General features: G+C 59.2%; 4 protein-coding genes across 10 annotated transcripts; 2 read left to right on the forward strand and 2 right to left on the reverse strand.

Moving 5' to 3' along the window:
* The first annotated feature begins 1,777 nt into the window (after window positions 1-1,777).
* Pin1 (peptidylprolyl cis/trans isomerase, NIMA-interacting 1) lies at window positions 1,778-12,144 on the forward strand. The gene is made up of 4 exons (XM_003461704.5): window positions 1,778-1,973; window positions 4,321-4,542; window positions 10,998-11,108; window positions 11,718-12,144. The coding sequence occupies exons 1-4, from the start codon at window positions 1,796-1,798 to the stop codon at window positions 11,825-11,827; spliced, it is 621 nt and encodes a 206-aa protein (XP_003461752.4). The 5' UTR covers window positions 1,778-1,795; the 3' UTR covers window positions 11,828-12,144.
* A 2,427-nt stretch (window positions 12,145-14,571) lies between these two features.
* Olfm2 (olfactomedin 2) lies at window positions 14,572-66,841 on the reverse strand. 3 transcript variants are annotated; one of them, XM_013155781.2, is made up of 6 exons: window positions 66,688-66,841; window positions 18,783-18,932; window positions 17,819-17,965; window positions 17,320-17,539; window positions 17,016-17,122; window positions 14,572-15,840 (listed from the first exon to the last, which is right to left on the reverse strand). In XM_013155781.2, the coding sequence occupies exons 1-6, from the start codon at window positions 66,757-66,759 to the stop codon at window positions 15,163-15,165; spliced, it is 1,374 nt and encodes a 457-aa protein (XP_013011235.2). In that variant the 5' UTR covers window positions 66,760-66,841; the 3' UTR covers window positions 14,572-15,162. The 3 variants fall into 3 exon arrangements, with proteins under 3 accessions (XP_013011235.2, XP_063084689.1, XP_063084688.1); XM_063228619.1 differs by lacking the exon at window positions 66,688-66,841 and adding an exon at window positions 54,896-55,182 and having other exon boundaries at window positions 18,783-18,920; XM_063228618.1 differs by lacking the exon at window positions 66,688-66,841 and adding an exon at window positions 54,896-55,182.
* A 13,010-nt stretch (window positions 66,842-79,851) lies between these two features.
* On the reverse strand, window positions 79,852-113,303 carry Col5a3 (collagen type V alpha 3 chain). Of its 3 annotated transcripts, none has more exons than XM_063228622.1 (67): window positions 113,098-113,303; window positions 108,851-109,012; window positions 108,573-108,762; window positions 108,338-108,494; window positions 107,907-108,011; window positions 107,673-107,828; window positions 106,601-106,741; window positions 106,360-106,515; window positions 105,498-105,545; window positions 105,390-105,431; window positions 104,991-105,053; window positions 104,732-104,806; window positions 104,569-104,652; window positions 104,004-104,060; window positions 103,859-103,912; window positions 103,648-103,701; window positions 103,038-103,091; window positions 102,908-102,961; window positions 102,766-102,819; window positions 102,306-102,350; window positions 102,161-102,214; window positions 101,959-102,003; window positions 101,597-101,650; window positions 101,435-101,479; window positions 100,407-100,460; window positions 100,267-100,311; window positions 100,123-100,176; window positions 99,320-99,364; window positions 99,171-99,224; window positions 98,962-99,069; window positions 98,406-98,459; window positions 96,240-96,293; window positions 95,805-95,849; window positions 95,629-95,682; window positions 95,506-95,550; window positions 94,944-94,997; window positions 94,809-94,862; window positions 94,679-94,732; window positions 94,452-94,559; window positions 94,228-94,317; window positions 94,086-94,139; window positions 93,578-93,685; window positions 93,388-93,495; window positions 93,268-93,321; window positions 92,919-92,972; window positions 92,277-92,384; window positions 92,145-92,198; window positions 91,909-91,962; window positions 91,767-91,820; window positions 91,613-91,666; window positions 91,040-91,147; window positions 87,679-87,732; window positions 87,467-87,520; window positions 87,189-87,242; window positions 87,029-87,082; window positions 86,838-86,945; window positions 86,655-86,708; window positions 86,274-86,327; window positions 86,079-86,186; window positions 85,764-85,817; window positions 85,648-85,683; window positions 85,332-85,385; window positions 84,938-85,136; window positions 84,721-84,833; window positions 84,023-84,091; window positions 83,027-83,266; window positions 79,852-82,944 (listed from the first exon to the last, which is right to left on the reverse strand). In XM_063228622.1, exons 1-67 carry the CDS (start codon window positions 113,183-113,185, stop codon window positions 82,798-82,800), a joined length of 5,271 nt encoding a protein of 1,756 aa, XP_063084692.1. In that variant the 5' UTR covers window positions 113,186-113,303; the 3' UTR covers window positions 79,852-82,797. The 3 variants fall into 3 exon arrangements, with proteins under 3 accessions (XP_063084692.1, XP_063084693.1, XP_063084694.1); XM_063228623.1 differs by lacking the exon at window positions 113,098-113,303 and adding an exon at window positions 110,679-110,822; XM_063228624.1 differs by lacking the exon at window positions 86,274-86,327.
* Window positions 113,304-115,027: 1,724 nt separating this feature from the next.
* On the forward strand, window positions 115,028-119,866 carry Rdh8 (retinol dehydrogenase 8). 3 transcript variants are annotated; one of them, XM_003460855.4, is made up of 6 exons: window positions 115,028-115,142; window positions 116,578-116,739; window positions 117,353-117,532; window positions 118,041-118,134; window positions 118,372-118,555; window positions 118,635-119,866. In XM_003460855.4, the coding sequence occupies exons 1-6, from the start codon at window positions 115,040-115,042 to the stop codon at window positions 118,848-118,850; spliced, it is 939 nt and encodes a 312-aa protein (XP_003460903.2). In that variant the 5' UTR covers window positions 115,028-115,039; the 3' UTR covers window positions 118,851-119,866. The 3 variants fall into 3 exon arrangements, with proteins under 3 accessions (XP_003460903.2, XP_063084695.1, XP_063084696.1); XM_063228626.1 differs by adding an exon at window positions 115,740-115,908 and having other exon boundaries at window positions 115,033-115,142; window positions 118,372-119,866; XM_063228625.1 differs by having other exon boundaries at window positions 118,372-119,866.
* The last annotated feature ends 1,047 nt before the right edge of the window (window positions 119,867-120,913 follow it).

Consider the following 120,913-nt stretch of genomic DNA (forward strand, 5'->3'; position numbering starts at 1 on the left):
TTTTTGAGATCGCGTCTCTCTTTGTAGAAATTCTGAAGTTTAGTAGTTAACAGCGTTGTATCAATGCCGATTTCTTACGTGTGATCATCGTTCAGTGACATAGTTTCTTGGCATTCTTGGTAGATAATTCATCATGGGGACGAATTCTATACATTGAAGAATGTAGCAGCACCCCTGTCCTGTTAGATGCCAATAGCATGTCCCTCTGCCTAGTTGTGACACCAAAAACATTGCCACATGTCCCCTGAGGAACAGAATTGAGACTGTGCCACCATGCCCAGCTACATCCAGAAATTTTCTGTGATCTAAACCTGCATAGTTTTTACACAATTGAGATAAATATACATACTTTAGAGCCGGGGATTTAGCTCAGCAGCATAAGCGCCTGCCGGGCAAGCACGTAGTTGTGAGTTCGATCCCCACTACAAAAAAAAAAAAAAAAAAAAAAAAGATATATATACGCACACACTCTCACTCAGTACTGCTGCTTGGCAGCTTATTGTTTGTTTGTTTGTTTTTTGAGGTTCCTGGAATCAGAGCCAGCGTTCCGCATGAACTTGTCAAGTGTTCTGCAGAGCCACATCCCTAGTCTCTTTAAATTTTGCTTTGCTTTCATACATCCTATTTATAATTGCTATGCACTCTATGTTTTTTTGTTTTTGTTTTTGTTTTAATAATCCACCAAATGCCAGCCCCCACTCATCCCTGTATGAGCCAGGCGGTGTTCTGAGCGCTTTATATGGAGGCTCATTGAATCCACATTAAAGGAAAGAGCTAGGTGTTACTGCCTATCTCTCCTTTGCAGCTGCGGATGCTGAAGTGCAGAAATGCAGTAATTCCTTCAAGGTCAGAGCAAGTGGAGAAGGCAGGCTTTGAACCAAGGCATTGTGGTTGTAGTGAGCGGACGCACTGCGTCCGGCCTCCAATCCTGCCCCCTGGCGTTTATGTTGGGAAGCCCCGTCCTTCCGGACAGTCACATGAGGGCCCATATAATCAGACTCCCCGCCAGAGTCTCTGATTCTCATTTCTCTGCAGCCCACAGTGGCTCAGCTCTGGCGGCCCACACACCTCCGCGTCCCACGGGCTCCACAGACTTTAAACTGATTCAAACCTAGCTCGTGCTTCTCCCACCCGCGTCTCCTGTGTCCTGATAGGTAATGCCATCACCCATTAGGTACCCGGGACGAGCAGATGGAGAGGGAGGAAGTTGAAATACGAGGTCCCAAAAGACATGGGAAGCGTATGGGTCAGTAGCGTGGGTAAATAGCCTTGCAAAAAACATAAAAGATAGATTATCTTTGGACATCTGGAGAAAACAGGTGGGAAGAGGAAGGATGGAGGAGCCAAATTTAGGCTTTGGGCCCTTATCTGCTTATCACCAAGACAACTGCGTTGCTATGGTAACAGCGCGGGCTTTAACGTACTCCCGGACACCTCGTCGGCTGCCGTTACCAGCCAGACGCTACTGCTAGGGGTGCTTGCGGGCCTCCGAGCACGGCCTCGGGGGCGGGGATTACTCTGCAATAGCCAATTAATAAGCTCTAGCGGGCCCCGATGCGCTCTGAGGCGAAGAGCGACAAGAAGGGTTCGGGACTTTTTTGGCGCTCGTCAAAAGGCGTTGAAAAGGGCGGGCTTGCGTCCCCAGCTCACCATTTAGGAGCGGAGGAGAAGAGGGGGGCGGGGCCGGGGTGAGGCCGACTGGGGGAGGGGCCCAGGTAAACCGTGGGTGGTTCCGCCTACCCTCGTTTCTGCCCAATAGAAAGCCAGGAAGCCAATGGGATTGCTGGGATGTCCAATGAGCATCGCCTCCAGGCCCCGGCGAGGGGCTCGACTATCCAGTAGGCAGTGGAGGTGGGCGGGCGCAAGCGACCGGCGGTGCGGCGGAGGCGGAACGGGCGCTGCGGCAGGAGGGAAGATGGCGGACGAGGAGAAGCTGCCGCCCGGCTGGGAGAAGCGCATGAGCCGAAGCTCAGGTGCAGCTGGGGTCGGGACTGGGGCGGGGCCGCGCGAGCCAGGAAGCAGGGCTCGAGCTCTCCCCTTGGGACGTGGCGCCACGGCCGCCTTCCTCCCGCGGAGTCTTGGGTTCTGCACGTTGTTCCCGGGGTAGCGGCGTCGGCCCACCCTGGTGCGGCACACTCCACGGGCTGGGACCTGGGGAAACTGAGGCAGGGGCGGGATGGGTGAGGGACCGAGGAGCTGCAGCATCGCCCCAGGGCATGCGGGTGCCTCTTGCCTGATGCACAGGATGCCCTGGGGAATTCTGCGCTCTCTGGGCGGGGCGGGGCGGGGGCGGGCGTTCCCCTGGGAGGAGGGCGCCCCAGGGCCGTGACCCGGGGTGCTGCCTGGCCGCGAGTCCGCAGCCTCGGCTGACACCCTTATTACTGAATCTGCGCTCTCCGAGGTGATACTGTGAGGTGGGATGCAAGGGTGTGCTCGGTCATGACCGTGCAAAGCACTTGAGTATTTCAGTTCTCTCTTTCTGAAGCGCTACAGTTCTTGCACAGTAGTTATTACTCCCAGTTTACAGCTGAGAAAAATCTGAGGTCAGAACACTGAAGAGACTCAAGAGTTGAGGCCTTTTTCACTTATCCCTGCCAATGCCCGACACGCAGGCCTGCGTCTACGGGTAGGTGCAGGCTTCCTCCGCTGCCCGAAGTAATCACAGTCGCTGGAAGATTCTCTCTTTCACTGAGCACCCAGCGCTGAGCAAACACTTTGCATACACTGAGTCCTCCTCTAGGCTCCCTGAGTACTGATGTCCTTACTCTCTGGCCTCTCCTCATTTTGCAGATGAGAGGACTGAGGTCAGGAAGGTGGAGCCTATGGCTAAAGTTCTAGTCAGTGGCCCCGCGGGATCGACCCCCAGAACCCCTGAACTTGCCCAGCTGCCCCAGCCTTGACCTGTGACTGTGACCTCCGGCATATTCCTGACACTTTACAAAGTTCTGGGGCCATCGCTGCTCCCAGCAGGACCCTGGCAACCTCTGAGAGTGAGGGCCACCTCTTCATAGTCCTAGGTCCTCTATGCGGCCAGACTCTTAGTTCTTGGGGTGACAGCCTGCGTCTGCAGGGTCCTTCCTTTAAGCTTCTTGTGTGCTGCTCCCTGCCTGGGGGACACCTGGTGTCCTGTAATGCTGCTTCCTAGCTTAGCAGCACAGGGTACTAGGTAGGTGTTCAGAGCAGAGCTTTTGGGTGTGGCACAGCTGAGTTGGTCCCTATCTTCCTAGGTGGCACAGGGAATCATTGCCCCATTACAGCTCTTACCAGAGATGCGAAGTTGAGGCCTCAGTCTTGCCTTCTATATAATGGAGATGATAACAGTGGTCCCGGGTGGGGCTGCAGTGGTGCAGTCCTCTCCTAGCATGCACAGGGCCCTGTTCTTGAGCACCGGTACTGTGTTTAAGAAAAAGAAGAACAAGGGGCTGGGGATTTAGCGCAGCATAAGCGCCTGCCTTGCAAGCACACAGTTGTGAGTTTGATCCCTGGTACCAAAAAGAAATTTTTTAAAATAAATTTAAAAAGAGAGAGAGAGAGAACTGGGTGTGTCTGGCTGTTGGCACACTCTAGGAGTCCCAGCCACCCAGGAGGCTGAGTGGGAGGATTGCTCGTGCCCAGTTCAGGGCCACGCTGGACAACATAGCAAGTCCTTGTCTCCCAAAAAAAAAAAAAAAAAAAAGTGCTTGCCTGTAATCTCAGGCAAATGTGAGCCCAACCTGAGCAGTTTAACAACTTGGAGAGGGTCTATCTCAATTTGCTGCGAGTTTGAGGCCAGTCTGGGCTGCACAGTGAGACCCCTTGTCTCAAAAAACCAATGAAAAAGGTCTGGGAGGTAGCTCTACTTAGAGACCTTGAATTCTACTCCAGTACCTCAAAAAGAAAAGCTTTCCAAAACCTGTCCCACTCCTAATGTGTGGCAGGCTGGGTGCTAAGCATGTCACTCACGCGTGCACTCCTCTGAGCCCTCCGGCAGGTTTATCTCCAATTTACAGATAAGGAGACTGAGCCCAGGAAAGGCAGATGTACAGAAAGTGGCTGAGCCACATACAAACCCCGGGGCGGCCTGGCTGCTGGTTCCTTCCTCCCCCTCTTCCTCTTCCCTTTGGGTTGTCCTCCCACGAGCTACGGAAGTTATCTTGTCAACTTGGGGGTTTAAAGCCCCTCCTAGAACCACGACCCTGTAAGGCAGGGAGCCCGGATCTCTGGGTCCCGAGGCCCGTGGCAGACCTGGGAGTGTCCACTGCGTGCAGCCCTCTCCCAAGCCGGCCCTTCATTACGGGCCTCTGTGCCAGCCTCAGCTGAAGCCCTGCCATCCCCCTGCAGGCCGCGTGTACTACTTCAACCATATCACCAACGCCAGCCAGTGGGAGCGGCCCAGTGGCACCAGTGGCAGCAGTGGCGGCGGCAGCAAAAATGGGCAGGGGGAGCCCGCCAGGGTCCGCTGCTCGCACCTGCTGGTCAAGCACAGCCAGTCGAGGCGGCCTTCGTCCTGGCGGCAGGAGAAGATCACCCGGACCAAGGAGGAGGCCCTGGAACTGATCAACGGTGAGCGGGACGGGCAGGGGCAGGGTCTCAGGAGGGCCGCGCACAAGTCCCACCGGAGCCCGCATCGCCCGTAGCCCACTCAGCTGTCGTGTGGTGGCCTGTGTGTGACACAAGCCTGGCCCCACCGCTGGCTGTCCTCCTCCTGTCCACGTAGCATTTGAGAGTGAGCCGGATGGGGGCGGAGGACCCTGGCACACCTTAGTGTGCACAGCAGAGTGCCCTGCGAGCTCTGGGGGCACATGTCACCTCCCCAAGACTCAGTTTTGTGTGGAAAGCAGGTGTCATGGCCCCCTGTCCCCGAGGAGGGCCGTGCCGTTGTGGGCCTTTGGTAGCTGGGCTGTTCTCGGTGGCGCTGTTACCAGAAGGGGCCGGGGTGACAGGGAGGTGAGTCTGGGGGGAGCACGGACAAGGGCAAGGGTGGACCCAGGCCCCGGACCTGGTGAGCTCACTGACGCCAGGGCAGAGGCCGCTCCCGCTTGCTTCCGTTCCTCTAGGACAATAGTGGTGAGCCCACAGGGTGTGGTGGCTCATGCCCGTCATCCCAGCAACCGGGAGGCTGAGGCAGGAGAAGCCCTAGAAATTCAAGGCCAGCCTGGATTCATAAGGAGTTTAAGGCCGGTCTGCACTGGAGTGGGTCTCGAGCTTGCCAGGATCCTCCTGCCTCAGCCTCCTGAGTGCTGGGATTACAGACTTGCCCCACCACGCCCAGCTGAGAGTTGTTTTTCTAAACTAAAGCTTTCCTCTTCGGGTTTAATTGCGGCACTGGCACTTTGCGATCCACAGGTAGATTTTTGGGTCCGAGTGTGGGTACTCACCCCTGAAGGGTTCGCCGCCCCGGCCCACAAGCTGGAGCTGGGCAGCGACCTTGTTCTTTAAAGCCAGATGATTTCTCTTTCAGGTGTGGTGGGCACCACAGCCTCTGCAGCTCCGCCTGGCACGAGCTGAACACACAGGTCACAGCCTTTGGGTGCCAGCCAGGCTTGACAGAGTCAGAGGGGCTGTGTGCCGTGTGGATGCCCAGTATCCCAGCACTCAGGAGGCTGAGGCAGGAGGAGTGCCAGTTTGATGCCAGCCGGGCAACTTAGCCAGACCTTGTCTCTAAATAAGTATAGAAGTCTGAGGGTGTAGCTCAGTAATAGAGCCCCCGGGCTTCTGTTCTCAGACTGCAAGATAGAAACAGCTAAGCAGGATTGGGCCACCGCGCAGGATTTGGCAGCACCCTGGCCCAGAGCTGTCGGCAGGACCACTGCTATCTACATGTGATGACTTCTGTTGATGAATTGATTTGTTTTCCTTTTTCTTTGCTTTTTTGGGTTTTTTGTTGAGACAGAGTCTCGCTATGTAGTTCAGACTGGCTTGAACTCATTATGTATCCCAAGTAGGCCTCAAATTTGAACCAAACCTCCTGCCTCTCCTCCAGATTTTGGGATTGCAGGTGTGCGCCATTATGTGTGGCTGAATTTTTTATTTTTAAGGCAAGGTCTTGCTCTGTGGTTCAGCCTGGCCTTGAACTCACCGTGTAGCCCAGGCTGGCCTCGAACTCATGGGCATCCTCCTGCCTCAGCTTCCCAAGTGCTGGGGTCATGGGTGTGCACCACCATATCCAACTACTCCCATTTAAACTCATTAAAATGAGAGGAAATTAAGAAGTAGGCCTTGAGTCACACTGGTCGTCCCTTGAAAGTTTAGAAGTCACTCATGGTGGCAGCTACCGTCTTGAACAGCAGCAGTGGGAAACATTTCCTTTCTTTCAGGAAGTCCTGGCAGTCGGGTGTGGCTTCCTCCCCCCCAGCCTCTCCCCTCAGAGACCCCAGAGCTCTGCCCAGCTGCTCCTGCCCTGCACGGCCAATGGCCTGCTCTGCCAGGTCCTGGCTGTGTGACTGTGAGCGGTGACTTGACGTCTCTGAGCTTCTGTGTTCTCACTGGTTGCTAGAGTAACGGGACCTGCCTCCCAGGACAGTCAGGGGGACTCTGACCTCCTGCAGCGGCAGCGCGGGGCATCTGGTAGAGGTTACAGTTGCTGACCTTCTCTGCGTGTTATTATTAGCCGGGGCCTGGCCTGGCCCGGAGGGCTCCCGGGCAGCACTGGCTGCTGTTTTGCCATTATGTCACCAGGCACGCGGCTGCACCATACCAGCCAGGCCCGTCTCCCCATCCCGATGGCGTCTGCCTCCACCTGTTGGCTTCTGCCTCCGGGTGTTATAGAAAGGCTCCGAGCAGGCGTGGGGCACACACCTGTAATCTCAGCTGCTCAGAAGGCTGAGGCAGGAGGGTCGAGAACTCAAGGCCGGCCGGGCAACTTAGCAAGACCGTGTCTCAAATTATAAAATCAGAAGGGCTCCGTGGGTCGAGCCCCTGCCTAGATGTGTGAAGCCCTGGGTTTGCTCTGTAGCACGGGACAGAGGGAGCAGGAAGGGCAGGGCCGTGAGGGACCTGCATGGCGGGAGCACGGAGGGCCCCGGGGGGCTGGTGAGGGGCCTGGTACCCCAGGGAAGAAGGGGAAGCGGGTGGGAGGGGACCCTCAGGGCCTCCCAGCTCTTGGAGTCCCAGTTCTGAGACCTCAGCCAGGAGCAGGAGGACGTGGGTGTCATCTCCAGCAGGGGCCCCAGGAGGCACGGTGAAGGGGCTCAGCAAAGGCCTGGGGTACAGGGGTGACCCCGGGACGCCTGGAGGCTGAGGCAGGCAGGGACAGCGAGCCAAGCCCAGGTCTGGCCAAGGCAGGGGGACAGGTGTGTGCTGTCGTGGCTGACCCTGCAGGAGGTCTGGGGCTCCTGAGTGGGCCTGGAATCTCGGAAGGAAAGTCAGGGTGCTCCCAGCAGGCAGCCAGGCCCTGAGATACGGAATGGTGGGGGGCCCTGCCTGCCTGTTCGGGGCACACGGGAGCCTTGGGAGTCACTGCAGCCTGAGGCACCGTGACTTGAACTTGGGGCTGGTGTGGGGGTGCAGGTTCTAGAGAGGTAGAGGAGGCAGAATCCTGGGCCTCAGGGGTAGGAGCTGGGTGTTGGGAGGGAGGTGACGTGTGGTCAGAGAGGCAGGGCTCCCCTGGGGCCATTCAGTGTCCACGTCTCGGGACCACGACAGGGGCTGTGCAGATCCACAGTGGGCTCGGGCTGGTGCCTGCTCTGCACGTGGCAGCGCCTCGACCCTGGCCACCGGCTGGGACGGGCAGGTGGCAGGGATGGAGGAGAAGGCGAGGCCCCTGCTGGGGCCGCAGGGGGACGTAGGAAGCAGGCAGGTCTAGCCGCACAGCCTGGTGACCGGGGCCAGGGCCACCCGACTGTGTCTCAGGCTGTGAGGGGGACAGTGAGGTGGCCTGGCGGGGACCTTGGGGCGTACTGGGGTTCAGGCCGTCCACCCAGCTCAGCACTTGCTGTGGACCGGCCTTGTTTTCTCCCCTTCGTGGGCTCGGTCCAGGCCATCAGGAGATGACGTCATCAGGAGATGACGATCGGGCAGCGTCCCCCTCTCCCCGGCTGGCCGGCTGTGTGCACCAGTGTCACCAGTGCCCATTTAGAGCCTGAGCTGCTCTGCTCGCCGAGGCCCCTGCAGGAAACTTCTCTGCAGCGGCTGGGCTGCGGCCAGTGGCTGTCAGGAGCCTGAGCCTGGCGGGTGGCATTGCCGGTGTCCTTGATGCAGGGGGGAGGCGGGCACGGCCCACTGCAGCCCTGCATGCTGGGTGCCAGAGGCGCGGGAAGCAGGAAGTGCCCCCTGTGTCCTCACAATCCCTCGCCCAGACTCGTCCCTGGCTGCCTCTACTTGGCGTCTCCCAGGCCAGTGGGGCAGACCTGGCCCCATCACCTCTCCCGGGCTCCCTGGCGCAGGCACCCGCTGCGGCCTAGGGGCAGGCTGGACTAGGGGCAGGCTGGACGGTGTCTGTCTCTAACCCTTGTAGGCGGCCCCACCCTGGGCGTGTGCTGGCCGCTGTCCGCCTCTCCCGAGTGACTGCCTCTGAGCTGGGCTGCTGCGCTCTCCGCGGTCGCAGTGCTGTAGCCGAGATCAGGTTCCGGCAGGTTTGGTTCCCGGCCTCTGTCCCGTGGTGTCCTCACGCACCAGCACAGGAGAGTCGAAGGACCCTTGGTGTCTCCTGTTGTATTTTTCTTCTGTTTCTCTTGAGGCTGGGTCTCACTGGGAGCCCAGGCTGACTGGACTCCTGAGCAGCGGGACCCCAGCCCTGTGCCTCTGGACCTGGCGGGGATTTTTTTGTCTCAAGTGCAGTTCAGGCTGACCTTGAACTCACAGTGTAGCACCTGAGACTCACGGTGACCTCAGTAGTGACCAAGTGCCGGGATGACAAGCATACACCGCCAGGTGTCTTTTTTTTTTTTTATCTTTTACAGAACAGAGATCTTCCCTGGGTGCAGTGGTGCCCATGTGGCATCCCGGCAGTGTGGGAGGCTGAGGCAGGAGGATCACAAGTGGAAATTCAGTCTTAGCAATTTAGCAAGCTCCTCTCTCAAAATTTTAAAACGGGGCAGTGCTGGGTATGTAGCTTAATGCAAAGGCCTTGGGTTCAATCCTGCTACAAAAAAAAAAAAACAGGGCCGCACCCCACGGCCACGTCTAACTGGCCCAGTACAGTCACACCCAGGGCTGCGGTGGGGCGTCATCAGCCACCTGGGAAGGCACAGATGGCTGGCACAGCTCGTGTCTGTGAATAGCACTCTCCGGCGGTCCCTTGTTCCCTCCAGGGTGGGGGCACTGGTTCCCCACTGCACAGCCCGGCCAGTGAGGCTCGGATCAGAACCAGCAGCTGGAGCTCCAGGTCAGCCTGCGCTGCGCCTCGGCCGGAGCCCCGGTGTCGCACTTGAGGCGGCCGCGTCTCCGGGAAGTGTGGCCTCACCTGGGTCCTGAGGTTCAGGCAGACAGAGCTTCTGCCTGAAAACTGGGTGCTGGCTGTCTCCCCCCCCATCTCTCCCGTTAGGGGCTCCAGCTCCGGGGTGTGAGCACCCCACACCCCGTCCTCAGCAGACACAGGCAGGCCACACCGCACGCAGCCACTGCTGGGCTGGGGCGCTTTGGAGGAACCAGAGACACGGGGGGCGGGGAGGGGGGGCGGGGGCAGCAGGAGAGGCTGGGGATGGGGGGCAGCGGGCCCGGGGCTGGGAGGGGCTTCACTGCGGCCTGGGTGTCACCTTGGGGTGTGTGGAATCGGGGGATACTCAGCACTGAATTGCCCATCCCCTCTTTTTAGGGTCTCTTTGGTTTTATTTTGAGACCGGGTGTCCCTGTGTATCCCCGGCTGACCTAGAACTCCAGGCGGTCCTCCTGCCTCAGCCTCCTGAGTGTTGGGGTGACAGGTGTGCACCCCCGTGCCCAGCAGCACCTCACACTCCCGCCTGAGGGACTGTTCCTCAGAGCCCTGGGAGCTGTTAGGGGGGCCGTACACACTGTGCATGGGGACACCCTGAGGTCCAGGGGAGGAGCAGGGCAGGAGACCGGGCACGCCTGGCCTGGGGCAGAGGCGCTGTGTGTGCCTGGGCACCTGGGTGGCAGCACCAGGCCGTCTGTGCCTCGTGGTGACAGCCGGATCTGCACACGGCTCCGGGTGGCAGAGCAGAGAGGAACGGGGCGGCCTCGTCTGTCCCTGGGCCACACGGCCCACACGGGAGGATAATGGTGACAGCAAGTGGCGCCTGTCAGTGTCTCCCTCGGTGCGGGGCTGGGTGCCACCGTGGCCGGGCACGTGGCTGGCTGTGGGGCCAGACGTGGCAGGCAACCTGCATCCGGCACCATGCAGGCCGGAGACCGAGGTTGCTGCTGTCCCTGCTGGGGGGTCCTCGGGTCACACTGCTCCCCCCACAGCAGCCATCAGCCGGTCGAGGTGGCCCTGACGTCGGATGGGAGGCAGGCCAGGCAGCCCGGGCAGCCGGGTCGGGGCCACGTCAGGAAGACGGGGGCTTGGCGGGACTGGAAGCCCTGGTTGGGTCACCGGAGGTCCCTGTGGGCTCACACGGCCCCTGACGGCTGTGCCCTCACGTCCGCACCCGGTAGGCGTGGTGGGCACACGTGGGTACTGAGCATGGGGCAGTGTCAGGAGAGAAGTGTGCAAACACCGCCCGCCAGTGTCAGCCGCCCCACCTCTGGAGAGTGGGCAGCGGGGGCCGTCACAGCCTCACACTCCGCACAGGCACACACACACACACACACACACACACACACACACACACACACACACACACACACGGGGCAGATCCACCCTCCCGCCACACCTGTCGCCCTGTTTTGGGGAGAGGAGCTGTGTTGTGCTCCCGGCTCTGGGGTACCTCTTACAGGTCGACGTCCGCTGAACTGTGTGTGTGTCTGGGGCTGGGCGCGTGTGCCAGGGACAGAGTGATGACAGGAGACTTTCTATGGTGTCGTGAGCTCCCTGGGGGTCACAGGCGCGTCCGGATGGGAGACAGCACCCCAGTCGCACCCCGCCCTGACTGGGTCCCCCCTTGTCCTGTCCCCTGCAGGCTACATCCAGAAGATCAAGTCGGGCGAGGAGGACTTCGAGTCCCTGGCCTCACAGTTCAGCGACTGCAGCTCGGCCAAGGCCAGGGGAGACCTGGGTGCCTTCAGCAGAGGTGGGCACAGGCCGCCGACCCCACGGGCCCAGCCCCATCTGCCCTGCACCTGCCTGCGGCCTCCGGTGGCCACCAGGTGGCAGTGTGGTCGCTCCCTGGGCCGAGCCGGCGCTGCGGGCCGGGGCGCAGCCTCCCTCCCGCCTTTGTCCGTCTGTCCTGCTGGGGTCCTGGACTGTGTGTCCTGCACCGCTGTCCCTATCATGGGCCCAGCAGGGTGGCCCTGTCCTGTCTGTCAGTGACCTGTCCTGAGGGCAGGCTCCAGGGCCCCCCAGAATCTTCCTCCACATCCTCAAACGGGAAACGGGGTGCCAGGAGGCAGGGTCAGATGGGCGCCCTGACTTGAGGCCAGTCCGGCCAGGGCTGAGGGAACTGGGGGGCCACAGTGACTGCACCCCGCCATCCTCAGGTCTGCAGAGGCCAGGGCTGCCTGGCCGGGCTGGGGCGCCCAGGAGGAGCCCCGGGCTGGTGCTGGCCCCGGTGGCCCCGGCTGGGAGAGGAGGCGCACAGTGGCGGCCCTCAGCTGCATCCCCTGTGCTGTCCTCGGGCTCCTGGGGCCCCCTGGTGTCCCCGCCATCCCCAGCCTGTGCTGAGCCCCCCGCCCCTCCCCAGGTCAGATGCAGAAGCCATTTGAAGATGCCTCGTTTGCACTGCGGACGGGGGAGATGAGCGGGCCGGTGTTCACGGACTCGGGCATCCACATCATCCTGCGCACCGAGTGAGGCCACGCGCCCCGCCGCCTCCGCCACGCAGTATTTATTGTCCGGAGGCTGGGGAGGGGCTCGTGGAGACGGGACGCTGGCCTCTGCGCCCTCCCTCCACAGTGGGGCTGCCCCAGTCACCCCGACTTCAGCGGAGCCATGGGTGGGGAGCCCCCTGACCCGGGATCCAGGGCGGCTGGTGCCCCGGCCCCGAGGCGGCCACAGGGCCCCGTCCAGTTGCAAAAGCCAAGGGACAGCAGTGCCCAGCGCTGGCTGCAGGCCCGGGCGGCAGCCGGACAGCAGCACCCTGCTCCTCCTCCATTAAAGCCGGAACCACTGCTGGCCTGTGTCTCATTCACCTCTGGGATGGCGAGGGGTTCCGTGGGGGGCGGTCAGGGCCCCCCATGGCGCCTGGGTGTCCACGCTGCTCCCCCGCCTCCCTTCTCCAGGCCTGGGGTCCCGCAGGCCCTCCTGCAGTGGTGCATTACACCCAGCTGCCCTGCCGGACTGGGCCCTCAGCAGATGCTGTTGCCATGGAAACAGACCCCACCTGCCCCGGAGGGGAGGGGTGCTGTGGGGGGGGGCCTCTGAGAGCTGGGATCCCCGCGGAGGGGACTGGGAATGGGTACAGCTTGCAGCTGCTTTTGGGGAGCAGAGGGGCTCTCGTGATGGGGCTTCTCGCTCTAGGGAGGGGCCCACCTGCCTGTAGTCTCCCCACGGCTGCCTGTGCGCCAGGGCCTGGGCTGGGGGCTGTGAGTCTCACTGGAGATGGGGCGACACCCACCGCCCTGCCCGCCCCTTGGTGGACAACGGTCAGCCTGATCGCGGCGGTGGCCACAGCCGGCGAGGCCTGGGGTCCTGGGCAGCTTGGAGCTGGGCTCCGGGGAGCACCGGGGAGCCGAGCCGCCTCGCCCCTGCAGAGCACTGTCATCCAGCGGGAGGTTTAATGAGTGTCCTCCGCACTGCGCAGGACCACGGTTGGCCGCCTCTCCCCCTCCAGCTTCCCCCGGGGCTCCGGGCGGGCGGGCAGCAGCCCTCTGCCAGCAACAGTTGGGTGACCCAGCTGGGGGCCACCATGTGCTGACCTGAACCCCTGGGGGCCCCACGAGGTCTAAAATGCTGCCAGGAGGGGCCAGCAGAGCGCCGTCCCAGCGACACTGTCCCCGTGGACGTCCAGGGTGCGTGGGGGTGCGCGCCCCCCCGTCCGTCTGTCCTGTTCCCTGGGGAGTCCCTGTCCCCTGGACTCTGCTCCCCCTCCCTGCGAGCCCAGGGAGAATGCGGCTGTTGAGTCAGATAAACGGGCCCCTGGAGCCCTGTCGGCATCCTGGTGATTTATGGATAAGGCGCTGTGGTTCCCTCGCCGCCCCACGTCCCCCTCCCGCACCCTCCTGCAGGAACCACATTGGGCCATAAATCCTGGGCTTCCCGCAGGGCAGGAGCCCGCGGCCTGCACAAGTCCGGTGAGAGCCGAACCACCGACTCCACCCGCGGCTCACCTGCAAGCAGACCTGTCCCTCATTCGCATCCCCCGGCTTCCGTGACCCCGGCAGGGCGCAGGCAGTCCCCCAGGGCACCCGGTTACTGCACAGGCCTGCAGGTCCCTGACCGAGGAGGAGGTGAGTGCACGGCCAGCGCTGGCCGGTGGAGGGCAGTGTCGAACCCGGGGCTCATCCCTGGCCGAAGCTGAAGCCTCAAAGGCTGAGGCTGTGTCAGACAGACAGACAGACAGACAGTCAGACTTGGTGCCCCATGAGCGTGTGGCCCTGAGCTCCGCCCTCAGCCCTTTTTCATTGTTGAGACGGTCACGCTAAGTTACTGTGTGGCCCGGGCTGGCCTCTAGTGACCTCCTGCCTCGCGGCCCCGTGTGTGCTCATCGTCTAGCGGGCCCAGCCGAGGGCCTGTCCCTGCGCTAATCCACACATCCATCTTTTCCCTTCCTGTCACACTTGCTCATTTAAATGGAAATTAATTGGTCTTCGGGAGGATTTCTTTAAAATTGGTTTTAAATGAGCACATTAGGCAGCCCCATTTATTATGCATGGGTTTCCTTCCCAGTATGGCTGGTGTCCGAGCTCCCAGATGATTTAATCAGGGAGGCCATTAATTAGGGCTGGGGAGGGCTGTGGCTCCCCACACCCTCTGGTGGCCACCCAGGCCCGGCGAGGGAGCAGAGTGGGCCCTGTGCCGCCCTGTCCTCAGCCTGTCCTTCCTGTCTGTGGCACCTCCACGTCCCCACCCACACACACCTCGCCGTCCTGGGGCACATCTGGCTGCAGAGCCCTCGTGTCTGCCTGGCCTCCCGCTCCGGTCCTGCCCTGCCGGGAGCCAGCCCTGCCTGAGCTCCCTCCCAGCACAAGGCTCCACCCTGTACTCTCCCTCCGCACTCCGGGAGGCTGAGGCAGGAGGGTCTCAAGTTGAAGCCCGGCCTGGGCAGTTTAGCAAGATCCTGACTCAATAAAAAAGGCTTCGAGTGTGGCTCAGTGCAGAGGCCTTGCGTTCAGTGCCCCGTGGCACACACACACTCACACCACCAAGGGAGAGGGCTCTGGGTGTGGTGGGGTCATCCTTAGCCAGGCCAAGGGCACCTTCTGCAAACGCTTTCTGAAATCACAAAGCAAAGAGAAATGATAAATTCAGCGGAGCCCAAGGGCTTGCCCTGGAGAGGGGCCCGCGCTCTGCCCAACCGCCCGGTTCGGCAGCAGGGACCAGTGCCGGTCGCCACCTGCGCCTCCACCTCGGCCACCACACACAGAGCCACGGAAGTGTCAAATGGCAAAGTCCCGTTTATTCCGGCAGCCCGGAGAGAAAACAAAATAAAACAAAAGGTCCATGCAGGCAACTCCAGGGCGAGGGCCAGCGGGAAGCAGGGAGGGAGGGGAGAGAGACGCGGGGACCTGAGGCTGGGCGGTGCAGTCGGGCTGCCTGTGGCTCGCACACCGCAGTCAGCACTGGGAGGCTGAGGCAGGGCCCGAGTTCAGACCAGCCTGCGCAAGTTAGCCGTGTAGTGAAACCATGTCTCAAAACAAGGGAAACAAAAGAGCTGAGGATGGAGAGCATGTAGCTCAGTGCAAAGGCCTCAGGTTCGATCCCCAGTACCCCCCAAAATAATAAAAAGATGTGGACATTCATAAAAAGGCAGAACGACCGGGAAGTGGGGTATCAAAAGCAGAGATCAACAAAGGAGGAGAGAGACCACCGAGAAAATGCAGGGAGAGAAATAGAAGGGCAGGCAATGAAAGCCGGGCAGAGGCAGGGAGAGGGGCCGACAGACACACAGACCAGAAGGGATGCAGCAGCGAGGGCCGGAGCCCCAGCAGCCCTCGGGCAGCCGGAGCCGCCGGCCGCTGCCAAGGCACCTAGGGGTCCCCCGCGGTGCTGATGACGTGGAAGAGGGTGACGTTGTACAGCACCTGGTGGCCGTTATTCCAGGTGTACAGGGCCCGCTCGCGGGGGTTGTAATCCAGCATGGAGATGTGTGAGTACTGGTTGTGGAAGGGCACGTCCGTGTACTCGTAGCTGGATGTGTTGGTGAAGTAGGAGAAGTAGACCTTGGCGCCGGCCAGGTGGGAGTTGGTGACGTAGAGCACGCCGCAGATCATGAAGGCCTCGCCCGCGCTGCGCTTGGGGTAGCCGGTGTCCCAGGACCGCACCACCTCCAGGGTGTGCGGGTCCAGCCGGCTCACCACGATGTTGCCCGCGTTCTGGTTGGTGGTGTAGACGGCCCAGAGCCCGCTCTCGTCCACCATGAAGTCCATGTCGGAGAAGCCGCCCCAGGAGTAGGGGAAGCTGTTGTTGTAGCCGGCGCCCGGCAGGCTCCGCTGCACCAGCACCGAGCGCGAGCGGAAGTGGTACTTGACCACCACGTTGCTCTGGTACTTGTTGTAGAACAGCGAGCCGTTGTACACCACGTGGCCGGTGCCCGCCCAGGGCTGCGGCAGCAGGTGCTGGATGAAGTTCTGGCCTTTGATGAAGTCGCCCAGGGTGCGGAACTCCAGGACCCGCCGGCCCTTGTAGTAGCCGTCCATGTACCAGACCTAGGGAAGCAGCCGGTGTCACTGCAGGAGTCAGCCGCGGTCCTGAGGGCCCAGGTCACTCACGCGGGCGCGGCTCAGCCCATCGTGTGACCACCTGGCTCACAGCAGACCCCAGCTGGGTGGCACCTGGTCCCAAAGGACTCGGGGAAAGTGGGCCAACAATTCAGGGGCGGCTGGACATGGGCTGCTTAGTGCTCACTGCACACCACCTGCGGTCATCACCAGGGTGACCCTGGTAGCCACCCAGCAGGTGGCCAGCATACTGTCATCTCCTCCACTGCCGTCGCCACATCACGGCTGTCATGAGTAGCCCTCGTCAGTGCCTTTGTTATTTTATACTGACGACTGACCCCAGGGCCTTTGCACTGAGCCACCTCCCCAGCCTTCCCTGCTTTCCTCCCTGTCTTCCTTCCATACGTTTATGTCTTTATTTATTTAAACTTTTTTTTCTTTAGTTTTTTTTTTTTTTTTTAAACAGAGTCTCACTATATTGTTCAGGTTGGCCTTCAACTCCATGTGCAGCCCAGGCTGGCCTCTGAACTCACAGCAATCCTCCTGCCTCAGCCTCCCAGGGTGCCAGGACGACGGCGTGTACCACCACCACGTCCGGCTGGGAGCCCTTGTTAATGCTAAAGGCAGAGACGGGGGACACAGACATTGGGGCCCCTGCCCGAGGCTCCCTGGCTAGAGCGTGGCCGGACAGGACACGAGTCCACGTGTGATTCCCAGACCAACCGAGTCCTCGAGCCCCCAGGATCCACGGGCATCCAGCGCCAGGGTGGATGGTGCTGATGCTGAGTGGCCTGGCAGTCACCAGCACAGGACGGTCACTGGGCAGCTTGTGGCTGGCGCCTGTGGCTTCAGGTAACGGGCAGCACTAGGTCATCCACAGGCCGTGCCCGGTGTGAGCAACGTCACGGTTGGCCAGGCCACGTGTGCAGTGGGTCCCTAAGGTCAGGTTGCCTCTAAGGCCTCACCCACGTCACAGAACCCGTGCCTGTCTGTGGCCAGTGACCACCCGGCGACCACTCTTCACTGCTCGGTCACTGGGCCTTGGGACTCCCAGGCCAGAGGGTCCCGGTCACCCTGAGGGCTGTGGGGACCCGGGCCAGGACCCTTGGGCCCCAGGGCGCAGGCACCGGCCCCGACCCCTGCCCCTCAGTGCTGTCACTCACCCGGCTGTCCGAGCTGGGGGCCATGGTGTCGGTCATCCAGGAGCCGAAGCGGGAGCCCATGGCCCGGATGGTGATGGGGTTACTGACGCCGGTCAGCTTGCCGCAGCCTGGGAGGCAGGAACGGGGGGAGGGTTAGGGAGGGACAGGGTGCGAGTGGGCGTGGGAGGGGGTTCCCGCCGGACTCAGGGTCAAGGTCACTCCCAGCACTGGGGCCAGTCGGGCTTGGGGTACAGGTCGGGGCGGGAGGTCAAACGGTCAGGGGTGCTGGGCTGGGGTCAGGGTCCAGGTCCGGGGTCAGGCGTACCCAGCTTCTGGGCGCAGGCGTGCAGCCGGGCCTCCAGGGCCAGGACGCGCTGCTGCAGGTCCTCGTAGCCGTAGGCGCCCATCTCCTCCTGGATGGCGGCCAGGCTGCCCGAGAGGTTGCGTACCTCCTCCCGCAGCCGCACGATGGTCCGCGTGTCCGTCTTGTACTGCTCCAGCACCGAGCCCAGGGGCAGCAGCTCCGCCATCCTGTCCTTCAGCTCCTGCCCACGAGGAGGTGCTGACCGCGGGCCTCACCCTGACCTCTGCACCCCACGGATCACCCACTGCTCTTTTTTCACTGTCGTTATTTTTGTTTGTTTGTTTTTTGAGCCTCGGTAATGCAGCCCAGGCTGGCTTGGAACTCACAGGGACCCTCCCGCCTCAGCCTCCCCAGGGCTGGGTGACAGGCAGGCGCCCCACACCCGCCAGCTCGGCCTGCCGTCTCTGCCGACTCTCAGCCCCGACACCAGTGCCACCAGCCCTCGCCTCCCGGGGCCCACCTGGAAGCTCTTGGCGGACAGGGAGCCGTCAGCCGCCCGGAGCCGGGCGTCCAGGCTGCGCATGAGGGTCTCCATGCCACGCACGTACTGCAGGTCGCGGTAGGTCCGCAGCTCAAGGACTTCCATGGACTGGGACACGTTCTGCACCTGAGACGGGGACCACGCTAGAGACCCCACAACCAGGGATGCCACAGACGGGCCCGGCCGCCCGTCCTCCCCGGAGCTCACCAGCAGCCGCCCGGCAGCTCGGCCGGGCTAGGAAGGGCCCAGCCCACCCCGCAGGCCGCTGTCCCTCAGCCCCCCGGCTGCCGTCCTGTCCCTCGGGTCCGCGGGCCAGCATCGGCTCCTCAGCAGCGGAACTACTGTCCAGAACAGTCTCCTACCTGCCCCGCCCAGTCTGGGGACTGGACCAGGCCTTGGCCCTGAGCTACAGGCCCGGCCCTTTTCCTGTTTATTTTGCTACTTTTTGTTATTTTGACACAGGGTCTCACTGTGTAGCTCAGGCTGGCCCTGAACTCACTTTGCTGCTCTTGGACAGGCAGCAGTCCTCCTGCCTCAGCCTCCCGAGGGCCAGAATCACATACAGGCTTGTGCCACCACGGCTGTTTTGTTTTCAAGACAGAGTCTCACTAAGCTGGCCAGGGAAAGAGGCATGCAGAGCCACAGGCGGCCAGGAGAAAGTGTCGTTCTATGACCCTCTGGAAGGAGAGGGTGAGCCCCGCCACAGGCACAGGGCTCCGTCAGCCCGAATGCCGCCCCCAGGGTCTGCCGCCTTCTCGCCCCCAAGCCCTGGGCTTCTCTTCTCCGAGGCCTGAGCGGAGACTGAGCTAAACATCCACCAGGAGCTGGGGATGGGGTTCCACATGCAGGACGCCCTGGGCTGCATCCGCAGCTCCCCAGGAGCAGCGCCCCTCAGGCAGCTCTGCACCGTGCACGCTCTGGGAGGCGGGCCTGGGGTCTCTACCTTCTCCATCAGCTGCCGAAGCTCCCGGCTCCGGCCGTCCCGGGAACAGGTGCTCTGCGCCGGGATCACAGCGGTGCACACGCATTTGCCGTCCGGGGCCTGAGCCGAGGTGTACAGCTGCCAGCCCTCCTCGGGACTCTGGAAGAGAGTCTGCGACAGGCGGGGTCAGAAGCCTGGACTAGGAAGGGCCCCCTCATCTTCTGTTTGGTCTCGCTGTGTAGCCCAGGCTGGCCTCAGACTCTCAGCGACCCTCCTGCCTCAGCCTCCTGAGGGCTGGGATGAAGGCTGCCTTCCTCAGGGAGCCCCATTGGAGTGAACCACAGCAGGAAACTGGGGGGCTTCGGCTCTGCCCCAAGCCAGGAATGTATTGTCTCAAACACACAATTCTGCCTCCATAACCACAATTAGAAGCTGCTTGTGGTAGCAAGTAATTCCAGCACTCAGGAGGCTGAGGCAGGAGGGTCTTCAAGATTTTGAGGCCAGCCTGGACCATATAGTGAGACCCTCTCCAAAACAAAAACAGTTGTTCTGGGCTGGGGATTTAGCTCGGTGGCATAAGCACCTGCCTTGCAAGCAGGCAGTCATGAGTTCGATCCCTGGTACCGATAAAAAAAAAAAATAGTCGTTCCACTGTTTGGCTGGGGAACAATGCCAAGAAGAGTCCAGGACAGACACTTCCTTTTTTTAACTATTATGTCCACAGGCTCTGCTCCAGGCAGAAACAACAATGCATGTGTACACACCCAAACTCCTCCAGGAGTTTTATTAAAGTGGAGGGAAACAGAAATAAGAAAGTATCAAGTATATTTCAATGATGAGAACCCTAGAGAGAAGAGCACAGGAAAAGGGAGAGCTCAGCTCCTGTAGTGATCCTGCTGTGGGCCTGGGCGCCGCCGCCTAACCGGGAGCCCCATTGTTAGCCCGCACCCCCTCTGTCCTCAGCCCTGCTGCACCCAGGAGGGAGCTGCTGGGGCTGACGCCTGCACAGAGCTCCTGGGTCCCCACCCAGCATCCAGGCTGCCATAAGGTCTCGCCCTGTGGCCGCTCCTGTGCGTAGAACTGAAGCACAGACTCTGTTGATTTTTTTAGTTTTTCTGTTGCGGGTTGTTTAGAGACAGGGTCTCGCAATGTAGTTCAGGCTGGCACGGAACTCACTGAGCAGCCCAGGCTGGCCGAGACGCGCTCACAGTGATCCTCCTGCCTCAGCCTCCCAAAACACCCAGATTCTAGTCAGGCGTGCCCACCATGCCTGGCACGCCTACAGACTCTGTCTCTGTGACTTGTGATTACCACCTGATACAGCGTAAGTGCTATGCAAGAGCTGTTGGAATGTATCATTTAGCGAATCATAATAAGAACAAAGCTTGAGGCTCATGCAGTGCTGCAGGTCTGTCATCTCAGACACTTGGGAGGCTGAGGCAGGAGCATCACAAGTTGGAGCCCAACCCCGGCAATTTAGTCAGACCGTGACTCAAAAGTAAATAACAGGGCTGGGAATGTAGCTCAGGGGTAAAAGTTTGCCCAGTGTGCATGAAGCCTGGGTTCAGCCCCCCATAATTCTGTGCACTCCAGTACAGAGTGGGGTGCCAATCTGTGGATGGCTGAGTAGGCAGGTGCTCTCGGGTTCAGGATTGAACCCAAAGCCTTCGCGCTGAGCTACATCCTCGGCCCTCTGTTTTACTTTTAATTTTGAGCACAGTCTTGCCTAGTCACTAAGTCGCCCAGGCTGGATTCGAACTTGCGACCGTCCTGCCTCAGCCTCCGCGAGGGCTGGGATCACAGGCGTGTGCCCCTCCTCTGCCACAGCCTGTGTTTAGTCCTCTCCTACAGAGCCCCACCTGAGGCAAAACAGATGGCCCCGAACGCCTGGCCCTTGGCTCTGGAATCAGCCTCCCTTCCTTTCAGAGGGAACCCAGTTCTGTAAACCAGCACAAAGCCAATCAACAAACAGGAGCGCAGAGCGCCCCTTCCCATCCCCCCGGCTCCATCCCCAAGCAATTAGGACAAAAACTCCCTCCCCCAAAGACTCTCGTTTGTGCAGAAACAGATCAGCCTGGCTCAACATAATGAACCTCCTCCCGCTCTGCCTGGCGCGTCCTTTAAGGCAAACAAGGCCTTCTCCCTCCACGAGGAAATATTGAATTGTAAAAGACGGGAGCCTTAAGTGGCAGGAAGAGACGGCCTCCGTGGCTTTCCGGGAATAATTGTCTGTGTCGGCTGTGCCTCGCAGCCGGCTCTGCAGCAGGAAAATTAAATGCCTGGGGTCGGGCTGCCAGCTCTCAGCCGCTCAGAGCCCCAGGCCGGCCCCAAGGCTCTGAGTCAAAAACGCAGGCAAGTTCCCGTCCCTAGAAGCCACTGCGATGTCTTGGAAAGCTTATTTTATTTTTAGTATTAGTATTATTACTACGTGTTTTTTGGTTTGGCTTGGTTTCGGTTCTTTGAGACCAGGTCTCCCTGTGTATTCCGGGTGGCCCTGGGTTCACCATGTAGACCTTTGATTCCTGGCAATCCTTCTGCCTCAGCCTCCCGGGCCCAGTTCGCTTTTATTATTTTAAGTGGTGCTTGAGGGGATCAAATTCAGAAGTCCATGCATACTAGGCAAACATTTACCTCTGAGCTACCGTCCCGGTGGTTTTTTGATTTTTACTTTTTTTATTCAGACACAGGGTCTCACCAAGTTCCCCAGGCTGACCTCAAACTTGGGATGCTCCTGCCTCAGCCTCTGGGTAGTGGGCTTGCTGCCGCATCCAACAAGGCTTTACATTTAAGAGTTCAAGTGCTATTTCTCCCAGGCTGGGTCTAGCTTGAGACCAGAGTCACCAACTCAGAGCAGCACCTGGGAGGCTGAGGCGGGAGGATCTCCTAGCACAGCAGTGGCAAAACTACCAGCACGGGGCCGGGGATTTAGCTCAGTGACATAAGTGCCTGCCTTGCAAGCACGTGGTCGTGAGTTCGATCCCTGGTACTGGTAAAAAAAAAAACAAAAAACCTACCAGCACGGATGTTATTTGTTTTTCTTTATAGACAAAAGATGTTGAATGAAGTATGATTTTTTTTTTTTTCTAAACTAAAGCCTCAGTGTTCAGGATTAACTCCAGGGTTGGCATTTTGCAGTAAACAAGCGGGTTTCAGGTTGCTAAGCACTGGGCTCTGAAAGCTTCACCAGTACTGGCCTGCGTTTGAGAGCGGCCCAGGCTGCATCGTGCGACCCAGTCTCAAAAGGGGGATCCTGACCAGCCAGCCTGTGTGCCTTCACCGTGACAAACGTGCCGGAGAACCCGGCCGCGGTCGTTAGCTGCACCCTGGTTCCAGGTTTAATATCCCTGCAAATGGGCGGCAGTGAGCCCCGAGCCCCAGGCGGGTTCTCCAAACCGTCCTCGCTGCCTGGGAAGCTCCAGGTCCTGCTACGGAGCCGCTGCCCAGTGATGCCCAGGCGAGAGGCCGGCTGAGACACAGAGGCAGCCCCTCACTGCCGGCTCCGCTGGCCGCCGCCCGAGCTGGATTCCCGAGGACCTGGCTCTCTGGGATCTGGCCAACAGCGCAGCGGCCTCTTAATAAAATGAGCCTATTACTGTGTTCCAGGCTGGATAATTCAATCAGGAAGCCGAGGTGGCTTGGGGCTTCTATATTTATTTGTACCCTGCCTTTTCCGGAGAAGTAGCTAAGTGGTTTACAAGGATATGTAAAACACCACAAGATAGTGCCAGTTAAGTCTGAGCGAGCCTGAGGCACGGCGGGGGCAGCGTGCCAAGGCCTGTAGGCAGAGCCTGGTCTCCCCGCAGGGCGGGGAACCGGCCAGACAGGTGCGGGCCGGCCGCTCACAGCATGATGGAGCCATGGGGCAGAGACTTTACAATGTTAAGCTGAAATATTAGACAGTGATTAAAAACCAGAGCTCTCTCTTTTTGGTGGCCCTGGGGTTTGAACCTGGGGCCTTCAAGTGGATCAACATCCCCAGCCCTTCATTTTTCTTTCCCATTTTTCAGATATAGTCTTGCTAAGCTGCCCAGGCTGGCCTTGAACCTGTGATGCTCCTGCCTCAGCCTCCTGGACAGGCCTGGGACACCATGTGTCGGTTTCATGGAGTTCTTTGTCTCTCTGTCTCTCTGTCTGTGTCTGTCTCTTAGACAGGATCTCCCTGTGTAGCCCAGGCTGACCTTGAAGTTGCAGCGATCCTCCTGCCTCAGCCTCCCAAGTCCTGGGATCACACGAATTCATTACCATGCCTGGCCCGTTCCTGAGTTTTTAAAAGTCTGTTTAATTTTTCCTCCTCTTAGGAGAACAAGAGAGGAAGAAAAAGAAGGGGAAAAAAAAAACCCCTCTGAAAGTGGAGACGCGAGCCAGAGCCAGAGTGACGCTAAGAAAAACTCGTCCCCTGCAACCCAGCCCGTCAGCATATGCTCGGGCCATAAATTTGGCTCCGAGCTCCTCAGCAGCCACCTCGGAAAGAGAAAGCTGGTCATTTATGCAGCTCTGGGCGTCCTGAAACAAAAGTACGCCAGCTGCTTGCGAGCAGGCGAGACTATTTTTGGGCCTGGAAACAGGCAGGGATTTCTCCCACGGCCTTCCACAAAAGGATTCGGTGTGAAGTCTCCGCATCTTCCCTCACACGGGAACTCGGGTGGCTCTGGACGCCTCGTCCTCGTCCTCTACACGATGGCACGGTCGTCCCAAGTCCCCCTGATGTGACTGGGTGTGGGGCAGGGCAGTCATGCACAGACGTCTCCACACACTGCCTTCCTCTCCAGTCGCTGTTCCTGCCTGGAACACACCATGCTTGTGCGTTTTGTTTCCTACCTCAGGTCCTTTGCACAGTCAGAACTGCTGCTGTCAACACCTGCCCTCCCTCAGCCTGGACTCTCCTCAGTCCCTAGGGCCCAGGAATCTGAGTCTCTGCCAAGGCAGCGTCTGTGACTCATCTCCCCAGGCATCCTGGGACTTCCCCCAAGCTTCTGTTCCTTCCTTGACTATAACAAAATGCCCAAGCCTGGCTGCCCTTAAAGACAAGGTTCCAGGATGGCTGCAAGGCCAAGCAGGGAGAGGCCACGCCCCCAGCTAACTAAGGACCGCCCACAAGGCCCCGCCTCTTAAAGGTCCCGCTCTGAGAATCACAATTCCAAGGTACCAACCTGGGGAAACCTTGCCTCCAAGACCCCACCACTCTGTTCCTTTTTTCTTTTTTCTTCTGTACTGGGGATTGAATCCAGGGTCTTTGCACTGAAATACACTCCAGACCGTTAGAAAATATTTTTTCTGGTTGATAAATTACGTATTGTTATCTTAGAAATAGTTGTTGAAGTTATAAAATCAAAGCATAAAAAGTGGCTAGACACTCAAGCATGGATAGTGCAAAGCCTTCTGTTCAATGATCTGACAGAAGTTTAGGAATATGGGCATTGTCCTGCACACTATACCTACCGTTATATCCTGCAGAGCACTTTCCTATTCTGGATCTTATTACTCTTTCAGTTTTTATTATGTTTTACACTAGAAAGACAATGTGATATTTACTAATGTGAGTCTTGTTGATTTCACTAATGAGGACAGTCTCCAGCAGCCTCCATTTACCTATAAAAGCCTCGAGATCATCCTTCTTTATAGCCGGGTAATATTTCATTGTATAAAAATACCACATCTTTGTCATCCATTCTGCGGTTGATGGGCATAAAAAATATTTTTTAAAAAGCTTTTTGATGCAAAAAAATAAATTTGAGACAGGGTCTTGCTATATTGCTAAGTTTCCCAGACTGAGCTGGAACTCATAGGCCTCCTCTGCCTCGGCCTCCAGAGTGCCGGGTTTACTAACTGAGTTAGGCCCCATGACAGCATGTTCTATCATACTTGCTGTCTGGTAAGTGATAAAATTTGGGTACAGAGGAGCCGAGGTGGTGCAGATCAGAAATGGTGGACTCTGAATTCAAACAGTAGCCGTGCGACTCTATCCTCCACCTGCACTATCTCCCGGATGACTGGGCCATTAGGGCCTCATCAGTGTTACTGAGGCTGCCTCTGTCCCTACACAGGTACCAGCAAGAGGATGGGAGCTTTGTCTGTTTTGCAAACAATTCATCCCTGAATCCCCAGAGCCCATACAATGAATGTTTGTTGAATGACTAGACGTTGATAGACCAGCGGGACAGAAAGCAAACATCTCCGCTGATCTGCCATGAATTCTACCCGCCCACACTGCCTTGTGCAGCTCCCGGAGGGATCAGCTGAGGCTTCTCCTCGCCACCTGCCAGGACGGCAGGGGCTGAGATGGATGATCAGGGCCAGGCCTGTCACCGTGGCTGAGCCATGACGCCTCGTCCCTTTGGAGGGCGCGAGATAATAGCTGCTGCCCGTCAGGCCTCCGGGCCGTGGCAAATCCCCCCGAGTGATGCGCTTGACAGCCTTAAGGAAGATGTCAACAGCCTGCAGGCGGCTCAGCCCGGCTGCGGGCCTGCTGGGACAGCCAAGGGGCCAGGCAACTGACTGTGGGCTTGTCCACTCATCTGTCCACTCGCCCAGCTGGCCAGTGGCCCATCAAGCCGTCCTCCCACTGAGATGCAGGAGCTAGTGTGTCGAGAGTGGGAGTTGACTGGAGAGGGGCCGAGATCCGGCCATCAGCCCGAGACACCCTCAAGTCTACACTCGAGAGGAGCGGAACGCTGTCTGCAGAGCTGGGAGGTCCCAGAGAGACCGTGCCAGGCCCGGGCTCTGCCCCACGCCCAGGCAAGGAGAAGGTGGTGAGGACTTCTGGGGTACCGGGGACTGAACTAGGGCCTCGTGGAAGCCAGGCAACCGCTCCACCACTGAACTGCACGCCCAGCCTCTGAAGAACTTTTATTCTGATACAGCATCTCACTGAGTTGCCCAGGTCAGCCTTGAAATTGAGATCGTCCTGCCTCAGTCTCCGACCGTAGCTGAGAGAACAGTGTAAATCCCTGCACCTGCTCGCTTCCAGGCTTCACGTTTCAGTCACCACTTCTAGAGCTCTCTCTTTGAAGCTACTTGGTGCAAGGCACAAATATAGAGTCTTAGAGCCCCAATCCCAAGGCAGATACTAACACTAGCTGTGATTTATGGATGGGGAAACTGAGGCACTGCAAGGCATATTCAGTTAGCCAGACTGCAGAGCTGGGATTTGGATGCTGGGCTGTCTGACTGATCCTCGCTATGCCATGAGGCCAAATGTCCCTCTCCCCATAGTGGCTCTGTCCTCTAGGCCGTTCCCCGGGAAACAACAGGTTGGGTTTGAATTTGAGACCCTCCTGTCTCAGCCTCCCAGAATGCTGAGGTCATAGGTGTGCATCAAAAAGTCCGGCACTACGGCAAGTTTCCAATGTGTCAACCCTACCTCAGGCCTTCTGGGGCTCCCAGTGCCCTCCATGTAAAACCCAAATGCCATGCAGACACAGTCACTGGTCCTGCCCAGGTGGTCTGGCTCAGTCCTTGGCCTCTGCACTGCGGGTCTCTGCCCCCCGACCCCCCAGCTCCCGTTTCCTGCCTCCGGCCCTGTGCCTACTGTGTTCAGGGCCCAGGAGACCCTCATTCCTCTTTCCCATGGTGCAAACCTCCGTAGGCCCCCACAGAAGCGGGTGGGCCCCGCTATGGGTCGGGCATGGCGTGAGTGTGCCCCCCTGAGGATGCGTGTGCCGGGAGCTCGGTGGCCAGTGTGGGGTTTTCAGTAAGTGGGGGACCTCTAACAGGTCGCGCTGCTTAACACTTAGTCAACTTAACAAGCGAAGCTCTGAGTACCTCTGCAGATGATGGACAGGGAGGCCAGCAAACCGAGGGAAGACCCGCCCCGGAAGTGGGTGGCACTGACCAATCGGTGTGTAGACGTAATAAAAGGGAAAGAAGCACGTCTTCCGGTTCGGGCGGCCCTCAGGCTCCGCCGTCGCCTTTGCAGGTCGATCCTCAACTTTTTCAGCCTTGCAGCGCAGACTCGCCGCTGACTCCACAGTGAGCTCCAGGACGCGAATCTTTGACTATTACGATTCCTGGAGCTGCGTGGTTGGCGGAGGGCCAGCGTGACTCTTGCTCCGGCTCTGAAGGCCCAGCTGACCCACGGCCGCGTCCGCCTGCTTCCCCTGCCGGTCCCGCAGGGGTCGCCGTGGGGAGCATTAACGCGGTCCGGAGCGAGCTCCCCCTCGGCCTGTGCATCGCCGGGCCTCCTCCCGAGTGCGCCCACAGCACGCTGCTGGTCTCCACTGCTGCGGTGTGTGGAGCTTCGTGCAGTCTTAGGCTTTTCGGAGGTGGGAAACCCAGCGTTTCTGACGGATTGCAGGGCAGACGCTGGGGTTGAGTGTGAATGTGACGTTTTCCCGAGGGTGGGTGGCCTGCGTACAGTATAAAGGACAGAAGGAGGTCTGTCTCTCTGTGCCCTTCCTCTCTGGTTGTTCTGGTATCTTCCACCACCGTGAGTGGTTGCCCTGTGCCCTGCCACCCTGCCTTGGAGCCAACTCCCTGTAGACTGAAACCTCGGCAAACTGTGAGCTAAATAAGCCTTCCCTCCCTTAATTTTGGACATCAGATATTTTGTCTCTGCAACAAGAAAAATAACTAAGAATTTGGTACCCCAGAAGTGGGGTCTGTTGTTAGTATACCTGACCGTGTGGTTCAGGAGCCTTTGGGAACTGCTTTGTGGGAAGAGTTTGGAAAGGATCAAAATAGGTCTGGAGGGGCTGGGGATTTAGCTCAGCGGCATAAGCACCTGCCTTGCAAGCAGGCGGTCATGAATTTGATCCCCAGTACCGATTAAAAATAGGTCTGGAACACTTGAGGCTGTTCTGGATGGGAGAGTCCAGTCAGAGCTCAGAAGACCTGAAGGCTGACAGAAATCCTGCAGTAAAGACCAAGCTCAGGAGGTTTCTGCAGGGAAGAAGGATTGCACACACTGGCTGTTGGACTCCAGATGATGTGTACCTGGAAGAGTTTGTCTGCATTTTGCTCATGTGCAGAGGCTTTACCTGAGACCGGGGTAAAGGGCAGCAGACTCATTAACCTGACAGAAGGAATTTCAAGGTGGGCTCATGTTGAAGATGTGGCATGGCTACCACTGGGGGCTTTTAGCCAGATTAATGTTGAGAATCAAGAGCCAAGAATATAGTGGAATGATTTAAAATGTGAGTTTGGCCAGAAAAGAAGCTCTAGTAAATCTGTGGACTTCAAAGACAGAGCAGAGGCGATCTTGATTGCTAAAAAGGAACAGGAGACCAGAAAAAATGGCCCAAGAGCATCACAGGAAGCAGCAGGACTCCACCCTTTGTAGCCTCAAGATTGCAAAAGTGAAAGACTTTGCTTTGAGAAGAAAAACCACAGAGCACCATGTTCCAGATGGCAGCATAGAGAATTTGTTCCTCAGAATTGGGTTCAGAATGTCCAGTGATCCAGGCACTCAGCCCTACAGCCAGGAGAGAAGGAAGCCTGGTTACTGCTCCTGCTTGCAACAGACCTTGGCATCATTCACGCGGCCCTGGTTTTAGGCACATGCAGAATGCAAGAGTTGTGGGGTCAGGATAGTTTCCAGCCAGATTCCAGAAGGCCGGGAAGGCTACACAGGGTGTCACTAAGATGGGAGTACGAAGCCAAAGGTGCAGTGGAGACCCCAGAAGTTTGAAGAATCCAGGAATGTGGATCATCAAGGAAAACTGCAAGGAGGTAGTAGAGCAAGCCCAAGAGAAAAGCCACAGGAGCCACGGCCATGGGTACCCAAGCCCAGCCACAGGAGCCACGGCCACGGGTACCCAAGCCCAGCCACAGGAGCCACGGCCACGGGTACCCAGGCCCAGCCACAGGAGCCACGGGCACGGCCACGGGTACCCAAGCCCAGCCACAGGAGCCACCACCACGGGTACCCAAGCCCTTCGGAGTCACATCTGGCCACAGGCTGCCTCGGATGCTGCACGTGGAACTTCAGGACTTAATGTTTCCCTTGCTGGATTTCAGACTTACTTTGGTTCCATTCCTTTGTATTTCCCTGTTTATGACTTTTGGAATGGAAACGTCTATCTTGTACCATTGAATGTTGGAAGTGTTTAACTTTCTTTCTGTTTGTACAGGGGTTCACAGCTAAGAGGCTGCCTTACATCTCAGAGGAGACTTGGGATTTGAACTTTACAGCAATGCTGAAACTGTTGGGACTCGTAGAGATGAAATAAACGTCTTTTTCTTTCTATAAAGGAGTGTACAGAGTCTTTGGGAGCCCACAGGAAGAATGTTACCATTTGTGTCTAGATTTCCCCCAAAGCCCCATACAGTCTTAGGCCTTTTCAGACATGGAGGTATCTTGTGATTGATTCAAGGTCCAGTGCTGGGATTAAGGGTGTGAGTGCAATACTGACCCTAGGATGGGTGGCCTGGATATACGGACAGAAAGAGGTTTGTCTCTCTCTCCTCTGTTGCTTTTGGTGTCTTCCACCACCACAAGTGGTTGCCCCTCTGCCCTACCACCCTCTTTGGAGCCAGCTGGTTATGGACTGAAACCAACACAAACTGTGAGCCAAATAAACCTTTTCTCCCTTAATTTTGGGTGTCAGATATTTTGTCTCAGAAATGAGAAAAGTAACTCAGACACTCACCTAATCTCAGATTTTCAGCCCCCAAAACTGTGAGCTAAATAAACCTTTCAGCTCTATACATCACTCAACCTCATGCGTTTTGTTACAGTAGCAGGATTTGGACTAAGTCCTCTCAAACGTTCCTTCAGTATCTGGTGCACACACTCATGAGTCCTGTGACAGCAGGTTGTGACAGTCTCATGCAAGAAGAGGTTCTTTAGCATCACAATGGCAGCAATAAATAATAATAATGATCATGCTGATAATAATAAGCCAGCTAACATTTATGGCACATATTTTCCGAGTTACGCCACGTTCTAAGTGCTTTGCATTATAATTTCTCCCCAGTCTTCATCAGGCCTGATGAGATAGAACCATGATGAATGTTCAGAGATCTGCATCTGCCGCTTCCCGTCTGTAAGTCGGCAAGCAAATCACTTTCTCTGTCATTTGCAAAATGGCAGTAAAAACCCTCCCTCTCACCACCCAGAGATGCACACGCACATTTAATTGTAAGCTGTTTGAGACTTAACTTTCATCTGCTCTATCTAGGGCTATAGAAAAAAGGGAGCACCCAGCATATAGGAACTGGGTTCCGCAGCCACCAGCAGCTGTTAAGATTTATCACCTTTCCCTCCCCTGCCTTGCTCTGCAGGCATGGGAACTACATTTCCCACACTCCTTTACCCTGACTTCCGGGAAGGCTTAACCAATGAGAGGAGTTCACGTAGGATGGGAGGGCGGGGCAAAGGGAGAAGGCAATGTACTTCAAGCTGTCTCTGCCTCTTGAAATCAGTGTGACTGCATCTCCTGCTGTAGGCACCATGTTGGCCTCTGCCTATATTCCCCTCCTCTCTAGCCCCCACTCTTAAGGATATAGAGGCCCTCTCTATGGTTCCTAATCTCTGGCTTTCTTTTCCATCCTTTATTTAGTTTATCCTCTCTGCCACCATCTGCATAAACAAGTACCTGAATCGAAACCCTTGAATGGTCTAGCGAAACTCAGCTTCTCTGCCTGGCCCTTGGCGGGGAATAGTTAGATTCCCTGCTGCTCAACAAATATCTGAATGCACTGGCTGCTGTAGAGTTCAAGAGCACAGGATTCTGCAGGTCCGAATTCTGATCTGTTCCTTCCCGTGTGACCTTAGGCAGGTGGCTTAACTCTTTTTAGAGAGGTATCTGTTAAGGATTGAGCTATATGTCTAGCCAGTGTTATTGATTATTTTGAGGCAGGGTCTTACTGGTTGCTGAGTTGCACAGGGGGGGCTGCAACCTGAAATGCTCATGCCTCAGCCTCCCAGAGGGCCGGGATTATAAGCGTACACCACCACACCGCCACTTTCTTAACTCCTCTGTCTCCTGGCCTGTGTCAGCCCATATTCAGTTGCTGTGACAACATTCCCGAGGCTGAGTACTTCATGGAGATGAGGTTAATTTAGCTCACAGGTCTGGAACTCTGAGAGCATGGATCTGACCCTGCAGAGGACCTCTGGAAGATGGCTTGACCGTAGGGCGTGTGTGTAGGTGTGACAGGCTGAGGTCACACAGCAGGACGGGAAGTGAGCATAGTCTAGGGGTCAAGCTTGCTCTTTGCACTACAGCCCGCTCAGGGGAGAACTAACTGGGTTCCTCAGGTAACTAGGTGAATCTCTTTTGAGGGCCACACCCCGGTCACCTAAGAGCCTCCCACGAGGCCCTGCCTCTCAGAGGCTCCATCGCCTGCAAACTGTGGGTCAGGCATCCAGCACAGGAACTCTGTGGGGACACAGTCAAACCGTACACCATGTAAAAGCTGAGGTCGTGGCAGGTGGGGTTCACGCATGCTTGTAATCCCAGCGCTTTGGGAGGCTGAGGCAGGCAAACCCCAAGTTACAGCCCTGCCTGTGTAGCTAGGCAACTAGCACAACCCTGTCTCAAAATTAAAAAAGAAACATTCGAGGGCTGTGAAGGCAGCTCGGTGAGCAAGCTCAGGGTTCGATGCCCAGTGCAAAAGAAAAACACCATTAACCCCTGCTGAGGGGGTGCTTGGCCCTCAGAGGCGCGGGCTGGGGATGCCCCGCGTTAGAAAACGGATTAGACGATGAATTAGAGCCAGACCGCGGTGCCGGCCGGGCACGCAGCTCGCCGCCAGGCTTTTATTATAGGCTCAGGGAGCGGCGCCGGCCCAGAACCGTGAAGATCCCCTGCCGGCTTCTCCTCTGACACACTTTTGTTTTGACATCACTTTAGATTCACCAGTCAATTAATGCACACAGCACGGGGGCTGCCCGAGTGTGCATCACACACTGTCACCACGACCGCCTTCCTGGGACCCAGCAGGCCGCGTGTGCATCTCCCCACTCAGAGCCCAACCCAGGAGCCCACGCCGCAGGAAATCACCCGGCTCTTCAGTCTGCACCGCACTGGGACAGTTTCTCAGTCTTGTTTTGCATGACCTTGACGGTGCTGAGGACCAGAGGCAGGGTGTGGTAGAAAGATGCCCCATCCGGCTTCATTTTTATTTATTGTTATAACCAGGGATCTTACCCAGGGCCTTCGCACTGAGCTACACGCCAGCAGTGCATTTTATTGCTATTTTGAAACCAGGTCTCCCTAAGTCACTCAGTTGCCCACACTGGGCTAGAACTTGTGATCCTCCTGCCTCAGCCTCCCACAGTGCTGGGATGACAGGCGTGGTGCCCCCACCAGCTTTTAAGGGCAGAAAGTAAACTTGTGTCATTCAGTGTGGAGAAAGGCCCAACCTTAGATCCCCAGCCATGGGGGAAAGAAAGAAACAAAGAAAGAGAGAGAGAGAGAGAGAGAGAGAGAGAGAGAGAGAGAGAGAGAAAGAGAGAGACAGAGAGAGGCAGGCAGGCCTGGCTGCCGCGGCTTGAATGAACCGGTGAGTTGCCATCCGGTCCTCCTCCCCACCCGCCCGCCGCACCCCAGGCTGTGTGGCACCCCTGCCAGAGGCAAGATCTAGAAACGTTCACAGGCACATAAAAGCCCTTCTTTTTGCAGGAAGATTCGGTTTTGATCCGTCCTTTGTAGACATCAAGGATTCATTTCTTTAATATTTAGGGACTTTTGAACCACAGAGGAGCCAGGCATATTTGCATCAGACAGCTCGTTTTCCAAGGCAAAGGAGCCACCGAGCCAGAGACAGAGACAGAGAGAGATCGGCGCCTTCTGCTGCTCTCTCCCGGGCCTTCGGGGCTCCTGAGTGGGGTGAGAATTCTGGCATTACACACAGACAGAGGTCCTCCCAAGGAATTTCTATGTTTTTTCTCACACTACTGGGGAAGGAATCCAGGGCCTCCACACTGATTGATCTTCATCCCTGGCCCCTTTTTATTATTATTATTTTTTAATCTTGAAACACGGCCTGGCTAAGTCCCCCCGCCTGGGCCGGAACTTGTGACCCTCCTGCCTCAGCCTCCCGGATTGCCGTGACTGTGCCAGCTTCCCAAGAACTCTTCACGAGGCCCACGTCAAGTGGCCTAAACGGAGCAGGTTCGGAGACCAGGCTGGTGAAGGAGATAAATCCGTGGCGTTATTTCCCTCCCCGAAAGCTCTGTGTTTGCTCTGGGGACTCGGGCTGGCAGCCTTTGGAAAGCACAGAGCAGCTGAGAAACCAGAACCACTCAGAACCAGGCCGGCCCAGGCTCTGATTGCTTTTTTTTTTTAATCTCTCAGGCCTGGCAGGGAAGAATGCCAGAGGGGGGTCATTTCCCTGCCACCGCGGTTCCCTGGACTGGAAGGCCCAGGCTTAATCTCTCGCCTGAAGTTTGTCGGAAGTAAAAATGAGCCTGAGCGAGCTTCTGAGACGTTTCCCGCAACTTACAGGAATTCAATTTCTGGCGAGAGTATAAATTTGCAGCCCTCAGCGCGGGCGGTGGGGCTAGGGATGGATTTCTGAAATCAATCCGGCAGCGCGTGGAAAAGGTCGTCTTGGGGAAAATTTATCTTCCGTAGCTGCCGAGGCGTTTGTGCTGATAGCCAGGGACGCCCCTGCACAGGAAGCGGCTGGAGGGACACTCGGGGGTGGACACTGAGTGACCAGGGACGCTGATGCAGGGTCAACCTGCCGCCTAAAAACTCCACCAGGGCACAGCCGGGCGGTGGAGTGCACTGCAATTCCAGCTTGGGATTACGGTCTGGAATTGGAGGCTGAGGCAGGAAGGTCTCCGCAAATGAGGCCAGCCTGGGCTCCACAGTAAGACCCTGTCTCAAAAAAACAAAATAAGCAATAAATAACTCAGCATGGGTGAGGCCTTGGGGTCTATTCCCAGGAACTTTAAGGAAAAAAAAAAAATTAAAAAGCTGCAAAGCCTGGAATCCTGACTCATGCCTGTAATCCCAGCGCTCTGGGAGGCTGAGGCAGGAGACTGCAAGGTCACGTCTGCCCGGGTAACTGAAGCAACTCAGGAAGAAGCTGGCTCAAAATAAAACAAAAAACTAAAACACACTGAGGTTGCAGCACAGGGAGAAGGCCCGCGCTCAGGGCCCAGTAAGACAAACACACGCGCGCACGTAGGCATGCACGCACGCATATGCACGCACGCATATGCACGTACGCATATGCATGTATGCATGCACGCATATGCACGCATGCACGCACGTACGCACGCACAGCCAATCAGAGGCCAGCTCTCCTGAAACTAACTTCCAAAGCCTCCTGCCTGCTAGGTGCCTTGTGTGCTCCAGGGGTGCCCAGTGAATTTGCGGGTCCAAACCTTTTGTCGCTGGGCTGTATCTCTGCACACATTCATTCTAGGTTTTAAAAAGTGGGTTGCACAGGCGTTCAGCCCGCCAGCTGCCTCTGGGTCTCGGTCTCAGGTTCACACCAAGCTTTGCTGTGTTCCCCTGGGAAGTGACTTCACCTGTGCCTCAGTTTCCCCCCCTGTCAAGGAAGCTAAGAATAGCGCTAATGTTAAGAGGCTGCTGTTCAGATGTGAAAATGGATTCATGAGTGCAGTGTAGTAATTGAGTGTTGGTGTCATTGCTTAGGAATTTATTTTTAACCCAGACAGCACTGGGGATTAAATCCAGGGCGTTTGCACTGAGTTCATCTCCCGCTCGAGGCAGTCTTGCTAAGTCACTGAGTGACAAAGGCCGGCCTCCAATTTGTGATCCTCCTGCCTCAGCCTCCCAGAGCGCTGTGATTACAGGCGTGCAGCGTCATGCCCTGCGAATTTATGGTATTTAATATAAATAAATGGGCGCTGATTGGGAGCACACAAAAAAGGGCTGGAGAATCTGAATTTAAATCGCAGTTTTGCGTTGCCGGGGCAAGCGATTTACTGTCTGCGGACCTCAGTTTCCTCATTTCTCAAACAGGAGGCAACGTTGGCATTTGGAGGCTGCAGGGAGCTGATCTATGCAGACTGCTCAGAACTGCGGTGCAGAGCGTGTTTGGTGGCGCCCGCAGCTGTTTTTCTTGGGAGACAGACAGGACAGTGCTGCTCCGCGAGCCCCAGGCACAGAGGAGCACGGAGAGAATCAGCAGAGAGACAATTACAAAAGGGGGAGACAGCCGGGATGGAAGGAGCACAGGGCGTTGTACAAGCAGGACTGACTTTGGAGCCCTTTTGCTCTTTTTTTTACACTTTGGACATTGTGTGTGTGTGTGTGTGTGTGTGTGTGTGTGTGTTCCTTTTTGAGACAGGGTCTAACTATGCAGTTCAGGCTGGCCTTGAATACACTGTAGCCCAGGCCGGCCTCAGACTCATAGTGATCCTCCTGCCTCAGCCTCCTGCGTGTTGGAATTACAGATGCACCATCACCATGCCTGGCTACTCTTTGGATATTATATAGTTCAGGCTGACCTTGAATTCGCAGTGATGCTCCTGCCTCAGCTTCCCAGTATAACAGGCGTGTACCACCACACCCAGTGGGAGTCCGGTTTGGTTTTGTTGTAATTATTGTTTTGCCATAAGATACCATTCTCAAAGCCTGTAATTAGGAGAGCTTCAGCGAGGCTCATGGCTTCAGAGGGCCCAGTCCAGGCTGAATTATCACAGCGGAAGGGCTGGGAGAAGACAGCTGCGCACCCTCAGCGAGGCCAAGAGGCAGAGAGAGACGGAACCAGAAACGAAGGGGCAGGGAGCAGGTGAGAGTCCCCACGGGCACAGCCACGCGTTACCCAGGTGCGGCCAGCAGTGTGCCTGATTCACCTCTAGGTGTCCCTAAGCCAATCGGTGGGCAGTCAGGATCGACCATCGCATCTGCTCTGTGCCAGGCAGCAGTCCGGGCTCCAGGGACATCTCTGCAGCAAGATGGCCAGAGATTCCTGCCTTCACCAAGGAAAAGTCGGTTGTTGTGATGCACAACAGTCATCCCAGCACTCGAGGAGCCCAAGGCAGGAGCATCACCAGCAGTTCAAGGCCTGCTTTCTTAGTGAAAACCTATCCCAAAATAAAAAATAAAAAAGCAGACTCGAGGATACAGCTCAGAGGCCCTGGATCCAGTTCCCAGTGCTGGAAAATAAAAATACTGGGGAGAAAGTTCATCTACACTGAACATGTACAAATTTTTTTGTGTCATTATCCTTTGAACGGTAAAGTATGACAACCATATACGTGGCCCTTAATTTCATTTTTTTAATTTGATTTTTGGTCTTTGAGACAGGGTCTTGCTATGTAGCCCGGGCTGCCTTGGATTCGAAGCCATCCTCCTGACTCAGCCTCGATTCCTGGGGTCACAGGCCTGCACCGGCATGCCGGCGGTGCCTGAGAGTGGCTCCTCCTTTCTTTCTCTGATACTGGGGATGAAGCCCAGGGCCTTGTGCACCCCCAATAGGTGCTCTACCCTGAACCCTCCTCTTCCTATGAGAGCCACGACAAAACCGGTTTAAGGCCCACACAAATGTTCTTATTTAAATTTGACTACAGCTATGGGAAGATTGCCAGGAGTTCAAGGGCAGACTATGCATAGCGAGTTGTTTTTGCTTACAACAAAAGGAGCAAAGTCTGCGTCTGGCTGCTCAGCCTGCCTCTGCAGCCCTCCTGCCTCGGGCTCCAGGCGCTGGGGTCACTGTGGCTGTGCCGTTGGCTGCATTTGCAGAAGGACACCCGGGAACACAGAGGACCTGGGGTACCTCTTTCAAAGCCTCCCTGAACTGTGGTTACATCAAGACTTCAATACGCGAATTCATTTTAGTGTGCAGGGGACACGGTTCAGTCCACAGCCACACACGAACGGGGACAGGCAGAGAAATCCACCCGGGAACTGCAGGCAGGCACCGCGGAGCGGCTCACTCATCCTTCGGGGCATTTTCCAGGCCTTTTAAAGAAAGGACTGTGCAAGAGGGGAAATGGCTCGCCGCGAGGCGCATCCTCCGCTGCAGAGGAGGGGACAGCGCCGGCCACCCGGGTCACCGAGCCCTTTGTTAGCGACAATGGGCCACTTGAGGGGAAATCGATCCAGCCGAGCCGGCGGCAACCGGGCTTGTTCCGCCAGGTGCCCTCAATCGGCTCACCCTGTGGCTTCGGCACCTGCGCCCATCCGCAGTGAAGAGGCCACTCTCACCCGGAGCCCTCCCAGCTGCAGCCCAGCCCTGTCCTGTCCCACGCGGGTGCTGTGCACGAGCTCAGTGCAGCACCAGAGACCTCTCGGCGTCACCTGCCAGCCCTGTGAAGTCAGGCAAGTGACTTGAACCTCGTGCCTCGGTTTCCCCGTTTGGAAAATGAGGTGGACACTTGTGCCTGCCTTTTATGGGGAGATTGTGGAGGTTAAATGAACGCCTGTGTGCACGGAGTTTAAAATCAAGGGTGTGGTAGCTCATGCCTGTGATCCCAGCACTCGGGAGGCTGAGACAGGAGCATCGCCAGGATTTCAAGGCCAGCCTGAACTACATAGCAAGACGCTGGCTCAGAAATCATTAGTCACACGTGGTGAATGTCGCCCAAGAGTCAGCAGCTGAAGTTACTATCTCTGTTCACCTCAGAACAGCAGAGTGACATCAGGGATGTCATAAATGGAAAGCCAACAGCAGGGTCATGGCGGTGCACACCGGTAACTCTGGAGGCAGAGGCAGGAAGATCGCAAGTTTAATGTCAGTTTCAGCAGCCTGGCAAGACCATGTCTCAGATAATAAAGAGAAAGGGTTGGGGACGCAGCTCAGGGGTAAAGGGCCCCTAGGTTTGATCTCCAGTACTGGCGGGGCGGGGGAGTCAAGGCAGGGTACGTTGTGTCTCCACAGACGGTTGGGGAAACTGAGGCCAGGCTACACGAAGGGAATTTAACAGGAGACGCCAGAGGGCTGGAAGAAAGCAATGGGCAGGAAAAACTCCAAAGAGTAGCAACTGTTGGAAGGTGTCACCACCCCTCGGTTTGCAGAAGGACGATGATGCTGTCGGAACCGAAACTGGAGCCAGTAGGAGAAAACCTTTAAGTTCAGGGCCAGAGCCAGGGAGGCGGTGGGGTCGAGCAAAATGATTGGTGGAGCCTCTCCTTATCCCGCCCTAGGGCTCCCATTGCAACCTCTTATTGGCTGAACCCAGCAGGAAGCCGGTGAGCAAGGGATCCTGGGAAATGTAGTTTTCAAGGTCATCACCCCTAGACGACCCAGCCGAACAAGGTACTACGGACCAGCACACAGGACTCAGCACCCGGGTGGTCTCTTTCTGAAATTGCCTTAGCTGCCAACCTACCCACTATTTATGAAACATTTGCTCAGGGCTCCACAAGAAGTCGCTGAAGGACACTGGGGATGCAGGGTCCTTTCTTATCCATAATTAGGAGCTGAGCTGAGCTAAAACGTCACCTCCTCAGGGAAGTCTTCCACGACTCCCCCGCTTCGGTCTTCCTCTTTAAACACTGGTTGGGGGGTGTGGCATGTGACCAGTGCTAGGGCTGAATGTGGTATGAATCATAAATATACACTAATTTTAAATTTTACCTTTCATTTAAAAATAAAGGGCTGGGATGCAGCTCCCAAGTACCCACCCCCCACCGCACCCCGCACCCCCAATCCTGACTCTTTCCTTGTTCTAATTTTCTGTCTCTTGATTTATCGTCTCCTCTCCCGGCGACATCATCGACCAGGAGCTCCCTGCCAGGCCTGAGCCTCCAGTACTGTGACCTAAACTGACCTTCTTACTTTATACAGCGAAATGGCTTGGGTATCCCGTTACAGGAATCATGATCACACTCACGCAAGACACCAAGCAGGGAACACCGAGGACCCGACGCCTAGAACTGCACCGAGCACATCACAGACGCTCGGTGAATACTTCCCTTTGAAGCAACGTTGCTTTGATTTCCGCGTTGGGCGGCGGAGCTGGGATCAGGAGCGCGGGGCCGGTGCAGAGAAGCCGGGGTTACTACTGGGCCTCGCTCCTGCCTGCCCCTCGCAGGCAGCCTTCAAGACTCAGAATAACACAGCACCTGCGGGGCGCTCTCTGCACCCCCGTGACGGTCAGGCTCCTCCGGGCTGCGTCTTCACAGCTGTCTGTCTGTCCCTTCCCTCCTGCGGGGTTCAAAGGGATCTGGGTTTTGAGAGCAGCTCTGCGGCTCATGAACACCGGAACCTGCTGGGATGAATTCAAATCCTGCCTCCTCCACTTTCCAGCGGGGTGACCTTGTGCAAGTGACTTAAACCATCCTGGGCCTCGATTTTTCTATCTGCAGAATGGCGCTAACCCCCAGGCCTTCCTTTAGGGCCTCAGGAGATCAAGCTGTTCTCTAGTTCATGGGGAGCGGCTTGTGTGCCTCAGGGCCCCTCCTGCAATTCCCAGTGAACCCAGGAAGCAGAGGGAGAATTGGGGAGAGCCTCAGCTACGCCAGAACCGCCTCAGGGCCAAGATGGCCTGACTTTCACCCCAAGTTCAGACACCTCGGTGTGATTGGCAAAGCACTTGGGGTCCCCTGACCCTCCCCATCTGAGCACAAGCATGTGGAAAATGCCAACGGCACAGGGTCACCCCGAAGCTGCTGCATACAGGAGCTCATCGGTAGAGGCTGTGACCCCCCCACCTGCCCTTGGCTTTGGGGACCTTCCTGCCTCAGCCTCCCCGAGTGCTGGGATGACGGGCAGGCACCACTGTGCCAGCTGGCCTTTGGCTTTTGGGAACCATCACACCCTGGAAATGCCTGCGAAGTGCCCCCACCCCCAGGGGCACCCCCACCCCCAGGGGCAGCCATGACTGACGCCAGGACACAAAAGCCCGCCTCTCAGCCGGTCTCCACCTGCTCTCCCCTCTCCTCTCTCCCCTTATATTTCCTTTTATTCTGAGGCAAGGCCTCACCGAACCACCCTGTTACCTGGGCTTGGTTTAAACTTATGACCTTCCTACTTTACAGACATGCTCCAACATGCCCGGCCATCCTGCCTGATATTTTTAAAAAGCCTGCACAGTGGCTGGGATGGTGGTGCATGCTTGGAGCTGCCAGCTACTCAGGAGGCTGAGGCAGGCGAATCACGAGGCTGAGGCCAGCCCTGTGCACTTAACAAGACCGTCTCAAAATCAAATTGCATCCAATTAAATGTCTTTTAAAAAGGAGCATGGGTGTAACTCGGTGACAGAGTGCTTAGCTACATCGGTGGGGCTCTGGGTTCCATCCTCAGCACAGAAAAAATCCCTGCATGGTAACCATGCAAGCGAAGAACACAGCACGCTCTTTATGCAGAAGGGAAACTGAGGCCTGAAGGATCGAGGTGTGGCCTCATGACCCGGGCACAGACTTCCCAATTTTGCACAACTGTTGCGTCGTGCATGCTGGTCAGAGCACACACCAGCCTGAATGTGAATGGAGGCTTCCCGGATGCAGGCTGTGTGTGTGTGTGTGTGTGTGCATGCGCGTGTGTGTAAGGGACACAACAGGCCAGACCCAGGCAGGTGTGAACCTGTGTCTGTGCGCTCAGATCAGTGTGAACGCATGCGCGTGCCTGAGTGCCAAAGGGTGCAGAATCCAGTGAGGGTGTGCACGCGCGTGCACACGCATGTGTGTATGTGTGTGTGTGTGGAGCTGTGGCTGCACGGGGCTCGGCCAGGGCTGCAGCTGACCCTGAAGGAAGCAAACGGTGGACGAGGGAGGAGCCCCATCAGCCACAGCCCTGTTATTTATAGACAGATCCCGGCTCATAAATTCCAAATTTTTTTATCTCCCTCCCTGCCAGGCCCCTATAAATATTCATGGTTTCCTGCCTCGGAATATTTGAGCAGGAGAGGAGGAGCAGGGCCGGCCCAGGGGAAGGCGAGGGTCCCTGGCGGGCTGGGGATGGCTGGCGAGGGTGGGGCGCGGGGTCTCTGCGGATTCGCCCCCCCCACTCCGGGCTTCCCTGCCAGGCTGCAGCTGGCGGCCGGGCGGAGCTGTTCCCGCCTATTACTGTTCTCGCCCTGCGTCTGTGGAAAAACACGGCCCACTCCGGGGCTGGGGGGGCTGCACTGTTTCCTCGGCCTTGGCTGGAGCTCCAGGGGCAAACTCAGGACGGAGTGTGTCATCCCAAGGGTGGGGAAAGGGCTGGGGGCCTGGACACACGTGTGTGCAAGAGACCATGAGAGCCAACAGAGCTGTTTGTTTTGGTTTGGCTTTCGGTACCGGGAATCGAACTCACAACCGTGCACTTGCCAGCAGGCACTGTGCCACTCAGCTAAAACCCGGCCCTCATCAGCCCCGTGGCAGATTTTCCAGTTCTTTGCTCTTGCACACATGGAGCACTTGCCATGGGGCTGTCTCTAGCCAATGTTGCGGAAGTGGAAACAACTTCAGGAGAAAGCTTTCATAACCAGCATTCTTCTGTCAGCAATTATAGGGGTGTCTTGATGAGATGCATCCATCATCGAGGATCTCTGAGGGACCAGAATGGGCCGAGACCTCCTACAGACACTCGTGGAGCAGGAGCCAAAAAGCTCACTGAGACTTGGGGACTCTTTTGTTACGCAGCACAGCCTAGCTGATGCAGACCATCACAGAGCCTGCGGATGTGTGAAGCTGAGATGGACCGCTGCGTCTGTGAAACCAAGAGTGTGCATGGGAGTGTAGCTGTATACAAGTTTACACACAGGAGCATCAGCAAGAGCATGAAAGTGCAGGTGAGTGTGTAAAACTGAAGCTGAATAGCACGACTGTGTACACAGATGTGGAAATGTGAGTGTAAAAGGTGGAGTCTTCTACTGCACGATTCCAGGAGCACTTTCTGGGACACCACCACGTCCCCACACTTGTGTGCTGTTGTAGATGTGGACGAGGCACATGCGGGGGTCTGTGGCTGAGTGTGCAGCTGGTGTGTTCATGAGATCACAGTGTGGCCCACGGGAGTGTGTGCGAGCGTCTGTGTGTCAGCGTGAAGCCTGTGCAGAGCCTGCTGTGTGTGTGAGACACGTGTGTGGGTTGGTGTGTGTGTGTGTGTGTGTGTGTGTGTGTGTTACCCAAGGGGAGCGGGGCATCACTCAAGCATATCAGGGTAGTCGAGCCAACACAGAAGGAGGCACAGGGGTGCCACCCTGGGCGGTTCCCTTCCCACCCACTCAGCGGAGTACGGACAATGCCATCATGTCTCAGTCTCACACACCCGGGCTCTGTGCCGGTCAGCATAGGCTACGCTGTGCTGCGTAACAAAATAGCTCCCGGGTCTGAGCCGGCTCAAAGTCAGATCCCAGGATGAGCTGGCACTGGAAAATGAACAGCTCTCCCTCATCTATCCTGGAACATTCTAAGACAGCTGTAATGGCTATTAACCATTACAGAAGCTGTTCAACAAAAAGAGATGAAAAGCCTCCCCCCACCAACACTGTTTCCCCAAAATACACCCATTTTTTGCTTATATCAACCTGGGTTTTCCCTGCTGTAGCTCAGGGTGGGGGTCTCACCCAGGTCTAGCTCAGGCCTCAGGTTCCGCCCTGGCCCATCCCAGGACCTGGGTCCTCAGCGCAGCTCTCTGTCTCTCTCCAGGACTAAGCTCCGCCCTGGTGCATCAGGGCTCTGGTCTGCTCCTAGTCTGACAAAGAGCCGAGCACAGAGGCTTAAAACCTCACGGCCGCGTCCCTGTTCCATCCCAGGATCTGCATGTGTCCACCCGGGGACCTGAGCTGAGCCTGGTTTATCTCAGCACCGGGGTCCACCTCGCCCTAACCCAGCCTTCGCCGTGGGTCCCGCTCTGGGTGTCCAGTCTCCCGTGGAGAATGTCCCTCCCGATGCGCAGGGGCCCTGGATAAATATCCACCGTGCGTGGCTGGTGCCTCCCAGGGTTCCTGAGGGGAAGGGGATTTTACCTGTCCAATGTCATTATCTGAACCTCATTAAAGTGGATTTTATGGGTCTTTTTCAAGGATTATTACAAAGCTCTCTTGATGAGCTTTTAAAAATGGTTATTAATTTTCAAGAGTTGGGGACCTTCTGGGAACCCATCCTGAGTCTCACCTCATGGACGCTAGCGCTGGAGACACCCCACATCCGAGCAGTTCTTGGGCTCAGACACCAAAACTCAGACGGGGTTCCAGACCGCAGCACCGCAGATTGCTTCACGGTCGGCCGGGTACGGGGGAGTCCGTGGCCACGGCAGGGCAGGACGAGGACAGGGAGGAGGCTCCAAGCCGACCTCTCCCTCCAGGCTTCCCTGGCTCCCCCTACACCTGCCAGAGCAAACAGCAGCCAGAGTCGTGACAAGGGATGGATCCTTCCAAGCCACAGCCTGCGGACCTTTAGCCTCATCCTGGCCTTTGATACCGGAGGAGCTGCCCGGCTTCCCCAGAGACTTCTCCTTGGCTTTTACACACTCGCGTCCCTCCTGTGAAAACGAATCGGGACCCTCCGAGCTGGACCGCCCCTTTTTCTGCCCCTCTCGCCTCTCCGGCTGCCTCTGATCCCTCACCTCCTCCAATGGTGACTCCTCCGTTTCCACCCCAGAGACTTCACCCTGAGCTATACCCAGCCCCTTTTAAAATTCTATTTGGGGCCGGGGACTTAGCTCAGCGGCATAAGTGCCTGCCTTGCAAGCGTGCAAGTCATGAGTTCAATCCCCGGTACCAAAAAAAACAAAAACAAAAACAAAACCTATTTGGGGACAGGGTCTTGCTAAGCAATGAGGTTACCCAGGCCGGGCTGGAACTGTCTCTGGTCTTCCTACCTCAGCCTCCCAGAATGCTGAGTTACAGGCCTGCACCACAGTGCCCAGCATCCTGCCACCAAGCCAGCTCTTGCTAACTTGACCGATGGCCAGTGGACACTTTCTGGTCACCATCTTTCTAGATCTCTCAGGAGGATCCGACTCGGTTGGCTTCTCTCCTTGGTGCCTTTCCTTTCCTTGGTACCGTGACACACGCTGCTGTGGCCGGGCGTGTCCCCTGAACTCACGTGTTAGAATCTAAGTCCCCAAGTTAACAGTGCGGGAGGGAAATAGCTTCAAGAGGTGCGCGGGTCCTGCACTGTGGGAGGCTGAGGCAGGAGGATTGCAAAAGTGAGTCCAGACCGGGCAATTTCTCAAGACTCTGTCTCCAAGTAGAAGAGATGAGCTGGGGTGTAGCTCAGTGCCAAGGCCTCGGATGCACCCTCAGAACTGGATTAAAAAGAGGCCGACGGGTCCGGGAGGCTCTGCCCTAATGAACCCGTCAGGCCGTCCGTGGATTAATGGATCGACGGTCCCCGAGGGACGATCTTTGTCAGAAAAGTGAGCTCTCACTGGTGGGTTTGCTCCGCGGCACCCTCATTGCCCTGGCCGTGCTATAGCACAGCAAGAAGAACCCTCTCACCGCATGCACTGGGTTTCCCAGTCCAGAACCAAGAGCCACGTAAACCTCCATTCTCTATAAGTCGCTCAGACTGTGGTATTCACTTACAGCAACAGAAAACAGACTGAGACGCGTGCTTGCACAGTTCCCTCACTCCTCAGGCATCTCCCTGGCACGATCCCCTTCCTCTTCCCGCCCCTAAAGGTCCCCCTTGACCAAGGCTTTCTGACCTCAGTCCTGTCAGTACCTGGCGCCTCACCCCATTCTCTCCATTGGCCAGCTGGGTTGACTTTGCCCGCTAGATTTCCTTAGATTTCACGAAGTTCTCCAGCCTACCACCATCCAGCGGTGCACTCCATCTCCTCTGTTCAGAAAGTCCCTCAGGGCTACCTAAGTCCATCCATTTTCTGGCCAGCTCACTCCGCATGTGGGAATTTCAGGGAGCTTTCATGATGCACACACGACATACATGCTCAGCCTCCAAACTGAAGCCCCACAGTAGATTGCATTTATCCTTTGTTTTTGAAACAGGTTCTCACTCTGTAGCCCAGGCTGGCCTCAAACTCATGATGATCCTCCTGCCTCAGCCTCTCAAGTGCTGGGATTACAGGCATGAGGTATCATGCCTTGCATGGATTCCTGTTATTCTTAGGATACAAATAAAACTTAACATGACCACAAAGATCTGCCCTTTACCTCTCTATCCCTCTGTTTATATCTGTTACCGCCCTCTCACACCTTTAGTCTTTCATATTTTTATACTTCCTCTCACCACAGGGCCTTTGCACAGGCTATCCCTTCTATCCAAGGCTGCTTGCCCTCCCTGCCACGGATCTCAGCTCTTGCTTTCTCAGACTTTCCAAATTAGATCACATTTCCTTATTAGAAGCAATGACACCACCACTAATCTTCCCTTCCAAGCTGTTGTCACAGCTGTAATTTATATTTATTTGTGAATCCATGATCAGTATCTGCCTCCCCCATATGCCCTGGGTCTGTCTGGCCCATCGTGTTTTTTCTCAGGCTGGCATATAAGTATGCACGAGTGCTTGCTGAAGAAATCCACAGACCGGCAGGGGGCCGCGCTGCTGTCAGGATCCAGTTTGAGGGCTTGGCCAGGCCTGCACAACCTCCACGACCTTGGGGGCTGAGGGCCTCAACTTGGTAAAGGTCAGAGCAAAGATGGAAGGTCACAGGTGCCAAGTGAAGAATAAAAATTCAGTGGAAGCAGGAAATCAGCCATCTCAGGGGTTTCCCACAGAGCACAGAAAGGAGCTCCAGCCATTGTGTCTTCCTGGCTACCAGAGGCCCGGTGAGCTGCCGACATCCGCCCCTCCTGGGCTCCCTCCAAGCCAAGGCGGGTCTTCAGACAGGGTCTCACTGTGAAGTTCATGCTGGCCTCAGCCCTTCGGGGACCCTCCTGCCTCAGCCTCCCCAGGGCCTGGCTCCCACTGGCTCTTACTGGACTGTTTTACAGTCACCCCTCCCCGGCATCCGTTCCCAGCCCAGCTGCTAGAGAGCTTTAAACCGTGAGAAGCAGCCTGGAGCTCCCTTCCCACTGCAAATCACACCGCGGCTGGCTTCTCACTGCATTCCGAATGAAGCCCAACACTCCCCGGGGCCCGTGAGGCCTGAACGTGCCAGCCCCCGCCGGCCCTGGGGCCGCCCGCTTTCCCCTTCTGTGGCTGGCTTTTCCGGAATACACCAAGCTTATTTCCACCCCAGAGCCTTCAGAGGGGGCGACATGAGGGTCACACCAAGAGCCGGAGCTGCAGCGGCCTCCAGAGAGGCCTTTCCAGGCCCTAGAGTCCACTCTAGCCTCTTGCTAGGCTCTGGGTCTGGAATAACCATCAAAGGTCATGAATTACCTATTTGGCACTGCTGGGAGGAGGTGGCACCTTTAAGAGGCGGGGCCTCGCGGGAGGGCTGCGGTCAGGGGCGTGGCCTCGAGGGGCGTGGCCTCCAGGGTACCGTGTAGCCCCTCCCCCCTGTTCCTTTCCTGCTGGGGCTTTGAAGGGAGCCCCTCTCTGCACTGAGCCCTCCCACCGGGAGGTGCAAAAGCCTTGAGGCCACAGCCATAGACTGAAACTTAAACATATGAGTCAAAATAACCCTTTTTTCCTCCGTAAGCTGATTTGTCTCAGGGATTTGTTACAGTAATAGGAAAATAACGCACATCCCCCATTCACCCCATCCCGGTCCAGGACCAGACGATCATTTCCCGTTTGTCTGCAATCGGTCTTGTCCAACCCAAATGCCACCTGCATGTCAGCCGCTGGCTTGTCTGTCTTACCCACCTGGCACACTTGGTGCATGAGTACTTGTTAGCCAAGGCGCACGTCTGACATTCCAGCACTCGCAGAGGCTGAGGCAGGAGGGTTGCTTGTTTGAACGCAGCCCGGGCAACCAAGCAAGACCCTGTCTCAAAATAAAAACTAAAAAGGGCCGAGGTGCAGCTCAGTGCAGAGGACCTGGATTGGACCTCTGCGACCGAAAGACGGGAGCAGGGAGAACCAGGCGGGGAGAGAGGGACTCGGGAGGGGAGGGGGCAGTTTTAAAGATGACACGTTCAACCTGGGCCAGGAGAGAAGAGCTGAGGGCCTGGAGGGACAGGGCGGTGGACGCGGGGACTGGGGACAGGAGGGCAGACTGGAGACCAGGCATGAGCACCCCGCCGTGTCCGGGTGGCACGCTGCGTATTCATGACTGACAGTAATGATGATTCTCCTCCGTGCTAACAATGGCCTCTCACGGGCACCTGGCCCTCCCTGCTGCCAGGCACCGTTCTGGGCATCAGCTCCTGCAATTATCCGCAGGAGAGGGGGTGTCAGATGGAGGGAGCCTCTGCCAGGAGAGCGGGCGAGCCAGGCCGGCTCGGAGCTGCTGACACCGCAGGACCCCGGGCTCCCTCCCTGTCCTGGGAGGAGGTCCCACCGCACTTCCACGGCCACAGCTTGGCTGTGGAGCCTCGTTTACCAGTCCGGAGAGATTTGGTCCCTCAGGTCCCCATACAGCAGCACACACACATCATGATGCTCCCGCACTGTGTCACCAGGCACAGAAACCCGAGCTCATCAGCGTCCAGAACACATCAGGAGGGTCTCTGGGCATCTGGAACGAGCCGTACAGGCGTGTGCGTGCACACGAGAGTCACATCCGTGAGCACTGGTGACACCCACAGGCCAGGGGAACCCATGTGCGCATGTCCAAGCCCTTCATTTTGGCATTTTGAGACGGGGCCTCCCTATGAATTTCTGTGTGTGTGTGTGTGTGTGTGTGTGTGTGTGTGTGTGTTTGAGGGTCTCTCTATGCAGCTCAGGCTGGCCTTGAGCTCACTTTGTAGCCCAGGCTGGTCTCAAACTCACAACAATCCTTCTGCCTCGGCCTCCCGAGTGCTGGGATCACAGTTGAGACATGTTCGCAGGCTTCTGTCTTGACTTATAAAGGGGTTACACCCTGATAAGCCCATCAGAGGCCAAAAGGAAAACAAAGCACCTATCCATATAAGCCACAGAATATCACCGCTCAGCAACAGAGACTATAAAGTGCTGGCCCTTCATCCTTGTGGTCACAAAGGCCACAAGCATGCCACGTGTCTCTGTCTAAGAACCCCCACACCCTTCCGTGCGCAATCCTCACTGTGCACCCGTCCCGCCCGCCTGTGCCCAGGAGCGCTGCTACAGAGGTCTGGGCAGGCTGACATCTGCACCCCTCTCCCAACTGCCCTCTGAGGTCTCCCCGCCAACCCCGCATTAGCATCACAGCCCGGAACCCTCTGCAGGCTCCATGCTTTGCTAATCAGCCTGGTGTCCCGCTGAGGTCACATGGTGCTGTCAAGGCTCCTGGAGCAGCAGGGCTGGGGAACCCTGGGCTCCCGGAATAGCCGGGTCACGCACGCCCAAGAAAGAACAAACAATTCCTCTTCTTCTTCTTAAGAGGTCTGTCTGCGCAGTCTCACAACACATTTCAAGGCACCCTCCTGGCATCACGCTCAGGGCTGCCGGGTGCTGGACCAGCCCTGGGGACTGCGCCAAAGGGCCCGCCGTGATACAGAGGTTTCCTGGCCTTTGTGCATGGTGCGGAGGACCCCACGGTCAGCGCTGACCACCTTGAGCCGTCAGCCCCACTCAGGGAACCCCGGCGATTGTGAAGCTGTGTGAGACAGAGTGGCACAGCGCCCCCCGTGCTGGGACCCCAGAGAGCAAATGTGGGTCCCTTCGCCGAAGCTTGATTGCGATGCGTCCTGGTACACAGTCCTTTTACATGGCCAAGCCACCCTCCTGCCTCAGCCTCCCGAGTGCTGTGATTACAGGCAGGCGCCCCACTCCCGGCTCCTCAGGGACCTTTCCATCCTGCTGTGTCCGGCTGGCCCTCGTTGCCATGCCCTTGAGCACAGAACCCCCCACCGCAGGCACAGGCCTCTGCAGCACAGCAGTGCCCACACCCCCCAGGCCTCGGCTCATGGCACCTCCTCGGCAGGTCCCACGACACACACACACACCGCGCTATGCCCAAGCGCCCCACCTGAGAGCCGCCCTGACACTCTTGAGCAACCCCAGAGGCTCCCGCACACACTGGGCTGCAGAGGCTGCAGACAGGCAGGCGGCGAGCAGCCTGGGCTCAGGCAGGTCCGCAGCTGCGCCCGCCCGGGGGCCCAGGGCGTGGCCTCGCCTTTGGATGGAAGAGGGGACCCGAGCAGGCCGCTGTAAATTAGACAGCCAGGCCAGCTGAGCCGTCCCCGCCTCCCGGGAGGCTGCAGGCAGGCAGGCGGCACGGGGCAGCCAAGTGGTCCTAATGAATGAGTCCTAATTGAGATATCCTTGCAAATCCCCCTGTACCCAAAGACACGGATGCCGCCCGCCCGCCCGCCCGCCCGTTTCCTGGGAATGTGTCCCCAGCCCTTGACGACCCCGAGGCCTGGCTGTGTGCTGGGGACGATGGTGGCCTGGATGGGGGGACGGAGCTTCTGGCGTGGGGCCACGGCTCTGAGAGCTGGCTCTGGGATCCAGCAAGAGACAGGCAGGCGGCAAACTCTCAGCAGACGTGGGGACAGATGGCCCGGGCCTGCGGAGACCAACCCCTCACTGCCTTTTCCTGCCTGGCCGGCCTGCCTGTCCCCTGGGCACGCCACCCGCCACCCAGCAGCAGCAGCAGCAGCAGCAGCGACAAGCGCGGCCCAGGGCCCTCCCTCCCCGAGCTCTCCCAGCAAGGCCGCAATCATCTCCCTTGTTCACAATGAGCTCCTGCAGCTGCGAGCAGACAGCTGTACCATCTCAGGGCGCGCGGGGCCTGGCGGCTGGGTCCTAGAAGACGCCCTCCCTCCGGGTGACAGGGGAGGGGGGGGACCCAGGGGCAGGGCTCACAGGGAGCTGGGGCGCCCACCTCCACCTCCGCCTCCGCCTCCGCCTCCCACTCCCCGGGGCCCCTGGGGTCCAGATCTCTGATCTGCTCTGGGGCAGCTCTCAGTAGTGAAAAGTGAGAGAGACACACAGAGACAGAGACGATAGCGAGACAGGCCAGAGAGATGAAGGACACAGAGATGAAGGCAGAGACCACCAGAGACACAGAGAAAAAGAGGCGGATGCCATCAATACACAGAGAGATAATACCAATTGTCAGTCAACAAACATTCGAGGCACGTCTACTGTGTGGTGCAGACATACAGTTAAGACACACGGAGAGACCTAGACGGTTCATGGCATGTAGTGAGAGGGCCCCTGGGGACTGACTTCCGCCCCTCCCAGAAAACCGGAACACCTGGGCTGCTTGTGGTTTTCACCTCGCCCACCAGGATGCTCCCTCGAGCCTCCGCCCTCGCTGTCCGCCCCTCTGGAGGGTCTTGGCTCTCCCTTCGCTCAGCCGATCTGTTCTTGGCTCTGACACTTAGTTTACAGGCCGGGTGCAGCTAGGCAGCGCAGTGCTATTTCAGCACGTGTGAGGCTTGAATTCCATTCCAGCAAGGCTCAGTTTAGACATCACCTCCAAGAAGCCGCCTCACACGAGGGCTGCTTTTGGTGCCTCACTGCCGCCCCGCAACGTCCCAGAAATATCCCCGTGACCACAGGCACCGGCCGTGCACACACACCGGGGGCGACAGCGATCCAGAGGAACTGACGGCCTAGGGACCACGTCTGTCCGTCCGTCCTCCTCCTCCTCCCTCCTCTTCCACCCTTGCAGTGCTGGGGGTGGAACTGGGGCCTCCCGTTCCCCTCCTTTCTTGCGTTTTCTTTGGAGGCAGGGTAGCTCAGGCGGACCTCGCACCCGCTGTGAGTCCAGCTTCATCTGTGGAGTTGTTACTCCCACTCCCGTCCCGGAAGGCTCAGCTCCACAGCTTCAGATTTCCGCCTGTTGCGCTCTCCATCATAAGCCTGGCTCGAAGTAGGTGCTCAGTGAATGTTTGCTGAGTGACTAAGTGAACAGAGATGCCCCACGAGGAGAGACAGACGTATCAGGCCTCTCCGCCTCTGTGATCACTGGCATGGTGAAGCCTTCGAGGTCAGGCCGGCTGTGGGATGCACTTCAGCTGAAAGGAATCTGAGTCACGTGGGCAGAGCTTTAGGGACTGGGTAGGGGAAGGCTGCTGTGATCTCCCCGTGTTTTTGCCTGTGATCCTGGCACAAGAGAGCCTCCATCATCTTGGGTCCCTGCAAGGCCACCGCGGACAGTGCTCAGGCCTCTCCTCCAGCCAAAGATGGGTGCAGCACGGAAGCAAGAAATAGGCCAGGCAAGGGGCATGTGCAGAACCTCCAGCCTCCGGGAGGCTGAGGCAGGAGGACTGCTAATTAAAGCCACATCTGGTTGACTTAGTGACTTAGCAAGACCCTGTCTCAAAAGAGGGTGAGAGCAGGGCAGAAACAGGAAAGGGCCTGGCGGAGCTAAGCCCCTGAGGGCTGAGGTTGTTCTCACAGGGCCAGCCGCTCTCTCTCCCTCCTCTCCCTCTGACAGAGCCATGCTGTGCAGCTCAGGCTGGCCTTGAACTCACGACCCTCCTGCCTCAGCCTCCCGGGGGGACGGGCCTCCCCACCAAGCCCACCACTCAGCCTCTCTTGACTGACTTGAAACACCCCAGAAAACTGTCCTGGGAGCGCCCAGGTCCTGAGGCTGTGTTCTTCCCAGGCCTGGCCGCTCAGGCCCTCCCGGCTGTCACCCCCAGCCCACCCCCGAGCCCAAAGACGCTGCCGGTGGCTCACTGCTGGGCCTGGCAGGGTGGCAGCACTGGGCAAGGGCCCGCAGCGCGTAGTGGGGGCCGGGGTTCACGGCCCCCAGGTGAGGTGCTTCATGGCTGGGGCGGCGTGGTGGCTTCCTCCCTCTGCCTTCCCCAGATGGTCTGGGGCGGTGGGGGCGCTGAGCTGCCCCTGGGAATGGGGGAGCAGCAGCCCGGAGGGTCTGGCTGGCGCCTGCACACCACCACGTCCCTTAGCTGGCTTTGGGAGTTCCCGCGGCCTGGCTGTGGCTTTCTCTTAACTGAGCACGTACTATGTGCCTGGTCACTTCCGCTCTCCCCATCCCTAAGAAGGTGCCACCGACCTAGACACGAACACACTTGTATTGCAGACCTACTGTGTGCCTGTCCCTCCTTGCTGAACACCTATCACCGTATCTGTTTCCCTCTGTCGGTGGAATCTGAGCATCCGTGCAAGAGTGTGATGGTCGATTTGGCCGCTTGACAAACATTTATTGTAAATCTACCGTGAGCCCGGCACGACGGTGCGCACCTGTGATTCCAGTGCTCGGCAGGCTGGGGCACAGGAGGGCTGCAAGTCTGAGCCCAATCTGAGCAACTTAATGACAGCCTAGAGAGAGACAGACAGACAGACGGACAGACACGGGAGTCTGGATTCCATCTCTGTGACCACCAAAAACAGCCCGCTATCTGTCAGGCCTCAAGGGTTACAGACAGCAACTGATTAACTGATTTCTCCTTGACCCATAAGGGAACTGGGGTTTGGAGAGACAAATAACTTTCTGCAAGTCACACAGCAAGTAAACCACAGGATGGGAATTCAAACTCGGTGCATGTGCCTCGAAAGCTTAGCGCTAACTGAGCGTCTCTTGTGAAATGCAGGGTTTGCAAGTACAGAAGGTGCTTGGAAGAGGCAGCTGACAGAGACGGAGAGCTGGGCACAGCGGCGCACGCCTGCCCTCCAGCACTCGGGAGGCTGAGGCAGGAGGATCGTGGCAAGTTCCAGCCCAGCCTGGGCTACACAGTGGGCTCCAGGCCAGCCTGTCTCAAAAACAGCAAAACAAAACCAGAAAAGACAAAAATAAGTAAATAAAAGTGGACGTAAGCATCAGATGAATGAGGGAGTGGGGGTGGCTGTGTCAGTCCTAAAGAGAGGGACGGGGGTGAAGAGCGGATGGGCAGGGACTGGCGATGGACGGGTGGACGGGTGGACAGACGGACGGGATCCGTGAGAGGGTAAATGACGGGGAAAGAGCGGACGGGGGTGGATGGAGAAAAGCTGGGTGGGTGTCAGGGTAGACGACCTGAAGAACGGACAGACGTGTGGACAGACAGACGATGGGACGGGTGGAGAGAGCAACAGATGGGTGGAGAGAGTGAGAGCGGCGGACGCAAGGATCTTGGACGGATGGAGACGAGGGGCGGAGAGATGGATGGGCGGATGGACAGAAGGAAGCGCAGAATGAATGAATGGGGACCTCGGCCCTGGGGCTCCGTTACCCCAACAGCTCTGCCAGGGAGGAATCATTTCCATGTTAAAGATGAGGAAGCCACCAGGTGTGGTGGCAGCTGCCTGCAGTTCCAGCCATCAGGCGGCTGAGGCAGGAGGGTCACTGTGGGCTGCAGACCAGCCTGGGCTCCCCGGGGGTCCCAGGCCAGCCTGAACTGCCCGGTCTCTCCTGCAAAGACAAATAAAGATGACGAGGCAACCCGAGGTCACAGGGGTGCAGACACCCAGAGATCCCAGCGAACTAGACTCCAGTACAGGTTCATCAGCCGCCCAAGCCACCGTCCAAGCCTTCCCCAGCACCTCAAGCCACCGTCCTCCCCGCCGTCCTCCCCACCGTCCTCCCCGCTGTGGCCTGAGGCCTGCAGCCCTCACCGCACGCAGCCTCTCGGAGGGCAGGGCCGGCCGGGCTGGGGGCCATGAGCTACCTTCGCTCTGGGCAGTGGCTCCCTGGATGGCCTGGATCAGGGGCCTGCGCCACAGAGGAGACAGAAGGGGCACCAGGTCGCTTTGGCACAAGCAGTCACCCAGAAAACGTGAAACTCACACACAGTGTCCATATGCAGCCGAGGCACAGGGGCACCCTGGCAAATGCACACACATGTGAGCACGCTCGCACCGCCACGTGGGCACACAGAACGCGTGCACACAAAGACGCCGTAGATGTGTGTGCACAGTCACAGTGCCGCCAGCCTCCTGGCTCTGTACGCACCCCAGAGACCCCGTGTGCCTGCATTCACACCTGCACAAACACACACCCGCGTGTAACACACGAGTGCGTTGCAAACACACTCACCCAGGGGAGGGGAATTTGGCCTCTGATTTCGACCACACACGCACAAACAACACATGTGCACACACACATTACCGTGTAACACACAGACCCGTAGCCAGAGACGTGCAACTGCGGGCTCACACTCAAGACCTCTCCACATCCCAACACACTCACCCGGGACACACCCACACTGATTCCAGTCGTGTCCTCACACGCACACAAAACTCTCCTCACGGCTCCAGCCTTCCCGGTACACGCAGAGACACACAGTGAAGATACACACGCCACAGGATGGGCCCAGACAGCGCCACTCCGTGTGACACACTCGGAAAGACGCTGCCTCACCGCCGGCTGCGAGTCTGAGAATCCGGAGGAGCGCTCACACTCACACTTGGAGCGCTCACACTCACACCCGGAGCGCTCACACTCACACTCGGAGCGCTCACACTCACACTCGCGTCAAGCTCGGTGCCACCTCCCCCTCCCCGGGGGACTGGGCTGAGCCCGGGCACAGTGGGCGTCGTGGGTCGTGGGGCGCTGTCCCCCGCCCCTCCCTCCTCTCCCCACACCCACCCACCCTTGGGAGCGAAGTCCCCCCCCCACGGCTTAGTGAGGAGAGAGACCGGGCGGGTGCTGTGGTTCCTGGGGACTAAATGGGGAGGAGCTTGGAGAAGTTGGGGCTACGGGAACAGGAGAGGGTGAGGAGCCCCCCACAGATGGAAGCCGGGAGGGGGCGCCCAGAAAGGCGAATAGAGGCTGAGGGAAGTTCAAACGGGACGAACCCCCAGGCGAGACCACAGGGCCGCCGCGATGACCCCACCGAGCACCCCCTTTCTCCTTCCCAGGAGGCTCGCGGCCAGGGGAGCAGGAGAGGGGTGACGGGGGGGGGGTGCGGGGTGGCGGACAGGAGAAGGCACCCGAGCCCGGGGAGCCCAGCGGGTCCCCAGGGTGGACGGACGGACGGCTTGTGGGGATAAATATTGGACAGACTGCCAGACGGTTGGGGCGGAGGGAGAGGGGGTGCGGGGGGGGTGCAGACAGGGACCCAAAGTCGGGAAGCCACAGAGACCGGGAGAGGCGGCAACCGAGAGACCCCGAGAGAGCTGGAACTACTCCGAGACCCTCGGGCGCGACCAGGCAGGGACCCCGAGGCCGGGGGGACCCCGAGGCCGGGGGACCCCGGGAGGCCCCTCCCGCCGCGCTCCGCCCCACTCGCTGGGACCCGGCGCAATTCCGCAGCCCGGGCCGCCCCCGCCCGGGCTGGCACCGGGGCGCCGCTGCCCGCCAGCCCGACCCGATCGCGAGGCCGATCGATGATGCTGACGGTCACCCCGACAACGCGGGGCGCCGGGGTCCCGAGGCTCGGGGACCCCCCGGCCTGCAGGGCGACGCGGGGCACCACGCCCCCCGGGAGCGCCCCCTTTCCGCCCGCGCGGCGGCGGCGGCCACTCACGATTTTCTCGGAGGAGCCCGCGCGGGACGCGGTGCCGTTGAGCCCCACGAGCGAGGGCAGCGTCTGCGACATCCAGTTGGTGACCATGGCCATGGTGCTCAGCACCGCCCCGATCTTCAGCAGCGGCACCGACATCGCGCCCGCCTCATGCCCCGCCGGGCCCCGGTGGGGTGGGCGACGGCCCGCGCGGACGGAGGGCTCGGGGCGGTCGGTCGGGTCGGGTCGGTCGGGTCGGGTCGGGTCGGGACGCGGCCGCCGGGCGCTGGACGCGGGCTGCGGCTCGGTGCGCCCGGCGCGCGCTGCTTATAAAGCCGCCCCCCCCGCCCCCCCGCGGGCGCCTCCAGCCGCGTGACGTCACGACCAGGCCCCGCCCACTCAAAGCCCCGCCCCCGCGGCCCCGCCCCCTGTGGCGCCCCGCCCCCGCCGCGGCATCCCCGGCCCCGCCCCCGCGGGGTCCCCCGCAGCCCCTCCGCCCACGCGCGCTCCTCCGCCGGGACAGCCGCCCCCTCTCGGTCACCGCCCGCTGGTGAGGACGGGGACCCCCGCCCGCTCCCCAAGCCCGGGAAAGCGAGACCGGCGGCGCGCTGCTGCACCGCGCACCCCCGGGGCGCTGGGGGACCCCGGCTGGCGCGGCTGGGGAAGAGGGGGCGCCGGAGGCGGGGTCGAGGCGGGTCTCCGCGCGTTGCAGCCAGAACTCGGGTAGGGGCAGAGCACGCGGGGGGGGGGGGCCTCCAGTCTGCACCCCGGAACCCGCGCGGGGTCCCCCTGGGGACGAGGGCAGCGCAGTGAGCTCCGGCGGGCGCCCCCGACCCCCCACCGCACCTCCACCCCACCGCACCTCCACCCCAGCCCGGCCGCGCCGCCTCTGTCGCCCCGCTCGCGCCCCCTCCCGGCGTCCCCGCGTCACCCCGCGGTCGCCCAGCCCGCGGCCCGCCGTCTGGAGGCGGGATGACTCAGGCCTTTCCGGGGCGCGGCTCCGGGCCCGCTGGGGGGGAGGGGGGCGGCGCCGGGGGGTCGCGGACCCCAGCCCGAGCTCACGGAGCCACAGGCCGGGCCCCTGGTCACCTCCAGCAGTGACCACTCCCTGCCTCAGTCTCCTCATCTGCAAAGTGGCTCTGTGGGATCACTGGTGAATCTGCTGTGCGTTACAGGTGGGGAGCTCGGTGCAGCGGGGCATGTGAGCAATGCTAGCTACCAGGAGGCCGAGGCGGGAGGGAGGCGAGTGAGAGGCAACTAAATGAGGCACTGTCTCAAAAATTAAAAAAATAAGATAAATAAGCCTCAGCACCGGCAGGGTAAGGGTCAAAACAGGCCGGTAGGGAGGAGAGAGAAAAAAGAGTAGAAACCCAGAATCGAGTGACTTACTGAGCATCTGTTACATCTGGGCCACTGTCAAATCAGAAATGGCTGGTTGTGGGAAACCGAACATTCCATCGGGTGAGACAGGCCAGAAAGAGAAAAAGAACCAGAAATACAAATAAGATATCAGAAGAGGGGAGCAGGACTAAGGAGAGGGTTGAATCTAAACAGGGTCACTGGGGAAGGCAACAGTTAAGCTGAGATCTGAAGACCAAGAGTGAGGGGAGGTTTGGGATCTCTGGAGAAGAGTTCCCAGGAACAGCCTCGGCAAGTGCAAAGGCCCTGAGGCAGGTCAAGCAACAGGAAGGAAGCCAGCATGGTGGGACATGGTGGGACATGGTGGAAAGTGGGGACCAGGACCCGAAGACAGGCCTGATCTCAGCCCCCGAGACTGCTGGGCGCCGGGCCCTCTAGGGCAGACCATTCGGGCCACACTGCACATGCACTTCCACACAGAACCGCGCGTGTGAACTCCATGCCCTTCGCACCTCCAGAACACCTTTTGCCAACACATCCACATCCCGCCAGGCCTTTTTGAAAGTCACACTCCCTGATTTCAGAGACCCTCATCACTTCCTAGGTCTGCCCAGCAGCTCTCTAGCTCACAGTGCACTCCCTGAGTGTCTGTCCCCCTGCAAGGTGTTGTCCTATGCCTGTCCCTCGTCACTCTGCACCCTGAACCTCATACCATCACATGCACTCCTAAGGTTTTGGTCCCTGCCTCAGTGCCTTTGCACGTGCTTTCTTTTACCCGAGACAAATTTACCACTGAAACCCGTGTGTTTTGTTCCTTTGTTTATATGTCTGCTCTGTGTCCTTGGGTGGGTTAGAGCTGGGCTCTTCCCTCATCTAGAAAGCTGCATTTCCCAGGGAACTCCGTGCACCAGCTTCCTGCCAGGCCGTCCGATGGGAAGTTCTGGAGACCAGAAGAAGGGAGTGCCAGGGTGGCACTGCACTAGCTGCTGGGCGTGTTTGTGACAGTGTGGCCCCACATCTCCTCGGCCACCCCTTCGCTCTGTGGCTTCATCTGCTGTGGCTAACGGCCAGCTTCCCTGATGGCTCTAGCTGAGATTGGTAAAAAAGATACTAGCAAGTCAGGGTACAGAGAAACTGAAGCCCACCTACATTGCCAGGTCTACTGGTGTTAAGAATGTTGGGGTTTTGTCTGTTCATTTTTGTCTTTCGGGTTTTGTTGCTGTTGTTTGTTTTGAGACAGTCTTGCTACGTAGCTCAGGCTGGCCTTGAACTCAAAGCAATCCTCCTGCCTCAGCCTCCTGAGTGCTGGGATGACAGGAATGCACCACTATGCCGGCAAGAATATTACTAATAACTGGGAACAGGAAAGTTTGCAACAACTTTGAGAAGCAACTTAACAATTCTTAAGTGAAAGATAAATTTATCAAAAGATCCAACAGTTCTAGCCAGAGGCTGAGGCAGGAGGATCATCGTGAGTTTGAGGCCTCCCTGGGCTACCCGTGGCCAACCAGAAATAGATAGTGAGACCCTGTCTCAAAATGAAAAAAAAAGAACCCCTACAACTCCAGCTACTGAAGAGAAACAAAAGCATTTGTCCAAGGCAAGATGTGTACATGGATATTCACAGGGGCATTTCGCATCATGAATGAAACCAAACACAAATCGCTGGCTGGGTGGGTAAACCGACTAACTGTCGTGGATGCAGTGGAATCTTTCAGCCACGAAAAGGAGGCGTCTGTGGATAGACGCTGTGGCGTGGAGGAGCCTCAACAATATTTTGCTAAGGAAAAGAAGCCAGACAGAAAAGGTCACATGTTTTATGATTCCATTTATATCAAATGTCCAGAAAAGGCAAATCAATACAGACAGAAAGTAGATTAGTGATCGCCTGAGACGGCCATTGGCAGTGGACTGAATGTAAATAGGGGAAGGGAACTTGGGGGGAAGGGGCGCCCTAAAACTGGGCTGGGGAGTGTAACTCTGCAAAGTATGAAAAATCATTGAGTCACGCCATTAAAGGAGTGGTTTGATAGGATTTAAACCTGACCTCCGTGAAGCGTTTTGTTTTGTTTTGGTTGAGACGGGGTCTCGCTCTGCAGCCCAGGCTGGCCTCGAGTTCCCGCTGATCCTCCTGTCTCAGCCTCCTGAGTCCTGGGTTACAGGCGTGCACCACCACGCCAGCTCTAGGAAACCATCAAAGACGAAGGAACACTCTGACACGTTCCCTGTCAGCTCCTCTTTGCAAATAAGCACCTCCTTCCACACCAGAGACACCACAGCTTCTGCCAAACCCCGGCTGCAAGACGCCCACAGTCAGAATCTGGATTCTGTCCTTCCACTCTTCCTCCTGCCTCCCCACCCCTGGATCCAAACTGCCACCGAAACCAGCTGATCCCGCTGCAGAAATAGCTCCTCAGAGTGTCCCCTCCGCTCTGTCACCGGCACTCCAAGCTGCGTGCTGTGAGCTACTGCAAGAAATGGGTTTCTTCACTCACTGCAAATTCCCAGGAGGAAATGATTCCTAACCGTCAGAATGATATCAATAATTGCTAAGGTGTATTAAGTATTTATCGCGTGCCAGGCACAATTTCCAGCGAGATATAGATCGTCGTAACCCATTTAACCACCACTGTCCAATGGCTAAGATTATAATTCCCCTTTTTTTAAAAAAAAAAAGTCCTATTTTTTAAAAGGAGGAAACTCAGGCACAGAGATGCTAAGAAAATCCCCCCCCCCCAGCACCCGGCGTCTCCATCAGGCTGAACCGTTGGACAAATTCACAGGGGGAAGATGATCGATCCCTACGTCACACCGTACAGAGAGGCTGATTCCGGGTGGACAAAAGAGCAGCTTCAAGAAGAAAACACAGATCATCCTCAGTACGCTAGGGCAGCCAAGCGTTCCAAAACAGGGCCCCCCAAGCAGGAACCCCGAGAGGAAAAGCTAGGATTTGAACCGTGTCACAATTAAGCGTTTTTACTAGGTGCACTGGTGAGTACTTGTAAATTCTAGCTGCTTGGGAGGCTGAGGCAGGAGTATCCCAAACTGCAGCCCAGCATTAATGATTTAGTGAGACCTTTCCTCGAAATGAAAAAAAAATTAAAAACAGAGCAGCTGGAGCTGTAGCTCAGGGCAAAGGCCCTGTTTGAGTTTATGGTTAATTCACTAATTCATTAATTTAATTAATGGAGTCAGGCTAAGAGAGAAAAAACCCTCACAAGAGGTTTTTCTCCGGGTGGTCAGTAAAGGGGCAGACAATGCATAATGTTAACTATTAATCATCAGAAAATGGAAGCTGACGGCCCCACGTAGCCAGGAGGGTGGTGCATGTACATCCATCATCCTGACACCCTGGAGGCTGAGGCGGGAGGATCAGCGTGAGTTTGAGGCAAGCCCGGGCTACACAGTGAATTTAACCAGCCAAACGACATAGCGAGACCCTCTCTCAAAAAATAAATTTTTTAAAAAAGAAAGTAGAAGGGTGAGTGCAGGGGGCTGGGGATTTGTTTTGCACACGAGGAGTTCCAGGTATTGGCCACACAACACTGAGTTTTCCTAACATCACTGACCTGTACACCTGTGTGTGTGAGTGTGTGTGTGTGTGTGCGTGTGTGTGTGGTACTAGGGGCTGAACCCAGGGCCTTTGCACTGCACTACAACCCCAGCCCTTTGTCTGCTTTGAGGTAGGAGCTCACTAAATCGCTGATGTCCCTAGGCCGGACTTGAACTCCTAATCCTCCTGTCTCGGCCTCCCAGAGTGCAGGAATCACAGGCACGCACGGCCACACCTGGCCTGAGCCAAACACTTCAAAACCGTTAAAATGGTACTTTTGATATTACCTGTATTTTACCTCGGATTTTTAAAAAGTTAACAGCAAAAGGAATTGAACCTGGGGCCTTACACTCGTCAGGCACACGCGCTACCACTGACCTACAACTTCCGCCTTTTAAAGTTCATTTTGACATAAGGTCTCGTTAGGTTGCCCAGGCTGGGCTTAAAACTCAAGATCCTCCTGCCTCAGCCTCCCAAGTAGCTTAAGGGTTAGGGCTGACCCGTCATGCATGGCTATGCTTTTTTAAACCTTCTTTTAAACTTAAACACATACAGGCAAACACACAAATGGCCTCTGCAGGCAGCTCAGGAAATTCTAAAGCCCGTAACCCAGCGTCCAGGGCCTCTGCAGCCCGATCACAGCTCCTCCCTCTCCCAAGCTCGCCTGGCACCTGCGCCCTGTTCCCTGAGCCCACCGCGCCCGGCTGCCCATCTCTCAAGCCCGCGGCTTCGGCGGGGGCCGCCGGACCTCTGCACCTCCCTCGAGGGCCGGTTGGGAAGCTGCCTCTCTGCAAGCCCGCTTGACTCCTGACATTTTGCAAATTAAACCACTTGTCTGCTGATCTGCCTCCAGGATTGCACACGAGCCTCTCCACGCGGGCCACCTCTCCTCCACCCTTTCCTTCCCTTTCTCCGTGTTTTGGTATTGGGGACTGAACCCAGGGACAGTCTCCTCGTGGCCTCCACCCCCCCCACACACACACACCAGCCCTTTGTATCTATTATTCCATGACAGCACCGGTGATGTCGTCCGGGCCAGCCTGGAACTTGCAATCCTCCTGCCTCAGCCTCTTACAGGCCAGGATGGCAGGTGTGCGCCACCACGCCCGGCTCAGAGTCTTTCTCATAGGAATCATGAGAGAAATCAGAAACAGAATCCTGGCGCCTCGTGGACATGCCCTTGTGTTTCTTAACACTAACTGGGGCTCCCTCGGGGCTTGAAAGCCAGGGTTCAGGCAGGTGTGGTCAGGTACTGTGGGAGGCTGAGGCAGGAGGGTTCCAAGTCTGAGCTTGGCCTGGGCCATATGGAGGAGACTCAGCACAACCTGGTCTCAAAATAAAAGGGCTGGGCTGTGGCTCGGTGCAAAGGCCCTGGGCTCAATTCCCGGTACTACACAAAACAAACGGACAAATTAGTGCTAATGCCCTTTCCTCCAAGGCCTGGCTGGCTCTGCCCTCGGGGTTCTTTCTAAGGGGGACTTAGGTGAGAAGTGCCCAGGATAGGGAGGGTTCCCGCAGCTGCCTGTGGGGGTCTCTGTCCCTCCCAGGCCTGCTCTGCTCCGGGCAGGGCTGCGTGGTGACGTCCGCTGGGAGGGGCTGGGGCGGGGCCTGGGGCGGGGCCTGGTGCCTTAGCTCCTCCCACTTCCCCTCCCCCTCTGTTCTGGTCTGTTGGGAGCTGTGAGGCCAACAGCTGACCCTTCCGACCTGCTACCCACCGTGCAAGGACTGAGACTTCAGCTAAACCTGGCCTTCCTCAGGTTGTCAGGGTCTAGAATTTCATTCTCCTCCTCCTCCTCCTCCATCTCCTCCCCTTCCCCCTCCTCCTCCTCCTTTTTGTTTTGAGGCGGGTCTCACTATGCAGCCCAGGCTGGCCTGGCGCTCACAGCGACCCTCCTGCCTCAGCCTGCTTGCGCCACCAGTCAGGGCGAGGAGTGTGTGTCAGTGAGGCGTGAAGACGCGCAGTGCTTTGCTCCCCCAAAATGGAAGAGGAATCTGCCCCCATCACGGCACCCTCCTCCCCAACACGGCCAAGCTCGCCCCCTCCAGGAGTTAAATCTCACACTCGGTCCCCTCAAATCAACCGCCACGCGGCCCTCGGGGCCTAACGCTCAAAACACAGCTGCGCCCAGCGAATGTTTTCCAAATGAATTCGCGAGCGCACGCAGTCATGAAACACCATCCGTCTGTCCACGTCACGGGGATGTACATCGTGTGTGCCTGCGCCTGGCTTGACCCTGGAATCCAAATTCACAAATTCAATGAAGCACAGATACAAAAAAAAAAAAAAAAAAAAAAAAAAAAGGGTAGGGGATTGAACCCAGAGCCTTCACAATGAGCTTTTTAATTTGTTTTTATTTAGAGACAGGCTCTTGCTATGCTGTTAACTTGCCCAGGCGGGGCTCGAACTTGGCAGTCCTCCTGCCTCAGCCTCCCAGAGTACGCGGATAACAGGCATGCGCCACCACACCCAGCCACAAAAACACGAGCTAAGATGTTTCTTACTGTTATTTCCTAAGCGATACAACAGAACAGCTCTCTCCATAGTGGTGGCATTAATGAAGTACCCTAAGTTATCCAGGGATGACGTTTAAAGTTGCGGGAGGGCGCACCAGAATCAGTGCAAATGTCACACGTCTTACACGAAGGCGTGCACACGGGCAGTGGGTGGGCAGAGGTCCCCGCACGCCGCTCCCGTGGACACCGAGACGCATCTGTGCGTGGTCCCTGACTGTGCACACGTCTCCACATACCAGACACGACAGCCACACTAAGGGCGGGCCATGGTTAAAACGGGGCGAGCTGCACGGTGGGGGCAGAGTTGAATCCACTTTTACGTAAAATTTTGATATTTTGCTTACCCTAGATTTTACCGTGAATTAAAATATTGCAGTAAATCGTATTAATCTCGGCCTTGCCCTTAAATTCTGAGCTCAAACTGAATGTATTGTTTGTGTTTATCTTGGCCAGAGGGCACGCGCGCGCGCGCGCGCACACACACACACAACCTGCACAACCCCAATCCCACCACTAGGTGGCAATCTTGCTCTGTAGTCTCAGGCCAAGTCCAGCCCACCTCTGCTGCTCTGGAAGCCTGAAGTCCATTTACTTCCGGCAGCGGGCGCCCGGGTGCTGGAGAACCCTGACTAGTGATGCCCTGTGAAGAAGTTCAGGTAGCAGTAAACAAGAAGGGGCTTCCTTCGTTTTGTTTTTTGAGACCAAGTCTCACTATGCGGTCCAGGCTTAGCCTTGAACTCACGAAGATCCTCCTGCCTCGGCCTCTAAGTGCCGGGATCACAGGCAAGCCACACCACACCCGGTTTGGCTTTTCCAGGGCATATAGAGAAACACAGGGGCCTGGGATACACAGCCCAATGGAACAGCGCCTGTCTGGCAAGTTCAAGGTCCTGAGTTTGACCTCTAGCATCGGAAAAAAAAAAAAAGAAAGAAAAACAGTTAACACAGAGTTCAGTCTGTCCCTGGTTCCAGGCATGTCCTGGAGGTCGTGGCACGGATCTCCCACACATGAAAAGAGACAACTGTATAAGAATCCCACGGCTTGGGCCGGGCTTTAGCTCAGCGGTGCAAGCGCCTGCTTAGCAAAACAGGGGACGTTGTGCGCATGTGCAGGGTCCATTCATTCATTCATTCATTCATTCATTCAAGCACGCACCAGACACGCGACAAGCACCTACGCGGTGCCCGGCCGGTGCGCTGTGCAAGGAGATGACGGCGCCTGCCGATGAGGCCCCTTCTACAGGGATTCAGCGAATGAGCAGACAAATGCTGGAACCTCGCGGTAACAAAAATACCAGAGAGGAAGAGCTGGGGTAGACTACTGCAGCTGGCTGGCCTGGACGGGCTTCCGGAAGGAGGTGCCATTGAAGCAGGAAGAGGACAGGGAGGGACTCCAGTCCAAGACAGGCCGTGGCGTGCAAAGGTCCTGGTGCGTGTCTGAATTATACCTCCCATCCTATGGGGATTCCAGAAAAAGAGCTGACCCCAAACACAGACAGTGCTAAAGATATAGCTAGGGTTTAGGGAGGAATTTCCAGGGGTCTAAGTAAGGACATCTTCCCTATAGGGAGGCTGCGAGAGGGGCTTAGAAATGCCATGGAACAGCTGGGATGAATCCCGGGCACAAGCCCCACGCTGGTGACAGGTCCCACTTCCTGCTTTACAGTCACCCCCAAGCTCTCGCCTGCGGTGCACCAGTTCCTAGGTGGTTTCTCTGGCCTCACTAACCCCAGGGCCTTTGCACTTGCTGTTCCTGCTCTCAGACCCAGGGCTCCTCTCTCATTTGGGTTGCCACAAATGTCATCCCTTGCAGAAACCTCCCTGGCCACGCCTGCTCCCGCAGCCCCTCCCACACACGCACACCATCGCCCCGCCATCTCCCTTTCCTATTTGGATTCGTTGTGCCATTTGCACAGTATTATATATTTATGCAGTTGTGGAACTATATTATATATTTATTGGGTTTTTGTCAGTCTCCTCGGCCAGGTCAGCCCCAGGAGGGCAGGGATTTGAAGATCTGGCTGGTGGCATTATCTCCAGTGCTTCCTCCTATCTGTTGACTGAAAAGATGAATAAATGTCTAAGAAAGACACATAGCGAAGCCAGGGTCCATCGGAGACTCGGAAGGGGCCTCCTGGACGCGGCAAAGGGAGCAGAGAGGGGACAGAGTGTCTTCGCTCCAGACCCTCCCTTTGCCTGGGCTCCAGGCTGGGTGCACGTAGCAGGGGTCGAGCTTTGTTTTATCTATCACCATATGCGGTGCCCCCCTGGTGGCCTTCTTCGGCACTGCAACCAGTGGCATAACTCTACAAGCCCCGCCCCAACCGAGTGCCCCATACAAGCCCCGCCCACTTGCTACTAGCCCCGCCCAGTGAGCTCTGATTAGTCCCGCCCCCACGCAGTCTCCCGTGTAGCCCCGCCTCCACCGTGGCACAGGTTAGCCCCGCCCCCAGCAACTCCCTGCCTGTCCTGCATCTGAGTCAGCCCCACAGGAACAGGCTCACATCCAACTGCCTGGCACCCCTCCAACCCTGGGCCCAGGACCGGAAGTCTAGGGGGATCCCCAGGTGAGGAATTCTAAAGATCCTTCTTAGAAAACAAACTCAACTTCATTCATTTTTTTCCCCCAGCAGTTTTGCAAGCACACACCTCCTTTGGACTCTGGTCTCTTGTCTTTTGTGCCTGTCTGTCTGTCTGCCTTGTCTGTCTCTCTCCTTCTCTCTGGTGCACTATCAATTGCATACCTACTGTGTGTGTTCTGACGCCAGGCGATGGCACAAGAAATGCCCGGGTGGGCGCCCCACTGCTGCAGGTGGAAACCCTCTTACCTACACTAACCTCCATCACCACCCCAAGGATGCAGACAGCCTGACCCCTTCTCTTCCTCAGGAAGGGAAGGCCCTCTGATTGCCCTGGAGTTTCCACCTGAAAACCCTGCCTAGTGATGTCTACGCAGGCGCTGCCCACACCCACGGAGCAGATTATTCAGCAGGTGGTGAGTCTGTGGGCTCCCCTGTCTCTCCTGAGCTGATAGTCTGGGCTTGAGCAAGTGACTTAACTTTTTTCTGTGCCTCAGTTTCTCCCATTTCCCTTAAGCCAGGAAAACCACAGCACCCACTGATAGGACACAGAGAGTGATAAAGGCATTTGTGCGTGGTACGAGCTTGAAACCGCTTCCTGCATATCGGAAGCGGCTTAATGAACACTGTTATTGTCCTTGTTATTTTTGATCCCGGCTCTGTGTGCGGACCTGAGAACTTGGGGGCACATTCCCCCCCAAAGATGGAGGAGGAAAGATTTCTCAGGGGCTGAAGACATCTCAGACCCTCTCCATTTGGAAGACTCCCCAAAGCCTGTCCAAAAGATGGGGTGCTACAGAGAGACAGACAGGCTTCTCTGAGAATGTGAATGAAGAGTGTGAGAAGCCAACACACACACGTGTGCAAGTGCATGGATGCACACGGTTTTGCACACACAACCCCACCTCCATGTCCCCTTCCCAAGCCATGTACTCAGGCACAGGAAGACACATGGTCACCTCGAAGCCCTGACGGGCAGCTATCTGGTCACGCACGTTCTTTGTACAACACCCAGGCGTGTAGACACAGGCACGAGGACACAGTCACACACACCTTCGTCTGCAGACACCACCAGGATTAACATGGTCCTCACCGGGTGCCACGCCGCCCACCAGCCACACACACGACTCGGTCTCTGCCCCTGTGTCACACCAGCTGGTCACAGCTGCCCACTGTCACACACAGGGTCAGCCTCACGTACAAACACCTCTTCTGGTCACACCCCAACTCACTCGCAGTTGGACAAACACCTGCACGCGTGCGCACACACTCGCACACCCCGTCACACCCCGCTAGCACACAAAGACACGCGCGTGATCCTGCCCCCCCAGCACCTCGCGCTCACCCATCCGTCACTCACACGTGAGCCCCGCCCCTGTCCCCACTCCGGGGGTGCAGGCCAGCAATGAGTGGGGGGGGAGCAGCTGGGCACCCCGACCATGATGAGGGAGTGAAGGGTCAGCGACACCCCAAAGCCTCCTTAAGTTTCCCCCCAATCCTATTCAGCTCCAGCCAGATGATGGCGGGGTGTGGGAGCCGGGGTCACGGAGGGGTTAAGAATCCCAAAGCAGGATCCGGCTGCGCCCCCAAAGCACCCCAGCTGGAGGCTGCACGAGAGGCCCCCTCCCTTCCCCTAAGTCGAGGTGGGGGTCGCGGCCCCTCCCCCCCATCACCCCCTGTCCCTCGACACCCTGCAGCTCCAGGGGGCGGAAGGGCCTCGTGCACCCCGAAATCTGGTTTTCCCGGGCCCCTCTGCGCCCGCGGGCCCTCCAGCAGCCCCCCGCGCCCGCACCTGCCCGCGGGGCCCCTACCTGTCCCGCGAGGCCTGGGCACAGCAGCAGCAGGAGCAGCAGCACCAGCGGGGGGACCGTGGGCGGCCACATGACGCGCCCCCGGCCCGGCCTTCCGTCCCCCCCACCCTCCCTAGCGGCGTCCTTGCGCGGGACCGCCACCCGGCGCGACCCCGCCCGCCCGCGAGACCGGGCGACCCTCCGCCGCCGCCTCCCCCGCCTCGCCGGCGGCCGGGATCCCGCCCCGCCCGCCCCGCCCCTTGCCCCGCCCACTCCCCCTCGCGCGGCCCCGCCCCGCCCCTTGCCCCGCCCACCTCCCACCGCCCGCCCCGCCCCCTCGCGCGCTCGGCCTTCGCTATCGGCTCCGCCCACCTCCCCGCCCCCAGCCGATGTTCGGGGGGCTCGGAGAGCCGGGTGTGGGGGGGATGCGAAGTGAGAATCCAGCCCGGGCCAGGGGGAACCGGGAACAAGACCCGACAGCACCCATCGCACCCCAAAACTATTAATGGGTGCAGGTCAAAGAGATGGGAGGGAATCTGTCAATTTCATCCTCCTGGGGGATCCCCACCTAGGAAATGAGGTGGGAGGGGGAATCAACACAAGGCGGTGGTGGAGGGAGAGGGTAGGAGAGGCCCGACTCAGGAGGCTGAGACAGGGGGGTCGCCGCCGGTAAGAGGCCAGCCTGGTCTCCGTAGCGAGTTCAGAGCCAGCCTGAACTAGAGATCTTGTGGGGGGGGCGGGGGAGAGAAATGATTAAAAAAAGAAAGAAAGAAATGAGGAAGGCCTGGTAGCAAAGAAGAAAAATTACGAGTAGCCCCCTCCTTAAATAGTCCACAGGGAAACTGAGGCAGAGCCTGTGGAATTGGAAGTTGGGGCAGGCAGTCCACAGCTGGTCAAGACGAGTGGGGGCCACGGGGGTGGGGCTGGGAGTGCGTGGCAAGTGCAGGGAGCAGGGGAGGACACTCAGAAGGGGTGGGGTGACCAGATGGGCGGCCCGGCTCCGGTGAGCATGTCACCTTGGGCCTGGCTTCCCACGTGGCTCTTCCCACGCCTCCTGCAGCTGGCAAGCTCCTTCCGCAGGCACCTGGGACTCTGCCGCTCCATTGAAATGGCCCAAGAGGACTGAACGCATTCCCAGAGAATCAAAATGTGCAGGCCGCCTCCACGCGGAGCATTTGCATATGAAGGGTGCACTTGTCCTGCTAGACTTCTGGGGTGCTCTGGGGTTTTCTCCGCCTCCTACTCCCATGCCAGCAGCATCCCCAGTCACCCCAACCTCCCCACAGTGCTTAGTGGCTTGGCACAGGGAAAAAGGTAAAATTAGGACAGAATCAGATTTAACATTTTGGGGGGCAGGCAAGCAGACAGGTGAGTTGTCCCTCTGTTAGAAGACCTGTGCGAACTGAGTCCGAAGTAAACAGTGCACTTTAGCACACCCAGTCCTCCCGGAGCCCCTAACCACAGTGTACTTGGTGACAGTGGCCACAGGGTGTTGTCCCAAGGCAGCGTGTGAATCTGGGAAGACATCGCCTCCATTTCTCTACCTTCTTGTCCCAAATGAGAGATCTTCAAGCCCAGCCACAGGTAGATGTGGGGTAGGTTATAGGCCGGTGGAATTCCAGGGCACCTGGATACCCTGGGGCTGCGGTCACCCAGAGTGTCCCTGTCATGCCACGCTACGGCCTGTGTTGTATGTGTATGTTGTTGTATGTGTTAATCGGCATCCCTCAAATCCATTCTCAGGGTCCCCCGTGTCTGCACCTGTACACTACATTTCCCAGGCTCCCTTAACCATGCAAAACTACATTTCCCAGACTCCTCTGCGTTGGGGAGACCCAGCCAATGGGAGGTCTGGGAGGAGATTGGCAGGCAGGAAGAAGGACTAGTCCAAAGAGTTTCTCCCTCTCTCTCCACTTTGGGGGTCCCCAGCAGTGGCTGTTGAGTCTCCTTTATGGTCTCAGTCTCCCAGATTGTTCCCCACGTGACTTGTCCTCCTACCAGGTGGCTGCAGCTCTGGGACTCTGCTGACCCCCTCCCTGCTCTGTCCTTTGGGTCACTGGGAAGACGGCGTCTTGCGCTCCAGCCCTGAGTTTTGGTCTCCCATCTGCTCTTTAAACCCACCCACTAACTTTACGATTAATTCTCCACGTGAAGGTCTCTCTGTTGAGCCACCTAGCATGAGGCTGTGGTCCTCAGGACAGGATATCCCATGCCGTTTGTGTGACCGTCACCTCTGGTCAGTGGCGAGGCCAGTCTCCTGGTGAATGTGGTCCACGCTGCCCTCAGTGGCCTGTCCGGGGCCGGCACTGCGGGCGTCGGGGGCCACCTCTGGGTGTGCTGCGGTCGATGTCACAGTCACAGTCAGGAGCACCGTCTGGGGTCACTTTCCTGAGCTGCCCTTGGGCAGTGGACTGTCCGTGCTGTGGTCAAAATTATCATCGGGTCACAGTGTGGTCAAGGTCACAATCGTTGTCCTGGGTATCACTTTCAAGGTCAGCACTGTGGTCCATCGTCGAATAGGGGTCTGGATAAGATTCTCTCAGCTCTCACAGGACAAAAACTGAAGGCCTAGGTGGCTCAAAGGCTGGCGCCGGACCCCGGTCCCTCGGACAGCATGTGAGGAGCAGGTTGGAGGGATGCCGGATCTCAGCGTCTGGCCACGGGGATTTTCTAGTTGGTGCTTTGTCACTGGCTGCTTCTGTTCTGTGACCACTTCCTGTCCTCAGCCAGAGAGGCACACAGCCCAGATTTTGTTTTTTCACACCCCGTACGTGGCCTACGAGAGAAAATGATGAGAAATGTGTGAATATCGAATCTGTATCTTGCATATCCACACGTGTCTTTGGTCTTGCCGAACCATCCATATCCCTCTACTGTTTAGGGTGTAGCAGCTGCAGGAATCTGACTTGAACTGGCTGAAGAGGAAAAGAATAGGCCGTGCACAGTGGCACACACCTGTAATCCCAGCCCGCAGGAGGCTGAGGCAGGAGAATCTCTGTGAACAGTTTGAGGCCAGCCTGGGCTACAAAGTGAGGCCTGTCTAAAATCAATCCAGAGGTAATGGAATTCACACTTAGCTGGATCCGGGGTTGCTGTTATACAATTTCTGTCTTATTTTGTCTCTGTCCTCTGGGAAGGTTCCTTTTAGCCAAACGTTGACAAGTTTGGTTCTCAGAAATTTTCATCTTCCCAGCTCACAACATCAGCAAAAAAGGAGTTTGGAAAATGAAAACTCGATGAGCCACCCCAAGTCATAGGCCCATCCTGCACACGTCACAGGTTCTGGGGAATGCGGCTCGGCCACATCTGACTGGTGGCTCATCCTGCTGGGTGCAGAGGGGAGCTGATCTGGGTCAGCCTATGTTGGCCTGGAAATGGGAATTTTGACCACCAAAGGAGGGGAAGAAGGTTACACAAACAAGATCAGAAGGTGCTGGGTTGGTTCGCAGCACATCGCAACCTGTTGTGCATGTTTCTATTTTGCAGGATCTGCAGAGCTGAAGCTGTTACCAGACTCCCTTGCAGCTAGACTTCTTTCCGCAGAGGAGGCTCTTTCCAGTTAGGAACAGGGACTCTGCGTACAAATCATCTTTCTACTGTGGTGGTGAAGACAGCTGGTGAACACACAGTGGTGGACACAGCTTTCCTTGCAGGCCTTCCCTATTTTTAATCACCAGTATCGCCCCGACTTTTTTTGGTTTGTGTTTTGAGACAAGCTCTGGCTGCAGAGCCCAGGCTGGCCTTGAACTTGCCAGTCTCCTGCTACGGGCACCCAGAGGGCTGGGACTCCCAGCATGCATCACGGGCCTGGCTTAACCGTTTTTAAACCTGCAGTTCAGTGGTGTTCATGGCTTTTTCCCTGTGGTGTAACCACAGGACTCTTCCTAGAACTCGGTCATGGTTACCCAGGAGGGCTGCGGCCTTTGAGCAGTCACTCTGCACTCTCCCGCCCTCCCAGGCCCCGGTGACCTCTAATCCGCTTTCTGTCTGCTATAAACACTTCTGTGGGTGAAATTATGCAGTGTTTGCCCTTTTTCGGTCTGGCTTCTTTCACTCAGCATAATGTTTTCAAGCTTCATCCACCTTATGCGTCAGATGTTTGCTCTTGTCTGAACAATATTCCGTATGTGCATGTGTACATTTTGTGCACCCCTTACAGTGATGTATTTTTTGTTGTTTTGTTGTTATTTTTCTTTGACACGAGTCTCACTATATAGTTCCAGCTTGAATTCACTACGTAGCCCAGGCTGGCCTTGAACTCCCAGGAATGCTCCTGCCTCAGCCTCCCACGTGCTGAGATTACAGGTGTGCGCCACCATGCCAGGCCAGGTGTCCGCTGTTTCCGGAAGGTGATTCCCCCTCATTCCTGCTAATCAAAGAGGCATTTGCTCCTGGATCCTGCAGTTCCCCACAGCAGCTCTTCCTGAAGATCTAAACTGCAGCCCCATCGTGATCCTTCAGTCTTCCATCAATCTGAAAGTACCACGTTCTCTAGTGCGTCACTCTATTTTCTGTTACTATAACAAAACACCTGACGCCGGGCCCTGTATAAAGAAAAGAGGTTTAATAGCTCATGGTTCCGATAATTAAGAATAACGACGGAGAAGAGGGGAATTGAACGAAGAGAGATTTACGACGTGTTATGTCCATGCACGAGGGGTGGAGTGATACAAAAATAAAATAAAAAACGAAAACAAAACCAAATGATCCGCTTCCGCTCGACTCTGGCAGGGACCTCACGACAAACAGCATCCGGTGACGGGGCCCTGGGGGACGAGGCCAGAAGCTGCAGGGTTCCGGGGCAGTGCGCTGTCGTGGGAACGCTCTGGTGGGAACCAGCCAGGGCCCCTTTAACGGGAGCTACGTTCATCCCTTCCAAGAGGCACAGGCATGGGGCCGGCCACCTCTCCCAGTGCCCCACGTCAGCCTTTCCCATTTGTACTTGTTTCTGAGCTTGTGTTCGGGGTACACAGGGATCGCGTCCCTCCCGGGAACATGCTCGTAACACATCTCAGTTGTTTTTATTTGCCTCCTCCTTCCCCTCTCCTCCCTCCATTTCTTGGTCTCCTTCCCCACTTCTGTTTATTTATAGTTTGGGTTTTTCATAGAAGAGAAAGAATGCGAGGCTTGGGCTGGTGTGTCTGGTTTATTTTCCTGCAAATGGCTGCAGATCATCCTTCTTTATGGCACAGTAATACTCCACGGTGTGTAAATATGACATTTCTCCATCCATCCCTCTGCTGCTGGACGTGTAGGCGCCGTCTCTTAAAGACTCTCACCACTTCTTAGGAGTTTTTTCTTCCTTTCTCTCCTCCTTCCTGTTTTCCCTTCCTAACTTTCTCTTCCTTTCTTTCTGTCCTTTGCTTTTCTCTTTTTTCTTTTATTTCTTTCTTTCATGCTGAGGCTCAAACCCCAGCATCCTGTGGGCCAAGCAGTCTCTGTACCCCAGAGCACACCCCCAGCCCCTGGCAATCAGCTCTTTAATAATAATCGCCACCCTACCCCTGGAACTCCAGCTAAACCCCAGCCCAGGGCCAAGCACTGTCTTCCGCACTGCATTCTGGAATGCTTGTGGCCACTGGAGGTAGGGATTATTCTCCCTGATTTAAGCATGAAAAGTTTGATAGCACTCTGGGAGGCTGAGGCAGGAGAATCATAAATTCCAGCCCAGCCTGGGCAACTTCGTAACTAAGTAAGACCCTATGGCAAAGTTAAAAAGGAAAAAAACGGGCTGGGGTGTAGCTCAGTGTGAAGATCTGGGTTCAAAATGCAGTCTGAGGGGGAAAAGTTTGAATCTCAGAGAGGCTAAGTGACGTCCCCGGGGTCACCCAGCTATGAGGGGCAGGCGTGGCAGTTCTGTGTGGCTGAGGACCCCCCCCAGCCTTGGCAGTGGTGTACTGAAGGGTTTCCTTCTGGTTTTTTTCCTTCTTTCCTTGGCTCTTGTTTTTGGTTTTGTCTTGTTTTGTTTGTGCCTGGAATCAAACTCACAACCTCACACTCCCACGGCAGGCATTTTGCCACTGAGCTAAATCTCCAGCCCCGTTTTCGGTTTTGTTGTTGTAGTTGTTGTAGGAGCTCACTGTGTAACCCAGGCTGGCCTTGAGGTAGCAGAATCCTCCTGCCTCGGCCTCCAGAGTGCTGGGGTTACAGGCATCTAACCCAAGTGGGTACGTGGGCTCCGTGCCCCCAGGGGCTCCCAGACACCACGCACAACCTGTCCCGCAGAGCTGAGCTGCCCAAGGATGCCGGGGTTCCCGGTCACCGGGGCCAGGCACCACAGCAGCTGCTTCCCCTCCATCCTCGGATGGAGAAACCGAGGCTCAGCGGTCAGAACTCACGGCCACACCGTGAAGGGCGCGACACAGAGCCCGAGACAGGGCTGTCAGCCAGGGAGCCTCTGTCGGCCACCTCTGGGGGAGATCGTGCTCGGCTCCCCCAGTCTCTGAAGGAGGCCCCGGTGACTCTCGGGGTCGCACAGACTGAGCCTCTGATCGGCCACCCGCCCCGACACCGATTCCGCATCCACAAATCCGTACACACCTCGAGCTACAGGGGGTCACACGAAAACAGTGCAGGCCTTGCACACACACACACACACAGTAGTCAATTCACAAACAGTGCCATTCACAATACAGTCACACACACACTCACATCCTTTCCTGCCCCCAGTCCGGGTTCGGACTCCCGCACGCGGAGGCTGAGGCAGGGCGGTCTCTGCTGCTGAGCTGCATCTCTGGCCCTTTATATGTTTCATTCGGACACGAGGGTCTCGCTGAATCGCTGTCACCCGAGCCGGCTTAGGCTTGAGGCTGGGAGTCGTGGAAAAACACCCGCAGACACCGAGGTTCCCACGCGGCAGCCCCGCGGGGCCACCCACGCCTGCTCGGACACGCGGGGCGGGGGGGGGGCGTGGGAACGGGGAGCACGAGGGAGGGGCGGGCCGGCGTCCAGAGCACATGGCTCGCATTAGCGGCCTGGAACTGCGGCCAGCGGAGCTGGCGGGACACGGAGAGCCAGGCCGGCGTCCCAGCAGGAAGAGCGCCCGGCCAGAACTGGGCCCAGTCCAGGCAGCTGCCGCAACCGCCTGGGCCGGACCCGATTGCAAATCCTTCGGGGCCTCCGGGAAGGCGAGCTGCCTGGGAACACACAGCCAGGAAGAGGCAGGATTGGGGTCCCAGCCCTGGGGTCCCTCCTGTAGCCCTGGCTCCAGCCCCAAAGTAGATGCGAGGTCTCTGCTCTTTGACCCACAAGGGGAGATAGCCCTCACCCCAGCTCCAGCTGGACCCGAATCCTAAGTGGAGCTAAGAGGACGGGTGCGCACAGAGGGACTGGGGTGTCCCTGAGGCCAGGGAGTGACATAGTGAGGAGTGACCTGAAGGGTGAGAAGCCAGTAGGGCTCAGCGGCAGAGCGCAGAGCAGGTGCAAAGGCCCTGAGGCCACCAGTCGCAGCAGGCTGAGTTGCCTGTGATATGTGGTGACCGGAACATTGCAGCTGCCAGACTGGACTTGGAAGAGTGCAGAGAACATAATGAGGCTCGGGGACCAGCGTGAAGTCCACCTGGAGGCCAGCTGAACATGCATCTCCAGGGGCCCATTTTCAGGAACCTATACAACCCAGAGACACAAGGGACACACATGCTGGATGTTTAGGCCAAGCCAAGGTGGGAAACACAGGCTCATGAGGAGACCCAAGAATGAGAATGAGGTAAGGTCACACAGGAATTAAAAGCATGGGATTAGAAATACTTGTATCTAGAGTGCATAGCAACAAGCCCAGGAAACTGAACAAGATCTTGTTTTAAAATACAAAACAGAGCCGGGCATGGTGGCTCATGCCTGTAATCCCAGCTCTCCGGAGGCTGAGGCAGGAGGATCACTGTGAGTTTGAGAGCCTGCGCTACCAAGTGAGTTCAAAGCCAGCCTGAACCATATAGTGAAACCCTGCCTCAAAAAAAGACCAAAATGATAATAATTATTATAATAAAATAAAGCTCAGCATGATGGTGCACGCGTGTAATTCCAGCACTCAGGAAACTGAGGCAGGAAGATCGCTGTGAGTTCAAGGACAGCCTACAAAGTGAGTTCAAGACCAGCCTGAACTGCATGGTGAAGCCTTGTCTCAAAAAGACAAAAAGTAAATAAAAATAAAAAATACTAAAAATCATACAAAAAGACAATAAATAAAATAAAATAAAAAATAGAAAGGACCAGGAATGTAGTTCAGTGCGAATGCTCGGGGGTTGATCCCTCGTCTTGCAAAAAGAAGGGAAAGGGGAGAAGAGGACGAGAAAGGAGGACAAAAAGAAAACAAAGAAAGAATTGTGTCCCCGTGAGAGCAGATGCGGGAGCCTGCTGCGCCCACAAGGCGAGCCTGAGCCTCGCCAGACAGCTGAGCACACGCCGTGCGAGGCGCCAGAAACCAGCCGGCTCACGCGAGGCACGCAGGAAACAAGCGGGAACATTCCGGAGGCAACGAGTCCCAGACTGGGGGGGAGGGGACGGCAGTGAATAAGCAGAATCTCAGCTGGGGAGACAGCAAAGCTTTGGGGTGGAGGGAGTGGCAGGCGCAGACTGAGGAATTGTCTTACTGCTGGGGAGCCAAAAGGGTTACGATGGGGGCGAGGGGCGGAGCTCGGGTGAGGGGCGGAGCTCGGGGCTAGGGGCGGAGCTCGGGATTGGGGGAGGAGCTCGGGTTAGGGGCGGAGCTCGGGGTTGGGGCGGGGCTCGGGGTTAGGGGCGGGGCTCTGGGTTAAGGGCGGGGCTCGGGATTGGGGGAGGAGCTCGGGTTAGGGGCGGAGCTCGGAGTTAGGGGCGGAGCTAGGGGTTGGGGCGGAGCTCGGAATTAGGGGCGGAGCTAGGGTTAGGGGTGGGGCTCGGGGTTAGGGGCGGAGCTCGGGGTGAGGAGTAGCGCTCTGGGTTAGGAGTGGAGCTGGGGGAGCGGCATAGCTCACGTTGATGGTTGGAGCCTGTGATTATGGGTGGAGCTTGTCCTTAGGAGTGGTGTTTGGGCTTAGAAGTGGAGCTCTGGTTATTGTTGCTTGAAGTCAGGTGTGGAGCTCGGCGTTAGGGGTGGAGCTCGGGTGAGGGGTGGAGCTCGGGTGAGGGGTGGAGCTTGGCTGAGGGGCGGAGCTCAGGGTGAGGGATGTCACTCGGTGTTAGAGGTGGAGCTGAGGGTTAGAGCCATTTCCCAGCATGTGGATCCCCTGGGATCAACCCAGCACTGGCAAAAAATGTCATCATGATTAATTTTGTTTCGGATTTTAAACCATAACTCTGTAGACTGAGGCAGGGAGGTTGCAAGTTTAAGCCCATCCTGTTTAATGTAGTGAGACTCTATAACCAGTTTATTGGGTGCTATAGGCTCCTTCTACAAATTCTTTCTAGTTTCTTGTTGCTGGGAATAAAGAATTGGTCAAGAAATGCGAATAAGTTCACTAGTTCTTATAGCTCTTTTTATTACTATTTTATTTTATTTTTTGTCTTTTGAGTCCAGGTCTTGCTATGCAGTTCAACCGGCCTTGAGCTCACTTTGTATCCCAGGCTGTCCTTGAACTCACAGCGATCCTCCTGCCTCAGCCTGCTGAGTGCTAGGATTACAGGCATGTGCCACTATGTCGGGCTCATCCGGTCATCTTTCCGCTCAGCTTCCCCTCCCTCCCTAGTCCCTGAACTGTCACTTAGGGTTGGTGGCCGGGCACTCGGGACTGAAGTCTGCTCTGGTGACTGACAGCTTCGCTGCGTGTAGGCCTGGTCCACAAGGCGCATGCATGCCTGCGACTCTGCGTCGGTGCTCGGGAGCTCTGAGCACAGCGGGTTACAGGGCCCCTCCCTCCTCCTCAGCTCATCCCAGGACCCCCTCGGATCCCAAAATCCACATGCTCTAAAATGGTGTAGTGTTTACGCGGAACCCACAGAAACCGTCCCTGGATAGTAAATCATCTCTAGATCACCTGGACTACCTGAGACAACATCAATGCCACAGGAATAGCGGCCCCTCTGCCCCACTTAGAGAATCGTAAAAAACACAGTTCCTATGTGCTCAGTACACAGGCAAATGTTCCCTTTGTTCTTTGCTGTTCTTTTTCTTTTTCTTTTGTTTCTGTTCTGTTTTTATTTATTTATTTATTTATTTTTAAGAGTCTCACTATGCAGTGCAGGCAGACCTTGACCTCACTATGTAGCCCAGGCTCATCTCAAACTCTCAGAGATCCTCCTGCCTCAGCCTTCCGAGGGCTAGGATCACAGGCGTGCACCACCGCGCCTGTGTGCGTGGGGCCGTGGAGCCCTCTGTGTGCCGGGCCCATGCCACGCCCCTCACACGGTGCCTCCGTGCGTGACTACGGAGGTCTGGCTCTTTCCAGAAGTGGCTTTCTTTTTGGGGGGTGGGTTTGTGTGCACAACTGCGCATGTGTGAAGAAACTGGCTGTGTCCAAGCATCCCTGGGTGTGTGTGTGTATATGTGGTGCCCTGTTCCGGGTGCCAGGGTGTCTGAATCTGGCGGAGGGTGGAAGGCTTTATTCTGTGGGTCTTGGCTCCAGCCTGCAGCTGTGAGGGGAATATGGCAAGGATCCACCACAGCGCAGCAGCGGAAGCCTGTAATCCCAGCACGCAGGACGCTGAGGCAGGAGGATCACTCTGAGTTTGAGGTCGGCCTGGGCTACACAGTTCAAGGTCAGTCTGGACTGCATCCCAAAACCTGTTTCAACAAATAAATACAAAATAAATAAATAAATAATAAGTATCCGATTCCGTGGGCCCTTGGTCCGTGTGCGTGTCTGCACGCACGTGTGTGTGCGCATGCGTGTCTGCGTGCGCGTGTGTCCGGCGGCGTCTTGCAGCTGTGTGGAACCCACCCCTGGTTCTGTCCCCTAAACCATCTCCCGGCTGTAGCCACGAGCGACCCCCAGCGGGCGTCCGCCCCGCCCCCAGCTGGGAGCAGCGCCAGGCCTGCTGATTAATTCCGGCTGCTGCATATGCAGATCAGCTGGGGTTCCCGGCAGCTGCGGGGCTGCGGTGGTGCCGCGAATAAACGCGGGTGGGAGGGGTTCCTCCTCACGCCTTTGTCAATTAACCTCTCATCGGCGGGTCGAGCTTCTCCGTCGTTAACGAGCTCCGAGCTAATGGAAGCACCCTCACTGATCTGTCCCTCCTCCTCCCACAAAAGCCTGCGCCAGGATAGGGGAGAACAGCGGGCTGCATCTGTGTAAGGACCTCTAGCTCAGCTGGGGCGGTCCCCTCCCCCACTGACTCAGTTTCCCCCAACCTCATTTGTGAACCGGGATTGGGAGGTGTTGCTTGGGTAGAAGAAATGTGATAAGTGCTGGCCTCAGCGGTGAATTTTTTGTGTATTCCTGTCCCAGAAAGGGAATTCAGGGCCTGGTCTCTTGTGTGTTTTTTTGTTTGTTTGTTTGTTTTGAGATGTTTTGCTCAGTCACTAAATTACCGAGTCGAGGTGTTCCCACTATGAGTTCAGGCTGGCTCTGAACTCTGTGATCCTCCTGCCTCAGCCCCCCAAGTGCTGGGATGACAGGCATGTGCCACCACACCCAGATCTTACTAGTTTTAGACCTTGGGCAAATTATTTCATCTCTCTGTTCCTCAATTTTATTATCTGAAAGACGACATTAATAGATGCTTCCTCAAATGCCAAAGGAGGGGCTCTTTTTTTTTTTTTTTAACCAGGAATTGAACTCAGGACCTTGCACTTGCTAGACAGGTGCTGATGCCACCAAGCTATGTCCCAGCCCTCAATTGCTAAGGGACTAAATCAACCCAGTAATAACTGGATGGACAGCACCTGGCATATAGACGGTGGCGACTGCAGTTGTTATTAATAGCACAGTTGAATAAACCGCAGGCCGTGTGTTCACAAGGGCCATGAGGAGACAGCCAAATGATGCGCTGAGGTAATGAATGGCTCACTGAAGGAAAGTGAGCCCCGCTGTGCATGCCTAACCCCAGACACTCGGGACCTGCTCAGGCAACTTAACGAAAGCCTGTCTCAAAGTCAAGTTTTCTTTTAAAGGAGGGGAGCGCAGTTCAGCTCCGCGATGCCTGCCGAGTAGGTGGGAGGCCTGGGCTGGAACCCCAATATCACATATAAAAAAGGGAGACGTTAATGTCGACAGCCTGAAAAGCAAGGTAAACGCAGATGTCAGAGGAGAGGAGAGGAGGAAGGGCAGGAGGTGAGGAATCCAGACTCAGGGACAGCGGATTTCCAGGGACAGGGTCACAGTGCTGGGGACGGCTGAGGCAAGACATTCACACTCAGTTTAAATGTGTTCACTTTCCAGCAGCGGATCTTGGTTCTCACACAGGCTCCCACGCCCGCCTTTGGTGAAAGCCGGGTGTGCTCAATGTATGAGTCAGTATAACTGACGATAGCTGCTGTAACAAGCAGCCCCAAAAACCTGGACATCGTAAGACCATCAAGTCATTTCTTGTTCATATACACCGCCTGAGGAAGGTCTGTGAGCAGTGACTCTGACAACCAGCCCCTTTTCAAATTCCACAAGTCACTGCCACTCAGTATTCACGGATTGATTCCGTATTTATGGATCCAATCAATCACAGATTGAAGATATTCAGGAAATTTGCCTCTATTCTAAACATGCGCAGCATTTTTCTGCACAATACAACACAGCAAGTATTTTTAGAACATTTATATCGTTTTGGGTATTACAGCTTGGGCTGGCCTTGGACTCACTATGTAGGCCAGATTGGCCTCGGACTCATGGTGATCCTCCTGCCTCAGCCTCCCAGTGCTGGGATGACAGGCGTGCATCACCACACTGTGCTGAGAATTTATTTATTTTTGCAGTGCCGGGGATGGAACCTAGAGTCTCCCTCATGCCAGGCAAGCACTCCACCACCGAGCTCCACAGTAGCCCAAGCCTGAAGTCCACAGGGGGATGCGTGTAGATTCTATGCAAATAAGGGGTAAGGATGAGAGCAGGGGGCCCAGAGTCTTCAGAGTGACTGTGGCACCCTATTTTACACAAACGGCCCCCAAGGTTCCCTTTTACAGAGGCAGGAAACAGGGCAGAGGATTGAGCAGGGGATTTCGTAGAAACTCATATCCTATCCTCTAAGACCCGACCGTATGGCCCCAACCCAACTCCAAAGGAAACAGAGAAACCTATTTTCAGTTATATGTGTCCAGGGAAAGGAAAACAGTCAACCGCATTAACATCACCACATACATTTTATTGATCTATTTATTTATGGCGCTGGGGATCCCACCCCGGCCTCACGCCTGACAGGCGAGCGCTCAGCCCTGAGCTAGTCCCCGCGCTTCCCTGTGCAATCCTGAGGTAAGGCTGATTAGGGGAACCGCCCTTATTGGGTGTAACAACAGATATGCTAATTAGCCTGGAGTGCCATCCAATGGAAAGACTGCTCTTTAAAACATGCAGCGGGCCCTCATGCACCTCATTGGTGAGGTCTAGCACCGTGGGAGGAGTTCTGGGTCCTCCCTTGAGCCAAAATGACCAGGAAAGGTAACTGTTTTGAGGCGATTCAGGACATCGAAGCAGCGGCCAGGACAGTGCAAGGACAGACACTGTGAAGGACTCCAGAATGATCCACAAAGCGCGGGAAGGAGGAGACAAGCGCCCTTGAGGCAGGGGAGGGGACTTCAAGGGGAGACCCACGAACTGTGCCTTTGGCGGACGTAATTTTTAAACACGTGAACAGTCACCATGTTTTTCAGCGCTGGAGCAGCCACTAATCTGTGTACTGCGTTTCCCTCAGGAGTGACACCCTGAAGAGAGGCACCCACTGTCGGCATTTAGCATGGAGAACTCCCCAGAACTGAGTGAATGAACCAAGGAGAGGGCGGATTGAAGGGGTGCACTGCTCATCTGGCCTGGGACACCATCCGTCTTCCTAGTCAGCATTCATTGACTGAATGAATGAGGGAACCCAGGACATGAATTCAGACGGCCTCGGGGAAATTGCTCTGGGTTTTATCTGTTTGTTTCCTTGGGACAGGGTCTCTCTGTGTAGCCCAACCTGGCCTGAAATTCACTATGTAGTCCAGGGTGGCCTTGAACTCAGCCATCTTCCTGCTTCAGCCTCCCAATTCCTGAATGACAAGCACGCACCCCTACACCTGCCAAGCTCTGAAACTCCCCAAAACCTCTACCCACCTGATCCTGTCTTCCAGCTCCACTCACCCCAGTCCTCTGTACCACTAACGAATCTCCACCTAACAGTGTCCACCGTCTGTCCTCCAGTAAGTGGATTACAAGAAACAAAAGGAAGCTTGACTGACAATCAAAAAGCACCCTTGTAATCCCGGCACTCTGGGAGGCTGAGGCAGGAGGATCACAAGCTCAAACTCAGCCTGGGTTAACTGAGCGACTCCCTGAAACCCAGACTTACAATAAAAAATCAAAAAAGCTGGGGACAGAGCTCAGGTAAAGCCCCTGGGTTCCACCCCAAGTCGTAGGGAGAGAAAAGGAATTAAAACCCAGCGAAATGCCGATGCCTGCCACAAAATGAACCACGTGAAAACAACCACACAAAAGGCCACGAGTTACCTGATTCGCCTCACAAAAGCCCCGCAGAGACAAATCTATGCCAGGAAACAGGTAACTGGCTGCCCGGGGCTGGGAGTTGGCAAGAAAGAGAAACAGTTGCTCTGGCCCTGGGATTTCTTCGGGGCATGATGAAATTAGTCAACGATGTGGCGATGGTTACACAAGTTTGAATACACTAAAACCCATTTAATTATACATCGCATGACACGCATGTGAATTATATCATAATAAACCTGCTATTAAAACCCCAGCACAGCAGCTAACCCTCAATTCAGGTTACCCCCAGATCCAACCTCATCCTAACTGAGGCTCGGCTGAACCCTACGATGCCAAGGCCACCCCCACCACAGAACCCCATGTCTCAAATCGACCCTAACGCAATTCAGTGCAACAGCCAATTTCAAACTCCATTTTGTTCTTCTGCGGTACTGGGGACTGACCGCAGGGCCTTTGCACTGAGTCACATCCCAGACCTCTTTTTACTTTTTGAGACAGGGTCGCACCAAGCTGCTGAGTTGTCCAAGATGGTTTGTCTCAAACTTTTGAACGTCCTGCCTCGGCCTTCCAGAGTGCTAAGATTACTGGCCTTTGCCATGATGCCTGCCTTGATGGTGACCTCTTAATCCAGCAGCTAGGGCAAAGCCAGCCACGGATTCCTGACTATTTAACACAGAAGCTGGGCATGGTGGCACATGCCTGCAGTCTCAGCACTCTGAGAAGCTGAGGCAGGAGGGTCTCGACTTCGAACCCAGGTTAGGTAATCTAGTGAACTAGTGAAATCCTGCCTCAAAATAAGAAATAAAGAAGGGCTGAGAGTGTGCTCAGTGCAAAGGCCCTGGGTTTAACCTCCAGGCCTGCAAAGACAAGACAGAGAGAGAGAGAGAGAGAGAGACGGGGACACAGTTCACTGGTTTACTCTGACTTGAGATGCCAATTTTGCCCTAAGGCCTGGTGAACGGGGGAAAGCGGGTGCTGAATCTGTCTCCCGTCTCAGCCCTCCCTAAGGAGGAAGCAGATTAAATACACAACAGAGGGGCTCCCCCTTCCCTGCAGACCCGGGGATAAATGGGACAGCACCATTAGGGTCCGGGGTCACCGCCACCGTCCTGGTCCGACACCTGGCATAGCAAGGTGAGCTCGGGATCTGGGGGGCGGCTAAGGGGAGCTGGGGGTGCGGAGACACACTCGGGCCCTTCCCCGAGGTCCCACCTGGGAACGGGGTGAGCGGGGGCCCCAGCTTGGCGCCAACGGACATCCAGTGCTTAACTATAGGGGTCAGGGTGGCACCCCAGGGTGCGGCGGGTGGCGCGGAGTTAGAAGCTCATGGCGTGGGGGCTCTGGGAGGGCACGGGAGGGGACAGGAAGGGCCTGGCACAGCGATGGCGCCCAGAGCCGGGCCCCGGGGGCCGCGTGGGGAGTCCCTGTCCCGCCATCCCTCCGAGGGGACGAAGGACAGCACGGGACGGTGACACACAGCGTCCATCGCCGGGCTGCGGGGTCCCAGGAGATGATGGATAGGCCGCTTCGAGCCTCAGCACCAGATGTGCCCGCACGGGGCTCCTTCACCATCGTCCGCACCCCTGGGCACTCAGCTGCTGAAGCAGACGGGGCCCAGCTCAAACCCGAACTTCTGGTTCGCCTGGCCGAAGTCCGAGGCCGCCACGTCCAGCAGCGGCAGGAAGCCGGGCCGGGAGGACCGCAGCTGCAGGACGGTCTTCGCCTGGCCCTTGCGGAGCTGGGAGGACACGCAGGGGACATCAGAGGCGCGAGCCGGACCCCCAGCGCTCAGCCCGGCCTGCCCTGCCCCTGCACCTCACCCGGCAGCCGTCGTGCGGGACCTCGATGGTGGCCGCCGCCGTCTGGTTGAAAGACACCTCCTCGCCGTTGGTCCCCAGGAATCGGACCGAGCGGCCGTGGTCACCCGCGGCCTCGTCCAGCCAGGCGGCCGCGTTCTGGCAGGAGAACGTGAACCGCTGCTCGGCCGAGGCGCTCAGCAGTTTGAGGAAGTTCAGCTGGACCACGCTGACCGGGGCCCCATCGGCGTCCACGTAGAAGAACTGGGGTGCAGCCAGGCAGGGGGGTGAGGGTGAGCCTTCAGCCCCTTCTCGCCGCTGCCCCAGAGCGTGGGGATGGAACCCAGGGCCTTTGCACTGACCTCCATCCCCAGCCCTGTTCTGAGACCCGGTCTAAGTTCCCCAGGCTGGCCTGCACCTGAGATCCTCCCGCCTCAGCCTCCTGAGCGCTGGCTGACAGGCGTGCGCCGTCACACCGTTTCCTGGGATCACTTCTCAGCTCAGTGTACGTCCCCATTTCACATTGTGAAATCAGACACACTGGTTTGCTGCGGCTCGCAGGGCTTAGGGTGCATCCATGTTACATACACGAACCCTAACTTAACCCAGCGGCCCTCGAGCCGGTGCCTGTCATGACACACCTCCGAGGGGGGCCAAGCAGAGACCCCCAGGCCAGCGGCTCCAGCTCCTCTGTCCTGCATCCGGTCAACTACAAAGCCCTGCTGACTTGGACAGCCACACTGTGCCCCGCCACCATTCTTTGAATTCCCATCCCCCACACGTCCCTCCTCCTGCACCCCCATCTCCTCCGGGGTCTCCAGGCCCCGGCCCACACATTTGTCTGAGGCAGAGATTGGCTCCGGGTACCTCCCTCACTCAAGCACACGCCGTGGCTCCCTACTGCCCCCGGGTCTTTCTGGGCCTCATTAACTCTTCTCCGCCTCGCTCCCCTCCCTGGTCCCCCTGATCCCCACAGCAGAGCAACGGGTGTCCCCGGGGCCACTCTGGCTCCGGCCTCACCTTCTTCCCCCGCCGGAAGGTGCTGTACCAGCTTCCGGGCTTCTCCTTGGACCAGGACGCCAGCTTCACCTGGGTGAGGAGGGAGGGTCGCTGCTGCAGGTGCCCCCGTGCCCACCCCGTCCCTGGGCACCTGCCTCCTCAGGGCTGCGGGCTGAGGGGCTGGGCTTCCCCCTCACCCATGCCGGGGGGATGTGCACAAAGACCCCGGCGGCGTCCCTCGGACAATTCCCACACGCTAGTCCCTGACCCTTTTTATTTCGAGACAGACTCTTACTCAGGCTGCTTTGGACGTGTGGTCCTCCTGCCTCAGCCTCCTGAGCCATACCCAGTGACTTTCTCGAGCTCCATTTTACAGATGGAAAAACCCAGGCAAGAGCTCCACATTCCAACCCCGGGCCTCCAGGGTTCAGGGTCCACGCCACGCGCCCCTTGCTCTGCCTTTTGGCTAAAGCTGGCACTTGCATGGGGAGGCCACAGGCTCAGGTCTCCCGGGTGAAGAACTCCAGGGTTTCTATAACAAGCCGTGGTGCGGCACACCTGTAGCCCCAGCACTCAGGAGGCTGAGGCAGGAGGATCGCTGGGTGTGGACGGCCTGCCTGAACTACACAGCTACGGTGGCTCAAAAAATAATAAAATAAAATAAAATAAAATCGATGCCGGGCGGAGGAGGGAGGGGCCCGGCTGTGGATCCCGCTCACCGTCTCAAACCTCTTGTCTGGGTACAGACAGGTCTGGCCTCCGGCCGTGAAGTTGCAGAAAACCCTGATCGCATCCCGCGCGCAGCCCTGGTTCGGGTCGATCCAGTAATCGCCTGGGGAGCCAGCGGCCGGTGAGCGGAGGTGGGGTCCCCCCCCCCCCCCCCGAGCCCGGCCCAGCCCGGCCCAGCCCAGCCCGCGGGAGTGGAGCCCGGCTGACCGTCGGGCAGCTGCGGGTGATGGCGGTGCAGCTCCCGGCACAGCAGGCCCGGGCGCTCGGCGGTGCCCGGCGGCCGCTGCAGCTGCTCCAGCTCGGAGCCCAGCGAGGCCAGCGAGGCCAGCACCTCCTCCAGGCCGCCCTCCGGGACCGCGCGGCGGCGTCTGCGTCTGTGCAGCCCGCGGAGCTCGCCCGGGGGACCCTGGGCACGGATGGGGTAGGGGGAAGTGGGGGAGACCCGGGAGGTGGAGGAGGAGGACGGACAGGCCACCCCTTCCCTCCCTGGTCACCTGGATCCCTCAACACCTGGCCTCCGCGCTCTGGGGGACCCCACGGAACCCCCAAACCACTGTCCCCCTCCGTGTCCCCAGATCTGGTGTCCTCCAGGGGAACTCACAGGGGGGCCGGGAGGTCCTGGGGGTCCAGTGTCTCCGGGAGGACCCAGGGATCCCTGGAGGAGAGGTCGGTTTGGGGTGAGGCCTGTGCGTGGGGACCCCACCTTCCCCCACGAGGGCACACACACCCCAAGCCGTGCTCCGTGCTAAGCAGCAGCACCCACATTTCTCTCCCCTATTTTCTAGTCCCCAGATCAACAGGTGTAAAGTAAGGGTGTCTCAGGTCTGATGAAAGGGCATCGGGTTGGGTGAATGTTGGGGTGTGGCTGGGGGAGGCAAGGGGGACTCGGGGGCTTGTTGGGGAGCAAGGGGACTCACCGGGGACCCTTTGGAGCCTTTGTGTCCCACGGGGCCCTGCGGGGTGGAGACACAGAGATCTGGGTCCCAGCCAGGCCTGGCGTGGTGACCGCACCCCACAATCCCCCCATACTCACCGCCACGCCGGGGGACCCGGGGGGCCCTGCAGAGCCCGCAGGACCACGGGACCCCTGGGAAGGGACAGGAGAGTCAGTGTTCAGGAGCCTTCAGTGGCCCAGAAGGAGACCCCAAACCCTAGTCAGGTCTCCAGAGAGACCCCCACATCCTAGACTCAGCCCCCCACTTGCAAGTTGCCAGATACAGCACCCCAGATTCCCACTCCTGACCCCCAACCCCACGGCCTGCTGTCTCCAAGCGCCCCCCACCCTTTGCCTCCCCAGCCACCCCAACCCCACATTGGAGCCGACCTCCCTACCGGGGAGGACACTTACGGGGTCTCCCTGGGGGCCTCGGGGGCCCTGCACGCCCGGAAGCCCCCGGTCTCCTTTCTCCCCGGCCTCGCCAGGGGGGCCTATGAGGCCCTGCAGTCCCAGGTGGCCCTGGAGGGACACACACAGGAGGGCAGGGGTGGGGGACGGGGGGCCGGCAGGGCGGGGTGTGGGGGGCATGGCGGGAGGGGCCCTCACCTTCTCCCCCTTCGGGCCAGCATCTCCCTTCAGCCCTGGGAGGCCCGGCGGACCCTGGGTGGGGACAAAGTGTTGGTGGTGACTCGAGGTAAAGCCAGAGGCCTTGGGGTGAGGGGGTGACTTCTAATGGAAATTCCCTGTTTCCAGTGGGGATGCCATCGTGGGGGCACAGGATGGAGACAAGCGTGGGAAGGGGTGGTTGGGGTGGCCAGGTCCGTGGGGACAGAAGAGGGGACCAGGACTGGTGGCCAGTGCAGACCACGAAGGCTCCTGACCACGGATGGTCAGGAGAGATGTTCAGGAGACATGGCCAGTGTAGACGGTCAGTGAGGGGTCTCTGGGTGGTCACTGGGCGACCTCAGGGACGAAGCCATCTCTTACCAGGGGTCCTGGGGGGCCAATCAGCCCCGGGGGGCCCAGGAGGCCCGGTTCTCCCTGTGGATGGAACAGAACAAAGTGGCCATTCGGGGCCACAGCCAGTGTGGACGCGCCCACCCACCCCCAGGCTCAGGACGAGCACGTGAGGCAGGACCACCCACCGTCCACCCGGGTCACCCCACTCACCACAGGGCCCGGGATCCCCTGAAGGCCCTCGGGCCCGGCACGTCCAGGGGGCCCTTGCGCCCCCGGGGGCCCTGTCCTCCCTGGGGGCCCGTCCGGCCCTGGCTGCCCCTGAAACAGACCGGGTGACGGGGGCTGGGAGGGTGCCATCTCCTGACCCTGGGGCCACCAGCAGAGGGGACACTGGCGCTCACCTTGACACCCTTCTCCCCTTCTGGGCCTTCTCGACCCACACGGCCTGAGGGACCCTGAGGAGGAGAGGTGTGTGGGAGGGTGCTGCGGGGGGACGGCGACCCCTGGAGTCAGGGGGTTCTGAGGGCCGAGCCAGGGCACCCGGGATGGGCTATCACTCACCCTCTTGCCAGGGGGTCCCGGGGCACCAGGTTCCCCAGAAGCACCAGGCGGCCCCTGTGGGGAGCAGGGCAGTTTGTTATCGGCCAGGACATGGCAGACGGGCTCCACCCTGCACCCCATCTCCTGAGGACCCCCAAGTTGCCCTTATTCAGGGGGGCCCCAGAGAGGCAAAGCAGGAGCATATGCAGGGGCCCCAAGAGCCCACAAACCCACCCCACTGCTCCCCAGTTCACCCCCCAAACCCCCCGCCACACCGCATCCTCTGTCCCCCCACTCACCGGTGCCCCAACATCACCGGGGTCTCCCTTCGTCCCCAGAGAGCCATCCATACCCTGTGGGGGCCAGAGGAGACAGAGTTGGGAGGGATCACAGAAAGTTCTTGGGGTCCATGAGGATTCGGGGTGGGGCCCGTGGACCTTGCCCAGGTCTGTGGCTTGGGGGGGACAGAAGTAGGGAACGTGCTGGGCTTGGGGAAAGGGGTGACACTCACTGGAGGCCCAGGGTCTCCCGGGGGCCCTAGATCTCCAGGCATCCCCATGAGGCCCTGGAACACAGAAGTTCACGATGGCATCTCTGGGGTGAGACGAGCCTTTCTCTCACCGCTGCCTGAGCGGGTAAACTGTCCCGGCTCGCGCTGCCCGGCACGCAGGACCCCGACGCCGAGGGAGCTGCCGGGGTTTACCTGGGCAGGCACTGAGCTAAGCCTGTCCCATGTGCCTCCTCACCTCATCCTCCCCGAGGCCTCCGCGGGCCCCAGAGGGACACAGCAGGCAGAGGACCCACCTCAAACCACACCAAGCCTGGAGAAAGGCTTCAACCTGCACCCCAGGGCCAACTTCACATCAACCCCAGATCTGAGCCAGCGTCACTCGGCCTCTCCAACAAGGCTACAGTGACTCAGGGTGAATTCAAGCTCCCCCATACAGTGCTGTGTGTGGGATCCACCCACCTGTCCATCCATCCATCCATCCATCCATCCATCCATCCATCCATCCACCTGTCCATCCATCCATCCATCCATCCATCCATCCATGCATCCATCCATCCACCTGTCCATCCACCTGTCCGTCCATCCATCCATCCATCCATCTACTCATTCATCCATCCATCTATGCATCCACCTCTCCATCCACCCATCCATCCATCCACCCATCCACCCACCTGTCCATCCACCCATCCATCCATCCATCCATCCACCCATCCACCCATCCACCCACCTGTCCATCCATCCACCCGTCCATCCATCCACCTGTCCATCCATCCATCCATCCACCTGTCCATCCATCCATCCATCCATCCACCCACCTGCCCACCCATCCACCCACCTGCCCACCCATCCATCCACCTGTCCATCCATCCATCCATCCATCCACCCACCTGCCCATCCATCTGCTCACCCACACATCCCTCCACCCACCTGTCCACCCATCCATCCACCTGCCCACCCATCCATCCACCTGCCCATCCATCCACCCACCTGCCCATCCATCCACCCACCTGCCCATCCATCTGCTCACCCACACATCCCTCCATCCACCTGCCCACCCATCCATCCACCTGCCCACCCATCCATCCACCTGTCCATCCATCCATCCATCCATCCACCCACCTGCCCATCCATCTGCTCACCCACACATCCCTCCATCCACCTGCCCACCCATCCATCCACCTGCCCACCCATCCATCCACCTGCCCATCCATCCACCCACCTGCCCATCCATCCACCCACCTGCCCATCCATCTGCTCACCCACACATCCCTCCACCCACCTGCCCACCCATCCATCCACCTGTCCGTCCATCCATCCATCCATCCATCTACTCATTCATCCACCCACCTGCCCATCCATCCACCCACCTGCCCACCCATCCATCCACCTGCCCATCCATCCACCCACCTGTCCATCCCTCCACCCACCTGTCCATCCATCCACCCGTCCATCCATCCACCTGTCCATCCATCCATCCATCCATCCATCCATCCATCTACTCATTCATCCACCCACCTGTCCATCCACCTGCCCATCCATCCACCCACCTGCCCATCCATCCATCCACCTGCCCATCCATCCACCCACCTGCCCATCCATCTGCTCACCCACACATCCCTCCACCCACCTGCCCATCCACCCACCTGCCCATCCATCTGCTCACCCACACATCCCTCCACCCACCTGTCCATCCATCCACCCACCTGCCCACCCATCCATCCACCTGCCCATCCATCCACCCACCTGCCCATCCATCCACCCACCTGCCCATCCATCCACCCACCTGCCCATCCATCTGCTCACCCACACATCCCTCCACCCACCTGCCCATCCACCCACCTGCCCATCCATCTGCTCACCCACACATCCCTCCACCCACCTGTCCATCCATCCACCCACCTGCCCACCCATCCATCCACCTGCCCATCCATCCACCCACCTGCCCATCCATCCACCCACCTGCCCATCCATCCACCCACCTGCCCATCCATCCATCCACCTGCCCATCCATCCACCCACCTGCCCATCCATCTGCTCACCCACACATCCCTCCACCCACCTGTCCATCCATCCACCCACCTGCCCACCCATCCATCCACCTGCCCATCCATCCACCCACCTGCCCATCCATCCACCCACCTGCCCATCCATCTGCTCACCCACACATCCCTCCATCCACCTGCCCACCCATCCATCCACCTGCCCACCCATCCATCCACCTGCCCATCCATCCACCCACCTGCCCATCCATCCACCCACCTGCCCATCCATCTGCTCACCCACACATCCCTCCACCCACCTGTCCATCCATCCACCCACCTGCCCACCCATCCATCCACCTGCCCATCCATCCACCCACCTGCCCATCCATCTGCTCACCCACACATCCCTCCACCCACCTGTCCATCCATCCACCCACCTGCCCACCCATCCATCCACCTGCCCATCCATCCACCCACCTGCCCATCCATCTGCTCACCCACACATCCCTCCATCCACCTGCCCATCCATCCACCCACCTGCCCATCCATCCACCCACCTGCCCATCCATCTGCTCACCCACACATCCCTCCACCCACCTGTCCATCCATCCACCCACCTGCCCATCCATCCACCCACCTGCCCATCCATCCACCCACCTGTCCATCCATCCACCCACCTGCCCACCCATCCATCCACCTGCCCATCCATCCACCCACCTGCCCATCCATCTGCTCACCCACACATCCCTCCACCCACCTGTCCATCCATCCACCCACCTGCCCACCCATCCATCCACCTGCCCATCCATCCACCCACCTGCCCATCCATCTGCTCACCCACACATCCCTCCATCCACCTGCCCATCCATCCACCCACCTGCCCATCCATCCACCCACCTGCCCATCCATCTGCTCACCCACACATCCCTCCACCCACCTGCCCACCCATCCACCCACCTGCCCACCCATCCACCCACCTGCCCATCCATCTGCTCACCCACACATCCCTCCACCCACCTGCCCACCCATCCACCCACCTGCCCATCCATCCACCCACCTGCCCATCCATCTGCTCACCCACACATCCCTCCACCCACCTGTCCACCCATTCATTCATCCATCACGCATCCATTCACGTGTCCGTCATCTATGGTTCCATCCATCCGCCATCCACTAACCCCCTTCACTGTCATTAACTGGCCCGCTGTCCATCCATGTTCCCCTCCTTCCATCCATCCCTCCATCCGCCTGTCCAGCCAGCCAGCCACAGTCCAGCCCTCACAGGATCCGCAAACTGGAGGGATCCCCGGCTAGAAGTTTTGAGGAGCACCCAGGGGGCTCGGCGCCCCCCGTCTCTGCCTCCGTCTCCCCAGGCTCACCATGTGCCCCTTGGGTCCATCCTCTCCAGGAGGACCTTTCTTGCCCGGCGGTCCAGCAGCACCAGATGGACCTGAGTCGCCCTTTTCACCAACTTCACCTTTGGGTCCCTTTGCAGAAGCAGAGGTCAAAGGTCAGGGTGGTTTGCCCTCTCCAGGACTTTTCTGGGGTCAGAGGTCAGCCCGAGGCCTAGGTTTAAACTTCCCAAGGGTTAGATGTCAGGGAGGCCTAGGCCTTATGGAGGGGCCAATCATCCACCATCAAGGGCAAAGTTGTTCTAGCCCGTGTGCTCCCCTGGAATGAATTAAAGGGGTTCCCTCTGGGCCATTCGGGCCCCAGCCAGGTCTCATTGTTTGAATTTGAGCACAGGCCGCCCGGGCAGCCCTGCACGCCCTTGAGCAGTGCACATCCTGAGGAACCTTACACAGCAGCCCTCTCGAGACCTGCTTTCATCAAAGTAGCCAGGGAGGCCCGGAGGCCCTGGGTCAGTGGACAGCCCGGGATTCCCGCTGTCAAGGTGGCCTGACACACCCAGGGGTCAGGGCTTCCCTGAGAGGACTCCAGGCACCACTCACCTGAATTCCTGGGGGTCCCGGAGGTCCTGGGTCCCCGGCATCTCCTGGCTCTCCCTGTAGGAGGAACATGAGCACAGAGAGGGACTCCCCAGAACAGCCGCCCCAAGAAGAACACATTTCCCTCCACCAGGAAGGGAACCGATCTCTCACTCACCTTCTCTCCCACCGCACCAGGCTGACCGACACCGCCAGGAAGCCCCGGTGGACCCTGGGCAGCAGGGGTAGAGATGACTGCGCGGAACCCCAACAATCGACTGGGGAATGGGGGTTCCACCTGAGGCCCCCAGAGTCCTTACCTCTGACCCGCTGGGGCCATGGGGACCCCGAGGACCTGGTGCTCCATGCGGACCCTGCAGAGGAACCAAAATGTACCCAGTGACCCCACAGCCATAAACACCCCGGTGACCACACCGTGCTACCAGTGATCTGCAGGACCCTGAGAACCGTCACGTGGCCCGTGAGCCCCTGAATGGCCCTAAAAGTCCCCGCCCCGCGCAACCCCGCCTCCCCCACGTCCCCAGGGCGCCCGTACCATGGAGCCCACGTCTCCGACCTCCCCTTTTTCTCCAGGGGGTCCTGGCAGCCCCTGTGGAACGAAAGGGCACGATTGGAGCACACCGTGGGGGCGGGGACCGAGATGTCACCCCCAAACCCAGACACCCACTTGAGGGCCTGGGGGGCCGTTCACCCCCGTGAAGCCTCGGACTCCGTCGTCGCCTTTTTGCCCAAAGAGGCCTGGGGGTCCGCGGCGTCCCTGAGTTCCATCAGCTCCCTGGGGAGGGACAAGGGTCAGGATTGGGGTCAAGGGCTGGAGTCAGGGTTCAGTTTGGGCAGGGTGAGGACCCAGTTTGGAGCTGGGGTTCGTCTGGGTTAAGGTCCTACTTTAGGAATGAAGCTGAGGCTTGGGTCAAAATTTGTCTGGGGAGGAGCTGGTTTTTTATTTTGGGGGTTTTTTGCTTGTTTGTTTTGAGGCAGGGTCTTGCTATGCAGTTCAGGCTGGCTTTGAATTCACAGAGATCCTCCTGCCTCAGCCTCCCGAGTGCTATAACCACAGGTGTGCACCACCCTGCTGGCTCTTAAGCGGCATTTGAAGGCAGAGCCTGTGAGAGGTGATCAGGACAAAGTGAGACCATGAGGGTAGGGACCCTGTGCCATGTATGACAGCAAAAAGCTCTCGCCAGGTGCCAAGCAGCGCCAGCGACATGGCCACGAATCTCTCAGCTGAGACTGGGATCCGGGGTATTGAGGGTGCAGCCAGGTGGGTGGGGGCCGGGCCCCAGGGGGTCACAAAGCTGCGAGCACTCACCGCGGGTCCTGGGTGTCCCGCGAGACCCCTCAGGCCCGTGGGTCCGGGTGGGCCCTGCAGGAGGGAACAGAACAGGACATTCCCTGGGTTCCTGATCCCAGGACGAGCGGCCCTAGACACGTCCATCAATATCTCCCTGGCCACGCCCCTCATTAGCATGCCCCGCCCACCGGAAGTGACCTCACCGGGACCCAGCGGTGCACCCAGCGGTGCACCCAGCTTTGCTCTCCAGCCACATGCAGCCGGTAGCGGGGTGCGCTGCGGCCTCCGATCCCTGCCCACCTCCTCACACCCCGGCTCCTCCGCCCTCCCTCAGGGCCACCCCTGTCACCAGGGTGCCCCCACTCACCGCATCTCCCTTGTCGCCTTTGCTGCCCTTGTGGCCCGGGTGGCCCACCTCCCCCTGCAGGGGACACGGTGTCAGCGGGGTCCCCACTGCGCCTCCCCGTCCCCGCCCTGCGCCCCTCACCTTGTCCCCGTCCTCGCCCACAGGTCCGGCTGCTCCAGGGGGGCCCTGAGGCCCCAGGGGACCCGGGACCCCGTCCTTTCCGGTGGGGCCCGGGGCACCGCGTTCTCCCTGGGGGTGCAAAGCCATCGTCTCTGTGTGGGGCAGGAAGGGGTCCTGGGATGCGGGGGAAGGGAACGTGGGGGACACTCACCGGGGCCCCCTTCTCGCCTGCAGGACCCACGGGGCCTTGGCCGCCACTCTGGCCAGGAAGCCCAATGCCACCTGATGGGCCCAGGGGACCCCGCTCACCGGGGGAGCCCTGCAAACAGAGCAGAGGGTCAGGGAAGTTGTTTACATTCTTGTGTGTTTGGAAACGGGGTCTCCCCGTGTCGCTCGGGCTGGCCTTGCACTAGAAACCCTCCTGCCTCAGCCTGTCTTCTGGCTGTTTTTGCTTCACAGCTTGTACGTCAGGAGGCTGAGGCAGGAGGTTGCCAGGAATCTGAAGGTCATGAATGAGATGGGAAGTGTCTCATCGTGGCTATTTTACAGATAGGGAAACTGAGGCCCACCAGTGACACAACTGCCCAGCCAAAGAGCAGCAGGGCTGAGTGTGGCCAGGTCTGCCTGACTCCAGGGTGACAAGCTCCATCACGACAAATATCCATGTTCCCCGCAACCCCCTAGCCTTCCCCCCGCCCCGCAGAAGCAGTGTTACTTACATTGGCCCCCACAGGACCCGGGGGCCCTTTGTCACCCTTCAATCCAGGGGGTCCCTGAGGCAGGATTGACACAGTCAGGAGACTCCAGAGTCTGCACCCTGGGTTCCACGGACACGTGGCTGGGTCCCCTAAAGATACTCACAGGGTCCCCGGGAGCTCCTTTGGGGCCGGGCAGGCCCCTCAGCCCCAGCGGGCCCTCCTTCCCGGCAGGCCCCAAGGGTCCTGGTTCTCCCTGTGGAGAGGGGTGGGGTGGTCTCCTGCTGATCTGTGACCCTAGAACCTCCCAGAGGGCAGACTGCCAGCCCCGAGGTGGCCTCAGGGCCATCAAAGGGACCTTGGGGTCTGGGCAACAGGGCAGGGTCTCACCTTGGCCCCCTCCCCGCCTTCCGGGCCCGGTAGCCCGTGTTCGCCTGGAGGCCCGGGGGGGCCAGGGTGCCCCCTCTCACCCGGGGCCCCCGAATCTCCTATCTTTCCCTGCAGAGAAAGAGGGTACATTAGACTGAGGTGGCCTGCGGGGAGGAAGCTGTCAGAGACCCAGACCCAGCCTCCTCCTCGGGGCCCCCCAACTGCTGCACAATGGGATCCACTCCGACCTGAGGGCCCAAGACACCCGCGGGTCCAGGTGGGCCTGTCTGACCTTGGAAGCCCTGGAGAAAAATAAAAGGGGGTCACATGGGAGGAGGGCCTAATAAGGTCAGGGGTCAAAGTGAAAAGGTCGCTCACCAACTCTCCTCTCTGTCCGGGGTGCCCCGGTACCCCATCTTTGCCTTGGGGACCCTGGGGAACAAGGTGGAAGAGTCTTAGAGTCTTTTTCCCGGCCTCCCTCCACCTGACCCCAACCGGGGTGACCTCACTCACAGGGGGGCCCTTTGACCCAGGGAATCCGGGGGGGCCTTGCAATCCCGGGAGACCCTGAAAGGGAGCACAAGTCATTACCTGGTTCCTCCTGAGCCCACAACAGCGCAGGAAGCCAGCACACATTGAGCGCCTACTGCATACCCCAACCCCATGCCGACGCTCCCCACACAACCAGTGATTTCTAGCCAGGCCTGGTGGGGCACCCTGGTAACCCCAGCCCCTGAGAGGCTGAGGTGGGAGGCCCACTGGGAATCTGAGGCCGGCCTGGGCTCTATAGCAAGATCCAAAAAACAAAAAATCAACAACAACAATAAAAATAATTTCATCCACCTCTGTCGGGGTGGAGCCTGGGGTCACTGCAGTTTTACAGAAGAAATCAGGGCACAGAGAGGTTAAGTGACCGCCCCAGGGACACACAGCTGGTGAGTGAACCAACCAGGACTGAATTGGCTCTCGGATCTCAGAGGCTGCATTCTGGCCTCCGCATTATGAAGTCTCCCTGGGCCTGTGCCCTGCTCAGAAACACACGTGCAAACACACACACATTAACACACACACTCACCTTTTCTCCAGGGACTCCTGGGGACCCATCCTGGCCCACATCACCCTAGGACAGAGAGAAAGAACAAACTCAGATTTGAGGTGTGGGGCGTCCAGGGAAGCTGAGGCAGGAGGGTCCCCGTACCTTGGGGCCTGGCTGTCCCGTGGCCCCCGGCTGGCCCCTCTCTCCACGGGCGCCCTGGACAGAAAGAAGGCAAAAAACACAAGTCAGCAACCCTAGAGAAGGACTCGAGGTCCAGGCCCCCCTGCACGGTGGCCCGCCCGGCCCCCGCCCTCCCGGCCGGCTCCCTGTGCGCTCACGGGCGGGCCGCGCTCTCCGTCCTGGCCCTGCTGGCCGGCCTTGCCCTGAAACACAGAGGGGACCCCGGGGGAGTTAGGGTGCAAGGGCCACACAGATGAGCCCGGTCACACCCAGGAGGACGCCTGCCACACACTTACTCACAAGCTCTGCTCACACACGCACACACACACACACACACACACACACACACACACACACAGCCGTGCTCTCCTGAATCACGGAAGGAGTTTCGTTCACACACCGAGCCCAGGTACCAGGGCAGTGCAAGCAAGCATGCACGCTCGGTGTGCACAGGAACACACGCGTGCACAGACGGGTGCAGGAGACACGCGCACGTGTCTGTGATCACAGGCCACTGCGCGGTCACATCAGCGGTGGTCACCTACCTCTCAGACAGCCCCCCACACCGTGCCCCTACCCGGGGCGTGACTCACCCGCCTTCCTTTCTCTCCCAGTGGCCCTAAGGCCCCGGGGAATCCCGTAGATCCCTGTGTGGAGAGAACCAGAGAAAGAGATGGGACAGATGGGTACCTCGGGCCCCTCACCCCGTCCTCGGAGGCCTTCCCAAGCCTCCGATTCCAGCGACTTCCTCAAGCCCTAGAATCCTCCAAGGCAGCCTCTGCCCCCCTTCCTCCCCCGCCCCCCACTTCTTGCTGCATCCAGCCACACTGGCCTCCACAGTGCTTCTCAGGGCACAAACACATCCCCGCCACAGGACCTTTGCACAGGCTGCTCCCTAAGCCTAAAATGCCTCTCCTGCAGACCTCCACAAAGCCAGCTATTGCTCATCACTTAGATGCCACCTGGGCGCTCTTGTGCCACCATCCTGACCACCACCTCCTCCAAGTCATCCTTGGGCTGTCACAAAATAGGAAACGGATCCGATTTTCATTTCAAATACTTGTACCAAAATGCGTTATTAGCCAGGCATGGTGGTGCGCATCTGTAGTCCCAGCACTTGGGAGGCTGAGGCAGGAGGATCGCTGCAAGTTCGAGGCCCGCCTGTATTACACAGCAAGATCCTTCGGAAAAAAACCTATGATTTTTTTATCTGAGTCTGACCCCAGACCCCACCCCTAATAAGCCGGGTGCCCTGTACAAGCATTTTAGCTGCTCCAAGCACCAGTTTCCATGCGTGTAGCCTGCGATGCCAACAAAACCTTCGTGGCAAGATTTTGGGGGCTCAGGACGGTGTGAGCCCGGAGCAGACAGCGGCCCGCCTGAACCGGAGCCTCCCTGCGTTACAGGCTTCGCCCTCAAGGTGGCGCTGTTGGAAGGCCAGGCAGCCGCGGGAGGCGGGGCTTGGGGGGCGGCCTGCAGGCTATTGGCAGTTCCCCTCAAAGGGGCGTGGGACCCCGCGCCCCGCCTCGTCTTCTTCTGTTGTTGTTCGGGTTTTTCAGCACAGACTTTGTCTACATCGTCCCAGCTGGCCTTGAGCTCACTGTGAAAAGCAGGCTGGCCTCCAACTTGCAGGGATCCTCCTGCCTCAGCCTCCCAAATGCCCGCATGACAGGCCTGTGCCCCCTCGCCCAGCTGGCATGAAGTCTCTAAAACCGTAACCTAAATAAACTTTATTTTGGGCAACATAGGGATGGAACCCAGGACCTTTGCACGGAGCTCCATCACCAGCCATTTTTATGGTTCTAAAACAAGGTTTCCCTAAGTCTCCAAGTTGCCCAGGCCGGGTTCAAACCTGCAACCCTCCTGCCTCAGCCTCCCAGAGGGCTGTAATTACAGGATCCACCGCCACGCCTGGCGTCAGGTGTTTCTTTATAGCAATGTGGAGCTGACTCATGTGCCGGCATTAACGCATAAGGGTCATCACGACCTCAGCTCCCCGCAGGCCGCTTCCCTCGCCCTGAGTGATGAACACTCTGATTGGTCTTGGCGGGCAGCTTCTCCCCCAACTCCCACGAGCCTCTGTGCTCACAAGTCAAGCTCGATACTCGGCCGCGACGTCTTAAATTTATCCACAAACCCGCTTCTATGCTCCGTGAGATTTAATGAAAGTTTGTAAGAAAAGAAATCCGACTATCAAAACCAGGTTGCGTGGAACAGATTCAATATAAAAAGAAATTCCTGCAAAAGCTGCCGTCCAAGTGGCTGCAGGCAGGTCAGCCAGGGCGGCTGAGAGGGGAAGAGAAGCATATTTGGAATAGTTTCGCACTCAGGTTCGTCTCCAGATGGCTTGAAATCCCTGATCTACTGTACACGGCCAGTGATATGACCCATGAGGTCACTTGGGTGTGGTTTAAACAGAAAGATAAATCTCCTGTGTATCCATCAAAACCCTGGCGAAATGTGCCCAGTATTTTGGCCGGGTGTGGTGGGGCACACCCGTCACCCCGCACTCGGGAGGCTGAGGCAGGAGGATCGCTGTGAGCTCCAGGCCAGCCTGGCCACACAGCAACGCCCTTTCTCAACAGGAGCCAACACTCAAAATCACACTGTCCTAACAAGGGGCCCTTGGGCACACATCTGATGCCAAACCCCATATTTCACACTCTCTCAAGTGACCCAAGAGCTGGACAGGCCACCTCTCAGCCCTCAGCCAGCGCCCCAGGCCCTCCTGCACTCGCCCCAGCTCTCCGGCTTCTTACCTTAGGCCCCGGGCGGCCTGGGTATCCTGGGAGACCGGGTACCCCAAGATTGCCCTGCGGGGGAGTAGGGGACAGAGGTCAGAGGGGAAAGGTCAGGATGAAGGCGGCTGGCTGTGCACTGACTATCAAGAAACCGCATTCAAATCCTGGCCCCGCTTGCACGGGGACGCGTCCTGGGAAATTCTTTGACCGCTGCAAACACCACTTCCCTGGTTTATAAAGCGCCTGTCGCCCTGGGCGTGGGGTCACAGCCTCTGGTCCCAGCACTCTGGGAGGCTGAAGCAGGAGGGTCACAAGTCTGAGCCCAGCCTGGACCATTTGGTCACTTGGGGAGCCGCTGCCTCAAACTCTGCTCCGGGCAGAGGGTGCAGATCCGTCCCCAGTGCCAATCAGGCCATCAGGACGGCTCTCGGGCCCCCGGGTTGGGTGCAGAGCCGGAAAGGAAACCGGGGCCTGGGGCTGCCCCGCGGGGCTGGGGTGCAGCTCAGAGGGGGTGCCAGCCTAGCCTTCGGGGGACAGAGGCCCGGCTGCGGGCAGCTGACCACAGCAGACTCACCTTCTCGCCGGCTGCGCCCGGGGACCCCTCCTCGCCTGGCAGCCCCTCGGGTCCCTTCAGCCCCTCGGGACCGTCCTCTCCGCGGGCTCCGGGAGGTCCTGGCTGGCCCTGGAATAGACGGGCCTCCGTCTCGGCCCCTGCCTCCCACGCTCACCCCTTGCTGGCTCCCTCGGGACTCCCCCAGAACCCCCTTCCTCGGCTCTCCTCACCCAGTCGCCTTTGGGGCCCATATCGCCCTTGAAGCCAGGGAAGCCGTCCACTCCCTGGGCGAGAGGAAACGGCAGAGGTCAGGGAAGAGACGGAGCCAGGCGCCACGGCGGGCTCCCTCCCGCCCGCCCGGGGTCCCCTCCTCACTCACCGTCTCCCCTTTTTCTCCTTGGAGGCCTCGATGGCCTGAGGTACCCTGAAAGATCAAGTTTTAAGAAGCTCTCAGGAGCTGAGTACGGTGGTCTACACCCAGCATCAGGAGGCTGAGGCAGGAGGGTCGCCAACCAGTCTGCGGCCAGCGGGGGCTGCATAGTGAAGCTCAGAGAATAAAGAATAAAACTCTCTTTCCCTGCTCGACAAGCATTCTAGGTTTGGTCCTCGTCCCGACTGTCCCCAGAGGACCGTGGGCCACAGTACGGTGCCCCCAGCGCAGCTCACAGGGGACGGGGTCCCCCTCACAAGCTCAGGCCACCAAGTAAATATGTGCTCGGCAACGTGGCGAACTGACGGGCCGCCAGGGAATCACTGCGGTCCTGGCTACCGCTGTCCTCCGGCCTCGGCTACCCTGGCACTAGATTGGCCACAATGCCAGCTTCAGCAAGGCCCGGTCCGGCAGGGGACAAGAAGTCCACCCCTCCCAGGGGGCCTGAAACCACGCACCAAGCTTAGACACGCCATGGTTGTTCTCTAAGCTTACGGTTAGGGGTCGCATTTTTGTGTGCAGTCCCAGGGACTGAACCAGGGACTTCCGTGCCGCTAGGTCCCCTGCCTGTTTTAATCTTTTTCATTTTGAGACAGCATCTCACTAAGTCGTCCGGGCAGGGCTGGAACGAGTGACCCTCCTGCCTCAGCCTCCCCAGTGCTGGCATGAGAAGTGTGTGCCACCACCCGGCTCCCCACCTGTGTTTCTGGCAAAGATGGCTCCCTGCCCTGCGGGCTCCCAGGGTCACCTACCTTCACACCGCGGGGTCCGGGGTAGCCCGGGGGCCCTGCTGAGCCTGGGGGCCCCTGCAGGAAGAGAAGGTCAGGGCCGCTCCGCTGTCCCCTCTGGGACCCCGCAGCCCTGTCAGTGTCCCTGCGGCCTCCTCTGTTACTCACCTGGGCCCCTTTCTCTCCCGTGGGGCCCTCGGGGCCTGGGTGACCCTAAAGCACAAACAGGAGAGTCACCAGCCACCGACCTCCCCTGCCGGGTCCCCAAGCCAGCCCCCCTTCTCCACGCCACAGCTCCCGGCTCTCACCAGAGGGCCGTCAGCTCCTGGGGGGCCCGGGATGCCCGGGTTTCCGGGGGGCCCCTGAAAGCAGACAGACAGGGAAAGGGGTCTCAGGGCCGTGGGGGTCCCTCGCTCAGGACATCTGCCCGTCTCAGCCCACCCTGACGGGCTGTGTGTCCCCGAGGAGCTCTCCTGCCCTCTCTGGCCCACAGAAACCTTGCTCCTCTCCGGCAGGTGACAGGAGTGCTGTGGGGTTCAGTGGTCGCGCCCCCGCTTAGCTTGTGCACAGTCCTGGACCCCATCCCAGCTCCCCACACACACAACCAAACAGCTCAGCGTGGGACATCTGCTGGGGCTGCCACTGTGAGCCCAGCACTCGGGAGGCTGAGGCAGGAGGATCGTTGTGAGTTCGAGACCAGCCTGGCTACAGAGTGAGCCCAAGGCCAGCCTGGACTGCATAGAGAGACCCTGTCTCAAAAAGGCAAAATCAAATAAGTGTCCCCAAAGTCTCGTGCTTGCAGAGGGGGTGCTCCACAAAGGCGGTGGTCACAGGAAGTGGCCGTGGCTGCACCTGGGGACCCCTCCGGCCCGCTGGCTTCCCCTGGGCTGTCTCTGTCTCTCTCTGCCTCTGCCACGCATGCGGTGAGCGGCCGTCCTGCTCCTCCGCTGGCCTTCCCAGTGCAGTGACCGTCCCGAGCCCCTGACCGCGGCCTGAGCCCCCCCAGCCTGGGACAGACACAGATGGCTTCTGGTGAAGACCTAAAGTCCAGGGACCGCAGCCAGACTTGGTGACGCACAGCAGCATGCGGGGACGGGAACCGCAGCTGGCCGACGGAGCACAAGGGGGTCGCCCAGGGGGCCGTCTGTGAGAGCGTCCCGGGCCTCCGTGCTCACAATGTCCCCTTGTGCCATCGGCCGCGTGGGCGCCCGTGTCCGGCCTCCCCACAAAGCCACTCTGTCCCTCTGGGCTGGCTGACGGCCAGCCAGGGCCCTGGCTCCAAGTTTTTGCTGGTGACACAGCGGGGTGCTGAGGGAGAGGTGCCGGGGCTGCTCACCTTCTCCCCGGGGGTGCCGATGGGTCCCTGGGGTCCCGGGATTCCCTGGAGGAAGCAGAGCAGGGGGGAGGGGGGAGGGGGAGGCCGTGAGTCCCGGGCAGGGGTGAGGCGGGGAGGGGCTGGGGCTTAATGTCGCCCCATCAACAGAAAGACGGCGCCAACCTGGGCCCCGTGGTTTCCCTGCTGTCCGGGCGGCCCTGGCTCTCCAGGTGGACCCTGCAGAGAAAGCAGGGGGTCGGTGAAGCTGGACGAGGTCACTGTGTCAAGGGCCGGAGGAGGTGACGGCCGGGGAGTGGGTGAGGTCTGCCTGCCTGTGATCCCAGCACTCTGGGAGGCCGAGGCGGGAGGGTCCCAAGTTATAGCCCAGCCTGGGCAACTTAGCTGGCGTCAAAGTAAAAATATAGCAAGAGTTGGAGATGGAGCTTGGGGGCAGGACCCAGGCGCTGTCAATAATAATGATGATAGTAAACTGAATCACAGACCGGAGGGCGGGGAGCACCAGGCCTTGGATGAGGCACACCTACCACGTTGCCTTTGGCTCCAGGCGCCCCATCACTGCCGGTAACGCCCTGGGGAGGACAGGAGGTGACATTAGGTGGGGCCAGCCAGGGTCGCCGGAGGAGACAGCCAGAGGTACAGGCAGGAAGGCGAGCGGACAGAGCTGCTGGACAGCAAGGTGGACACACAGACAGCCAGAAGGGGACACACAGCAAGTGGCATCCTCACCGGGCGTCCCAGGGGGCCGGGGGAGCCTCGGGGGCCGATCAGACCTCGGGGGCCCTGCGGGGAAGGAGACATATGACCCCAGTATCACCTCTGTGGGGTCCCCACGTCCCCCACCCCAAGCAGGGGGCTCAGGGGCCATACTCACCGGCTCCCCAGCCTGGCCGGTGGGCCCGGGGGGCCCCTCTGCTCCCTGTGGGAAGGTAGCACTATTTGTGGGGGCCCGACCCTTCAGGGACCCCACCTCAGCCAGGCAGCTCCTTCCAGGGCACCTCAGGGCTTTGTGATATTTCCCTGGATTCCACTCCCATCCTGAACTGGGCTCCCGAGGCTGATTCGTGGACCCCCTTTTTCTTTGGGTTCCACTTTTTGTCAGGGTACCGGGGATTGAACGGGGGACTCCGAATTGAGCTCCAGCCCCAGCCCTGTTTGTATCTTTTATGGTGCAGTAGCATCTCATTAAACGGTCCCCTTGGGGTTAGGCTGGAGACCTGCCTGCCTCAGCCTCCCTCAGGGTCGGATGATGAGCTTAGCTCGTCACCCACCACGCCCAGCTTCCAGCCTTCTTTCCAGGCCCGTCCTCACCCCCAAGCTCCCTCCACACTTACTTTGCCACCATCCTCTCCTGGGGGACCGGGTTGCCCCACGGGGCCGAAGTCACCCTGGAGGAGGGACAGACAGACAGGCAGTCAGCGTGGAGATGAAACCCGAGGGGGGGACCCCAGAGGAGACGGGCGGGCGCACACTCACCCTCTGGCCCTTCTCTCCGGGCAGCCCTGGGAGGCCGTCGAAGCCCCGGTCGCCCTGTCCGAAGAGACACCTGCTGGGCTGAGCCCGAGACCCTGCCGGCCGCCCCGCCCAGCCCCGGCCCTGCGCCCACCTTGGGTCCTGTGTCTCCGGGGAGCCCCCGAGCCCCGTCTGCTCCAGAGCGGCCCTGGAGGACAGGGTGGGAGTCAAGGAAAAAAACCCAGGAGACTCGGCCACACCTGTCACCGACCCACCAAGGCGTCTCGAACCCAGAGCCACGCGCTGCTGAGGACTGAATCCAGGAGCAGCCTTCGCCCCGAGTGACGCCCGGCCTTTAGAGTTTAACTTTGAGACAGAATCTTGCTAAAGTGCCGGGCTCGGTGGCGCAGGCCTGTCCTCCCAGCACCTGGGAGGCTGAGGCAGGACGGTCACTGCTAGCTTGTGGCCAGCCTGGGCTACGCGGAGAGAGAGCCTGTCTCAAAAAAAACCCCAACAAAACAAACAAAAACTCGCCCTTGGCCACCCAGGCTGGCCTCAAACTTGCCATCCTCCCGCCTCGGCCTCCCGTGTGGCCTGCTGTGTCCCACAGCTGGGCGTCTCTTTCACAAGCGCTGCCCTCCTGCCCGTGGACACCAGGCCGCCTCCAGACTTTAGCTGTCATGCGTTGTGCGGCTACAGACACGGGGCGCCTGTGTCCCCGGGAGATGGCACCGGAGGTGTCCCGGGCACCGCGGGCTACTCACCCTTTTCCCCTCTCTGCCAGGAGGCCCGGGAGGTCCCTGCAGCCCCCGGGGACCCTGCAGCCAGAGCAAGAGAGAAAGGACAGAATCATGAAAGGGGGAGACCGCTGCCCACGCCAGGCCACCGCGCGGCCGCCCAGCTCCGCTCTCCGGCCCTGCCCCTGCCCACGCCCCTGGGAAGCCCCGTCCCTTCTGTCCCCGCCCCCACTCTCACCTGCGGCCCCATTTCTCCGGCTTCTCCTTTCAGACCGGGGTATCCGGGGAGACCCTTGGGGAGGAGGAGGGGTAAGGGGACAGACACGGTCAGGGGTGACCCTCGGTCTCAGGCACCCCCTCTTCCAGGCAGGCTCCTTACTCACCTCGGGCCCTGGTCGCCCAGTGAGCCCCACCGGGCCAGGGGGGCCCTTCATGGAGAGCTGGGGAGACAGCGGGGGACAGAACCTCAAGACCCCCATGAGGACCCCCAAACCCCAAGCACGGCCAAGGTTCAACTGTCCCCGCCGCCCTGCGCAGTTCATGCCCTGGAATTGTGTGTGCGTGTACAATGTGTGTGCGTGTATGTACAAAGTGTGGTGTGCATGTGTGTGTACAATGTTTGTGTGTGTACAATATGTGTGTGCGTGTGTGTGTACAGTGTGTGCGTGTGCATGTGCGTGTGTGTGTGTTGAACGCAGGGCGAACCCAGGACTGTGCCCCCTGAGCTGCGCCCCGGCCCTCTGTGTCATTTTCCGTTTGGAGCCAGGGTCCCCCCACTGGGGGAGTCGCACCGGGGACCCTCCTGCCTCAGCCTCACCCCCACACCGGGATGTCAGGACGCGCCGGCACACGGTTCCATGCCGGCATTCGCCCTTCCCCCATTCCCGGGGTTTGCTGGGGAGCTGGCTCGGGTCCCCCGGCACCCCTGGGAAGCCGCGCCCGCCTCACCTGCGCCTGCTGCAGCACCGCCTGGGCCTGGGCCTGCTGGAAGGACACTGGGGGGCCCTTCAGGGAGCTGCCTGCGGAGTGGAACTGGGGGGGCCGGGGTGAGGTGGCCTCCGGGACAGCGCCCCCCACACCCGCCCCCGGCTCCCCTCGGCCGGCTCCTCACCGGCATCAGCAGCACCGTGCCGGGGACCCCGCGGACTCCGTCCATGCCCGGGATTCCGGGGCGGCCGGCGGGACCCTGAGGGGGGTGCAGGTGGGAGATGGGGACCAGAGGGGCGAAGTCGGGGTGCGGGGGGAGACGGGGGTCAGGGACGTGGTGGACAGATGGCCGACGCCTGAGGGGGGGCTGCCGGGGTCCCCCAGCCCCTGTGGGGTCCCCACCCCGCACCCCCAGCCAGGGGCCACCCCAGGGAGCCTCTTACCGGTGGACCGCGGTCCCCTGGGAATCCTGGGGGCCCCGGGGGGCCCAGGGGCCCAGCCACCCCCTGTTGGGGACAGAGAAACAGCAGTCACGGGAGACACAGAGCTTTGTGACCCCGACTCACCCCACCCTGACCTCCCCGCCCCCACACTGCACACGGACCCCTTCGCCCCAACTCTGCACCCACACTCATTACCCCCGGAGGGGCAAAGGCTCCCGGGTGACCAGGGGGGCTCTCACCCCAGGGGCTCACACGCACCCCAACTGGAAAAGAAGGGGCTTGGTGGCGCGCCCGTCACCCCAGCCCTGGGGAGGCTGAGGCAGGAGGATCGCTGCGCCTGGGCCGCAGGGCGACACCACGCCTCAAAAACCAAAACCAGAACCTAAGTCTGACACTCACCGGGGGTCCCCGGGCTCCTGGAGGCCCCTCAAACTTCCAGCCCTAGTGAGAAACAGGCGTGTGACCCCTGCTCCGGAGAAGGCCCCCCCCAGCCCTGCCCCTCCTCACCTGTTCAATGACTGCGGGTTCCCCCTTCGCCCCCTTCTCTGCAGCACCCTGGAAGGGGGAGAGAGGTGAGGGCCGGAGCCCAGGCCTGCACTGCGCCCCCTCCTGGCCCTCCCCCCGCCAGGAAAGGTGGGGCGCTGGAGGGCCTCAGCGGGGCGTCAGAATGAGCCCCCCCCCCGTGACCACCAGGTCTCAGAGTCCCCGGGAAGAGGGGTGAATGTAAAGCAGAGCTTGGCAAGCGGGTGCGGCGGCTCGCGCCTGTCATCCCGACACCCGGAGGCCGAGGCAGGAGGGTCGCTCCGCGTGATTCCGAGGACCAGCCTGACCTACCGAGCGAGACACTGTCGCCATAAAAAGCGAAACAAAACGAAAACAGAGCTCGGCACGCAAGCGGCACCCAGAATTTTCCAAGTATAGGCTGCCCTGCGGCCTCTCTGGCTCCCCCTACTGCCCACGGTGAGAGCTCCGGTCAGAGAAAGTTCCAGCCCCTAGCTTCTACACCACCCACGCAACCCCTTGGCTTAGCGCCCGCCAAGCATCTGTCAGCTGCGCTGGGCTTGAGGCAACACAGAGTCCAGGGAGAAAACGACAAACCAGACACAGGGGCGCTCGCCTGTCACCCCAGCACCCTGAGAGGCTGAGGCAGGAGGATCGCAAGTTCAAGCCCAGCCTGGGCATCTTAGCGGCTTTATGAGACCCTGATTCAAAATAATAATAATAGGGACCGAGGGTTCAGCTCAGCGGTATAAGCGCCTGCCTGGAAAGCGCAAGGTCCTGAGTTCGATCCTCGGTACCCCAAATAATAATAATAATAATAATGAAAAGCTGCCCCTGCCCGGCGCCACCTGCAGCCCCCCGGACTCACGGGGAAGATCTGGAACTCAGTCTGGAAAGGTTGTTCTGCTGCCCGGAATTTGGGGTCGATAGTGGAGCCCCCTCCTTCGCTCTCCTCCTCCTCCTCCCCGGCGGCGTCCGTGTCCTGGAGACTGAGCCGGGTTCCATCTTGAGATTCTGGCGCCTCCTGGGACACAGCGACAGTCAGTCTGTCCCTCTCGTCCCCCGCCCGCCTCCCCTCCAAACCCCCCACCCGCGCCCCGGCTCCGGACCTCTGGGGAGGCGCCGTCCTGGCCAAGAGTCACTGCCCAGGTCACTGGGGAGGCCAGGGCTACGGTCGTGGGAGTCGCAAGCGTGGGAGTCGCAGGTGGGTTCGGAACCGGCGACCCGGGCTGGGGGGCGAAGGTGGTGGCCTGGAGCGGGCGCAGAAGTAGAATCGGGCCTGGGTCCGGCAGGGAGGGCGAGGCGGGTAGCGTAGGAGCCCGGCGCTGGCGCAGGCCCGGGAGGTACAGCGGGGCGCTGGCCGGCCGGCAGGGGGCGTGTGCGGCGCGGCGAGGAGCGGGGCCGGCCAGGCTGGAGCCCCGAGGCCGAGGGCCAGACCCGCCCCGGGCCGGCAGCTGCGCGGGAACTGGGTCAGGGCGCGGGGGCGGGGCGGCCCAGGGCACCCAGCTTTGGGCCAGAGAGACCGCGCACCCCGCCACCCGCCCAGCCGCGGCCGTGCCCAGGGCCACCAGCTGGTGACCCCACAGCAAACGACCCCAGCTGCTCCTGCAACCCGGGGCCCGGAACTGGTGCACCCCATTAACGGTTTCCCCGTGGCCTCAACCAGCTATTCCTGCATGCAGGGGCCTGCCCGGGGGGGGGGGGGGCCAATCAGCTACTCCTCAATCAGGGACTTCCCCCAAACTATGAGCCCCTAAAAAGCACTCCTCCAACGAGGGGCCCCCCGGGACACCCCAATATCGACCTCGATTAATGCCTCCCTCAGGGACTCCCTCTAAGCGGCAGTTCCCACCATGGGGTCCCAACAACGTCCCCAAGTTAGGGCTCCCCCCACCCAAGAATAAACCACGAAAGTCAATCAATGAACCCCGGTCAGTGAAACGCTAACCTAGGAAGCCTTCAGCATTCACCTTAGCCGGGTGAGTGTCATCAGGAACCCTAATAACAGGTGCTCATTGGGGGGACATCTCTTTCTAAGCCTCCAGCACCAGAATTGGGGTGCACAGATGCGGAGCCTCTCGTAAGACCAAACCCCGCCCCAGCAGTGTGGCAGAGGTCAGAACTCCGGGGTCAGAGCACAGACAGGCACAGAGGCAGGTTGGGGGGTGGCCGGAGGGGTACCTGGCTGCCCGGGGCCCCGGGGGCGGGGCTGGGGGCCGGGGGTCCCCCGCTCTTGCGCTTCCTGCCTCTCCCCTTGCGACCCCGGCCTTTTTTCTTGCCTTGACCTTTGCCCTTGCGTCGCGGAGGAGGAGGACTCTCGGGGTCACCCTGCGGGGGCTGCGAAGAGGACACCGGTCAGCTCCGGGCGGCCCCTAGCCCTGGACCGGCTGGCGCAGGACGAGGGGTGGCACTCACCCCCGCGGGTGTGGGGCTCGGGGTGTCACAGCCGGGTAGGAGCCCGTCACAGGCCCGGAAGGCGGCCCGGGGGTCGGGACTGATGAGCAGCTGCTGGACGTCTCCCTGCAGCGGGCACAGGGCGGGCACCCAGGCTGACCGGACCCAGCCCGCCCGGGCACGGCCCCCACCCCGGCTCCTGGCTCGGTTTCCCGCGCCCAGAGCACCCGCAGGTGACACCCGCGTGTGTCCCGCCCGTGCCCGGTGCCCTTGCAGGGTGCGGCCCAGGACAGGAGGGCAGGCCAGGCGGCCGCTCACTGTGGCCCTCAGCACGGCCGGGGACGACACCGCTGACCCCAGACAGCGGCCGGCAGCGGGCCACCGCAGGGCAGAGGCGCAGACCACCACGCGCCCTGTGGCCAGGTGAACGGCCACCGCGTGCCTCCTCCTACCTTGAAGGCCTCCTCCTCGGGGTCCAGAGTGCCCAGCATGGTCAGGCCGGCCGTGCTGACCGACCGAGGTCCCCGGCTGGACCCGGCAGGCCGAGGCTCACAGTCGGCCACCAGCGTCACCGTGTCACCGTCCACGCTGACCGCCAGGCGATGCCACCTGCCGAGAAACGGTCCCCGTGCGCGTGTTTGCGGTCACCCTGGAGGCGCCCGTGTCCACCCCCGCCGCGCCACTCACCTGCCATCCGCGAGGCCGGGCTGCTGGGGCGGGGGCCCGAAGGTGGCACCCAGGAGCCCCGGGGTGGGTGCCAGCGCCAGTGCCAGCTGCCGGGTGCCCGTCTCGTCATAGACGGACAGGAGGACGGAGCGGTCGGCCGGCTGGGCCCGCAGGGTGGCCAGCACCGAGAAGTTGACAGGAAAGTGTCCATCTGGTTGGACAGAGGCCATCGGCCAGCTCAGGTGACCCGAAGGTCCCACGCGCCCTCCCTGGGGACACCCTGCCCCGACACCCCTCACCTGGGAAGAGCTCCCACGTGGGGGCGCCGGGCGCGCTGGCCTTGCCCACTCTGAATGCCCGGTCACCCTCGGGAGCCCGCTGGGGACACAAGCCAGGCCCCTCGGGGAGCCCCGCGTGGCCCCCACGCACGCCCAGGACCTCGAGGACATCCACGGGGTCTCCTGCAGAGAGCGGCAGGGGCGGTGAGAAGAAGCCAGGACCCCACGTGGTGTCCCGGGCTGGGGGGCCCTGTCCTGCCCCCCAGTGTGTTTATGGCTCAGGAAGAAGGGAAAGGTGGACAGGCGGCCCTGCCGTGTCCCCCTGCAGCTGTCCGGCCCCTCCGTCCCTTGGCTCCTGCTGGGGCTCCCCCCACATAACGCACAGTTGGGTTTTGGTGAAGAAAACCTGACCTAGTTCTGGGATGAGTCAGCGCTTCCTGGCCGGAGCCCCGGAGCCGGCCGGTCCCTTCGCCCCAACTCCCCCGCAAGGGCTCCCCAGGGCCCCCTCCCTGCCCGCCCCCCGAGCCCCTTCCAGCGAAAAGCCGCGTGGAAAGGGGGTCCTGCACGCTGCTCCCCGAACCCTCCTCTGACCTCGGCCCGTCTCTGAGACCCTCCCCCGGCCGCGTCCCCTCTGACCGCGCTTTCCTTCCCCCCAGTTTGTAATTTTTATCACTCTGTGTACCGAGCTCCTGGGGGAGCGGCTCCAACACCTCCTCCTCCTCCCTCTTTTTTTCGCTCCCCCCTTTAACCCTCTCTCGGCCCGTCCCTCTGTCCAGCGGTGCCCTCCCCTGTGAGAACATCTGTCTCCCTGTTTCCTCTGTCTGTCTGTCTTCTCTCACTTTTCATTGCTATCTTGAGTCCTGAGTCTGTCCTTCTTCACGGCCAAGTAATACTCCACCACGCAGACCCCCATGCATTGGGTGTCCGTCCACCTGCTGATGGACGCTGTCCCTTGGCCCTAACCCACGACCTCTCCCTTTTGACTGTTCACACTCGGGTCTCCCCCACCCCGGCTACTAGCTTCTCCTTTCCGTGGCCCCCAAGCTCCAGCCTTTCCCAGGCTCCCCCATCTGACCTGTAGCGCCCAGGCTCTCTCCCCCCGGTGTCCGCTCGGATCACCTCTTTCTGAGCACCTGCGCCCCCCTCCACTCTGTCCCCTTCTCCCCTCAGTAACGAGGCCAGCCTGGCCCAGCCCAGGCCTAATCCAGGCCTTCGGCCCCGCCCCAGCCCAGGCAGCCTGGCCAGCACTAAGTGGAACCACATGGCCAGGCAGGGCTCCCCTGCCCCCCGGCCGCCCGCCCCACTGACCCCCTGACCAGCCTCTTGGCAAGAGCGGCCTTCCCTGAGTCTGCTGTGACTTCACCCTGGGAACAGGAGGGGCTGGACTCAGGGTGGCAGCCTGGAGGAAGCCCCTCCTGCTGTCCGGTCCAATTGTCAGTCAGTCAGCCAATCAAGCAACCGTGGCTCACTGGCCGCCTGTCACCTGGTGCTTGGCTGTTTCTCCCGCCCCGTGTCTCTCTCTGTCTCTCTCCATCTTTCTGTCTGTCTCTCTCTGCCTCTATCTCTCTCCTCGTCTCTCTGTCTCTGTCTCTCTCTGTGTCTCTGTGTCTCTGTCTCTCTCTGTGTCTCTGTCTCTCTCTGTGTTTCTGTCTCTCTCTGTGTCCCCCCCCCCCCGCCTGTCTCTGATCGCCTGTCCTGTGTCTCCATCTCTGAAGTCATTAACAGGACTTGGGTTACCACCCCCTGGGGCTGAGATCCGGCTCCCAGGCCCAGCTGACCACAAGGCCACTCCCTGCGGGACACTGGTCCCAGCTGTCCCTCTCCAGGCCAAGCCCCAGGGAACACTGACCTCCGCAGCGTGTCCGGCCCGCAATCTCCCTCCCCGCAGCTTCCCAGGCAGGGAAGGGGTCTCCCCGGCCTGTGCACATCGGGTCCCCAGAGCTGGCCTCTACTCCAGGGACGCCTCTTCAGTGTGTGCCCCCCTGCAGTGACCTTTTGGAAACTGACCACCCTTTCTTTCCATGGCTGGCCTCGTGACAGGGACGCACACAAGGAGCATTGAGCCCCGGCTGCAGGACGGGGGGGCCGGAGTCTGTGGGGACCCAGCCCCGCTGCCCCCGCATGCGTGCTCGCTGGCCTGTGCTGGTCAAGGCCCCGGGAGCCGGGCAGGGACGTGGCGGGGCCCACAGGTGTGCGGTGCGGTGTGACTGCATGAGTGGGAGCTGAGTGGGCCAGAGAATTATTGGGGGGCTGTTTGTTTGTTTGTTTGGTTGGTTGGTTGGTTTTTTTGCACAGGGTCTCGCTGTGTAGTCCAGGCTGGTCCTGCCCATACAGCAATCCTCCTGCCTCAGCCTCCCAAGTGCTGGAATTCATTACAGGCGTGAGCACCACCGCTGGCTACTTTTTTGGTTTTGGAGGTTTTCAAATTGTAGCTCATCCTGGGTTTGAACTCACTAAGTGGCCCAAGCTGGCCTCAAACTCCAGGTGACCCTCCTGCCTCAGCCACGAGACAGCGTGTCACTTTTTTCTTGTTTGGAGGCAGGGTCTTGCTGTGCAGCTCAGGCTGGCCTTGAGCTCACAAAGATCCTCCTGCCTCAGCCTCCCGAGTGCTGGGATGACAGGCGTGTGCCACTGCGCCAGGCCTGGCATTTCTGGGGAGACATCCAATGTGTGCAAACACCCGCCCGCGATGACCGGATTAGGTGCCATCGCGGGTGCCGCCTCCCGCGTGCCGGGCCTGGAGCTGTCACCCCCACGCTTTCCGGGGGGCTGTGACAGGGAGGCTGCTCCTGCCCAGCTCCCGGGACGGAGTGACCCAGTCGGCCGGGCCAGCGGGCGAGTGGCCGCGGTGACCACGCTGGCGCCGATGCCAGGGGAGCTCGTGCGAGCCCCGGCCGCGGGGGGAGCGGGTCAGGCCGCGGGGCGCGCATTCCCGGGGTCCCCGGGGCTGTACCCCGAGGCCGCAGCTCGGGCTGTGGGACCCGGCCCCGCCCAGCCCGGGGCTCCCAAGGTCAGAGCCGCTCTGCGCGTTCCCCACCGCGGATCAGTGCGCCCCAACCTCGGGGCGCCCCTCACCCCGACCCTGCGGGGCGCGGCCGGGCGCAGGGCCAGAGGCGCGCAGCTGGGCGTGCGTCAGCGCTGAGTCACCCGAGCCGCGGCCCCCGGGACCCCTGGGGGGCCCCTGAGAAAGTGCTGGGGAAAAACACCCCGGCTCCGCGGCCAGCCCGGAGGGGAGCAGCTGCCGCACCCCGCCGCCCCCGCCCCTCACCCCGCCCCGCCGCGCCCTCCCGAGGCGCTGTCCGCGGTGCTGACCGGCTCTGGGGAGCCCCGGGGGGGCGGGGGGAGGGGAAGGGAGGGGGAGCGGCTGGGGGATCCCAAGGGAGCTGTGGGCCCCCCTGTGGTCCCCCACACCCACCCCTGCTCAACAGCAACCGCAGGCTCAGTCACTATTCCCGGGCAATAATGTGCACCCCACAATCACAATTCCTGTCCACACGGCGTCACCCCGAAATGCACACAGTGCGCGGGTTTTTTGTCCTCTGAGACGCGGGCTGGCTCTGAGTTCAAGCTGACTTTGAGCTCACGGAGATCCTCCTGCCTCAGCCTCCTGCGGGCTGGGGTGACGGGCGTGCGCCCCGACACTGAGCTACCGCAATCGCGTCTGTGACTCGCATCTGTGACCGCATCGTTCAGAATCATCCGCGGGGCTCGGGCTGTCGCTCCGTGATAGAGCATACTGACGTCTGGGTTCAAATCCCCACACTGCACACACTAAAGCTGCCCAGGAGTTCAGGAGGCTGGTGAGGCCCGCGGAACCAGCCAGCGTTCACTCTCTTTTTCTGTCTGGCTGGTTTGGATGTTGCTGGGCAGCTCAGGCTGGCCCGGAACTCACAGCGATCCTCCTGCCTCGGCCTCCTGAGCGCCGAAATGACAGGCGTGCGCCACCCCGCCCGGAAATTCATTTCGGAGCAGCTCAGCCCGGTACGTGGTGCTCACATCCCAGCGCCCCACCTCCCCGGCCCCCCGCGTCTGCACCCCACCTCCCAGCACACACAGAGTCCGCCCTGGGCCGCGCACACCCCTCCTCATGCCAGAGCCGGGGAGCAGCCGTGTTCCCCAGGACACCCCCCCCCGCCGGCTGTCACACCCCCAAACTGGCCAGAGAGGGACAGTGAGCCCCCCACGTTGCAAGCCCCACCCCCACCCTCCCATCTTGGGGTCTCGCAGGGTCCTGAGCCCCACGACCTGGGCCCGCCCTCCCGGCTCACCGGCCTGCGTCCTGGGCAGCAGCTGCAGGGCGGCCAGCAGCAGGCAGAGGCCGGCCCGAGGCTGGCGCAGGCCCCGGCAGCTCCCCATCCGGCGGGCCGGTCTGCAACCCGGGCCACCGCACAGGGCGGTTGCGGGGCGCGGCGACTCGCGGCTCCACAGCGCGGCGCAGGGGCGGCCGGCTGCAGCGGGCAGCGGCGCAGAATGACCGAGCCCCGCCCGGCCGCGCCCTGCTCTGGGGCCCGGCCAGCCCGGGAAGGGGGGCCGCCGGCAGCTGGACGGGGCGGGAAGGCCGTGCCGCGCGCCGATTGGCCGGCGGGGCAGAGCCTGCCCGGGGCTGGGCCACTCGCAGCCTGTCGGTCTAACCAGGAGGGCTCCCCATCCCGCCCTAGAATGGGGGTCCGGGCCCCCCCTGAACCCCTTCCTCCCACAGGCCCCGGGGGGAGCACTTAGCTCCCCTTATACCTCCGGGCTCCTCTGGGGTGGTGGCGCCCACCTGTGATCCCAGCTCTCGGGAGGCTGAGGCAGGACGATCTCTGCCAGCCGGAGGTCGGTCTGGGCTACAGAGTGAGATTCTGTCTCAAAAATAACCAAAATCCAAAACATACTAAAGCAAAATAGTCAGCCTGCATCCAGGGGCTGGAGCCAGGTGGGAAGCGAGCTTTACGGGACGCCCCTCGGGGCTCCCAAAAGAGAGGTCCCCACGTCACCGTCACCTCCCGGCCACCTTCCCTGCCCTCGATCCTTAGGCCAAGCCTCGCTGCAGGCTCCTAAATGGGTTTCTAGCTGTGCCCTGAGCTTCCGTCCTTCGACCCAGCCCGGGTGACCTGGTGCCACTCCCGAATTGTGACCACAGAGTCCGAGCCAGGTTTTCTTCTTTTTTCCTTTGTGTTTGCTTGAGGCGGGCTCGGTCCATAGTACACTTTGGTCCTGAACTCACTCTGAAAACTAGGCTGGCCTTGAACTCATGGCGATCCTCCTGCCTCAGCCTCCCGAATGCAGGAATTATAAATACACGCCACCGTGTCTAGGTCCCCCCCCAGATTCTTAATCCTCACATAAAGGGTCCAATCTGTGTTGCTAACTCTTATTTCCCTCACTGCGGGGTACCCCAACTCCAAATCTTCACCCCTTCCCATCAAAGAGGGGACAGGTGGATTAGAACTGCTCCTGGGGAGAAGCCCAGGACCCCTCATCCTGCCGGGAGCCCCCAGCACGGGGAGGTCCCTGGGTTCAGGAGCCGCTCCCCGGGCCCTGGACGAGCTCAGACAGGCAGCGAGGTGCCGGCCACGGGCGTGTCCCCGGCCCTGAGCTGCGGTGTGGGGAGCAAGCGGGGAGACCAGGCCGCGCCCTGCCCCAGCCTGCTGCTCAGACAAAGAGTCCCTGTGTCCCTGGAGAGGAGGGGAGGGGCCCCAGCCGGCCCCAGGAAGCCAGGGGGGCTCCCACAGTGGCGGGGAGCAGCCAGCACACCTCCAAGTGACCCAACCTCCTTTCCCAAGAACGTGCAGCCCTGAGCTTTCAACCCAGACTTGAAGTTCTCGCCTGCCTGCTCTGTCTCGCAGAGACCCTCCCGCCTCAGCCTCCCGAGTGCTGGGATGATGGCCACGCACGACTATGCCTGGCTGAAAGTTTAGCTGTTGTTTTTCTTTTGTTTTGTGTTCTGCAGAGCTGGGCTGGAACCCAGGGCCCTGAGCAAGCTAAACCACCCACCGAGCAGCACCCCCAAACCCCAGGAAGAAACGCAGGACAGCTGAAGGGGTGGGGGGCAGAGGGCTTCAGGGGTCCCCCCCAGCCAGCTGCTCAGGTCACACCCCAGGGTCCCTGCGCCCCAAGCCTGCCCGGGGAGGGACTCAGGAGGGCGTGGAGGCGCCCAGGAGGGCTGGCGTGGGGAGGGGTGTCGGCGCCTTCCCTGGCCGAGGTCACGTGCCCAGGCTCAGGATCAGCATGGCCACCCCGAGGAGGACGGTGCTGATCTCGGGCTGCTCCTCCGGGCTCGGCCTGGAGCTCGCCGTGCAGCTGGCTCGGGACCCCAAGCAGCGCTACCAGGGTAAAGGCCCCCCACCCCAAAATGGCAGGGACCCCGGCCCAGCCCCCTCTGCTGTCCCTTCCCCGCCAGCTGCCCCCCAGGGCCGGGGAGAACCGGGAGCCCTGAGGAAGCGCCCTGGCCTCTCTCCTTCTGCGTCCCCCCTCACCCCGCACTGGGTGCAGACTGTGAGCTCCAGGTGCTGGGGACCCCCCTGGGAAGAAAAGGCAGAAAAATCTCAGGGCTGGGGCGCAGCGCGGTGGTACATTGCTTGGCTCGGAGGAAAACAAAAATCCCTGAGCCAGCCTTGGGATCCAGCCCTGGGAGGCCGAGGCAGGAGGGTCACCTCGAGCTCGAGGCCAGCCTGGGGGAGAGGTCACTTCTAGAAGCGCTGGTCGGGGAAGACTTCGCTGAGGTTTGCTGCGGGCGTCCGGGGTGGAGGAATCGCCCGCTGCCTCTCACACCCGCCTCGGCCCGGATTACGGCTGCAGTTAAGCCTCTTACCCTGCTGACCTTGGGCTTAGGGGGCCTCTACGTGCATCCTGCAAACCGCGCCCCCAGCCAGGAGAACCTCTGACCCGGAGCCGGCTTGGTGGCAAAGGGTTGGTTGTTACTCAACAGGAGGCTGCCGGGACCAGAGGTCGCCCCAGTTGGAAGGCCCGTTTCTGCAGCCCTCTGCCCTCTGTCCCAGAAACACCACAGCTGGGGCGGTGGAGGTCTGAGCACCAGCGTGCAGAGCCAGCCGTGTCCCTGTCTTTGGGCAGATGGGTCGAGGGTCCAAACTGCTAAGGTAGGCCGAGGCAGGAGGATCGCCAGAGGTTGGAAGCCAGCCTGGACTATACAGTGATATCACATTCCAAACCCCCTGAAATTTGGATACACTGTATTGTTTTGTTTTCTTCTTTTGCAAAACTGGAGATTGAACCCGGAGCTTTCCCAGGGAGCTTCGTCCCGAGGCCTTTCTTAAACTCTCACTTTGGTGACAGGGCCTAAACCTTGAGATTCTCCTGCCTCAGCCTCCCACAGCAGCAAGGATTAGAGGTGTACGCCAGGGTGCCAAGTTTGCCCATTTTAGAAACGAGGAACCTGCAGTGCAGAGGTCCTCACGCGGGGTCACCGGCTGGACGTGGCGGAGCTGGGATTTGAGCTGCCTTCACTGCTGTCACCATGAATCTCAGTACATATGAGTGGCTGTGGGCACGCACACCTAGAGGTGGGCAGAAGGGACACAGTGAGCTGCGCGCGGCAGTGAGTCCAGGCCGGGCGTGGCTGGCATCCCAGCACCGGGAGGCTGAGGCAGGAGGAGGCACAAGCTCAAGGCCAGCCCGGGCTCTCACTGTGCACCCAAGACCAGCTTAAGTTACAGGGTGGGACCATGGCTCAAAAATTTGTTTTTAAATTTACAAATCATGTGAGGGGAAGCGATCCCGTGTCCACCCCGTTCTGCTTCTGTCCCCAGTGGTGGCCACTATGAGAGACCTGGGGAAAAAGGAGGCCCTGGAGGCGGCTGCGGGGGACGCTCTGGGGAAGACCCTCACGGTGGCCCAGCTGGACGTGTGTGACGATGCCTCGGTGGCCCAGTGTCTGAGCCACATCCAAGGCGGGGACGTGGATGTGCTGGGTGAGACTGAAGCCCGGGGGTCCCCCACCATCGTGTCTAGGGTCCCAAGGTGGCAAAGCCTGAGCCGCCTCTGCGCTGGGCGTCAGGTAGACCAGTTGGCCGGAACTTGGAACTGCAGTCAGCTTGCCGGGGGTGGTGGGGCCCACGGAAGAGGCATCTCGCGTAGGCAGAAAACCATATGTGGCCGGGAAACTGCCTCCGTGAGTCACTTGGGGGAGAGCAGGATGCAGCGGGGAACCAGACTCCCGCAGCGGCTTCCCAGGGGTGGGTGTCGCCGGGGTGATGCAGTTTGGATTAGGAGCCGAATGCTCCTGCGTTACCTCGGAAGCTGCTGCGGGCGGCCTGGCCCCCCTCGGGCGCCTCCATCAAATGCTGGAGTCTGGGAAAGCAGCCTCAAGGCTCCACACGTGGCCGGCTTGGTGTGCCCTCCTGTAATCCCAGCACCCGGGAGGCTGAGGCAGGAGGATCCCACCTGCCTCAGCTCATAGAGTTCAGTCTGACTCAAAAAAAAAAAAAGAAAAAAGACTCCATGTGTGTTCCCAAAAGTCAGGGTTGGGTGGGGCGACCTGAGGCAGCCTGGCGCCTCCATGGCAACCTGCTCCGCCCCTGGCAGTGAATAACGCAGGCGTGGGCCTGGTAGGGCCCCTGGAGGGAGTCAGCATCGCCACCATGCAGAGTGTGTTCGACACCAACTTCTTCGGGGCCGTGCGTCTCGTCAAAGCAGTGCTTCCCGGGATGAAGAGGAGGAGACGGGGCCACATCGTGGTGGTCAGCAGCGTCATGGGGCTGCAGGGTGAGGCCCGGGGACCTGCTGCTAGGAATTCCCCACTGCACCCTGTCCGACCCTCCTGGGTGCCAGGATGGCACACAGATCCAGGTCTCTTGGGCGCGTGCGTGAGCCCAGACAGCTCTGCCAAGATGGATTCTGAAGCTCAGAAGGGAAAGGCTCTGGGATAGATTAACTATGCCTGCCACAGTATAAGAGTAGGTAGTGGTGGTCTGTGTGATATCAACAAACACCCACAAAGCCAGAATCAACCTCCCCAAAACGCTGTCCCCACCAAACCCCAAAGAACCATCAGAACTGCTTCTGAAACTCCTCCCTGTCACACACTCCCTAGAGGCAGGCCCCCTGAGATGCCTGGGTCTGGTACCCTGAAACTCAGCAGGACATAGATCAGTGACCGATTACTGATGTCTGATAGTAAGCCACTCTGAGGTCACAATTTGCCATCCGTGCCCCTGGGATTTTCCTCCTTGATCCCCCTCAAAGAAACCCCTCTTCCCTGCCACCAATGCAGGCGTCGTGTTCAACGATGTCTACGCAGCCTCCAAATTTGCCCTGGAGGGGTTCTTCGAAAGCCTGGCCATCCAGCTCCTCCAGTTCAGCATCTCGTGAGTCGGGTGGTGACGGGGAAGTCGAGGGGGGAGAGAGCCGGGGGTGATGCTGCAGGTCTGCCATCCGCTCACAGGGGAGGATGAGGCGGGAGGGTTCCCCTTTGAGATCGAGGTCAGTCTGGGCTCCGAGTGAGTCCGTGGCCAGCCTAGGACGCGGCGGGGGCAGGAGCAGATGGACAGTCGGGCGACCGTCCCTGAGGCAGCGGTGGGCACCGTGCCCGGCTCCGTCCCCAGCATCTCCCTGGTGGAGCCCGGCCCGGTGGCCACCGACTTCGAGGCAAAGCTCCTGGCTCAGGCGTCCACCGCGGAGTTCCCGGGCACCGACCCCGACACCCTGGGCTACTTCCGAGACCTCTACCTGCCCGCCTCCTCGCAGCTGTTCCGCTCCGTGGGGCAGAGCCCGGGGGACGTGGCCCGGGTGAGTGACCTCGGCCCTGGGACGCTGCGGGGTGGGGGGCCCCGAGGCCCCAGAGCTCAGGGCCCGTCACACCACACAGGCCATCGTGAAGGTCATCGGTGCCGCCCGGCCACCGCTGCGCAGACAGACCAACGCCCGCTACGCCCCTCTGATGGCCCTCAAGGCCCTGGACCCCTCGGGGCGCCTGTACGTGCGAACCGCCCACCGCCTGCTCTTCCGCTGGCCGGGCCTCCTGCGCTTCAGCCTGCGCTGCCTGGCCTGCAGCTGCCTCCCGAGCCGCGTGCAGCCGCGATGACGGAGCCTGGAGGGATCCTCGCCAGCCCTGAGCAGCCCCGGGGTGGGGGGACCCGGGGCCTTTGCACTGAGCCCCATCCTAGCTCTTTTCAGATTCTCTGTTTCTGAGACACAGTCTGGCTAAATCGCCAAGTTGCTCAAGCTGGGCTGGAACTGGAGATCCTCCTGCCTCAGCCTCCCAGAGTGCTGGCTGCCGCAGTCGGCCACCCAGGTGCTCTCTGCTGCCCACTCAACGCAGTGAGCCCAAGGGACTCTCAGGACTGCATTCACGAAGTCACTCAGCAGCTGGTCCCTTCGTAAAGTCAGTCAGCTGACTCTGCTGGCCTGTTCCATACCTGCCATTGTGGAAATCTCTGTCCCTTAGCGGTCAGGACCCAGAGCCAGTCTGGGCAGGCCAGAGGGTCCCCCTGGAGGAAGGGGCGTCGTCACAAACCTCAAAGGACAGGACGCACTTCACGTCATCAACTGCAGGGTCTCGTGACCCGGGCTGTGAACACAGGGATGATCAGCGCCGGGCTCCCCGTGTCACACCCCAGAGCCCAGTTTCCTGGTCCGCCGCTGTTTTTCCGGGAATTACGAGCCATATTTACAATAAATATTCAGTAGAACTGAATGCCTTCTCCTTCCTCTGTGTGTGGCTCTGGGAGGAGCCCATGGCCCTCACGCCGAGCTCTGTCCCCAGCCCTTTCTAAATGTTTAGCAGATTTCTCGCTAAGTTGCTAAGTCAGCCAGGCTGGGCTCAGATCTGCCGTGTTCCTGCCTCAGCCTCCCCATCCAGCTGGCCGCAGTTGGTTGACTCTGCGGACACAAGGACCCAGCCGCCCCGTGCAGTCTGCAGGAGAGCAGATTAGTGGCGACAGCTGGGAGCCTGACGAACGGCCTTGAACCTCAGAAATGGACTCAGACAGTGTGTGCAAATCAATGGTGAATTATAGCTTCATAAAAATCCAATCAATGTTTTAAAACAATAATAAACATCCACAGAAGCCCAGGAGCTCATCCTGTGGCTACCCGCTCCTTGTTCTGTGGCTTCGGTTGTGTGGGGTTCTGTCAATGAGGAGGTCTCGGGATAGTTTTTGTTTGAGACAGGACCTCACTGTGTAGCTCAGGCTGGCAGTGAACTCACAGAGATCTTCCTGCCTCAGCCTCCCGGTGCTGGCATGACGGGGTGCACAAGCCACCGTGCCCTGCTACCTTCTGTTTTTATTAGCATGTAGGTGAAGAGCGTGATGTGGGGAGCTGGCCCGTGGATGTAACAAATCTTCTTTATTTTCTCCTCGGTCTCTTGGTTCCCTTCTCATTTGCAGGAGATCTTAGCTCCCTGTTCGCTATGATCTATCTTCTGTTTTGTGCTTTGATTTATTTCTATTTTGGGTTTCTCCAGTAAGAGAAGCTGTAGACATTTAAGCTTGTGTGTCTGATTCATTTCACATAACATTATGGTCTTGTGGTGAAGAAGCCACTTCTCTACCAATGACTCGAGTCTATCTTTTTTATGGCAAAGTAATACTCCAATGTGTATAAATACGTTGTCTTTTTTCATCCATCTGTGGTGGACACACACGCTCCAAAGGTACTGCTGATGTAGCTGTGCTGCCACAAACACGAGTGTGAGTGGATCACAGAGTCTGTCTGTGGTGCGCCAGGACTTCACGGCAGAGAGCATCACGATGCCCACCCGGCACTTGGGAGGCTGAGGCAGGAGGCTCGCCCGTGAGTTCAAGGCCAGCCTGGGCTACGTAGTGAACCCCTGTCTCCAAAACAAAACTCAAAACAAAACAAATCCCTTAAAAACAAAATTAGTTGAAAGCAGGAGCTCGTGGGTTTGTGATTCACACCAGGCTTTTCCCGTCTTGTGTTCCTGTCTGGTTCCCAGCAGTTTCCCAAGGCTGCCTCTGCCAGGAGCCCCGGGACCCAGCCCCTAAATTCCTCCGTGGCTAAACCGCCCTGAGTCAAGTCCTGTTGCATCAGGAAGATGCTCACAACTGCAAGCGATGACTGGGGAAAAACAGCCTCAGGCAGGAGGGAGGCGCAGGGGGAGCTGGAGACGGCCGGCCGGGACAG

Source organism: Cavia porcellus, unplaced genomic scaffold (assembly GCF_034190915.1).
Source record: "Cavia porcellus strain 051 isolate PalLab524CR breed Dunkin Hartley unplaced genomic scaffold, mCavPor4.1 scaffold_17, whole genome shotgun sequence".
In the NCBI taxonomy this organism is placed as follows: Eukaryota; Metazoa; Chordata; class Mammalia; order Rodentia; family Caviidae; genus Cavia; species Cavia porcellus.

Excerpts from the sequence above, each read along its gene's own strand:
- Pin1 (XM_003461704.5), top strand. The coding sequence starts at position 1,796 with ATGAGCATCGCCTCCAGGCCCCGGCGAGGGGCTCGACTATCCAGTAGG. Across the intron at positions 1,974-4,320 it reads GCGCATGAGCCGAAGCTCAG|GCCGCGTGTACTACTTCAAC; the intron begins GTGCAGCTGGGG and ends ATCCCCCTGCAG. Across the intron at positions 4,543-10,997 it reads GGCCCTGGAACTGATCAACG|GCTACATCCAGAAGATCAAG; the intron begins GTGAGCGGGACG and ends TGTCCCCTGCAG.
- Olfm2 (XM_063228618.1), bottom strand. The coding sequence starts at position 55,030 with ATGTCGGTGCCGCTGCTGAAGATCGGGGCGGTGCTGAGCACCATGGCC. Across the intron at positions 18,933-54,895 it reads CGGGCTCCTCCGAGAAAATC|ACTCTCTTCCAGAGTCCCGA; the intron begins GTGAGTGGCCGC and ends CGCCTGTCGCAG. Across the intron at positions 15,841-17,015 it reads CCCCCAGCTCGGACAGCCGG|GTCTGGTACATGGACGGCTA; the intron begins GTGAGTGACAGC and ends CTGCTTCCCTAG.
- Rdh8 (XM_063228625.1), top strand. The coding sequence starts at position 115,040 with ATGGCCACCCCGAGGAGGACGGTGCTGATCTCGGGCTGCTCCTCCGGG. Across the intron at positions 116,740-117,352 it reads CGGGGACGTGGATGTGCTGG|TGAATAACGCAGGCGTGGGC; the intron begins GTGAGACTGAAG and ends CGCCCCTGGCAG. Across the intron at positions 118,135-118,371 it reads CTCCTCCAGTTCAGCATCTC|CATCTCCCTGGTGGAGCCCG; the intron begins GTGAGTCGGGTG and ends CTCCGTCCCCAG.
- Col5a3 (XM_063228622.1), bottom strand. The coding sequence starts at position 113,185 with ATGGGGAGCTGCCGGGGCCTGCGCCAGCCTCGGGCCGGCCTCTGCCTG. Across the intron at positions 106,742-107,672 it reads CCGGGGCCCCGGGCAGCCAG|GCCACCACCTTCGCCCCCCA; the intron begins GTACCCCTCCGG and ends CGCCCGCTCCAG. Across the intron at positions 100,177-100,266 it reads CGGGAGAGAAAGGGGCCCAG|GGGCCCCCAGGCTCAGCAGG; the intron begins GTGAGTAACAGA and ends CTCTTCCTGCAG.